The 128,327-nt window shown below is 41.8% G+C and overlaps 1 protein-coding gene across 2 annotated transcripts; it reads right to left on the bottom strand.

Annotated features, from left to right (window-relative positions):
- Positions 1–29,110: 29,110 nt before the first annotated feature.
- ARHGAP18 (Rho GTPase activating protein 18) lies at positions 29,111–120,207 on the bottom strand. 2 transcript variants are annotated; one of them, XM_039531363.1, is made up of 15 exons: positions 119,532–120,207; positions 78,703–78,902; positions 76,414–76,649; positions 73,466–73,541; positions 64,918–65,087; positions 62,259–62,424; positions 57,522–57,613; positions 53,291–53,368; positions 50,888–51,047; positions 48,919–49,001; positions 47,055–47,261; positions 45,994–46,140; positions 37,764–37,888; positions 36,358–36,419; positions 29,111–29,469 (listed from the first exon to the last, which is right to left on the bottom strand). In XM_039531363.1, the coding sequence occupies exons 1-15, from the start codon at positions 119,642–119,644 to the stop codon at positions 29,378–29,380; spliced, it is 2,007 nt and encodes a 668-aa protein (XP_039387297.1). In that variant the 5' UTR covers positions 119,645–120,207; the 3' UTR covers positions 29,111–29,377. The 2 variants fall into 2 exon arrangements, with proteins under 2 accessions (XP_039387297.1, XP_039387298.1); XM_039531364.1 differs by lacking the exon at positions 119,532–120,207 and adding an exon at positions 93,460–93,582.
- Between the last annotated feature and the right edge of the window lie 8,120 nt (positions 120,208–128,327).

The raw sequence follows: 128,327 nt of genomic DNA, 5'->3' as shown, positions 1-128,327 counted from the left end.
CTCCACCCACAAATGCACCTTACCATACCGCAACTACCAGCCACCACAGGCCACGCATTGCAATCTTCACTCCCCACTTCTTTCATCCTTCTGCACACACCCCTTTTAAAGGTTACTTTCCCCCAACACTAATAGTAGTCGGTTGTTTTGGGAGAAGGTAGTTAGCTAAAGGTTTGTGTGCAGAGCGTGGTTAAAAGGGGTGTTGGAAAGTTGAGCACTCTAGAACATGCCGGTGTAACTCAAATACCGATTGCAGTGCATGGTCTGTGGTGAATGGTCATTGTGATAATGGTAAGATGTGAGCTTACGGATGAATGTGAAATTGGTACTTACTGCTAGGTAGCGTCGTTTCTCCTTTCTTTTCTGAGTTTGAGTCAGGCACATGTGTTTGTGTGGTGTAGTAACAATAGATTTTTGGGTATTAATTTCATAGGGCTTATTAATGCTTGATTGGGTCTGCTGTTAAATGTGGGAAGGACAGTGGGAAGTAGAAGTATAGCCTCTAAGATTATTTTATCCATTAGCATCGGCCCATGAATCCTTCTCTGTTATAGGATAAAATCTGAGCACGAAGCATAGCTCCTGCTAGAGAAGATTTTGTGTGTACCTCCATCCCTCACTAACCAATAAGAGTTATGAGTACACAGTCCCACCATCCAATCAAATCTCTGTGTCCAACTCCCCCCTCCTCCCATCAATCAGGTTTGTGCATCCCTAGCTCCCATTAGTCAGGTTTGAAAGCACATAAACTTTGTTATAATGTGGCTGGCTATAAATGACCCTTTGCAGCAGATCTATCCAGGCGCCACCTCTGCCAAGTTTCATATAGAAAGACATGATTTTAAAGAGTTATCTGGAGAAATAATATGGTTTAGTGCTCGAGCACTACAGTGGGACTCAGAAAATCTGGGTTCTGTTCCTAATTCTGCCATTGAACTGCTGTGTGAACTTGTGTGAGTCATGTTGAGCCTCAGTGCCCCAGTCTCCCCGTCTGTAAAATGGCGATAATGATACTGATCTCCTTGATAAAGAGCTTTGAGATGATGTAAGAGTTAGGCATTGTTGTTATTTTATTAATAATGAAAAGTAGGGAAAATGAGCCAAATTCAAAAACTGTCTATTCAGAGATTCTGGAGATCACCAGAAATTGCATTGTGTGAAATTGCACGGCGTTTGGCAACCTACTTTTAAAGAGCAACAGAAATGTATGCCGCTAGTTTATGTCCATTTGGAATGCAACCCTAACTGTGGAATCACCACTGTATGAAATGCAAGAGTTGAAATTATGACTAAAATGTGTTTACAAGACAAGTCTGGGGAGGAGATAATTTGGTTTCCTAAAGATAAAGGACAACTCTAGCCAGGTGTCATCGCAGTTGATAGATAATCACCTATCAAGTGGTTATTCTTTGGCAACAAAGCCAGAGCAGGAACAGATCCCATCTGCATTTTAGCAAGCAACAACATGCAACCTCTTTCACCACTAGGTCCTATGTCTCTTTCTTGAAATGAACTTTATCTAGGGTAACATTTCAAAGGATGACTGGGCTATAGGAGTGAGGGGCAAAAACACACCAAGTTTTCTCTTTCATCTAAGACAGGGTTTCTCAAACAGGGGTCGCCGCTTCTGTAGGGAAAGCCCCTGGCGGGCCGGGCCGATGTGTTTACCTGCCCTGTCAGCAGGTCCGGCCGATCGCAGCTCCCACTGGCCACAGATAGCTGCTCTGGGCCAATGGGAGTTGCTGGAAGTGGCAGCCAGTACGATACTCGCCCCACGCCGCTTCCAGCAGCTCCCATTGGCCTGGAGCAGCGATCCGCGGACAGTGGGAGCTGCGATCAGCCGGACCTGCGGATGGGGCAGGTAAACACAGAAGCGGCGACCCCTGTTTGAGAAACCCTTATCTAAGACAACAAAGGAACCACCCCTTTGACTTTGGGAGGGATGCTGACCTGATAATTTGGTCAGCCCTGTTGCTGGGAACATGTGGTAAGGGTTTTACCTTGAACCAAGTCTAGCTTGTTAAGTTTTAGCTTCTAGGAAGTGTGCTTTCTTTATTTCTCTTGTAACCATTACTGACTTTAGTACATTACACTTGTAGTCACTTAAAACTTTTTTTCTTTGTAGTTAAATAAATCTATTCTATTTTTACTCTAAACTAATCCAGTGTTGTGTTTAAACTGGGTTGTTTGGTAACTCCAGTTAAAGTAGGGAACGGTTGACTATTGACCCTTTACAGAGGCAACGGACCTTTAATATCAGAACTGTCCAGGAGAGGGCTGGACAGTGCAGAGCACGTTTTTAGGAAAATTCAGGACTGGGAGTGTTTTGGGGTCATCCTGCAAATAGTAACAAAGTCTGGTGGAGGCCAGAGTATGGCTGATGTGTTGCTGACAGGCTGCTCGTGTCAGAGTTACTGGACCAGGGCTGTGGCTATGCTCATCCTGCCGCTGCGGCGGCCCCATCCCCCAACCGGGGGGGGGGGCGGCGGGCGGCGTGGCTATACACAGACACTCAGCGTGTGACCTGCATGCTGCTTGGCTGTTTTTGAGTGGCTCTGGTTGGGAGCTACAACAGCAAAGCATTGTGAGGCACCCAAGGTCATGGGGTAGATGGTGACACAACCCCTCACTGATTTGGATTGCACCAGAAGGAAACAATTAGGAAGGTCTAGATTGATCCAATTCAAGATTTTTCCTGTCACTCTGCTAATTCTCCTTGTATGTTCCTAGGGACCAACCCAGAATGGGCCACTTGTGCTAGGCATAGTACAAACACAGAATAACAGATAGTCCCTGCCCCAAAGAGCTTACAATCTAAATAGACAATATAGATAAAAAGTAGGGGGGAAGCCAGAACACACAAGAATTAGCAGAGTGATGGTTTGCAAATTTCATGTCGGTGCCATAATATGTGTGTTGTGGCAAACCCAGGACAAATGGCTACAAAGGGAGGGGTAGTAATTAGTCCCAGGGGGTTAAAAGTCCTCTCCCAATCCACTGAGGAGAGAGAACCAGGGGGAAATAAGGTTCAGATGGAACAGGGGTTACCAGGGAACTAATTAGGTTCAACTGCTGGAGACCTTTTTAAACCCTCCCTGGCATGGAAGCAGGGGGGAGAGTCAGAGAAGCAGAGAAGCTGCCAGCAAGTTAGGTGCAGCAAGGCTCTGACCCCTTCCAGCAAGGAAGGCTGCGTTCTGTCCCCAGAAGGGGAGAAAACAAGCACAAGGGATTGACTGAGGGAAGGATTAGCCAGACCCTGTGCTACCTAGAAGGGTTTGCTTTGCCCAAGCCTGTGTCTCCAAGGCTACAACGGACTGAGCCTGCTGAGGAGGAGAAGGTACTTTGCCACAGTGTCTTTGTCACTGAAATCCTTTGGGAGGGATTTAGTGAGGAGAGGATATGCTAAGTAGAAAGATAAAGGATGTGAGGGGACAGGACACTGAAGGGATAGGGCAGCTGAGGGAAGGGAGCATGGAGGGCAAGTGGAGTGAAGTTCAGGTGACAAGAGGGGGTAGCCAGGAGAAAGTGCTGGAGCAAACAGCCAATCAGCACAGGGAAGCAGATATTTCCTGGAACACTTGTACTGAGCAGAAGTGGGAGGTATTCCAAATTTCATCTATTCACTATTTGTATGTCCAATTTTAATTTCAGCAGTTATAATTATTTTGAAAATGACTTAAAAAACTTCTGTTAGTTTAATAAAAACCCTGGAATTGCAAACAGGCTGTACTGTTCCCTACCATATACATTTACAATTTACATTAATAGATTTGAAAATCACTTCCTACTTAGCTAACCTTCCATGACTTAAGTTCAGAATCCTGTGTTGCCCTTGCCAACTGATGACACGTGTTAGTTCAGTTACAGCATGGAAAATACTTGTTCAGGACTCTGAGCATCGGTCTTGGCTGGTAAATAAAGGAGAAATGAATTTCCAAACATTTTAGTGACTTTTACACATGTAATATGTGTACATGCATTGTTTATATATAAAGAAACAATAAATGCTGATGTTGGATGGTGCTGTGCAAAGATTTTATTGGCCATATGTGTGATTAAGATTAATGCTTAGACAGATGAAACTGAACATTGTAATGAATTCAGGCATGCAGATGTAACTGGATAGAGAAAAATAAAACCAGTCCCAGAAACAATATGTTCCCCATCCTTCCCACATCTTCATGTACTCAGAGCAAAAGCTGTTTAGAGACAGAGAACAGAGGTCACCTCAACAGGACCACCTGGTCTTTTTCCCATGCTGAACATTCTGGATGAAGTGAAAATGGTTTTGTAGGTGAAAAATATATCTTTCTCCATCTCCCACAATCCATTCTTGTTATTTCACATACAGGATTCAACAAATGGAAAGAAACATTTGGGATTCCTTATGTTCCAGTGTGGATGTGCAGTTTTGTCCAGTGGAAAAAAGACAATTTGTTTGTAGGGTGGAGGTTAATGTGGCTGAGAAACAGACAGATGTCTTACTGCAGAATGATCATGAGGAGAAAGGAGGGATGTGTGACGTTACACTTTATATGATTTATGAAAGTATGCTGATGAGTGTGAATATAATGTAACTAAAATATGCTTCAAGCAAAAGGTCTCATGCAAGGTATCATTACAAAGCTTATACTCTACTGAGTGTGGTCCTTCTGTTTGTATAAAGGTATCACTCTTGTATCTGAAACTAGAAATATGAAATATAACTCTGAGAGCCTATTGTAATTATGCAAACTGTGGGCCATTAATGGTGGTTTGGAATCTTGATGGCTCCCATCAACCAGGGCAATTGACTGTGGATGGCTCTGTTTGCAGGCCGGCCTTCCTGTGAATCAGCCTGGGAGGAATGAAGGCTTACGGTGACATGTGATCATGTCACCTGAACTGGAATCCATCTTTAACCTGGTGCTTTTCCATTGAGAAGGAGGGGGTGGGAACCCAGAGGGACAAAGGATTCCAGCCTTATGCAAAAGATATATAAGTGGGTGGAACAGAACAAAGCGGATGGCCATCTTGAGAAATCCCCTAGCTACCACCTGAGCTGGAAGAACAAGGGCTGTACCAGGGGAAAGGATTGCTCCCAGACTAGGAAGGCATCCAGTCTGTGAAAGAAACTTATTGAAACATCTCTCAGGGTGAGATTTTATCTGTATTCAGTTTTATTACTGTACTAGGCTTAGACTTGCATATTTTATTTTATTTTACTTGGTAATTCACTTTGTTCTGTCTGTTACTACTTGGAACCACTTAAATTCTACTTTCTGTATTTAATAAAATAACTTTTTACTTATTAATTAACCCAGAGTATGTATTAATACGAGGAGGGAGAAACAGATTTATTTGGGGTTTGGACACCTTTGGGAGTTGGGCTTCTGAGTGTTACAGACAGGAACTCTTCTTAAGTTGCTTTCAGTTTAGGCTGCAGCTTTGGGGCACATGGTTCAGATCCTGGGTCTGTGTTGGAGTAGACTGGTGTGTCTGGATCAACAAGATAGGGTGCTGGAGTCTATGTAGCCTATAGCGATTAGGCTTTCTTATGTTTATATAAAAATGTGTTGACATGTAAGTAGGAGCAAAAAATCTCTTTCTGAAAAATAGGCTTAACAATAGTCAAGTAAGCCATACTGGATCAGACTAATGGTCCATCTAGCCCAATATCCTGTGTTTCTACTGTGGCCGGTGCCAGAGGCTTCAGAGAGAATGAACAAAACAGAGCAATTTTTGAGTGAGCCATTCCCTGTTGTCCAGTCCCAGCTTCTGGCATTAAGAGATTTAGGGACACCCCAAGTATGGGGTTGCATCCCTGACCGTAGCCATGACCTTATCTAACTCTTTTTTGAACCCAGTTATAGTTTTGACCTTCACAAGTTGACTGTACGTTGTATGAAGAAGTGCTTCCCTATGTTTGTTTTAAACCTGCTGCCTATTCTTTTCATTGGGTGACCCCTGGTTCTTGTGTTACATGAAGGGGTAAATAACACTTCCTTATTCACGTTCTCTACACCATTAATGATTTTATAGACCTCTATCATATCCCCCCTTAATAGTCTCGTTTCTAAACTGACCAGTCCCAATCTTTTATATCTCTCCTCATATGGAAGCTGTTCCATACACCTAATCATTTTTGTTGCCCTTCTCGGTGTTTTTTCCAATTCCAGTATATCTTTTTTTAGTTGAGGTGACCAGAACTAACCACAGTATTCAAGATGTGGGAGTATCATGGATTTATATAGTGGCATTATGATATTTTCTGTCTTATTATCTGTCTCTTCCCTAATGGTTCCTAACATTCTGTTAATTTTTTGACTACCACGGCACATTGAGCAGATGTTTTCAGAGAACAAGCTGCAATGTCTGCAAGATCTCTTTCTTGAGTGGAAACAGCTAATTTAGACCTCCATCATTTTGTATGGCTAATTAGGATTATTTTTCCCAAAATATGAGTAAAGGGAAATCAGACAATTCAAAGGAAAGTTGAAGAAAAGTTAGGGACCAAACCCTAACTTACTTTGGTCCCAACTGGTTTTTCAAGTGTTTTAGATAAAATGTGAATGTTTTGGAAAATGCTATCTATACTGATAGTTACTGGTATGGCAGTTATGCAGATGTTAATTAGTGTTAAATAGCCAATGAGAAAGTAAAAAATATTTAATTATGGTTAAAAGGTAAATATAATTCAAATTAATTAAGAGGTGTTATTTTAATTGATTACAAAAAGGGTAGTATGTCGATTTTAGGTAGGTGCACCCATCTACCATCAAAGTACCATGGGAGAAAGAATTTTATCCATTCTCATGCAGGGATTGATCACCCTGAATGCATCATTCCATCTTAGAATGTGAGTATCAAGGCAATGTATGGTTATAGTGCTTAGCTATCTATTTTATATTAAATAAAGTTTAAAATGTTATCACTTATTGTGTCTTTCAGAGTTCTCCACTACAATAAATTATCTGTAACCTCTCTGGAGGCTCAAACCTTAAAGAATTCAGTTTGGTTCTATTCCTTATTTTTAAATTGCTAAATGGGAACACATAAACCAAAGGTTACTCACATTACTGCAAGGTAACCCCACCATTAGTAAGCACTCAGATATGCAATCATGGATTACAGGGTGTCCTGCTTCCAATAAAAACCTGCAATCAAGTCGGGGTGAGGGGAAGCAATCTGAGGCCATTAACAATTGTTGTAAATGTGGCCTCTTATAGGGAACTGCTATAGGGAATTGTCCTACATATGTGCAATAATTCTGAAGATGTGGCAAACAGAATCAACTTGCCAAAATGTGCAACTCTGGAAAACAAAAGTCACAAGGCAAACAGATGTTTACCCACACAGAAGCAGATGAGCACTCATCAAATCTGTTCCTCAGTGTGCTGAGTACTGAGCCTCCCAAGGACGAGTGGAATGGTTCATTAAAAATCACAAAACTGTGAGTTTTAAAATTCATTCGGGGTCAGAGGCCAAGGTGATATCCATAAAGTTACATACTACTTTAAGGAATGAACCGATTTGCAGCTCAAATATCCAGCTGATAACCTACTGAGGGGGAAATCTGCAAGTACTGTATGTGGTAAATGCAACTTGGACTGTGAGTATGAGGATAAGAAAGCATCGCTGGAATTTCAGGTGGTAGAATTTGACGCGCAAGCCATACTGGGCTTACAGACTGTGACAAGTTTCAACTTAGTTAAAAGAATTGTTATGGTAAAGGAAGAACCAGAAGACATCTGGGATGTATTTAAAAAATACAAGGCTGTATTTGAAGGTTTAGGGTGCTTGCCAGGAAAGCACACTATAAAGATGAACTCACAAGTATCACTTGTAATTCATGCACCTCCATAAAGTTCCAGTGGATTAAGGGACAAAGTAGAAAAATAATTGTGCCATATGGAAGAGTTGCAAGTAATAACAAAAGTTAAAGAAACTACAAAGTGGGTCAGTTCTACAATAGCTGTAGATAAAGCAGGTTGAGATTAAATAAGAACGTGCTTGGATCCAAGAGATATAAATAAAACAATACTAAGGGAACATTTTCAATTGCCTACAGTAGAAGAAGTAACCAACAAGTTGGCAAAAGCTACAGTTTTTACTGCCTTCAATGCCAGTAGTGGATTTTGGGAAACACAGCTGGAAGGCAAAAGTTCTATACTGTGTACGTTCAACGCACCATTTGGCAGGTATAGGTTCACCAGACTTCTTTTTGGCATTGGTTCAGCTCCTGAAGCATACCAAAGAGTGATCCAACAGATATTTAAAGGTGTGGAAGTTGTTGAATATTACATAGATGACAGACTGGTGTGGGGAAATATCAGACAAGAACATGATTAATGGCTGGACAGATGTCATGACAGAGTTCTGGACAGGTGTCGTGAAAAGAACCGGTAGCTGAACAAGAGCAAATGAGGCTCTGATAGAGATAAAATAATTGGGGCTTTATCTGGACAAAAAAAGGTCTAAACCCTGACAAGTCAAAACTTGTGGCAATAATTGAAATGACCGACCTGCAAATCTGAATTACAAAGATTTCTTGGAATGGTTACATACTGTGGGAAATTTATCCCACATATGTCAACGGTAGTAATTCCATTAAGACAACTGTTGGGAAAAAATGTCAAGTTCACCTGGATGCCAATGCATGAGGTGGCATATGAACACTTGAAAGTATTGCTTACAACAGCACCCAGTGCTGAAATACTTTCATGTCAAAGAACCAGTTACTGTGTCAGTGGATGCAAGTTCTGTTAGGTGCTATATTGCTGCAAAACAGGGCTCCTGTTGCTTATGCCTCTAAAGCGTTGACAATTACACAACAGAACTATGACCAAATAGAAGAAGAAATATTGGCAATAGTATTTGGCTGTACTCAAAGTAATCAGTTTGTCTATGTATGGGGAAAATGTAGTTGTGGAAACAGATCACAGGCCATTTTCAGAAAACCTTTGTACAGTGCTCCACCAAGGATTCAAAGATGATTGCTCACACTCCAGAAACATCAAATGGACATTGGAACCAGGGAAAGAGTAACTAGTTGCTGAAGCTTTATCAGCGTATACATGTTGCATGGTGAAAGGAGAAGATTCATAGGAAGCTAATGTCACAATACAACTCATGATGTCTTATTTGCCTATTTCAGAACAGAAATTGAAGGAATGGCAAGCAGCTACAAATAATGTCCTGCAAACCTTAAGACAAACTATTTTGCAAGGATGGCTGGACAAGAAACCTGAACTACCAGAAGATGTCCATGCTTATTGGTCCTATAAAGAGGAGCTAAGTGTGCAAGGTGGACTTATGCGGGGGAGGGACAGCTCAGTGGTCTGAGTATTGGCCTGCTAAACCCAGCGTTGTGAGTTCAATCCTTGAAGGGGCACTTAGGGATCTGGAGCAAAAATCTGTCTGAGGCTTGGTACTGCCTTGAGTAGGGGGTTGGACTAGATGACCTCCTGAGGTCCCTTTCAACCCTGATATTCTATGATTCTATAATTTGTCTTCAAAAATGACAAAATCATATCAGAAAGGAGATTGTGCTCTTATTCCTGAGAATCCTCTGGGAGGCATGGGATGAGAGTTTGGGATGCTGCTATTGGCCAGGCATGTGTAGTTAAATTGAGGACATGATACAGACTTGGGACACATGTCAAACCTTCAGAAACAAACATCACCAGGAACCAATGCTAATACATAAGGTCCCAAGCAGACCTTGGAAGACACTTGAAATGGACCCTATTTGAGTTTCAAGGTGCCAGTTATCTTATTCTGGTTGCTTATGATTCAAAATACTTAAGTCTGTTTGCTTCAGGGCACCACCACAACTGCATCTGTCATCAGACAAGGCAAGTCTATACTTGCAAGGTCTGACATACCTGAAAAATCTCATTAGTGACAATGGGCCATAATTTTGCTCCACAGATTAAAACTTTTGCAAAGCAGTGGGTCTTTGTTCACAAAACGTCAAGTCTGTTGTTCCCACAATCACATGGAATGGCTGAGAGAGAAGTTCAAACTAATAAAGATTCTTAAAACATCTAGCCTGGATAACAAGACATAGCCCTATGTTGGCCTGCTGGACTATCGGAATACACCTATGGGAGATTTAGGATCGCCTGCTCAACTCGTTTTGGGAAAATATCTAAGGACCAGATTGCTGACTTCATCATAGTTGTTGCAACCCAAGATGATACAAGCAGACATGCAACCTAGCCTAAAATCAAGACAAGCAACGCAGAAATATTTCTCAGACAAAAGTGCAAAACTTTTATCACTGGACAGTGTGAAAACTGTTTGTATTTGGCAAAAAGGAGCATGGAAAATTGCAAGGGAATTTGACCACCACACTGCTCCAAGATCTTATCTTGAGACAGAAGAAGGAGATGTCTGTAGCAGAAACAGAAAGGATTTGATGAGCACTAAAGGAGTTGTGTGGGAAGAGAATGAAAATATGGAAAAAAACACAAATTGTTTCAAGATCCAACTCAGAAATATAAGCAATACCAACCCAGTCTATTGAGTCTATGGAGTCTCAAGTCGTCAGATTGAATACTGAAAAGAAAAAAACAATAGGACTCTGATACTCCTGTTACTATTGCTAAAGTGGTTTAAAAAAACCCAACACCTTGCTTGATACAGAAACTAATTGTTTAAGATTCTTCAAGGATTCGGATTAGAATTATGAATGCTAAATTAAGTTCATACAATTAAGTAAAAAGTTGAAATTTAATTAAATTGTATGTATCTAGGGTTTTTTTTTAAAAAGAGGGAGATATACTGATAGTAGAAACTTTGGAGTAGGACCCAAAGTTACCCCTGGTGTTGTATGGGGGAGGAGGGAATTATGTAGTGAGCTTTATCAGCAGAAGCAGATTGCTTACACTTGGAGCCAGGCAGGCAAGCTAGCAATGCTGATCTGTACAGTTCTCAGCAACAAGCTCAGTAAAGTGTTTACTGTTACTTACAAGTCTCCAGTATCTTTTCATACGTTATAATAGCAAGTTGGCAACAGCTATTACTCTCTTCATGCGTTAGTGAGCAACTGCATGAGGAATCTGTCTAAGGCACGAGCGGTTATAAGGAGAGGTTTATAAGGAGTAGTGGCAGCCTTAGAGTGCTGATGTGCTTCTTTTCATTTTGCTGCTTAGGCCGTCTTATTTCTTTCTTCCCTTTTTTGTTTTATTTTATTGCACCTGGAGTCTTTACTCACCTAAATAACAGTTTGGCATGTTGTCTGCCAACCTAATTTGAATGAGCTGATAGAGGAACAACTATCCCTTTGAGGCAAGTATGTAATTAGAAGAAAGAAATCAGAAATGGCAAATATATTTAAGGTAATTCACTGTGAATAGACTTCAGCTGCTACCATCCATTTTATGATTGCATTTCTAAATTGCTTTCTCGTAGTTCCCTATCAGGCACTCTATTCAATCTCACTGTATTGTTTTAAGTATTTGTCCAAAGTAATGCAGGCTGACAGTGAGAAGTAATTATTTTATCTGTGGTACATGTTATGCTTGTCACAATGCCTCTTTCTTTATTAGGAACCCGGGTTAGCACTGATGTGTGTAGGAGGGCACAATTCTGGCCACCTTCTGGCTCACCTACAGTAAGTGGACTATTTTCTTTCTCTAGCTCCCAGCTATTGCTAGAACGTTCTCTGTTTCAAGGTCAAACTCTCTACAGCCCTTTCAGAGGGGGAAGGTTATCTTGCCTCGGATTTGTGGACTCTCCAAACTTTTTAAACCTTAGAAGTTGGCAAGTGGGCGATGGGAATGTTGGCACTGCTACAATATAGCACCTGCCTGATACGATGCCGTGACAGAGTGCAGAGGCCCTTGTGAACAAGGGGTTAAATCCACCTCAGCTTCCTCCCTTCACTTACACAGATGCTCAGGGCTGGGTTATAAGAGTGCTTGGTTGGTAAGGTACAGTTCTGTATCCATGGCATATAAAAGTGGGCTGAACCACAAGGTGGGAGAGTTTTTCTGCTTATGTTACCTTACTTTACTTTGTTGTTATATTATGTGCACATTGTTCTCACTTTAAGCACTGCATCACCTTCTCAACAGCTTTGGCTTGGAATTTATTTTTGAACCTAAAGAATTTAGCTCAATGTCACCCCAAGAATGCCCTACTAGCACTCTTTCCACGAGGCCTTTCATGGTAAGTTTTCAGTCGGGTGAACGGAGGAATCAGATGTGAAGTTCCATAGTAACACAAAGCAGAACTGCACATCTGTTGTGTTCCCTACTGCAGCTTGGTGCATCTGAGAGGCAGAATCAAAGGCTAAGGCTGCTTTTATCTCTTCAAAGAACTGGCAAATCCCTTTGTGAATGAATTGCAAATGTTTGAATAAAATTTGCTTTTTTGGCCAAGCAGTTGAAATGACTATAAAGGTTCAAAATTGGCAGACATCAGCAAACATGATAGCCACGCTTAACATGTCACTGAGCAAACACAATATTTGTGAGGGAAATTCTAAGCCCTGTATTACATCTTAGCAGCTTCTTGTCCCTTTTGAGTGCACAGTTGAGTCAGCTGATTGGGCTGCATGGGCTGCTTTGAAGAGGAAAGCTGACAGTTCCAAGGTCTGCAACCTGCATCAGAGTTCCCTTTCCATGATTACATCCCTTTTAAAACTCTTTGATAGTATAGTGGGGCCTTACCACTGCTGTTTCCTCTTCCCTTCATTTAATCAAACTTTACACTGTAATCCACCCTTTTGGGAGTATGATTTATAAACAGCAAGTTCAAAGCAATACTTGTCCTTAAAACAGCCTTCCTAATTGTCTCACAGTGCAGGTCGTGGTTCTATGTCACATGACCTTTATACTCATTCTCTCCAGCTGGTGAGATGGGCTAAACCTGGCATAGGTGAGGCTTAGCCCCAAGCCCCTTAAAGGGCCATTTCATCCTGTGACAGCATTAACTGGTATAACTGTGGACGTCTTGTTATCCATACATAAGCTTGATAAATTCTTGGTCTCAACGACATCCTGTGGCAATGAGTTCCACAATCCAATTACATGTTGAATGAAAAAGTGTTTCCTTTTATCAGTTTTAAATCTGATACCTTTCAATTTCATTGAGTCTTCCCTTGTTCTTGTGAGACAGGGGAAACAGAAGCTCATCGATCTCCCTTGTCTAAATAATCAGGATTACATTTTACAATGTTGGTTCCTTGGGTCCTCAGGTCCTACATTGCCCTGTGGAGTTTAAGCACAATCCCATTGTTCATCTGCTTCTCATTGATCTGCATATACACCACATATTGGGCCATACAGAGTTTATAAAGTGCATATTTTTATACCAAATGATAAAAATGATTTGTGTAAGTATTTTTACAAAAATAAAAAATAAAAAAAAATGTGTTAGGTTGTAATAGTATTTCACTGTATATGAAGTCTGCAGATGCAGCTGTGTTTTTAGACACAAGTACCCAAAACAGTTAGGCACTTAGAGTAAAAAACTTTAAATGGGTAATTTTTAAGCAAACATCTTTATAAATGGTTTGACCTGTTGCCTTCAGACTTCCTCCAACCCAGCCCCACCCAAAAAACCCTCCAGTGTACTATGAAATTAATTAGAAAAACACTTTTTTCAAGTTATATGGCAGTGAATATAAAGCTGATCATACAAAGTGGATGACACCCTTGCTTATGCAGTTGCTACCGAGTGGCTCCATATTCTGACTGATTTTTTTTAATTACCAGTCATTCAAACATAGTTGGAATTCCCTTCAAACTCTGCAGGGAACAAAAACATTTGGGAACAAATCTATTTATACAAACACAAACAGTTGTTAGATAAGCCATTCAAACTTCCAGTGAAAGGATTCAAGCCCTGCTCCTTAAGCTCCAAAATTATAGACCTCTCCTACTTGAGCAAAACAAAACCAACCAACCAAAAACCAAACAAACCTTCTCTTACAGTCTCAGGATCAGATTTTCAAAAGACCTCAGTGCCCATCAGTTCCCAGAGTGACAATTATGGCCTGAGGTCAAAGGAACACAGCATATAACATGCTGAGTTATTTTGAAAATCTGGCCCATAATGTTCTCTTTAAAGTTCAACCAGCCATCAGAGTGCCAACTGCTCCACTATAAACATTACAATTAAGTTTAATAATTTTGCTTAATTTACATTGTCCTTTCAGGACTGGAATATTCTCCTTTACCTGCACATATGTTTTCAAGGAGATTTAGTTACGTGATGTGGACAGTCTGAAGGGGAATACTAACAAGGTATTTCTGAGTTGGAAGGACACAAACATGGGATACGTATTACAATTTCAAATCAGGATAAATTTGCAATCACCTGTAACTCAAAAAACCGTTTAACCAATTTTCTCTGACCTCCGTAGCCTTCTGAAAAATGCTACATTTATTCTGGCTAACCCGATTTTTCTAAGCCTACATGTCTCAGTGGCTAAAAATAGGACTTATTATAATGCTCTGTCTGCCACTTTAACTATGGTGAAACTAATACCTGTGCATGATTCTATAGGTTGCTATTGCCGCTGATATATTCTTTTCCTCCCCACCTTAGTGTAGACAGCAGGTGCACTAGCAGGGACCAATTAAATGCGATGAGTCCAAAAATAGGCAAAAGCTACAATGAAATGTTCTCGACACTGAGTAAATACTTAAAAGTGCTATAGACGGTTGGAGGAGAAATAAATTAGCAGCCTAAGAAAAGATCATTTGTGCCCGGGTTTTTTTTCATTTGAAACACTGAGTGGCATAAGAAGAATGTTTGTGCAGAGCAAAGTGAACACACGGACCAAGAAGGGACTCATGGAAGACTGGATAATTATAGCTGTTGCTCAACACTTTCTGTGCAGGTCCTTGGATTACTATTTAAGAGAAAGAAAAGACTAAGTATAAAGGCATGGAGCTGCCAAAGGGCTGCAGATTGAGGAAGGCTAATATGTTCAGTGTCTTCAGAATCCTGAGTTACAAAAAAAAACTACAGACATCAGCCTCTCGTCAGCTCTAGGGTCTCTCTCTGTACTTTAGTATCAAATAAGTGCCTTTCACATTACTGTGGCACTGAAACAGCACATAAGTCAGACTGACTTACTGAGAGGAAACCAAAGGGGAAAAGGAAAGGGATCTGCAGGAGGGAAGACATGAAGAGGGAGCATGAGGAAAGCCAGCCAAGGAAAAAAACAAAATAACCAACATAATAATCATCCAATTAGGAAGGGAAAAATGCATTCCAGCAGCTCAAGAATTTTTTTGGTGGTAATCATATTAATGATGATCAAATTGACATTGGACAGAGGGATGAGCACATGCCTGAGATACAGGTCTTGAGGAGGCAGATCAGCGCAAAGCAACTGCCTAGGTCCTGAGAGTGGCCTTTGAGTGCCAAAGCCTGAAATACCCACTGAAAGAACCACTGCAAGAAAAGAGCTCAGCAGAAATGTTGGTGCTGCTGTTCTGCTGCAGACATTCTGTCTTAAAAACAAATAGCCAAACATGCAGTTACACCATATTAAATAAAAAACATTAGCGGTTTGGGTGGGGATGTTTGTTTTCTTTTTGTTTTTTGAGGTGGTGATGGTTGGGTTGTTTGCTTTTTGATGCTGTACTGAGTTGAGTGTGTGTGATTTGAGATATGGGATGGCATTTAAAGAGGCTTCCGCTGTGATTAAAACCCTAAAGCAGGGTTATTGTTAAACTACAAAATGAGCACTGTAAGCAAAACAAGAGTAGCCCTTGCTTCAGAGCTGTCTCTGGGACCTTTTGGCTCAGTCCTGCAACAGGCTGAGTACTTCAGTGGAAGCTGCAGGTGTTTGGCACCACTGAAAATCAGCTCACTGAGGGTATGTCTGCACTGCAGTGTGGACATTGTGGCATGGGCAGCATCTTGGACTAGCTGTGCAAATCCAAGCCTGCCCAACCCCCTGGGTCTGAGCCCCAGCGGTGAGCCCAAGACACCACCTCTGCAGCCACACTACTATGTTTAGTGTGCTTGCTGCAGCATAGCAAGTGCAAGTTTCTCTATCCGCAAGTCTCTATCCCAGCTGGAAATCACATCTCTCAGCCACAGTGTAGACATACCCTTAGTTAGGTGCCTAAAATTAAGCACATAAATTTGAAAAAGCTGGTTTGTAGCTCTGTCATGCAGGGACAGAAAGTGCCATAACCACTGCCCTGGTTCACCCAAATATACCATAATGTAATCTGATACAGGAACATCAGTGGCACTAACCTGCCAAGACTAAGGGTCCCGTGTTAACTGATGTCTGTGGGACTACTCGGGTGCTTAAAGTTATGCATGTGCTTAAGGGCTTTGGTGGACTGGAGTCTAACTGAACAAGGAGCCTGGCTAATGGAGATGGTTTTCCGTTATCTTTCAGCCTCACTGACATAGCTGACAGGGAGCTGTGACTGTGTGTTTGGGGACATAACACTTACCATAGAGAAAATGTTATGTGCAAATAGAAAATCTCAACAGCATGTGTTTTATGGAAAGCTGCACTGACAATGTTACTGCAGAATTTTATGCATTGTTGTTTTACAATTAACATAATGTACAGCACTCTAAAACACGGCTTGCAGGGTGTTACATGCATTGTAATCCATGTATTATGGACAAAGTAATGTACCTTATGTTACTTGTAAAACATGATAATGCATAAAGTCAATGTTGGAGTAGGACATTATGGCATGGGGTCACTTCACTTGGGTGAAGCAGGCAGGGGTGGATTCCATGCCTCAGCTGCTTGTGTGATGGCATGGTCCTGAGCTCACCAGGCCTCTCTTGAAAGCAGTATTTCTTAAGCAGATAGGAAAAGCTTCAGCCAAATCAATGCTAGAAATGTAAGCCCCCTGCAATGCATGCAACAAGAAAAGGCTATGAAAACGAATCAGTGTTTTTTATGTACAGTAACGCCCCTCTTAACGTCCTCTTGCTTACGACCCTGATCAGTTACAGAACATGCTCCATTTAAAATTGTGCAGTGCTTCGCTATAACGTCATTTGGCTGCCTGCTTTGTCCACAGGTGGCAGCCCTCCCCACATAGCGCCTCCCGCCCACCGGCAGACCTCGCGGATCAGCGCCTTCCTCCTCCTCCCCCCGGCAATCAGCTGGCTTGTGGCATTCAGGAGAGAGGGGGGAGGAGTGAGGACTTGGCACGCAGGCTCCCCCTCCCTCCCCTGCCTCCCAAACGCCGCAAGCCAGCTGACTGCCATGGGCAGGAGGTAGGGGGGGGAGCCTATGTGCCGAGTCCTTGCTCCTCCCCCCTCCCTCCTGCCTGCGGCAATCAGCTGGCTTGCAATGTTCAGGGGGCAGGAGGGAAGGAGGAGGAGTGAGGACTACACCTGCACAGATTTTTGTCAGGACTACAGTATAATGGCTTGAGAAAGTCATAATCATCCTTATTGAGCCCAACTAGCTGCTGCTTTTTCAAGGTCATGGCATTTTAAACAAACTTTCACTTTCCAGCATTAATTCTTTAACTTTTGGATACCAGCTAAATCCCACGTGGATGTCACCTGGCTAAGGCCAAAGGTTTGACAGAACCAGAGAAGGGGCATGCTGGGCTGGGAGGGAATCTAGGATAGGAAATGGGACCAGATTGGGAATATTTGGTTGAGTAACACTTGCTCCAGCGCTACTTGTAAAAGGGCCGGGGTGGTGTAAAGGACCCTAGAAGCCCCAGTTCGGGGTGAAGGAGGAATCACCCAGTGCAGGCTCTGAGAATCCCCCTCACAGGCCTTGGCATAGGGTTTGTGTTGGGACAGGGCCATAAGAAATTCTAGGCATCATCATAGGTTATAGGGCATCCCTGGGGAAGGCTGCTGGAACATAGCCAAGCCCCCAGGGTTGTCTACATTATCCAGGGAGGCCTCGCTAAGCTCCAGAGCAGTCCAGGCTCATGAGATCACAGAGGTGGCTTAAAGCTCCTTTAGCACACTCTTCCCCATGGGCTGTGAGTTGCGTGCTGCATCCTTAGAAGTGCTCAGCTTGTGCTTTTTCTTACTTTGTTGTCAGTTTATCCAGGAATGTTCAGCTGCCTATCTGGGGCCTTAATTCAGCCAGGTACTTAAGTACTATCATAACTTTAGACACACGTAGTACCACTAGACTTAAATTAGACTACTCGTATGCTTTAGATTGGGCACATGCTGAAGAAGAAGAATTAGGTCCTTTGGCAGCTGTCCAGCTACTTTGCTCTGCCTCAGCAGTGCACAGCAGCTGAACCAGGGAGTGAGTTTCTGGTCAGTAGATAGCGAAGCACAGGAGATGATCTCGGCCCAAGTTAACAGAATTATTTTATTTTTGTTCTTATTGAGACAAGCAGCCTGCAATATTAATTTTGTAGAAGTATCTGCTTTTTTTTTTAACGAGTTGCCTTATTTTGCTGGGCTTTGTTTATTGGAACTGAATGAAATGCTCTGGTTTGCCACAGACAGATGCTTATGTAACTTTAAAAAGCTTAGCGAGACTGAACTGAGCCCTCACTTAAAAAAATAGTCCTCAGCAAAGCACGACGACAGATCCTTGTTAAAGGGCCACCATTGCACAGCTCTTGCAGTTCTTCTTAGCGTATGCGCAAGGCACCTAAGGTGGCACGCGACCAGGATTCATCACCAAATTTGGGCCTCTGGTTAGATCACTAGCTTCCCCGGCTTGGGCTGGGTACTGACGGGGAGTGCAACGTGATCCATGCGCCCCCCCTCCCCCACTCTTGCAGTGGGCAGGTAGTATTGCAGTCTCTATGTTCTGGGGAGTGCAAGGGCTGCTCCTTCCCTATCCCTCAGGGATGGCACAGTGCCTACAAGTGGCAAGGAGGAGGCAGGCAGATCCATTGCTGCATCCTGCATACACTATCCACCACTCCCCAGAACTGGGAATGGGTCCCACAAATGGTGGTAGCAATACACATGTAGCCGCTGTGCTTGTAGGTAGTCCAAAAGAATTCTCTACCCCAGTATTTCCCAAACTTGGGACGCCGCTTGTGCAGGGAAAGCCCCTGGCGATCCGGGCCGGTTTGTTTCCCTGCCGCATCCGCAGGTCTGGCCGATCATGGCTCCCACTGGCCGCAGTTCGCTGCTCCAGGCCAATGGGAGCTGCTGAAAGTGGTGGCCAGTACATCCCTCGGCCCGTGCCGCTTCCCACAGTCCCCATTGTCCTGGAGCAGCGAACTGCGGCCAGTGGGAGCCACGATCGGCCAGACCTGCGGACGCGGCAGGGAAACAAACCGGCCTGGCCTGCCGGGGACTTTCCCTGCACAAGCGGTGTCCCAAGTTTGGGAAACACTGCTCTACCCCTTAATAAGTAGAGTAGAACTCCACTTGCTTCCCATCTGTTGTTTGCAAACTCAATAATTTCAAATTAACAGCCACCCCAACTCCCCTTCAACTAAACTGTCATCAACTCTGTGATTTCACCACTTGCCAGCAAAGGTTAATCAGACAGAGGCAGTGATGTCTTGTAGTATTAATATACTGCCTACATTTACTAATATACTTTACTATAAAGCATTAGCAAACATAAAGCACAAATTGTGGGAGGTGCAGAAAGTTTCCTGAGAGGTTCTGCATGTGCCCTCCACTGCTAGTGATGCCTGCTCAGGGCCACATTGGATCAGGCCATTCATTTGCAGTAGCTGGTAATCAGCAATGAGTGTCCCAGTGTGAACTTGAGAGATTCTGCTATACAAAGATTTATACCAATGAAAGTTTCAGTTTTACCCTTTTCAATGCCAACAATTTATGGGAATACATGACAGGACAATACCACGGTGTCCAATATAACAGTACAAGTTGACCTAGAACTTGAAGAGTTTTTAAGAACTGTGAATGAAAGGATTGAGGACATGAATGAGATTAGGACTGGAAGGGTGGGTGCTTTTACTAGCACAGACCCAGTATGTAGTTATAGCAAAGAGTAACACTGTAAATGCCAACCTTTTGCAAAAATTCAATTGCAACTCTCCCTTAGCTATGTGTTGAGGATGACAAAGGTTCTCCAGCCAGCTGGCCTGTTTCACGCTCTTTGTGTTCAGTAAGTGTTCTCTGGCATGTAACCAATATCTACGACCACTTTAGCCATATGTGCCAAGATTTTATACCATGAATAAAAGAATGTCAAACTTCTCCCATTCCAGTCCACTGCTGATGTATTGAGACACTGAAGAAGAAAATACCTGAGCAATACTGCCACCTATTGGGTTGATAGGAAGAGACCTTACATAAAAAGAAGGGAAACTGTAAGCATATAGAAAAGAAGATATCGGAAAGTGCATTTATGGAAAGTCACACACAAGTTAAAAAAACAACAACAACAACATTTTATTGCCTAGGGTAGTTTACAGAGATTTTATAGAAACACGACATCATTCAGACAGGGAAATAAAGATGTGTGTGTTATAACAGTAATCTGCTATGCCATCTCCCCAAATGAGGCAATGAATTATAATAGACGGCAAACATATCCTGATGTAAGAACCCAGTAGTAGTTCCACTGTTTTTTAGACACAAGAAAGCCCATGGGATAAAAACACAGAATTAACTTAACAATGAAGGCTCCGATCTTGAAATTTACAGTGTGAGCAGACTATTGTGCCTACGCTGACCTGTGTTGAAGTCAACAGTCCTCTGCAGGATTGGGGCCTTGTAGACATAGCTTGGTCTGGCAGAGAGGTAGTTTTTATCTAGTAGACTCAATACAGGACTGGAACTGGGGGGGGGTCTTCTCAGTAGTAGTACTATTTATTTGTATTACAGTAATACCCAGAAGATCAGTGTCTCACTGTGCTTTACCACTATTATGGAAAGTAATCACAATCTTTCTATGGCTTTTTTGAACCAGCAAATTGGAATAGAAAATTATATTCCTGCAATAGCTTTCTACAGAATAAGTTAAAAACTCTATAGAAAGAGTGTCATGCTGCTTTTCATAGTGTTGCCAACTATGCCAGTGATGTGATTTTGGCCAGGGCTGGAGTCAGGCTCTCCCTACTGGAGAAGTTCCATACTCTCCAATCATATTGGTCATATTGGTCCATTACTAGCTGGAAATGGTAGAATTATCAATAATAATGCAGAATAGGCAAAAGTGTTCAATAAATATTTCTACGATGTATTTGGAGGAATCATGTAGTCATATTTTAGGATAGCACGCTTTCCATTCTACTAGTATTTTAGGAGGATGATAAATAGCTGCTACTAAAGTTATAATTTGCATCCAATAGTTTTAAAAGAGCTGGCTAAGGTGCTTGCTGGACTGTTAATGTTGCTTTTTTTTTCAGTAAGTCTTGGAACACCAGGGAAGATTGGAAGAAAGCTAGTGTTGTGCCAATATTTTAAAAGGGGAACTGGGATGACCCAGGTAATTATAGGTCTCTCAGTCTGACCTTGAACCTAGGCAAGATAATTGAGCAGCTGATACACAACTTGCTTAATAAAGAATTAAATGACAGTAATATAATGAATGCCAATCAACATGTTTTTATGGAAAATAGATCCTGTCAAACTAACTTGGTACCTTTTTTTGATGAATTACAAGTTTGGTTGAAAAGGTAACTGTTGATATAATATGCGTAGACATCTGTGGGGCATTTGATTTGGTACCACATGACATTTTCATTAAAAACTAGAATTGTATAAAATTAACAAGGCACACATTAAATAGATATGTCTCACAATGTAACTGTATACAGGGAATCATCATTGAACAGATGTGTTTCTAGTGGAATCCGCCTCAGTTCTTGGCCTGAGGCCATTTAATATTTTATTAATGATCTGGAAGAAAACAAAAACATTGTCACTGATGTTTGCAGCTGACACAAAAATTGTGGAAGTGGTAAAAAATGAAGAGAACAGGTCATTGATTCAGACCGATCTGGATCACTTGGTAGATTGGGCTCAAGCAAACAATATACATTTTAATATAGCTAAATGTAAATGTATACATCTAGAAACAAAGAATCTTGACCATACTTAGAGGTTGGGGGACGCTATCACTGGAAAGCAGTGACTCTGCAAAAGCTTATGGGGTTGTGGTAGATAATCAGCAGAACATGAGCTCCCAGTGTGATGCTGTGGGCAAAAGGGCTAATGTGATCCTTAGATGCATAGACAAGGGAATCTCAAACAGGAGTAGAGAAGTTATTTTACCTCTGTATTTGGCACTTGTGCAACAGCTGCTGGCACCCACAATTCAAGAAGGATGTTGATAAATTAAGAGGATTCAGAGAAGAGCCACAAAAGTGATTAAAGCGGTGGTGGGCAAACTACGGCCCGGGGGTCAAAACCGGCCCTCCAGATGTTTTAATTCAGCCCTCGAGCTCCCACCAGGCAGCGGGGTCCAGGGCTTGCCCTGCTCTGGCACTCCAGCTGGGGTCTTGCCCCACTCCGCACAGCTCCCAGAAGCAGGGGTATGTTCCCTCTCCGGCTCCTATGCATAGGGGCAGCCAGAGGGCTCTACATGCTGCCCCTACCCCAAGTGCTGCCTGCCTCCCCGCAGCTCTCATTGGCTGGGAACTGCAGCCAATGGGAGCTGCAGGGGTGGCACCTGTGGACAGGGCAGCACGCAGAGCTGCCTGGCCACACCTCCATGTAGGAGATGGACCGGGGACATGCTGCTGTTTCTGGGAGCTGCTTGAGGTAAGCACTGCCTGGAGCCTGCCCCTCAAGCCCCTCCCATGCCCCAACACCCTGCCCCATTCTGATCCCCCTCCCACCCTCTGAACCCCTCGGTCCCAGCACACTCCGGTACCCCCAACCCCTCATCCCCAGCCTCACTCCAGAGCCCGCACTTCCAGCTGGAGCCCTCCGGCCCTCCAATCCCCAATTTTGTGAGCATTCATGGCCTGCCATACAATTTCCATACCCAGATGTGGCCCTCAGGCCAAAAAGTTTGCCCACCCCTGAATTAAAGCCTTATCGACATAGTCTCAAGGAGTTCAATCTATTTAGCTTAATAAAGAGAAGATTAAGGGGCAACAATTACAGTGTGTAAATGGTTAAAAAATATTTAATAATGAGCTATTCAATCTAGCAGAGAAAGGTATAACTTGATACAAGGGCCAGAAGTTGAAGCTAGACAAATTCAGATTGAAAATAAGGCGTACATTTTTGACAGTGAGTAATTAACCAGTGGCACAATTTACCAGGCGTCTTGGTAGATTCTCCATCACTGGCCATTTTCAAACAAGAGTGAATGTTTTTCTAAGAGAGACGTTGTAGTAATTATTCTGGGGAAGTTCTCTGGCCTGTGTTGTACAGGAGCTCAGCCTAGATAACCCCAAGGCCCCTGGAATCTATGCATCTCTTCTAAATTTCAGTCTGGACTGGGGGGAAATTTCCTCTGATTGGCTTCCTTCCCTAATCAGGGCTGTAGCTGGAGGCAGCTCTCCTCACTTCTCCTCCCAACACCTTCCAGGAGCTGAGAAAATTGGGTGGGGGGGGTAGAGGAGGCAGAGGGAGAAGCCGCCACCACCCTCAGAGGCGGGAAGGGAGAAGAAAGAGTGCAGGGCAGCTCTCATGTTAACAAAGGGTTAGCATCTCTCCCCATCCCCACAACCAGACCTGGGAAGTAGGAGGGGGTGTGAAGAGTATTTGAAGCTGCAGCCTGCCCCAAGCCTGGGAAGGGGGAGAAGGGAATGCTTCAGCAGCTGCCCATCCCCCCAGCCTCAGATGCTGGTAATGAAAATACCTCAGGAGCGGCACAGGGAGCAAAGCGGGGGCTAGGAAGGCCAGAACTGAGTTGGGAGAGGGGCTGTGAGGTTCATAATTAAAAGCTGGGATGGGGGGACAGGCAGATATGGGGTTAGAAGGACACAGAATTAATGAGAATTCTGGGGTTTGGTGAGCAGCTGGAAGCTCCACACGATCAAGTAGCCAGCAAGAGCTCCTGCAGTGCGGGCTGGAATCCCCTTAATCAATAAATTTGGGAGATCTGGCAACACTAATTGTCTTTCTCTCACAGCTACACAGCAGATGGGCAGGAGTTCAAAAATGAAGACAGGGCACACACAAAAATCACACTGCAGTCTTTAACAAAATCTCATTATTTTGGGGGGAGGACGGTGTCTGACTCATGAGTTTTGACCTTTTGGGTTTGGCAGTAGCGTATTAAATTCTACTGGATTTTTTTACAGCAATTGCTGGAGAGCCCTATTGAATTGCTTTCTATGGCAATTCCCCTTTTGGCCTTAGGGGAAGTCACTGAAACAGTTTCCCAGCTGTAAAATGGGGATGATACTAATTTTGCTGCTTTAGAGAGGTTTTTTGAGTACAAATTTGCACAGTGCTTTGCATCATTTAAGCACTATGCTGTATAAATATTACTGGAGATTAAAAGCATACAAATTTCATTCTTTTGAATGACTGCTTCATTCCAAAAATTGAGGTGTAATAGAAGGCTGGTGCTTACAAATATTTAGGTTTGGCACAAAGGACATATATTCATTTAGCACATCTTTTATTTGATCTGGTTAGTTTTCCACTGCATTTTAACTTTTGATAGGCTGGAGGTGTATTCTGCAAGTAGCTTTGTTCCTTTATCAGATAGTCATCTTAAAACCATTTATATGCTGCCAAAATTTTAACAAGCAGCTTCCTAAAATTTTCCAGCTCAGAAGCCAATACACTTGATATTCACTGGGTAAAATACACTTCCTGATATCAGTTGCATGGTGTTTCTATCAGTCCTCTCCCAATGTCCCAAAATATATCATGCTTTCCACACATGCTATGTCATTAACCCTTCCACCTGCACACACACCCTCCATGTTTCCCAGCATCCTCATGGAAACTTATCTACATGGTTGCCCTACCTGCCATCTGTTCCGCACATCAGCTATGGTTATGGTAGGTGGGTCATCCTGAATCCTCTGTCCCTGGGGTGCAGATCAGTGGGGCATGGCATTTTGAGGTGGTGGCTCTCCCCTGCCTGGCAGAGGTCTCCCCTGGCTGGTGTGTGTATATATATGTGTTTAGAGGATGGGGCAGGGGAACTGGACTATCCTGGCTGATGTTTGAGGCAAGGAGGGGGATTAGCAGGAGGTTGGAGAAATGAGGCCCCTGGCTTTCTCCTGTTTGTGGTTATTTATTCATTTGGCTGGGTAGGCAAACATTGATCCATAGCGAGATGGCTACAACCATAGGGGCTAGCAGTCCTGGTTTATCTGAGACACACCTGGGTTTTTAAAACTCACCCTGGCTAACTGGTGTTGTAGCTAACATCTAAGGTCTGCTTAGCAGCAAGAGGCATCTCTTCTAAAGCATCCAGCTCCTCCCACCACAGCAGAACAACAGCTCCCTCCCACCCTCAGGCTGCTTCTCTTCTCTCTCAGCAGCAGCTGACCCCAGCCTTTCTCCTGCTGAAACCTGCAATTTTAATATGCTGAGCTGGCCTGAGGTTTCTGGGGAGTTTTAAAGAGATATCTCATCCTTTGAGACACACTTTTAACATAAAGGTTGTGGTGTATCTGTGGGAAGGGGGTAAGTAGCTTGATAAAACAATTCAGAATTGTTTGAACAACAGGCTGCTGGAATACAAAGAGGACCCTAGAAGTATGAGGCCCTGATGAATTCCACCAGGCTTTAGTCTATAACCTCCTCCAATTCAACTAGCTCTGCACTAATGGTGTGAATGTTAAGGAAAGTATATCCAGATCTCTTACCATTGTTCAAGAACTGCTGGAGTGTGGTTAGATTAGGAAGCACCAGAATGAGTTTTGGTTGAAGAGGCTAAATGAGATTTCTCCATCATCAATGGATTAAGAGCTCAATCTGCAAAATTCAGATCCATATTTCAAAACTCCACACAGTGTGGAGATGTTTGGATTTGGAGTTCCAGTTTGGACCCATCTCTAACATAAAACAAACATCCTCTCCCTCTTTCCCACCTGTGGAGTTTACAGCAAATAAATGCTATAATTGCCAAGTATGAACTTCATATCTTCTGGTGTGGTAAATCTTCTAAAAGTAGGTCAGTTCTCTCGCTCCCCCACTGTGATGCTTTCATAAAGCGATTATTCTGGAAGACGGTTGCATGATTTTCAGCCTCATTCATGTCACCTATTTTATGTCAGGGTTAGATGAAGTAACCTATCATCTGGATGATGCACTGCAGTACATCGTCAGATTCAGACAAGTGAAGGGCAACCGCCAAATTACTTTGGCTGACCAATCACTCCGATACTGTCTTTTCATTATAAAGGGATTTTATCAGCTCACTCCCATGCTCTTTGGTCTTCACTTATGCACTGGCTGCATTTTACAGTTAAGTCTTTAATAGTATTTAGAGGAAATGCTGGAGGTGCCTGCTTCAATATATATATATATATACACACTGTAAGTATATATTGTAGTTTGGTGGGTCAAAACCCACACCAAGACTGCAATGTAGACTAAGATGGAGCACCCTGATAAAGAAATAAATTTCCTGTTTAAACTGAGGTCCCTGGCTGTTGTCCAATTGGGCATTCAAACCTCCAAAGCTGTGTGGCCTAGTACAGGGCACATAAAAGTAACACATAAGGAAATACGGACTACAGTAAAACACTAAGTGTGTTCATAAGAAGAAAAAATACTAAGTAAACCAGTTTTCATCTGAAACATCTCTTTTATATATAAAGCTATAGACTACCCGTACGGATTATGAAGTGAGGCAGTCAAAACAAAAAGTTAGTTCAACAACTAGTCAGCATTGCTTTTGTGTACATTTCGTAGGCATAATTAAAATAAGAGAATTAAGAACAAAACATAGAATTATAAAAATTCTTTTTAAATAAAAAAAAAAAAGGTAATGGCACTAAACCAGCAACAACGTTATTTAAATTATCTAGCCACCAGGGTGAAATTTTACAGCTGTTCTTCTCATCAGCACTTTGTTCCTGATTAGAATAACATCTAGAGTTCCAGTAACATGTAATCTGTTTTTTAAAGAACGACAGATAAAGTATTATGAACACACACAGTTTGTTGTATTACACATCTAAATTGCCTTAGATTCATTACATTCTAGACTCATAAATATTTGCTCAAGCATTTTTTTTTTGTTTCTTACTCCTTTCCTTGTATTTACAGTATAGTCTTTGTTCTATCCACAAGACTGCTTGTGTTATAGAATCCCTGGGAACAATTCTTCCTACCCCATTGCAATATTCTCTGTTGTTTTGATTAAAAACAAAAACAGAAAAATACCAAAAACACACAAACACAAATTGTTCATTTGTTGCGTGTCTTATCTATATGGAATAACTAACCAGCAGATGTGCACAAAACTCTTTCTATAAATAACACATTCTATAACCTTTACAGTTATATTCTATTGCAGCTCTATGTTGCTGATGCAACAGATAGTTCTAACAGTGTAATTTTAAGTTCACTTGTGAATAATACAGTGTGAGAGCCTGATCCAAAGCTCATTGAAAAGATTCCCTTTGACATCATTGGGTTTGGATCAGGTCCAAAAGGCCTGATTCTTCCCTTGGACGTGTATGCAAGACTCCCTTTGAATTCAATGAGATCAATGTAAGTGTGTCCAAGGGGAAAATTTGGTTCAGAGGGTATGTTTTCGCTGCAGAGTTAGATCAACCGAGTGGCAACAGCACTGATCTAGCTCAGGTGAGTTGCCACACTCAAGTTACTGGGTCTCCATTGGTGCTGCACTCATGTGTGTGTGGCGCTAAGGGGCATATCCCATGTTTCTTCACCCAGTGACTTCTGAGACTTGTTTGTCCTCCTGGGGATATGGGGGGAATTGTGGGAAAGCACTGATGGACTATCAGCTCTCAAGTGGTTTAGCCTTCCTACTCATTGCAAAGTGGGCAGGTTACTAGCCCAAGTGAAAGCAGAACTTGGGCTTTAGCCTATACCCCAGGATGGGCCAGCTAGTCCAGGTATAAAGCACCACTATAGTTGGGTAAGAGGGTTTTGCGTGTGGTCAGCAGCCAGTTTAGCAGCAACACCAAGCAAGAGCCTGGGTTAACTCTGCAATGAAGACAGGCTGTGGGGGGGGGGGGGTTGATAGTTTGCTAAATGTGAATTTCAGACCACAGTTACTCGTCACCGTTGTTTTATTTATCCCAAATGTTTGTGTTCTGCAATTCATAAGTAACTGGCAGTTTTTGGCAGTTCGCAAAATGTTTTGAAATCTGTCAGATGGTCTAAGAAAATCCAAAGTAGTGTACACAATGTCCCTGTATGGCACCGTAAAACAACTCAGTGCCTCTGCATTGGATACTAACATTCCAATATTAGAAAGGACACTACTAAGGGTTGTAGGCTTTCAAATGGACCTTGACATGTGATCCCATTTAAAAAAATTTTACCATCAAGAATCAAATCAAATCACCAGACCAATAATATAAAAGGGTGTGGAACTTAGTTTGTCTAGCAGGAATGCTGGGCAGAAATAGAAGTTTTCACAAAAAAAGTCACTATCAGCCAATTTTCATCAAAATATACCCCAGAAGAAAAAAATTGGGGCACACTGATTAAGACAGAGATAGGATATATTACATTACAGTTTGTCTCCTTTGAATCTCACAGTGACCGAGGAAACTTTATGTCTCTGGAATCATACTTTTTATTTAATATTTATATTACTGTAGCACTCAGAAGCCCCAGTCAGGATTGGGTTCCCCACCGTGCTAGGCGCTATAAAAAACACATATCTAAAGAAAGACAATATAGATCTCCCTAGCGCAAAAAGGTTATAGATACAAACATAAGACCTGCCAGATGGGACCATTATCAAGGTACAGTGGTTGTCACTGAAAAGCAGGGGCGGCTCTAGGCACCAGCGGGCCAAGCACCCGCTTGGGGCGGCATCCTGGGGAGGGCGTCATTGCTTGAGTTCGCCCCGCCGCTCCCCATGCCTGCGCGGGCGAGCGGGAGCGGGCCCGCGCGCCGCGCCGCGCCCGGGCGGCTGGCGGGTCCAGCCTCTCCCGCGAGCTCCGCGCCGCGCTCGCGCGCTGCCCGGCTCCCGCCGCTCCGGGCGGACCTGCGACCTGCCGAGCGGCATGCAGGCCCTCCCACGCCTCCGAGCCCGCCCAGGAGGATGGAGAGGGAGGAGAGGACCGGGACCCGGGGGCGCGGCGCGCCGCGCCCCGCGCTGGCGCTGCCATGGGGCTCTGCTGAAAAGTCAACATTTAACTTCAGTTACCATGCAATTACTCCTGAGTCTAAATACGCGTGGCGGGGAAAGCTAGGATCACAGATATTGCTGCGTGGTGACTGTGGTAAATGTTGTCAAGTTAGTGGAAACCACTTGTAAGTGTTTGAATAAGCTTGACAATATTCCTTTAATAGTACAATGCATTTGAATGATAAAACAACATCCTGTCCTTGTAGAATACACAGTATTACGAAGTCCAGTTCACAGATTTTTCTTTTGTAATTTGTTATGTGTTTAACTATGCTTGTACTTTATAATCCACTCAGCATTTGGGTTGAGTTGGTACAGGTCCTTCATGTAGGTATCATCATCAAGGCAGCGTTCTCCTGATAAAAAGAGAAGTGTGATTAGATTTAGTACACCTAAAAAAGGGAATTTATTTTCAACATTCATAGAATTATTCCAATCCATTTAGGTTTTTATACTGTGCCCATCACCATGGTATCTAACAAAGCGGAGGAAAAGTGATATCAAGAATTACTCTCTTATTTTTCTCTTCTGACTCGAAGAGGCTGTACTTTAATTATAACTGGTCTACAATTTTTGAGAAGTCATCTGCTTCAGAGATAAAATGTGCTATTTATTATGTATTTTGATGTGCTGAATTCAAATATGACAATTAAAACAACTGATTGGCTACTGTTTCTAAGTTATTTAAGTTTTTACATTTTATGTCTATGTATATTGTGTAGATAGTAGAGTTTTAATCATAAATTGTAAACCTAGGTCTTTTCATGTGTTTATGGTTGCTTTACATGATAATATTTCACCTGTCCTGTTTATGTAACACTTTAAAAATCAGCAAAAGGGTTATATAACTAAAATTTATTATGAAACAAAAAAGGCAAAAAACTAGTATGTATGTAGTTTAGTCCTATTCAGTGTCTACTCGGCGCTTCTTGGCTTGTCTCTTGTATTCATTAAATGGAGCATCTCTTGTCACTGTCCAGCAATAGTCTGCAAGCATTGATGGGCTCCATTTGCCCTGATAGTGTTTCTCAATTGTTGCAATGTCCTGGTGAAATCGCTCACCGTGCTCGTCGCTCACTGCTCCGCAGTTCGGTGGAAAAAAATCTAGATGAGAGTGCAAAAAATGTATCTTTAGTGACATGTTGCAACCAAGGCTTTTGTATGCCTTGAGGAGGTTTTCCACCAACAACCTATAGTTGTCTGCCTTGTTGTTTCCGAGAAAATTTATTGCCACTAACTGAAAGGCTATCCATGCCGTCTTTTCCTTGCCACGCAGTGCATGGTCAAATGCATCATCTCAAAGAAGTTCACAAATCTGAGGACCAACAAAGACACCTTCCTTTATCTTAGCTTCACTTAACCTTGGAAATTTTCCACTGAGGTACTTGAAAGCTGCTTGTGTTTTGTCAATGGCCTTGACAAAGTTCTTCATCAGACCCAGCTTGATGTGTAAGGGTGGTAACAAAATCTTCCTTGATTCAACAAGTGGTGGATGCTGAACACTTTTCCTCCCAGGCTCCAATGACTGTCGGAGTGGCCAATCTTTCTTGATGTAGTGGGAATCTCTTGCACGACTATCCCATTCGCAGAGAAAACAGCAGTACTTTATGTATCCAGACTGCAGACCAAGCAAGAGAGCAACAACCTTCAAATCGCCACAAAGCTGCCACTGATGTTGGTCATAGTTTATGCACCTCAAAAGTTGTTTCATGTTGTCATAGGTTTCCTTCATATGGACTGCATGACCAACTGGAATTGATGGCAAAACATTGCCATTATGCAGTAAAACAGCTTTAAGACTCGTCTTCGATGAATCAATGAACAGTCTCCACTCATCTGGATCATGAACGATGTTGAGGGCTGCCATCACACCATCGATGTTGTTGCAGGCTACAAGATCACCTTCCATGAAGAAGAATGGGACAAGATCCTTTTCACGGTCATGGAACATGGAAACCCTAACATCACCTGCCAGGAGATTCCACTGCTGTAATCTGGAGCCCAGCAGCTCTGCCTTACTCTTGGGTAGTTCCAAATCCCTGACAAGGTCATTCAGTTCACCTTGTGTTATGAGGTGTGGTTCAGAGGAGGAGGATGGGAGAAAATGTGGGTCCTGTGACATTGATGGTTCAGGACCAGAAGTTTCATCCTCTTCCTCTTCCTCGTCTGACTCAAGTGAGAATGATTCTGGTGCATCAGGAACCGGCAGTCCTTCTCCATGGGGTACTGGGCGTATAGCTGATGGAATGTTTGGATAATGCACAGTCCACTTTTTCTTCTTTGACACACCTTTCCCAACCGGAGGCACCATGCAGAAGTAACAATTGCTGGTATGATCTGTTGGCTCTCTCCAAATCATTGGCACTGCAAAAGGCATAGATTTCCTTTTCCTGTTCAACCACTGGTGAAGATTTGTTGCACAAGTGTTGCAGCATATGTGTGGGGCCCCCCTCTTGTCCTGATCTCCAATTTTGCAACCAAAATAAAGGTGATAGGCTTTCTTAACCATAGTGGTTATACTGCACTTTTGTGATGCAAAAGTCACTTCACCACAAACATAGCAGAAGTTATCTGCACTGTTCACACAAGTACGAGGCATCTCTGCTCACTTTGGCTAAACAGAAATGTGTCCCTTTGCAAAATCAAACACTGACAAATAAGAGAGCATGACACTGTATGATTTCTAGAGCTGATATAGGGCAATTTGTTCAGCAGAGTGATGTAAGCTTCGTTATGATTGCATCATCCATGACTTCTAGGAATAACATGATGCAATTCATATCATGTATGACGCAATACCAGCTTCAGATTGCATCATTCATTGTTTTGCCTAGAAAGCAAGTACTGTCCAAACCCAGTCATAGATTTATTCATAGATCCAGTCAAAGATGTATTTTAGTCATTTCTGGTTTAAATTGAGATCCCTTCCCTTTATAACTCACTTATCCTCCGCTATTCCCAAGTCAAGGGTCGTATATACTGACCCAATAGCATATCTTGAAAACTAGAGCCAATCAACAATTTTAAGCATCATTTTCGTTCTCAGTGACCCAGAATTAGTAAAGTTTGACTACATTTATTTCAGAAGCATTTTGCCTGTAGAGCAGTGTATCTTGTCCATAATTAGGTTAGATCCTTTGGATGATGTAAATTGAGGTATTCCATTGACTTCAGTGGATCTATGCTGATTTACACCAGCTGAGGATTTGAGGCTACTGGGGATAAGTCAAAAGGCTTAGTTTTATATTTAGATCTGAAGGTTGTTATATTTATGGTCATTTTCAATTCCTTTGGAGGGGAGTTCAAGAGGTGGGGCCTCTGACCAAGAAAGCTGTGCACCTTACCACTCCCAGCTCTTACCAGTCTTGATCTTGTTGTTAACAGTCCCTTTGTATCCAATGTGCACAGCTGTGTTGTGATAGGTCAAATCATGGAGAGAAAAGCAGTTTAACTTCTGCTGCTATTTTATCATAGTCTAGTGTCTAGTAGCTGTTACAAAAATAATAATTTAAGCATAAATGACCATAAGAGTATTGCAGTGATTAGAAAGGCAGCAAGTCAATATTAGTAAAGGTAGAACCATGAATATGTCTCCTTGTTTGGGTTGTAGTCTTCTATGTTTCCAAGTTCTTCAAGGAATTAATCAGCTATATATACGCGTATTACATCCGCAAACTATGCTGAAATAATATTATTAAGGTTCCAAAGTCAAGCATTCAAAAGTTAGGAAATGCCAGAATTAAGGTTGCACGAGCAACTTTAATTCAGCCCCCCTGTGCACATGCATTATGATACAGTCGTTAATTTCGTGACTGCATCCCTGACACAAAGGGTGCCCTCTTGCCAAACTTCAAATCCCCGCTTCAAACATGAAGGCACAAGAGCGTCTCAAAAAAAAGGTTAACGTAGGCAGTTTTCTCTAACTTTGCTATCAGAAATAGCCTATCCATTTAGGATGAAATTTCTCCTCCCTCTCTCTGCCTCCCCTCCCCTCAGCCTGAGGCAGACACACAGCATGGAACATTTCAGCCCGAACTTTTACATTTTTGCAAAGTTATAAGCAACTGAAAACAGGGTCTTATAATGCGTAGTGTCAGGCAACCTGCTGATGCTACCAGCCCTGCACAGAATATACATGAAGGAGGAAAGACTCAGCAGCAACAGTCAATAATTAAATATATTGGTCATATTGCTGCATTTTATAGTGAGCTGTTGGCTCTTTCCTCTTTTGTGCAATCTCTGCTTGAGTTTGCTATGTCATGAAGAAAATGACAGCCAAGCGAAGAGCCAGGACACAACAAATGAAAAGAGAGTCAGCCTGTCTGCCTGCCCAATAGCTTAAAGTCAGGAGGCTTCTCTTCACCAACCCCATAGTAACTGCTACAGTAATTAAAAGTAGAAAACATAAGGAGTGATAAAATGCAATTATCACAAGAGTTTATTAGCAAAGTGGAGGATTACTCAGGAGGCTTCCAGCATTCCACTATATGCCATAATAAGCTTGCAGAAAATCTCCAGCTTGCCACATCTTCACTTTAACAGGCACATAAAGTAACTACATTTCAAGTAGAGAGACTATTCAATAAACTGGTTTCTTCATTACAAAATAAGCAACCAGATATAAATTAGCAGTAAAAATTTCTCTCTCTCTCTCTCTCTCTCACACACACACACACACACACACACAGCACTTCCCAGTATTACAAAATATGTGTACTCAGATTATATACTATCATTACACACATACATGCAAAGCAACCCAGTGTTATTTATATACAAACATTATATACTACCACAATATACCTGACATGTAGTACCATATAGGTCTCATTTCCACTGAAGTCAATTACAAGCTCTTTTTCTATAAAATTAATATTGCTATAAAGTAAACAAATGCTCCTCTCCTAAAAACAGCCTTATGGAACTGAGAAGATAGTCTTACTTGACAGATACAGAGAATCTGTGCAGACAGACAAGGAGAACCTGTGCAGTCATTTGATATAAATGAATACTATTTTTTTTATCAGGCATTAGGCACAGAATAAAAACCTTTGTGACTAGTTACCCTTATAATGCTGTATTAGAAAAACTGAAGCATGTCTATAACATATTGTAAATTGTGCCCATAATAAAAGCTGATATTGTAATGATTTTTGGTTTTGATATAAATGTTTAAACTATTTTTAAAGCAATAACATGGTAGAGAAAAAATAGGTTAGCATCTGCAGAGAGTACAAAAGTATTAAGTTTTTGCTTAAAGATATAAATTTTGGTAAACTTAACAGGCCACAGTTAATAGAAAAAACAATGTAAATCTAGTTCATGTTCTCTAGTTCATGAATGATTTTTTAATTTGCTCAGCCCATTAAAATGTGTGGCTAGGGAGTGATTCTCAGTGTAGACTTTAGAAAGAAACACTTTTTTGTTCATTAAAGAAAAATTCTAGCACTGCATTCAAAATGGTGTTCTGGCATTAATTATACTAAGCCACTCTCTTGTTTTAATAGCCTGTTATTCAGAGCTGGGAAACTTGCATCACGGGAAGGCCAGGGAATCTTTCCCATTGACAGTGACTTCCCCTGTGTTTGATGTGGAACACAGGAGTGGAGGTTGTAAGGGAAGCTCAAACAGTAAGCATGAAGAGAAAGACAGTTTTATTGTTCAGTGCGCTTAAATACTTTTCCTTTTTAAAAATAACTCATTAGGAGAAGCTATGATAATGTCTCTCTCCTTATAGGGAGATTATAAGATGCTATGGGCTACTATGCCACCTACATGCTGATGACACCAGCTCTGTGCTTCCTTCTCACTAAGGTCTCTGTGATGCCTTATCGGAGTAAACTAGGGCCATGGATTAAAACGCAGCTGGTTCAGGCTCATCCTAGGCAAAACAGAAGTGATGCCAGTTGGCAGGAGACAGCACTTCAGAGAAATGCGAAAGCCTGTGACCATGATCTCATCTCTTCTCCACACTCAAAGCTTTTGGACTCTTTTCTGTTGCTAGACACTCAGATAGCAACAATGTTCAAAACCTCTTTTTCTCCTCTACGACTGGGCAGGAATTGGTGGTAAGCTTTCCTGCCAGAAGACAACCATGCTTTCATCACCTTCAGACTCGACTACCCTTATAAGGTACACCTGGTAAATACCAGGAAGGCTGCCCAGTTATTACAGTTTTTATGGTATTTAGCAGCCTAACTGCTGAACAGGACAGACCAACTTTGCCCAGGTTGCCTGTGCTGCTCTGGGTCCAATTCCAGGTTCTGGTCCTCATCTACAAAGCCCTGAATGATGTGAGCACATTACTTCAGTGACCACCACTCTCACCTCACACTGGCATGGAAGCTGCAGTCAGTAGGGACTCTTCTGTCCAGGGTACAACTTGTAGGGGCTGGGAGAGAATGTTCTTTTTTACATGGCATAAAATGACGGAATCTGCTTCTGCTGTGGCTCGGACAGAGGCCATTGTTAGGGTGAGTTACAGCCTTCACTTCTTTGCGTCTGTAATGCTAATATATGTGGCATGGGGGGTGGGGGGGGGCTCTGAGAGTCGGGCCCTTCAAGTAGGAAGTTATGAAAAAGGAAGACTGGACAGTTTCTGGTTGGAGCATGCTTTGTATATAAACTTGTGGGTAAAAATATTCATATAATGATGATGGATACTTTAGAAATGCAAATAATCACAAATAAATACTAATAGGAATGCCAACTTAGCAGATATCCATGATATAGATTATTACATACTTTTGACCTACCTCTTACGATCCACTTTGGGCTTGATTCATCTGCCAAGGAGGACTGTGATATGATGTGCACCCTTGCCCATGCAACCCTGAGGCACAAAAGATCTTTCCCCAGACATTTTTGCATGTGGGAGCCTAGACAGGGTTCCACAGAACCCAAGCCAGCAGAGGGTGCCTGTGTTGAATCAGTGAACCCTCTGGATGTGAATATTCTGGCCCCTACTCCCTTTCCTTCCAGCACTGCCCACCTTTTAAGCTGTGCCAGGTGGCTCTGCATGAACATGCAGCTACTGGGGTCCAGGGAGCTACTGGTGAACCCATGGAATGAATGAATCAAGCCCATAATTTATTCTAAAAACTTTATGAGCCAAACTTTTGCCTCATTCACACCTACATGCACCCACAGTAAGTCAACAGGGGTCATGTGGATGTAACTGAGGGCAAAGTTAGGGCCAAGCAATCTCATTTCAGCAAGGGAATCTGTTGAGAAATCATCCTTACCAATATTTCCTCCAATTTCATATAAAAATACCTCTTCTTTCTTGAGAGCTTGGACAACTCCACTGTTAGGAACAAAACAAAATGATTAGCTATCCCACCAAATAGCTTGCAATCAAACCACTTAAATGTGCCTGGGAAATGCGATGGTAGTTAAGGAAACTGACAATGCATCGAAATTATCTCTTCATTTCTATTTTACCCATCTCTGCACACACAGAAAGGAAAAACACTATCACACCAGTATGATAATACAAACAAGAGTAATCCGGCGTAGTAAATTATAAAGAAGAAAAATAAATCAGACTTGAAGGAATTGAGACTTTTAAAAAAGATTAATCTTTTTATGGTGGCAGCCTGACTTTGTGCTCCTTGGCTTTGCTCTGAATTTTTTTTTTTTCTTCTTACTGTTGCTGCAAAAATGAGTGCTCCCATCATACATTTCATATCTCTGATATAGCAGTACAAATGTGTAGGGGAAGGCATAATCATGCTCTTATTTTCCTTTTTATTTTTCTGTAACTAAAAGGGGAGCAAACCATAATTTTTTCCAAAATTGGTGGTGAAACCAATAAAATCCTCATCTGATTGCGATGAGATGTGCCAACTTGCAGCTGAAAGGAATTTTTTGCCAAAATCATAAGCCCCTTTAAAAAAAAATAATTTGGATAAGAATAAATTCTTATTCTTAAGAAGAATGGAATGCTACTACATCATCATTAATAACTCTATAAATGATGTAGAAACTGAAAAGTTATTTTGCATTACCTCCCTCACACTCTCTCACACACTCTCACACACACACAAACACAGTAGGATCCAAAGTCCACCTAAGTTAATGATGTTAAAGTCCACCTAAGTTTCCAGTGACGTCAGTGGAATTTGGATTAGGCCCAAATATAGATACTGATTTACATCTGTGTGTATCTCTCTCTCATAGATGTAAATATATTTAGATATGAATTAATGTTTTTTCCTGAAGGGTTTATCTTCTCTTTTCCCCATTTCTTTTTCTCTTAGACTTCTTTTCTTAGAGTTCCCTGCTAAATTCTCCACAGGAAGATATAAAAACTTACTATGTTCCATGGATGCCATTCCTAACCCAGCTGACAAAACAGCAATTAATTCTCTACCAACATACTGCACTTTGGCATATTCCTGAAGGCCTCAATATGTAAGGATTTAGGCTGTAAGGAGCGTTAGAAGTGCTTCTTGGAACAATCCAAATCGTTAGTTCATCAAACGTTTATTTGGACGGGCTAAATTTAGCTCATGTGGTCACTGAAAACTCACCTTAATTGTTAACCATATCTGCTCTTTTGTCAAACTATTTTAAAACGTTTTTTGTGATATGAAATACTAAAAGCCACTTATTTTGAAATGTTAGTAAAACAAAAAGGGATTTGTACCTCTTCTGGCTGAGAAACCTGGCTACTATATCACTGGCTTTTAGTTCTTCCGTCAGCTGTATTGCCATGGAAACTTTCGAAAGATGAGGCGCTTGCACCCGTATCACTCCCTGAGGAACATCAGCCTGCAAAGCAATAATGAAATTGGAACAAAGCTGCTAGCAGCTGGCTTTGATGAGTTTCTCCAAATACTGCATGGAATAAGTAATTTAGTACAATGCTCTGTAAGTATGCTTAACTACTGTCTACATCACTGCAGAAAAATGTTAACTATATTGTAATTTACTAAATTACATCAGACCCTCAAATCTCTTTTTAATGGCAATAGAGAACTTTATAACAAAAGAACAGTAAGGTTTAATTATTTTCCATAGATGTTATGAATGATAACAGTAACGATTATTGCTATATTAAGAGACAATTTCAGCATGTTATGAAGTTTGTGTGTTTGAAATAGTAATACATGAACCAGATTCAGAAAGGAGATGTTGTATGCACTAGCGCCAGGCAAAAATTTCCAGTTTCCTTTAACCTGAATTTCACAAAAGATCTTACAAATGTATTCACAGATCTGCCTAATTTGTTCAATTGATTTTTTTAACAAAATCTTTTCCCTTTCATATATAGACACTCACAAATCATTTGTGTAGCTTTTATCCTCCTTTTCTTGTTCTCAAGACTTTGTTCAGCTACTCAGCATGCACTTTTGACTACATAATGGATATATTTTATTTCAATCTATAAATCCCGTGGTGATGAATATCAAACTTATATCAGTGCAGAGAAATGATTGCTTTTTCTATTCAATATACAGTACTGACATCTGGCATTACAAGAAGGCATAATTTATTTATATAGTCAGTCCTAATTTCTATTCTTAGAAAATTTAGATAATTTTTCTGTACACATAAACTACCATTTGCCTGCCTCCAAATGTCCTTGTTTTGATAGGAAAAGAAGTCTGAGTCAGGGTTACTGCAAAGAAGTATGAGGAGTTCTGAAAGGTAATTCTCTTTTTTTTCCCCTAAACACTGTGATTGTAAAGCTGAATGTTTGTTATTTCATTATCAGTTAATAATATCAGAGGTACAGAGGTTATAGAAGTAAGCCTTGAAATATTCACGTACACCAACGTGAATCTGGAGCAACTCCATTGAAATCAGTAGAGTTAGAGCGGTGTAGAACCAGTACTGAGTACAAATGTCATCAGACTGTAAATTGCACCATGGTGCTGAGCTCTGCAGTGATAAAATAAGTCTGATCTTAAACCAGTGGACTAAGAACAATCACACCTTAGGCTGTACCCCAGCTACTTTCACAGTCTTTTCATGTATTTTACAACTCTCAGAATTGAACTGCTGGATTTAACACCTAGTCATGTCTAAAGAATTTACAACTGATCAAGAGTTTGCAAGAAACTACTAGCAGTGATAGTGATCATGACCATAAGCATCTGTCAAACTGTATATACAAAGTTAACTAGCTTGTGCTTAAATAGCTCTTGCCTGTCTTCAGAACTGTTATGAACATATTCACTGTCAACAAGGGAGCAATCTTGAGGGTGGAAAGGCTATTATACTGAATAGCCTTTCATTGTGTTTTGCACAGTAAATTTAAATCAGCCTTCATTTTAGTATTCAGTTGGATTATAGTGATTAATTTTTTTGCTCATCTGGCATATGATGGATGTGTGTGAAAACTGCTTGGCTTGATTGTGTGAGTGGGAACAAGTGTGTTAAGAATTTCCACAATATTGTGACATCAAGGTCATAGGTCAAATGGAAAACCTGTTTCATAGCTAAGGAAAATGAACCTCTTGTCATCTTCAACTCCTAAATTTCTTGGGGGAGTTCATGTTCAACCACACCTACATCGAGGATACCTTACCTGCAAAGAGCGATCCTCAGCCCCACCTAGCCTATGTTCAATGCAGCTGATAGAGAAGAGGGGAGGCAAAAGTGGCTTTAAAGTATCTTTCTGCTTTTCCCATCTCTGAGTCTCATCATGGGATAAACTGGCTGCTACAAGTTACCTTGAGTGACAAGGTGAGAGAGACAGAAGTTGGTACAATAAAAGATATTACCTCACTCACCTTGTCTCTAATATCCTAGGACTGACACAGCTACAACACAGCTAAGTTACCTTGGACCATTATGCAGCCAAGGACTGCTCTGTCCTGCCTGTGACATGACCCCTCTCTGCCCTGTAATGTCCCCTATGCCAAGAAAGAAGGGATAGTGGGTGACATATAACTGTCTATGCCATCCAAAGATTTTCCTACCTCAAGGGAACCCCCAGTTGCCTGACGAAAGCTGATTTCAAGTCCAGCTTGGTCCTTGCACCGCAACAGTAAGGAGACTTAACCAGAGCCATGGATCTGGCCCACACAGCTGTAAATATGGATGTTTTGGAAAGCAAATAACCCTCTGGAGCTTCTAAGAAGTAGTCATTAAAGCAAAGCCTGTCTAACACTTAAGTCTTACTTAGCCCCTATTCTAAGAGTGGAACTTAAATGGTGCATAGGGAATGTGCTCTGCAGAAAGGTGAAGATAATCGCCCACACACAGGCTATAGGGTGAAAGAGAGACCCTACTGCCATTTAGAAACTATCCTGCACATTTCGGTAATTTTAAAATTATGGCATTAACTTATAATCCACACACTGACTTCTGTGGGACTGCACGGTATGTAAATTGTGTAGACATTCACCCCATTTATTTAGAAGTCTAATGCTGCAAACAAGGAAACAGATGGACAATTAAAGATGTGCTCCTGAGAGTCCTGAAAACTCAGTATTCTACAGTTATCTCTGTTATTTCAGTATTCTAAAGAACAAGTCCAGACGTATCACTTACTGTCTCATCACTGTAAGAAGGCATTTCGTGTAATCAGGAACTATACATTACAATCACAAGTCTGAGATATCCAAATATGAATACTGTGCTTCCCTGCATCAAATATTATGGAATGCCTTGTACAGGTAACAAGGATTTATGAAATAAACTGAAATTCGATTTTTCAGTAACCCTACAGAGCCTTTTCAGACTTAAAGTCGGTACTTGAAATAATACAGGCATATTTACAGCTGGGTTATGATCCGTTACATGAAACGGTCCTAATTCTTAAATGGCTTGTGGGGAGCGGGGGGAGAGAGACACAGATGTTTTTGACTGTAAATGCTCAACACCACCAACATCAGTTAAAAATAAAAAAGATCTAAAAATAGTGATTGATTGAACTACTTCACTATATTCTGCTGCAGTTTCTGTATTGCAGCAGATGATGGCAGCATTCTTTTAGGTGCCAACATCCTAATTGTACTGAACTGTTTTCAAAGACTCTATATGCCATTCCTATTTTAAATGATAAGTGTAAAGGAATTATATGTTAATGTTTGGCTATCTCCATTTTAAAAGATAGATAGATGGAAAACTCACTGTCTGCATGTGTATTTGGAAGGAAAGTTGAGTGGTGTCTGGGGAATCAGTCTGTTTTGAAATTGTGTCCTGCTCAGAGATGTTTCAAATCTGGCATCAGCCCTCTGAATATAGGTAAGAAACGTTGAAAACTCTAGCCCCCATCTTGCAGTACAGATGCAATGTTGCAGATTCTTTTACCTGAATGGAGTTCATTGTATACAAGGGTCTGCACTGATCCATTTGTTTGCAGGATCAAGGACTAAGCTTTTGCCTAATGGCAGAAATGCAGTCAAATACCATGCCCGCAAATGCCACTTCTGAGCCACTCTATACAGGACTTTGAAATGCTGATTTGTTAATGGTACAACACTGATACCAGAGCAACCATCTCTAGAGGTAGCACTTTTGCAAAGAATGTCACACAATGACCATTCTTCAGATGGGTATTCTTGGAGTGACTGTGTGGAGAGGACTTTAATATAGCAATATAACTAGTTACTGATATATTTCTACTTCCTAAATTATGGCTGCCTTGCAAATACACCATCAGCTTTTTTAATTCTGTGAAGAAATGGACATCTAAGTTTAACTGGCAAGTTATTTAACCTACCTTTAAATGTCACATGCATACTTCAACTTTTCCTAAAAAAATCTCTAAATTATACAAATTAGGGGTTGTTTTCTTGTAAAAGTATATACTTCTCTGTTACATCACCTTGCAACAAACCCCCAGGGTTGTGTTTTTGTACAAGTACATGGATTTTTATGTGTACATTCTTTTCAGCCTCTCTCCAGTTTGCCTGCCTGTTCTATTCCTGTGAGAAAATAGGGAACTGATATAAACATGAATCCTATGCTGCAGTGTGCTGCGAAAAAACTAAATCCTGTTACCCAGGACAAAAGAACAAATTAGACAGGAAGATCAGAGGGATTTGCAACATACACATGTGGCATAAATCAAAGAGCTGACAGGTCTAATTTTTGGCCTAATGGCCTTGATAAACTTGCTTACTTAATGGCCTTGATAAACTGTAGTCCTTATGTATCAAAGCTTGCCCACAGCCACAAATGAAATAGGAAATCAGACAATTCAGGCCAGTGCAGTTTTACAGCCTTCCACAAGATGTCTCTAGCTCACTGAAATCTGGAATATGACCTCTGCTAAAGTAGATCTGTTACAGTCATCCAAGCCCAATTTTTATTCATTATGATACAAGGGAAACACATATTTGGTGTTACTTGGTTGTGTGTTTAAAATATCTATTACCTTCACAGGGTCTTTTTCAGATACATTAAATTTAATAAAGTAGATTTTACTGGTAAATAAACTAAAAAGTAAGTTATATTTAACTAATTGGAAATAATGATGCAACCTGTGTGTTTGGGGTAAACATCCCACATTAAGAGTGACAATCCAATTAGAAGATCCAATGTTTCAGACCAACAGGAAAAAAATTCTCCAAAAACCACATGCACTTTAAAATCAGAATATGTTTATGCTGAGTGGCTGTTACATTGAAATCTATCCTTAGTAATCACTTCCAGGACTGACAAAAATTGGTTGCTTAATGAAGATGGTGCTGTAATGAATATGAAGCCAAATTGTACTCTGTATCTGAGAATACAATGGGATGGAATCTTAAGACAGTGGAAACTTGGACAGATGACTAGGGAGGAGTATAGAAATATTGCTCAAGCATGCAGGGGTGTAATCAGGAAGGCCAAAACACAACTGGAGTTGCAGCTAGCAAGGGATGAGAAGGGTAACAAAAAGGGTTTCTACACGTATGTTAGCAATAAGAAAAAGGTCAGGGAAAGTGTGGGACCCTTAATGAATGGGAGAGGCAACCTAGTGACAGATGATATGGAAAAAGCTGAAGTACTCAATGCTTTTTTTGCCTCTGTCTTCACAGACAAGGTCAGCTCCCACACTGTTGTCCTGGACAACACAGGATGGGGAGGAGGTGAGCAGCCCTCAGTGATGAAAGAACAGGTTAAGGAATATTTAGAAAAGCTGGACATGCACAAGTCCATGGGTCCAGATCTAATGCATCCGAGAGTGCTGAGGGAATTGGCTGATGTGATTGCAGAACCATTGGCCATTATCTTTGAAAATTCATGGCGATCGGAAGTGGTCCCGGACGACTGGAAAAAGGCAAATATAGTGTCCATCTTTAAAAAAGGGAAGAAGAAGAACCTGGGAAACTACAGACTGGTCAGCCTCACCTCAGTCCCTGGAAAAATCATGGAGCAGGTCCTCAAGGAACCATTTTGAAGCACTTGGAGGAAAGGAAGCTGATCGGGAACAGTGAACATTGATTCACCAAGAGCAAGTCATGCCTGACCAACCTTCTATGATGAGATAACTGGCTCTGTGGATATGGGGAAAGCAGTGGACGTGATATATCTTGACTTTAGCAAAGCTTTTGATACGGTCTCCCACAGTATTCTTGCCAGCAAGTTAAAAAAGTATGGATTGGATGAATGGACTATAAGGTGGATAGAAAGCTGGCTAGATCATCGGGTCTAATGGGTAGTGATCAATGGCTTGATGTCTAGTTGGCAGCCGGTATCAAGCGGAGTGCCCCAGGAGTATGTCCTGGAGCCAGTTTTGTTCAGCATTTCATTAATGATCTGGATGATGGGATGGATTGCACCCGCAGCAAGTTTGCAGATGACACTAAACTGGGGGGAGAGGTAGATACACTGGATGGTAGGGATAGGGTCCAGAGTGACCTAGACAAATTGGAGGATTGGGCTAAAAGAAATCTGATGAGGTTCAACAAGGACAAGTGCAGAGTCCTGCACTTAGGATGGAAGAATCCCATGCACCAGGCTGGGGATCGACTAGCTAAGCAGCAGTTCTGCAGAAAAGGACCTGGGGCCTACAGTGAATGAGAAGCTGGATATGACTCAGCAGTGTGCCCTTGTTGCCAAGAAGGCTACTGGGCTGCATTAGTAGGAGCATTGCCAGCAGATCAAGGAAAGTGATTATTCCTCTCTATTCGGCACTGGTGAGGCCACATCTGGAGTACTGTGTCCAGTTTTGGGGCCCCTACTACAGAAAGGATGTGGACAAATTGGAGGGAGTCCAGCAGAGGGCAATGAAAATGATCAGGGAGCTGAGGCACATGACTTACGAGGAGAGGCTGAGGGAACTGGGCTTGTTTAGTCTGCAAAAGAGAAGAGAGAGGAGGGATTTGATAGCGGCCTTCAACTACCTGAAGGGGGGTTACAAAGAGGATGGAGCTCAGTTGTTCTCAGTGATGACAGAACAAGGAGTAATGGTCTCAAGTTGCAGTGGGGAAGGTCTAGGTTGGATATTAGGAAACACTATTTCACTAGGAGGGTGGTGAAGCACTGGAATGGGTTACCTAGGGAGGTGGTGGAATCTCCATCCTTAGAGGTTTTTAAGGCCTGGCTTGACAAAGCCCTGGCTGGGATGATTAGTTGGTGTTGGTCCTGCTTTGAGCAGGGGTTTGGACTAGCTGATCTCCTGAGGTCTCTTCCAACCCTAATCTTCTATAATACTATGACAGCGATTTTATAAGGGTTGTGTCTTGTACAGGTTCTACTGTATATTTGGTTACTTAACAACTTGACAATTTGTCCTCATTCCTGTTTAAAAAAAAAAATCCTCTCAGTCTACTAGATTTTAAAAATCCCTTTCCTTTCCCCACCCAGATATTGTATTACAGCGCCTGACAGGTGTTTCACTGCCCTTGTTATTGACTGTCAGTCAGTTGTGATCACATTCCAACGTGGCTACCATCTGACCTGGTAGTGTCCAGAACTGAATAATATGCACTACCAGGGGCGGCTACAGTTTTTTGGCCCCCCAAGTCATCATCGCGCGGCGCCCGCCGCGCGGGAGCGCAGCGGACCTCCGCCATGCATGCAGAGCAGAGGTGTCGGGTCGGCCGGGGCTGGGGCCCCCCTGGACGGCGGCGGACGGTTCGCGGATCCGCTGCCGGCGGCTGAGCCGCCCGCCGCCGCCAGCCGGGGAGCCCAGCGCGCCGAGCCGCTCTCCGCTCCCTCGCAGTCATGCGTCAGTCGTCGTCCCGGCGGCTCCCGGGGACACCGCCGCATGACAGGGCAGCGCTGCCGCCGCCCCGCCCCCCGCCCCCAGCCACCACTACAGCACCAGCAGCCCTTGCTTTGCTGGTGGCCCCCCCCGCCCCCCCTCTAAATATAGTTGCTGAGTGTAGTTCTATATAATGGAATTATTATAAAGAAGAATGTGGTGCATAGACCTTTATGCTTTTGGGGTGGCTTTCCACTGCTCTCTTCTATGGTTCACCATCAATTAACATTGTGCTGGAATCATGACAATGTACCCAGAAAATTCAAAGAGCAGCAGAAAAGGTATTTTCTACCTGGAAACGCAATCAATTCTGTGCATATTTAGCAACAATCATAATATATACTTTGGGAAGTTTAACAGTCTCCAATTAAGCCTTTGTACTATTTGCTAAAAGATAATGTATGAACATGTTTTAAATGTTATTAGGATATATAAACACAATAAAAGAAGACAATACTTCAGGACGAGATTTTCAGAAGTAACCGGTGGTTTTGTGTGCTTGTTTTTTTGAGTATCCAAACTGAAAAAACCCTAATGGCACTTGATTTTCACAGGATGGGTGCCCAGCACTTTCTGAAAATCAGGTCCCTTTAAGGTGTGTCTAGTTGGACACCCAAGAATTGAAAGTCACCTCTCAGTTACATCCAGGTAAATCAATTCACTTCACTCTAAGTAAAAGGAGAATATGGCCCAATAACTATGATTTGACAAGAGCCTATTTTCTTACATCATTGGGGCTCTTGTCTTGCTTTTCATGTTTTTCTTTGTCATAAGCCATCTTTTTCAGCAGTTTCTTCATAGCTTTGTCCTTTTTCTCCTTCTTCTGACTTGCAGTGTTTTGCTTTCTCACTTGGTTGACAATAAATTTAGGAATCTGAAAGAATATGCATCTTAATTATTAACACACATATAACTTCCTTGAAATACTAAACACCTACCAAAACTTTCTAAGTGACAGGCTGTCAGATGGGCCTTGCAAAAGTTAATATTTATTTCCAGTAACAAACACTCTTAAACAATCTAAGGCCTTGACCCCACATTTGGGATCTGCTGGTGTTGAAATTAATGAGGCTATTTAAGGAGTAAGGTCTCAACATGAGTATGAGTAGCAGAACTGGGACCTCACATAGTGTCTCTACTTCCCTGAATCAAAAAATATTACATAAGGAATCTGTATTACAGAGTTTGCCCCATAATAATTCTGTAAGTGTTAGACTGTTGGAGGAGATTGGAGATTGTTTAAGGTAGCTAGTGGAAAACAAAGCCCCAAATTTCACAGGGCTGACCTATATCCTGCTTGTAGGTCTTTCATAGGAACTGTCATGACACAACTAATTTTCTCAAAGGACAATGACTGGCCCTATTCAGAAATGCATTTCAAAACAAAGATCTTGAGGTTGAAAGAAACAAATTACTCATTAGATGGGTCATTGTTATAGACTATACACAGGTATCCCAGATGACTTATCTTTGAGGTCAGGTATTCTACATAGATATATAGTCTCTATATCACATTAATCGTCAGACTGAAAAAGTCTAATTTTCCTCTCATTTATAATGATTTTACCATTCATGTAACTTCACTGAAAATTACCCATCAGTTAAGGCCCAGCTATGCCCTTTGCTGCCTCTCCCTCCCTTCCCCTCTCCCCCTCCAGTGTGTCAATCTGACCTCTACATCACTGGTAGGGGTTCTTATGCCTCCTTGCTCTTTGAAAGCAATGATGGTTTGATTGTGATTTTGTAAGACTTAGGAAAAATGCATATTTTTTTAAAGAACAAACTTACTGTCCAAAGAAGTTTTTGGTATTTAATCATAAAGCGCATGACGTTTGCTGTTCCAGCAGCCATAACAAACTCGCTTTGTTCAATAGTCTTTGAGCCTAACCCATGAAACGTGAAGAGGTTTGGGGCCATCACCATTGCAACATTATTTAATGTCATTTTATTTTTATCACGATGTTCAATTACCCTTTCGAGGAATTCAAGCAGTATCTGAAATGAAAGTAGCACTTGAAGGCAAGTTCTGCACATGAAAACATCATATAGAGTGAAGAATCATGTTATGTATTCTTTGAAAAAGCTTTTTATGTCCTTGTTAAAAAATAGAGTTATATAAAAAAGCAAACAATGATGGGAAGTGCAGATGGGTTTATACACAAGGTTGCAATATGAACCTCCTTACACCACTTTACTGGTGAGGTCAAACCCTGACTTAAAATGTGAAGAAGTAAATCATTCTTCATTAGCTTTGGGGTAAAATTTTCTAAGGCATCTAAGGGTATGTCTACACTGCAATTAGGCAATGACTGAGGCTCTTGGGGCTTTTTAACTGCAATGTAGACATTTGGGCTCAGGCTGGCACCTGGGCTCTGGGACCCTCAGCTGTGCTGAAAGCCGCCTTTATTTACTCCAGTCATGCAGACTACAGATGAGTAGAGCAGTGCTTTGTGGGCCACAGGTAGTCAGTGGAACTGCTTCTGTCACAGTGACAAAGCACCTGTCAGTCTCTAAGCAATGACACTTTCAGCTATCTCTAGCCCAGCCTCTGTGCATTTCCAGTGGGGGTTTTGTCAAACTAGACTAAAAAAAAAAAAAACTTATCCAGGCAACTCTGCACCATATACAGCTCTTCTAAAAATTTTCTTTGGTGCAATTTCAACAGTGACCAAAATCAAAGCTTAGCAGAGGAGAACAGAGCCAAACAGCAAAGTGATCTGGAAGGTTTAGAGCAACGGGGGCAGTTGGTATCAAAGGAAAATCCTAACTCACAAAGAGGGAACATAAACAGTACAGATAAAAAATTGGGATATAGGCAAACAACCGCATCCATCACATTCAAGTGAGTTTATTTCCTTTTTATTTCTATGCTATTCTAAAATTGTTTTTCCATTTAAACCAGCAATAGATGCTGCAGAAAAGGTACTGAATTGGGATTGTGATTAGAAGGTTTGAAGGAGAGGTGGTTCATTACAAGATCATTATTATTAGAATCTCTTGTAAAATTTTCAGGCGTGCTTAAGGCCTAGATTTTTAAAGGTATTTAGATTGTAACACCTAATTGATTTAGGAGCCCGAGACTCATTTTCAAAAGTGACTTGGGAACTTTAGGAATCTAAGTCCCACAGAATTTCAATGAGACTGAAAGTATGTCTACACTGCACTCTGAGGTGTGATTACAGCTCAGATGGACATACCTATGTTAGTGTGATGAAAAATAGTTGTGTAGATGCAGCAGTGTGAACTTCAGTGTGAAGTCTACAAGCCAACCCAGGGCCCTGGATACCTACTTGCGTTGCTGAAGCCTGCTGCACAGCATCTACACTGTTGTTCTTAGCCCTGCTAACTTGGGTAAAGCTAGCGCAGGTATGTTCACCCAAGCTGCAATCACGTCTGGGAACTGCAGTGGAGACATAACCTTAGACTCCTAAGTGCTCAAGTCACTTGTGAAAATGAGACTTAGATTTCTGAGTCACTTACACAATTTTGAAAATGTTACTCTCTGTCTTAAGTTACCTCAAATATGAAAAAAGTAACAACCAGCTAGTTAAAATATTAAAAGGTACTTGAACTTTTCACACTAGATACATTAAAAATAAGCTCACTTTTCTAATGCATACTTTGTTTTAAAAAAGTGAATAGCCAATCTAACCTTCAAAGTGTCTCTGTTTGCTTCAGGTAGGAGTAGTACCAAAAGATTCAATGCTTGCAGTTGATGTTTCTTAGTTGGAAGATCTGCCAAGGAAGCATATACATCTCATGTCTTTAAAAGTTTTATTTTTTTCCTCCAAAAAAGGCATGATTTTAAGTTAAATATTCTTGTAAAATGTCAAGTTTATCCTATTCATAGATTTTCTACGTAATGTTAATGAGCAACAGCAGTTGCAGCAGTGACCCAGCAGTGATAACAATAGTGATAATAGCAGTATTGAGGATGGCGTTGATAACTGTCAGGACGATGTTCCTATTCTCTAACAATTGTACTTATTTTATTGCACATGAACCTGCAGAACAGCCAGGCACATTTAAAATAAATAGTTATGCAAACGAATGATCCTCTGGTCTATTTTGCATCATCATCCTTAGCATAAAACAGACTTAAAAGTTGTGGATCTAATCTAATCATGCGAGGATTCCTTGGATGTGGTAGAGCCACCATAGGAGCTCCTATATGACCCTCTCCTGGCTGCCAACATGGCTAATGGAATGAGGACATGGACAGTGCCTTCTTAGTTCCCAGCAATCCCTGGTTGTTGGAACAGCCCCCAAAAGGCTACTGGCAGCCCACACAACTTAAAGCATCCCTGGGGCAACTCTAAGTTGCACCTAGGAACTGACCTATAGCTCACTGGCTGCAGAATAAGGGGTGCACAAAGGAGGCGTAAACCTTTATCCCTACCCCCTCATGACTTGTATCACGTGCTCTAGAATGTTGGCCACTTTCCTGTGACATGTGACGAGATTTTGTGTGTGTGTGTGTGTCTTGCTCTCTTGCCTCTTTGGGATCCTCTTAATGCCTTCCTCCAAAAGTGACAGTTCTTCTGGTCATGGACAACAGGAAATGAATTTCTTTGAAACCTCTCAGGACCCTCCTGCGTTGGCTGGAGGAGTTAATAAAAGAGGGGCTCCCCACACCTGCTGGACTTCTAAGGAATTGCAAAATCAGTATTACAAACACTCTCTTTTTAAAGCAATTGGTGTGTGTTCTTGCCCAGAATGGTGCTTTATTAGCCAATAGGCTACGTTAGAGTAGATTCTCACGGTAACTGGCTGATTATTGGGGAACTGATGGTAATCAACAGCTCTGATTTTTTTTCTGGCATAAATAGATACCAAATATTAGCGGAAGCAGCATCTTTTATCTTCTGGTTGATTTCCTGCTGAACTGTAACTTCCTCACTGTTGCTTATTTAAAGAGAATGATCATTTATAAACTGCTACTATCTTAACTGTAGTTTTTTAGGGCTTGTTTCACTGAAACAGAGAGCTTGAGTTACCCAATCAAGCTAGCCTAGCTCCAGTGATGAACAACCACACTGAAAATCAACACTTGTGCTACATCGAGTTATTGGCTCAGCAGATGGTAAGTTGTTATACAAGCTACTGCATCCCCACTGCATTCCTAGTTCAGGTATCAGCATCACTTAAGTATCAACCCACATCTCCTTGACAAGCCAGCTAGCTCTAGCATAAAGCACCTCTTAACTCAAGCTAGAGAATTTTGTGTGTGGATGGGAGTCGGTTCTGGGGCAAAACTCGAGTTCTAGCTCTAGCTAGCAGTGAGTGAAGGCAACTCAGAAATCATGTTTGCCTTATAATTCACCTAGTTTTTCCCAAATACTATGATATAAATCTGCGTGTTTTCTTTCCCATGTGTCCTAATAAATGAATGTTCTGTGAAAAATGTCTCATTTGAACACCAGCAAAGCAACAGCCAATCTTTCCTGGACAGAATTAATCCTGTTGCTATTTAATGTATTGCTCGGGCTCTCATATTGTTAGTGAAAATGGTTTCACAGCCAAGATATATTTGTTGAGATAACTCCCTTCTCTGTGTTTAATACACTGTTGTTTGTGGTGTTGCCTCTGTAAATCTGAGACCCAGAAGGGACGCTGCTTACTCTGCACGTCCTGGAAAGCTTTGAGATATTCCACAGTGAGCAGTGGCTGAGGCAGTTCTCGGATGAAGAGTTTTAAAAGACTTGCTGCATCATGTTGCTTTACACTTTCCCAGTTGAAAGTCCCTTCATAAAACTTTGCTTCCAGTTCTTGGCAAAGACTCTGAAAGATAGCAGAATAGAAAGCACCACCAATGTGGAGTTTTATTCACGCTGGTGGAAGATGTGTGCATTTCCCATGTAGCAATACCTTCCACCCTTTGAAAAAAACACATCTGAAATTATCATTCAAGCACCACCTGCTATTGCTACTTTGCTACAAAAAGAGAAATTCTAGACCAGAAGTATTAGAAGTGTGCAGTTAAAACCAAATGCTAATAGGCACCAGACAGCATAGCTGTTCCCAGGGCACTGGCATACGCATAGGGCCAAATCCTGCAGTCCTTCCTCAAGGTCAGATGATAATTTGTGCAGGAAAGAGCCTGATAAGAGCCAGATAATTATGCAAGTTGAGACTCAAAGAGTCTCCTACTGATACCTTCCGCTGAGGCAAAGTTGGCCCCCTCTTCCTCTTGCAGCACAGGGAAATATCCAAACCTGTGCATGGCCTGACATCTGTGGAGAATCTCAAACTAACTGTGAGGCATGTGCACAGATGTTCAAGTCCCTACTGAATGGCTCCCATGGGAGTCTTCACTAGTGTTGGACCTTAAACCTGCCCTTGTTTTGAGGTGGGGATTGGATTCTACAGCATGGAGGGTAAGCAGCATCAAAGAACACTGACTGCTACAGCATTGTCTTTTGAAGATATAACTGTGTGGTTCTGAGGGGGAAGGCTGCTTTAGCCATCACCACCCTTTGACAACCATACTGGAGAGTCTTCACGGGGGTTCAGAAGGAGTGGGAGCATGTCACAGAGCTGCTGTTCCTGATTTGTGCCTCCCACTTCAGATTTCACTCCATTAATTTCTTGCACTACTGGATGGCTCAAGAGACCTGGAGGCACCTAGTTACCAAGAAAAAGAATCCAGGACCTGACCCATGCCAGGAGAGGGGAGAAGCCACTCCAAATGTGGGTGATAACAAGCACCAGGAAAAGGGAAGCACTTCAGCCACACCCTATGGGAAGGGCTATCCCTGTATATAAAAAGATTGTGTTTTAGCTGACGCGCAAGTGTGCTTCATAACAGATGAAATTTAAACTGTCCACCCTAAAGAAAAATTGCGACAGAATTTAAAAGGAAGCATCAACCTAGACCATTATTTCCTTACTAGAGATTTTCTGTACCAGCCTATAGAATTCTGAAACTATTCTATAATTCTCTACTGATTTCTAGAGGACAATAAAATTTCAAAGAAACCACAAAGAGTATTATTTTCTGTTAAATTCTCCGCTGTTTGTGTAAAACATTGATAATGCTCAATGTTTTACAAAAGCAATAGGTTCGTTCAAAGGAGAAGTTCTTCCAAATGTTTGATCCTCATTATTTTTGCAGTTACTTAGTGAATGATTTCTTATCTGGAAACACTCCCCCTGTTAAACAAAACAAAAAACAAAGTCACCCAAAAAATGTGAAACTGTTGGAAAGTGGAAATGAAGCACTAAGCAAAGTCATGAAGCATCTTAGTTACTGGTAAATCAACAAAGCCAGTTTCCATAATATTCTTTTCCTTCAGTTGTTTCTAATGAAGCAGCTGTTGGACAAAGTTCTACATGACAGAGGCTGGCAGATATCTTGAGGCAGCTGAATCCATTTAAATATTCTTTCCATTTAGAATTTAAGGTCTCTTTAGACCATTCTTATAACAGGCCGCATCTTGATGTAAATCACACCATGTATTTGGTTTTCTGTATTAAAGCAAATACTGAGTTATGGTTTGTAGTCACTCTGTAATGTGAAGAGACTGTGACTAGTGACCTGAGCAGTGTATAATGTTGTTTGTAGAGATAATGGGAGAGACTCTCTATGCAATTTGGCTGCTCAGTGCTATTCTGCAAGTTGAATCTGGCCCTTAAAATGACCTAATTATGCCAGTGAATATTATCCTCCAGTGGCATACAGCCTACATAGCAGCCCACTAGTCATCTGGCTCAGGGGGCTCACCTGGTTCAGGTGCAGACAAAGAAGTTGGAAATCTTGTGAGAACAACTCATGAGATTTTGGCACAGCAGAATCTGAATCTTAGCCTTGATTGAGCCTCAAACTTGACCTCCTGACCTCTTCCCCAGGCATAATCTGGATCAAAACACCATCTCTTTGGCTAGTCTAAATCAAATGTGTTTTATGTAGTTTTATTAAGATTTCATTGCCAATCTTGCCATTACAAAAGTGTTAACAAGGCAAAAGTAAAAACGGCAAATGAGTATAGGCTTTCAGGGTTTTGAGAGTCCATGCAATATTTTACCTTTACTCTTGCTGCTACTCCTGGTATTCGAAGAAGTCCTTCTGTATCCAATCTTGCCTCTTCTATCTGAGAAATCAGCTGTTAATAAACAGAAGCCAAGGTTCTAATTAAAATGTTACTGGAAGATAAATATGAAACAGTGAAATCTGTTTTTGAATACAAATGATTGCAAAGTGGATTATCATTGATACAATTATGTGTGTCCTACAAGGAACACCTGATACTGCTCCTTTATTTTTCATGTACACTATTAAGAGTTTTTTTAAAAAGGAAAATGTAAAGTCAACACTTTCTACAGAGATAGGGAATTATTCAGATTTCAAAAATAAACCACCAACTGCTTATCACACTAAAAATCTGCACTAATAAAAACTATTTACTGTAGTGCGAAAGACACTATATTAACTTTCATATACACTGTTATTTACCAATTTACCAAGGAAGATCTAATCACTGAAAAGACTTCAGGTTTACTAATATTGATGGTCTCATAACAGACTTAAATGAGTTGCTAATCCTATGCATGTTTTAGATGAATTAGAACAATCACTGTAAAAGATTTATACTATATTACATGTATGTGACTGATATGGCAATTTCCTGCAAGATTCTTGGAAGACCTTGTTGTATTAAGTTTATGTATTAGTGTGGGCTGGGATTATATGTGACCTCTCTAGGGGGAGATGGGATAGATGTGAGACCTGAGAGTTCAGAAGACTATACTGAAAATGTGCCAAAGAAGTATGGACTTTTTAGACAATAAATGTGAAGTGCATTTCCTGGGAAATGCCTAGAGAGAGGTTAATGCAAATTCCCCAACTTCTATTATGCAAAAACCCAGCCTGTTGAAGCTATGCTTGAGGAGAGGGTCACTGTCTGCCGATTACCTGTTACAGAAGGCAAAGACCAAAGGCCTCAGCTGTATAAAGAAATGGTTCATCTGCCCAGCCTCTGTTCTGGTTCTGGATGTAAGATGGATGAACTTGTAACCATGGAGAAAACCTAGTTGTGGTGTTGAAAGCTGGAGTTGGGGTGACCTCTGTTAAGCTTTCCAGCACATGTGTAGATTCTTTTTATTGTTTTAATGTTTTCTCTGTAACGCTTTTACTATAATAATAAATGTGGTTGCTTAGAAGGAGCTGTGCAGTAACTTGTAACTACGGGCAATACACTGGGCATAGCTCTCAGAGCAGAAACAAAGTGGAGGTGCTGGCCTGTTAGGCAGTCTGGCTTGCTGGGGTATCACAGTATAGGTCAAGGAGCTGTGCAGTCTTGTATCTGTGGTCAGAGGGGATTGAGATGCAGGATTTCACTTAGGGGAGGTGACAGGTAGGAGTCAGAAGCCTTGAAGTGGGAGCCCCCCAGAGACGGCAGAGGGGGAGCTACAGGTACAGTGGCCCTGAAACTGTGACAGTGTATTGGGTTGGATAAAGGATATAGATGATTGTGCTCACAAAGGGATAAATCTAATTATCACCCAAAGAAGTCTGTAAATATCAAATGGTTGCACCACCTATTATTTCCTAGATCAATGTTTTCCAAACTTGGGACGCTGTTTGTGTGGGGAAAGCCCCTGGCGGGCCGGGCCGGTTTGTTTACCTGCCGCGTCCGCAGGCCCGACCGATCACAGCTCCCACTGGCCACGGTTTGCTGCTTCAGGCCAATGGGAGCTGCTGGAAACGGTGGCCAGTACATCCTTTGGCCTGCGCCACTTCCAGCAGCTCCCATTGGCCTGGAGCAGCGAACCGCGGCCAGCAGGAGCCGTGATCGGCCGGGCCGCGGACGCAGCAGGTAAACAAACCGGCTCGGCCTGCCAAGGGCTTTCCCTACACAAGCAGCGTCCTAAGTTTGGGAAACACTGTCCTAGATTAACACTTGATGCAGTGTTTAACTTGGGCAACACTTGTAATGTACATGTTTCTGTGCCAGCTAAGGTTTGAACTATAAACTATGCTGTACAGCAGCATTTTTAATTGCACAAATAAAAGGGGATTATTTACTATTCAATGAATTTATGTGATTGATACAGATCATGAGAATGTAAAAAAAGCCACCAAAGTTGGAATACATCATAAAAGTTGATTTGTTCAGAATATATTTTCCTGGTTAAAGACTTCACTTATTAATACTCATAGATCCTGATTCCCACATCCAAGTTGCGCTTGGACATAGTGGACAATGGCTGTGGGGAACAGCTTAATCCTTGGCCTCCTGATCCTCACAGAAGTTAGGCCAGCAGCAGGAGTATTCTAACTTCTGCCACTGGGCCTTATGCCAGTGATGGATCAAATTTAATGGAACTCTGCTCTCCATACCCCCTCCCACCTACACCCATTCTTGAACACCTCTACGCCAGAGGAGAGAGGTAGCAGCTGGCACACCACCAGCTGTCCCCCAACTGAGTTTCCCTGAATGAGAGGAATTCTAACTGTCTATGTCCAGCTGTTTTAAGGGTGCTTTGCACTGCTAAGTGGTGCAAAGTGGCCTTAGCAGACCAGATAATCAGTACCATAGTCTTTCTGCAGGTCTGCCCATTGATATAAATAGGGAATTCCATATACATATTCTTAGTTTTGAAGGTCAGAAGGGACTGTTATGGTCATCTGGTATGACTCCCTGCAGAACACAGGCCATAGAACCTTGCCCAGTAATTTCTAATTAAGTCTATAACTTCTGGTTGAGCTACAGCAGATCTTTTAGAAAGACGTCCAGTCTTGACTTAATGACTATATGTGAGGGAGAATCCACCACATCCTTAGGGAGATCTAGGTGAGTCAGGCTCCATGCATCTTAAAAATTTTAACTAGTTTGAAAGTTCTAATATAGGAATTAGCTTTTCAAAGTCTGGAACCCAGCAGGCCATAGTTTTTAATTAGGACTCCCTACTGAAATCATATCTATAGGACGTTCTTAAAAAACGATGTTATGGTATTAACCAATATTTATAAAATTCACAAAACTGGAAGTAAAAATGACAGAGTTGGCGTTTTGTTTTTTAGGGAGGTGGAGGTTGTTGTTTTTTGTTTTTTTTTTACAAAATTGATGCTTATTTTAAAAAAATCTTCCTGTTGAATTGGTTTGTTTCAGTGATGTGCAACTGATATTTTAAAATTCCTGAAAATATTCTCTTAATTTGTTATGAACCCCCAAGTCCAGTAGTGGATGTGCTGCAGAAATGAGAAGGGAGAGATGGGAAATCCATTCACATATTTCCCCATTTAAACAAAAAAGGATTATAATCAAGATGAGATCACACAGCAAATAAATTAAGTGTATTTTCTAGAAATGTTTATGTAGAACTTTCTTCCTCGAAAACTATACTGAATAAATTGATGGTATAGCGAGGTGACAAGCATATATAATTTGCAGTGCAGTAGGGTGAAGACCTATTTGGACGAAGTGGGGACTTTTTTTCCCCTTTTTTTATTACTGTCCATTTGGTACAATCTTGTCCACAGAAAAGGTAAAAAAAACTGTTCTTCAGAAGTATGTTTTGTTTTGTTTTTGTTTTTTATAGTCTCTAAGAGATAATTTCTGGCACGAATGATACAGCAGTAGTGCCTAGAGAGGGGTAGGAAATGACTATAAGTCTCCTTTTGATTTGGTGGAAAAAAATAACAAAAAAGCTCTCAAAAACCTCTAAAAGGCCTCTCCAGCACTTCAATTATTTGTCTTGAAAAATAACGGTCCAATTCTCCTAGGAATACATTTCTACAACTCCTGTTAAACAGAATTTGGCCTGGAATGGTGTTAGGTGTTGGACATCTAATTTCCCGGGCTTACTAATAAACCCTGACCAAATCATGGCTGACTTAATACACCTTAGTAATGTATTTTTCTAATAATAATTCACTAGATGTCCTAATTAATTACTCTACTCTAGCATTGGAGCATGCCAATGGCAATTCACAATCCTTCTAATGTAAACAACTTAAAATTACTTGCTGAACTGTATTTTCTACTCCACTAACTCAACTAAAGTAAGTTAGTAGAGCAGAGAACGGTACAAAGGCCATGTATCCCACTTAGTGCATTAATAGTACAAAGCACAGCCCTTAATAAAAACTACAGTCTCTTCTAATGGAGATGAATGCTACATTTGAGGTTCACAGTACAGAGATGGTATGTCACGTGAAAACTTAATTAGAGTGAGCATATGAATCCAGGACAAATGCTATCACCTCTGCAATCCAGTAGGTTTGTAACAAACTGACTTGTTCATGCTACTCACTTTGTGAAAGATCAGTGGTATCCTGGTGCCTGGTACTTTCTTCTGATCCTGTTCCAGCAGAACTGACAGTGGGACACCAAAAAGACCAGAGTCTACACAAAGAAAAGAAAATAGAGACACAATCCACATCTGCTCGAATACATGAGATAAGTGGCACAAAACACATTTTCAAAGAGATAAGCCCATTCAATACATTCAGAGCCATTGATCTTCTCTTCAGCATATCTGAATGTCTTCATCAATCAAGTCATTCAGAGCATGATTAAACAAAGCACTTGGCTAAAAGCAAAGCACTTGTTCATCTCCTCCTTCACCCATAAATGAGGAGTCCTCTGTTTTACCTTCAAATTGCCATCCACACACTCTGCAGTACAGTGAAGGAAAATGCATAAATGAACCATCTGCGTGATTCTGATTTGTGGAAAACTGTTGTGTTGATGACCCAGAAATGCAGATCTTTATCACTCAATACAAGTTTAGATGCCAATAGCTTTAGTAAGCTTCCCAAGAATTTGGCTGCTAAAATGAAATAGATGTAATTATACTGTAATTCACATTTACTCTAAACAGTCCTCTCCCTCTGTGTTTTGAAAGAAGAGCTAGTCAGCATTCATTGTGCTTTTTTGCATCCTATAGTGTAAATAGGTTGATAGTGCATCTCAAAAAAGGAATATTTTAATATGAAAATTAAAGCCAAGCTTGTTCCATGCTCATTGTCAGCTCTTGTTAAAAATGGCCATTATCTCATCTTATCTAACTTTACTTTATTATATGGTCCTATATGTTTATGGTAAGAGTGTTCTGCCTTAGATAAATACTAATCAGAAGTGAATGGTTTCTGAGAGAGAGGTACACTGGCAAACTATTGAACCTTAAAGACTTGTGTTTTGTAACTACTCTGCTGGGATAAGGTTAATGCCTACAAAGATCATTTTTCTGGAACTGCGTATAGAACAGTGATACAAGGTAAGTGGACCAACTTCTGTTGGCAGAAGAAATAAGCATTAAGCTTCACAGAGGTCTTCCTCAGGCTGAAAGAAGATAATCAACATTTCCCAGCCTAGATACAAGGTGAGAAAGATGGTTAAGCATAAAGTGTTCACACATGCTGTAGAAGACCACTTAAAATGAAACAGGCAATTAAGAGTTAGAAAATAGTAGGGTGTGTTACAAATTGTTGTAATAAGCCATAAAACCAGTGAATCTGTTAAGTCCATGGTTTTTAAGTGTCTTGCAAAGTTATGAATTTAAGTTCCCAGGCACATCTTTTTGAGGGTGTTGTGCAGGTTTACTTTGAGAACCAGGATTGAGAAGTCAGCTATGGAGTGACTGCTTTGGGAACAGCGTTCACCCACGGGTGATAGGGTGTCTGTTTTTTTATCATTTTTCTGTGTAAGTTCATTCAAGAGGGTAGTGATTATCTGGTTTTACCCTCGTAGTTGTTGTTGGGGCATTTGATACCCTGGATGAGGTACACCAGGGGTTGTGATAGGCTCTGTTTGCCAGAAGCTGGGAGTGGATGACAGGGGATGGATCACTTGATGATTACCTGTTCTGTTCATTCCCTCTGGGGCACCTGACATTGGCCAGTCAGAAGACAGGATACTGGGCTAGATGGACCTTTGGTCTGACCCAGTAGGGCCATTGTAAGGTTCTTATGTGTAGTAGTTCCAACACACAAATCTTTAAGATTCAATAATTTTCCAGTGTACCTCTCTCAGAAACCATTCATTTCTGATTAGTAGTTATCTAAGGCAGAGCAGTCCTACCATAAACATATAGGCCCATATAGCAATGTCAAATTAAATGAGATGAGATAATGGCCATTTTTAACCAGGGCTTACAAAAAGTATGGAGTAAGACTTGGCTTTAATCTTCATATAAAAACATGCCTTTTTTGAGATGCATAATAATCACATGGATCTCGAAAAGTGTGTTGTGGGGGGTATTGATCAACATACCAGTGAAGGTATGTCTGCAGGTTTTGTATCTGTTGTTCTGACAGCCTCTGGTGTCACTTTGAGGTGGGGAGCTTGCTGCTGATAATGAGCTGGGCAAGGCTCGGAGGTTGTTTGAAGACCAGAAGAGGGGGTTCAGGAAAATTTCTCTCAGGATGTGGTCCCCATCAAATATGGATTGTAACTGTTTGATGACACTCTGTATGGGTTCTCATCTGGGATGATAGGTGACATCCAGCGGTGTGCAGTCAGTGAGGTTTTTTTCTGTACTGAAACAGGTTCTCCCAGTCATTTGGGTGGCCGGTTCTATGATGTGATCTACTTCTCTGGTGCAGTATCCTTGTTTAGTGAAGGCAGTCTTAAGTGGGTTTAGGTGTGAATATAGAACCATGATATCACCTCTTATGTCAATGTAAGTGTCAAATGAGTCACCATAAGGAGTTTCTTTAGAATGTGCCTTATTTAACAAGTATATTGAAAACAGGCCATTATCTGTAAAATATGTGCACTCACAACGACCTACACACACACACACACAAAATCCTTCCTGTGCATGCTCGCTGAGCTACTAGGTAGCAGAACCCATGTGGGTCTGCTGTGGTGAGAGATGAGGTGCAGGCTACAGGAAGCCCATGCAGAGGTTTCACCCCCGCTTTTTGCAACAGAGCTGTGTACTCTCCAGCATCTCCAGCCACCCAAACACAAAGGGAAATGGCTAGTGGACCCACTACCGTATGAATCCAATGGCCAAACCATGCTGCATGAGGTGGGAAGATGGAGATGCTGCAGACCACAGGGCCGCTGCAAACAGAGCTGTGAAAAATCTGTATGGACTTCCTGCATCCTCCCACTATCGCATGGATCCTCTGACCAAATTACATTGCAGGTGAGAGGGGAGAGAGACAGAGAAGCTACAGGGTATGTCTACACTGTATCTGGGAGCAATCCTCCCAGCCTAGGTCCTTGTGCTAGCATGCTAAAAATAGCTATGTAGACTTTGCTTTCATATTGCAACTCAGGCTGGGGCTGGAGCTCGGGCTCAGGCTTTGAGTCACAAATCAAAGCGACATCTACACAGTTATTTTTTGGAAATTGGTGCAAGCCCCCTTAGCATGAGTCTGGGCCTGGCTGGGGGGCTTGCTCCCACATGTAGTATAGACATCCCCACAGAGGGTCCTGCACCCTTGAGGTGGGAATAGCAGCTGTCAAGCCACTCCATTTCTTGGGAGGCAGGGTGACACGCTATTGCCTCTTTAGGGCCCCTAAATCAAGTTAATCTTTTTGCGTTGGGTGCAGGACAAACAATTTTAGCCAATTTACCTGTTTTTCCCGCTGACAGTCATTTAAAAAACATAACAGAGATAATGTTACATTAAAACGACATAGGTTTGGTAAGAAGGCCTATTCAAATACACAATAAAAAAAATCAAGAGAAAGAAGTATTTTGCTTGCATACCATTTTCTATTGGTTGTCGCACACGAACTTCTGCAGGGTGGAAATTCATTTCGGAATCAAGGTCACAGAGAGGGTTGTGTGTATGCTTTTGCATTTAAAAAGTTATTTTCTTCTACTGTAAAGCGAAGAGTGTATTCAGAGGAATCAATTGCATCCTGCTGTATGTCTCTCAACACTGTTGTTTTCAATTATTTAAAGGGAGCTATCTCACTGTCACATCCACTGAACCTTGACAACAGGGTTTTGGCCAAAGTGGGTTTGTGATTAACTGGTAATACATTTTGAGCTCTTGTAAAACAGTTAGCAGAAGGTCAGAAAAGCAGACAACTACCAAAACGCTGAAAACCTCTTGCAACTTGAAATAGGTTTCCACATATTTCTAGCTTTTGAAAAGGAGTCAGGATCATACTAAGGCTCCAGTGGCTTGATGCCACAGTGACTTGCTACAAGAACTGCCTCAACAGACTCCCTCCCCTGCCCCCTAGTGTGTATGATGCCATGCCAACACACAACACAGAAATGGGCCAGCAAAGGAGATCTGCAAATGCCAAAAAGAGGTTGCGATCTGAGAAACGCAGGATGTGTTAGGGCACATCAATATTAGTTACCACAGGAAAAAGATGGCAAATTATTGCCCTGGGCAAGAGATGCAGGCTGAATGTGCAGGGACCATATAGGGTGGCACATTTTGTGCCTTATACAGAGCTCGGCACAATGCAATAGATCAGGATAAGGGTGATGAGGAGATACCTACTCCTCAGCAAATCCTCCCATTCTCATGAAAAGGGGCTGCTTTAGGGACTATGGAGCAGATTCTCGCTATAAGGCTGGAGAAGTGCTTTCGTCAAGCCAAACACAAGTTATTGGGCTCACAAAAGGAGGAATTACAATGATATTCTATGGCCTGTGTGATACAGGAAGTCAGCCTAGGTGATCTAATGGTCCTTTCTCACTTTGGAAGCTCTGAAACTATGAATCTCTGAAAGGCTCTGAAGCAATGCTTCCATCGTACTGTAGTACTATCCAGAGGATTCCTTTCCCTTGCTCCCGAAGACATCTGCCCAGTGCCTGGCCTAGAATGCCTGGCCTAGTACTAAAGTTAGCTGCCAGAGGATTTTAGTCCTAAAATCCTCCTTAGCTGGAACAGTTTATGTGCATGAGGCTGTTTAAATGTGGAGAGATTCTAGAGCTCACTGGCTACAGTGTAATGCTGAATCAGGGCCTATATTACCAGCTAATGTACATCTCTTCTTCCGGAATCATTTAAAAACAACCCCACAGAGACCCGTTTGTTTCTAAAGAATTTATAACTGTACTACTCACCTTTCGTTTTGATTTTTATGGCTTTTTGTTGCTTGAATTCTGTCCCGAGTAAGTCATACAGTGCGGTTAGCTCAATCAGTGCTAAGGAATAGACTTTCTTCATGTCCTGAGGGGCCAGATCACCAATCTTTGTGGTACCCGTTTTGTCCTTTGGCAATCTGAAATTCTAGAACATAGGATTTGCATCATGGCAAATAAACAATCTCAACACATTGAAGGACAAAGAAAAGTGACAAGTATAAAGGCCATTCTGCTGCGGTGGCACCACTTTTGTAATGAAACACGTTGCTACAGATGGGTGCCACAGGAGAGTGACATAGTTTAAAAAGCAGGCTGTCTGCAGCATGTAAATTCCCTATGCTTGTTGCATAATCAAACTTGCCTGGCAAAACCTATACACTGCAATGACCATATCTGATTGCAAAAAGCAAATCTCTGATGGATAGAACCCTGTCTAGCACACATAATTTGATCAGTATGCACTTCTGGGTGGTATCTCTTTCCTTTTTCCCTTTTTTTATGTTGTCTATTTAGGTTCCAACTTCACTGGGGCTTTGAGTAGATGCAGAAGTCTGCCTAGATGCAGTTGACTGTAGGATCAGGGTCACAGATGATAAACTCTTTGGGGCAGGAACCTGTCCTCTTATGTGTGTGTTTACACTCACTCATTCTTGGGTGCCACATAAAAAATTAGTAATAGGAGGCTCACTGTTGTTCCCTCCCTCATTATTTACTAGTTGTATTACCATACCACCTTGGACCCCAGTCATGGAGCAGGGCCCATTGAGCTAGGCATGGTACAAACACAGAACAAAAAGATAAGCCCTGCCCATAAGAGCTTATTTGACTTTACTTCTGCTTCCTGTGATACAGAAAGTCTAACTCTAGCAGGTAAGGGCTGGTTGCATCTCTTTTAAAGTATAACACACCAAGAACCGGACAGGAGGATTACTCAAAAGCTAGACGTGGCATTCTTTCTGCTGGAAAGGACCCTGGATACCTTTATGGTCCTCTAGCCTCTGTTGGCTCCCAGGTATAGCTGAATTTGGGGTTGAAAACTCTGTGTGGCTGCTGAGCCAGCCCTTATTTATGATTGGTGGATGTAACCAGCTTCCTGCTTGGGATTTAATTAACACACTTTATACGCTTCTTGTTTCAAATCAATATATAGGACCATGTGAATATGTGTGGGTGAGGGAGGGAAGGTCGTTACAGATCACACATATCAATCGTCAGATCACTCCTTTTCTGAAATGTTTCGCTGCCTTAGGATTGTTCACCCCTAAGGTTATGGAAAAGGCCATAGCCACTTCGGTGTGTAGAGAGTCAATAAGTAAAACTCCAGTAAACTGTTCTTTGAATGTGTAAATAATGTGTGACTCTTCTATAATTGAGTCAAAGACATCTCATAAGCCAGGCCACAGTTTGCATTCCTATTTTTCTCTGCATTACTGAAGTGTGAATCAAACATTTTTCAAAGCCATTTCTCAGTGTTTCATTAGTGTCAGGTTTATTGTATTAAAACTAAGGGAACGTTCAGTAATTATTACTGGCAGAAATGTTTGTGTGCTTATCTAAATTGAGTGTTTGAAGAAAATTGAAACATTATTATTCCAAGCATTGAGTTTACTCAGACATGTTTGCACACAATGTTTGACAAAAGAAATTGCTATTTTTTTTACACTGGTTATTAATTTGTAGTTTGTGTATGAGTGCATGTTTCTAATGTTTGTGAAATTCTAAGGCTGTTAGTATTGATTTAGCCTTATTAAGAATAAGACACATCTGTTGAGAGATGGGAATGTGAAACCAGGGAGAAACGAATCCTCACATTTTGGAAAGATTCCTTGACTCTTTGTTATAACAAAAAATAAATCTTTTCTGAAGGGTTAAAACGCCTCAGTCCTATACATGCTCATGTGTTATGTGCTGGGCATCTTAGAAGGTGCCATAAGCAGTATGCTTATGCATAGAAAATGTGAAATCCAGAAATGATCAACGTATCTGTTGAAAAGGGACCCCCCCCCAACAACCTGTACATCTCTATTACAAGTGTAAAGATAAACCCATTCTTCATTCTCATCCTTTCACCTCAGTGGCCACATGAGACTTCTGCTGGAGTCCATTAATGCTCTTTAACCAACAAAAGAGGTCTCTATTAAGTGATGCAAGGTACCTCACCCCTATTAGTGTAGTGAGCAAGGAACTAGGGCCAACACTAAATGGGGAAGATCCTCAGCTGGTGGACCTTGTCAGAATTCCATTCATGTCTAGCTGAGGGTCTGCCTCAATAAATATAACCTGAGTTTTCTGAACTGCAATGAAAATAACTATTACTGAGCAGACCATGTCAGACTAAAGTCCTAATTTTTAAGCATTACTAGTCCTCAATTTCTTTAAGATAAGGTACAGTGTTGAAAAGGTACTGGCATATAGTAGGCATAAGAATAAGATTTCCATATTTATTAAGGGCCGAATACTACTCTCCTAAAACACATACACTGGAGGGACCCAATCCAATGAGACCTTTAGGGGCCCGAAAGAAATAAAGCTATAGCATTCTGAATCTTCCTGTTCCAACCAATATCACAGAAACAATGTCAAAAAGGCTACAATGAAGTTTATGAAATGACTACCGCAATGAATGAGAAGCACCTACAGGAAGTTGCGTATCGTCCTCTTTGCCTTTGCACATTTTGCCTATTGAGCTGTCTTTGAGATTGGCTGCCTGCTCTGCAAATGAAATCTCTAAATTGATATCAGTTTCAGAAACTGGCACATCCTCAAGCAGGGTGGTCTTTTCATTGATACCAAGGCTGAACTCCGGATCTGAAAACAGAGGGGGGAAAAAAAGTCATCAGCACTTTCAAATATTGTCTCCCTCCTCCTCTGGTTTGCATGAAAGTAAATATTTAGGACTCCAGACAGGTTAATCCTGTGCAGGGGGTGGAAACTGTTGGGATGAAATCTCTTCTGGAGTAACTCCAATGACTGGAATTATGTCAGCCGAGAATTTTCATCTCATGGAGTTGCCATGGAATAATTCTGCCAAGGGGCAGAGTTTACCCACTCCTTATCCTTCATGGAAAAAGCAAAGCATTCTATCCCAAATAAACCAGAGATTCCTGGGGTCTGCCAGAACCAAGCAGCTTCTGCTCAGAAGTCTCTTGCCTCAGATCTGCTTCCCATCCTCCTCTCTTCCTCTGGTGCCCTGCAACCATTAACTGCACAAGTCCGTCAGCAGCCAAGCTTCGCGGGGCAACCCTGAACACCAGTTCTTTGTCCTGCAGGTCTGAAACTGGGGTGTGGGATGGGGGGTGCAGGTGTGGGTGTGGAAATTCAATAAAGCATGACCGAGTTCTACCATTCTTATCCCCTTCCCATCGTGTAGAGCCTGAATCGCTTCTGTGAGGAAGAGGTGAGCAGAGAAGAGTGGGAGCATGTGATGGTGGCACCACTTCTCTTTTCTTGTTGCCCTCAAGAAGGAACTGAGCACTGAACAAATGATTTAGAATAACAATTATTTTTTTGTTTTGTTTTTCAAATAGAGGCAGTTCTTTTACCATTTAATCCAGAATCAGCCTGCTTCTATAGGTAATTACCAGATGTTTTTCATTACCAATGGGTCACTAGTATCAGGCAACAAAAGAAGGGTGCAAAGTGTTTTCAGGGGAAAAAATAATTTTAAATATTCTATTCTGTAAAAGAAAAATTCCAGTCAATACACAAAACAATTTATCTTATCACAAAGTACCAAAGAGAACTCAATCAGTCAAAGGCTCTGACTGGGTGAACATTCTGACATCTTCACCACCACCACCACTATCGTTGTTATTTGTAACCTGGTATCCCCACAAAGCTCCCCATCAGGATTTTGGTCCCATTGTGAGAGGTTCTGTACAAACACACTGGAAGACACTCTGGCTCCACTGACATCAAAGGCAAAATTCTCAGTGACTTCAATAGGGCCAGGATGTCACCCTCTGGTCCCTGCCCCCACAAGCTCACAATCTGTTTAAAGACAAGATGCTGCAAGTGAGTGTGAAAAATAATGGAATGGGAAGTGGGACGGAAGGATGAGGAAAACCATAATAAGAGCATGTGTTTGTACAGACTAGCTGTTATGTAATGAAACACCCAATAGATGCTTTGTTTTCACCACTGTGGGAAACTTAGGGGTGCCAATTCTCAGATGTCTCTGAATTCCCTACCCCAAAAGGGGTAAGCCATGGCCCCTAGGAAATAGCCTCACTTTGAACAACTTCCCTATACTACTTCACTCTCACTGACCCTAGTGTAAGGGCTATGGTTGGGATAGTCTGGGTAAGGGAGAAAGTGCAACTGAAACGCTGCTGCACTCCAGCTAGTCTCTGCTCTCCCTGGCCCACTGAAGGGCTTAAGCAGTGCTGCTGTTTCCCAAACAGTGTGGGAAAGAATAAGTCACAAAATAAAAAGTTTTGTTTTATTTAAAAAAATTGGCCCACACTGGTTTATTTTTAAAGTAAAACTATTTGTGGAGTGCTTGGAGTTGAGACCATCCCATGCAAACTGCCCCAGCCAGGGCCATACCCTTGGAATTCTTTACCCTGAAGGGCTGGCCTTAAGATCTTCAGCGTTGTGAAACCAGCAGCATCAGTTTCAGAGTAAGCCATAATGTCTAGCACTCGGTAGGCCTTTGAGGTCCATTCAGCAGAGACTGAAGCAGCTCCAAAGAGAGGAACGGTTTTAATTGGGGGCAGTATGCTTTTATTCTACTCACAACTGAGTGTAAAGCTATGAGAAGTAGAATAAAAGAATTGTAAAATATACATATATGACCAGTTTCTCTCTTCCGAGTAGCTTCAGCCTGAACTGTGTTAGAACCTCAAAGGCTTCACTGAGCAGATGTGAAGGCTCAAGCTGAAGCTGAAATTGGAGCTGCTGATTTCAGAAAAGTGATATAAAATGTCTTAGAATCACAACACTTTTAGGGCCAAATTCAGCCCTGCATCAAGTCTACTGACTTCAGTTGGATTACACCAGATATATTTGGCCCCAGTGTTTAATACATTTAAACTGATTTTTTTAAAAGGTAAAAGGGGAAATAGGGTTCTTGTTCCTCTATTATTATTTTTATCAGGATGTTGTGGTTAATGTGGCTTGTCTGATCCATGCATCTTTTGCCCCAGATCAGCTTGGAACAGAACTGTTGCTAGCAAAAAGTAATGCAGTAGTTCCTGTTTCAGCCCTCTGTTTAGATGGAAGTTTGGGGTTTGTTTTTTGTTTTGTTTTTGTTTTTTGAATACTGATGGCTTTGTAATGCTATACAAGCTTCAAAGACGTGTGGAAATGCGTCTGTTCTTATTTGGGGGTTTGATGTTTGTGCAGTCATGATCCTACTGCTTTGTGTTTATTAACTAGGAAACAGCTGTAAGAGGAAGTAGATTTGCTGTGCTGTCAATTTGCCAGTTGTGGTCAAAGTTTCGTATGACAGAAATGTGAGTGTGATACAAAAAAAAAGTAAACACTGGATATTAAAGGGGACGGGCAAAAGGTGTGTTTTAAAACTGGGCCTGCATCGTCATTTTGCTTCCGTGTGATGTATAAAGAAAGCTTGTGTTTAAAAAAAAAATCATGGGAACATCAGAAAGGTTAAGTCTGGTCTTTCCTGGAGAACATAATGGATGTCCCAGAGGATGTATACTCTGTACTCTGACTTATGTAACTGTTAGGTCTCACATTTTTATTGGAGGGGTAGAGTGGTTTCATCTTTAGTTAACATGTTCTTCCTAAAAAATGCTAATTGGTCATTGAATTTATACACACAAACTAACAGACAGTTTTAGACTGTCATTGTTTCACTAGCTCTCCAAATAGAGAGTCTTTCAGGCAGCATAGTCATTTATTTCTAACATTTAAAAAAAGGCAGGAAGAAAAACTTTTGAAAAAATGTTTCAGGCCTGATTTATACACCATAAAAAAGCAAATAAGGGCACAGCTCTATTTTTTCCTTTAAATTACCTTTAAGGAGATTCAGTTCTTCCTTCAGTTACAAGGGTACTACTGCCACTGACTTCAATGACTTATGTAACTGAGGCAGAAATAGACCTTATTTTGGGGTTTGGGTGATTTTTCTCTCAATTTGGAATAGGAAAACTACTACACGGAATGTTTGGAGCCTGATCCTGCTTCCATTGAAGACAATGGGAGTTTGGCCACAGTCTCCTATGGGAGCAGAACAGGCTCCAATACAGTAGACTATATTTATGAAAAGTTTGGGAAACAAATGTTGTACTAATGTGTGCATTAAGCTGAAACTAGCAAACAAACATCTCTCACATTTCCGTCATTCCCCCTCTTCCACCTCAGTGCTGAAAGGGGGATTAGGGACTTCTAGGAATCACTAGGGCATTTTGTGGGCCTCTTTGCTCCTTCCTGGACAGATACGTGGGGCATTCTCCATTTAAAGAGAACAATTCTCTCCCACTCCCAACCATGCCTCATTCTTTCCTGATTGACATCCACATTCCTGGGGCCAGCCAGGAAGAGTTTATAAATGCTGCTGGCCTCAAGTGTCTCACAGTGGACATGTGTCACAGAGGGCTGAATCCCCCCTTACCCTGAGGCTTGGGCTGGTGCAGAGCCTGAGGGAGGTGGCTTGCCCCACCTCTTGCCTGCCCTGAAACACCTCCTGCCCCAGGAGCACCTGTGGAGTGGGGGGGGAGGGGAATTCTTCACCTGGGAATATACCCGGGGGGGGCTGCTTTGTAGCCCCTTTGTGCTGACACAGCCAACACAGTGGGCTTGCAAGGCGACCATGAATGGGCCTAGATGGAGCACACTATGCCACTGGTCCACAGTCTGTGTTGTCTGCATATTAGTTTCCAACTGGAGTTGTTTTTGACCTATATAGGTTACATCCATGTATCATATCTACCCATGTGCTAGCGCTGCAATCATACTCAGGAGGTTCTCAGGCTAACAGTCATCCAGTAAAGAAGGGCAGAAGCTGGTGATAGGACAGTGGCTGGAAAAGCGCCTATAGGTTTCTTTTGGTTAAGTGATGGTAAACGTCAAGCAAAGGAGTCAACTGATGTACACAAGGGATGTGGGAATTTGCATAATCATAAGAGAAAGACATGCCCAGCTTGCATAGGACCCAGTCTAACTCCCTTTAAAGCCAATGGATATCTGTCAGTGAGTGTTGGATCAGGCACGAGACACTCCAAGGCCATATTCCCAGAGGCTGTTTACGCGCACAGTTTTACTAAAATCATTGGAACGTTGCCAGCTGAGGATCTGGCCCCAATTCTGGAAATTTCAGAGTGTCTTTCAACTAAGCCATAGTCCCTCCAGGTCTTAGATGAAAGTCCCTTAGCAACATCTGTTTTCTAACTGCCTGATCAGTATGCTTTGGGTTTACCTTTCTAAAAGCATCTTACTCAGCATGCTTACCCTGGAAGCTGGCCCTTTAAATCTGGAAGAAACAACCAGCTGCAGCCCCACATTAGTCATTTTGTCTCTGGCTGTTGCTACTCTGAGTGGTGAGTTCTCAGTTTTTTATGTTTTTTTCTTAGCATATCTTTTCCTGAGGAAGTAGCACATGTTCTCACTATCCTTAACTCAGCTCCTTTACATGATCATCTGAAGAGCACTGCATCTATTTACCTTCAGGGCATGCTGTGCTTTTTTGTTTGGGCTTTTGATAAAGGAGTGAGGGTTGTGGATGGTTAAATATGTGAGATTTTTATAATTTCTGTTAGGCATAAAGCAGGTAGCCTGGTAAATGATGTTTGGCAGTTCAATGAGTGCCCTTTGGATTTTATTTTTGTTTGTTTTGTAGATATACACACAAAAGCCATGGAGATAGAGGTTTCAAGAAATCCAAATAAATGAACCTCCCCATGGATACTAAACATACTAGGACTAATTGACTAGACTGAACTGTCCCCCCTGGAGTGGGCCAGTCAGGAAAGAACAAAAAATGTGAACAATGGGGACCCTTTCACATTATTTCCTGAGTTTGCTGACATCTGTTCAACCAAGGAAGAGTTTAGGTTAGGGTAGAAGAAGAAGGAGAGTGGAAACAGGCTCAAGGAATCTCAGTTCACCTGCTCCATGGAATTTTCAGTATAATTATCAATAGCAGTAGTAGGCAGTGTGGCCTAGTGGACAGAGCATTCGACTCAAGAGACCTCAATTCTAGTCCCAGATCTGCTACTGGCCTGCTTGTGATCATGTCTCATTTTCCCTTCTATAAAATGGGGCTAGAGATCCTATGAACACCTCTGTGAAACAGGTTGAGATCTGCTGATAAAAAGAGCAAGGTATTATTATAGCATCACCATCCTCAATTTGGCACTCCAGTCAAACGCTCTTGAGAAATGGATGCTTCAGATACCTAACTAGGAGCAATCATTGCTTTCAGAATATGACAAACCATAGATTTCACATCCATTAACAAGTTTTAAAATGTGGAACATAGAAAATAGAGGCATCATTATGATTTAAATGTCTAAAAACAGTAAAAATCTATTATAACAAATGATACTAGTGCACTTTTCAAGTAAAACTGGTAAAAGCATTTTAACTTTACAATAATGCCTCTGGATTTAGATTTCATAGGTATTTGGTGTCTTTCAAACCCCAGACAATGTTTATTTATTGCCTTTAAAGCCAATCACTGTTTACATAACACCATTAGTCTTGAAGAAAGGGATCGTGGAACAGCCCTGAAACAGGTGCAGTAGTTTTTAATGCAGCTCAAGTTGGATGGCTTTCCTGCAAAAATGAACTGATTTTCTTCTTGTTATAATCTCACGAGCAGAGCCCACTTTGGCATGTTGGCAAAAGCAAACATGTATTAGGATGTAAGTAGGCTGCATTTGCCTTGCCCATCGCAATCTGTGCTGGGAGAGCTAACATATGGAATTTGCCTTTCACAACTTCCCATTTCTAAAGGGTTCATCGGGGCTACTGGAAAAAAAGCACCAGATGTGATAAAACACTGCAATAATTGCTTGGTAATTTTCCAGCCCCAAATTTTAGTGTAGTTTATTGACACAAGCACCAGGCTTCTCTTCCTTCCTTTGTGCTGACCCAGCATTTTGGCAGCTCTCCCAGTTGTTCACAGTTCTTACCAGCAAAAGGTTTGCTGAGAGCAGGAGAGGGTAAGATTAATAATGCTTCTGGAAACATAAGAATTGTGTGGGGCTCATTTCTACCCCTCTCTCTCTCTTTTTACATTGTTTATGTTTTGTTATTCATCGTTCCTGTTTTTATCCCTGTTAGCTATTTCTCCAAAATACTTTCTAAAATTTTGAGGTGGTTAATCAGTCTTCCTGTCTATGCAGCTACAAAGTGTCCAGCATAATATCTAGATCAGGGGTGGGCAAACTACAGCCCATGAGCTACATCTGGCCCGTCAGGGCTTTGGATCCAGCCCACAGGAGTGCCACCCCAGTGGCACCATGGGCCCTGCGCCGCTCCAAGAAGCAGCCAGCACCATGTCCCTGCGGCCCCCGGGGGCAGGGGCAGAGGGCTCCATGTGCTGCCCTCACCTCCAGGCACTGCCCCCCACAGCTCCCATTCATAGACTCATAGACTTTAAGGTCAGAAGGGACCATTATGATCATCTAGTCTGACCTGCTGCACAACGCAGGCCACAGAATCTCACCCACTCACTCCTGTATCAAACCTGTGTCTGAGCCATTGAAGTCCTCAAATCATAGTTTAAAGACTTCAAGGTGCAAAGAACCTTCCGCGGCCAATGGGAGCTTTGGGGGAGGTACCCACAGGCAAGTGCAGCATGAGGAGCCCTCTGCCTCCCCAACCCCAGGGGCCACAGGGACATGGTGCTGGCCACTTCCGGGAGTGGCGCGGGGTCAGGGCAGGCAGACAGGGAACCTGCCCTGGCTTCCGTGCACGCCGCCCCCGGAGCCGCTCCAGGTAAGCGTCGCCGGGCTGCACCGTGCACCTCTCCTACACCCCAACTCCCTGCCCTGAGCCCCCTGCCTCACCCTGCACCCCTCCTGCACCCCAAACCTCTGCCCTGAGCCCCCTGCTGTACCCCACATCCCTCCTGCACCCCAACCCCTGCCCTGAGCCCCCTTCCGCACTCTGCACCCCTGCCCTGAGCCCCCTCCTTCACCCCAACCCCCTTCCCTGAGCCCCCTCAAACACCCTACAGCCCTCCTCTGCCCACACTCCCTCCCATACCCCAACCCCCTGCTCTGGCCCTGCATGCAATTTCCCCACCCAAATGTGGCCCTAGGGCCAAAATGTTTCCCCACCCCTGATCTAGATGCTCTCCAATCACTTGTTTGGGGTTTTTTGTTTTTTTTTAAGGAAAGAGTAAGTCTCTAGAAAAATAATAGAAGTATTTAGGCCAAATTCAGGACCTGAGTGGCTGGAACTATGACTTCATTGTACCTTTATGGTCCAGGGTACTGTTGCAAGAGGTGAGCAGCTACATAGTCCCAACAGGAGCTCCAGGAGACATGCAAACCAGCCAGAACCCCTTACTACAGGGGCTGGAGAGCTACTGTCAAGCACAAGGGGTGAAATCCGGATTCACTGAAATCAGTGGGAGTTTTGCAACTGATTTTAAGGAGGCCAAGATTTCATCAAAGGGCTGCAATTAGGCCCTGTCCCTGTGTGGGCTGGTCTTTATGCCCTCTCTCTTTACCTCACCCTGTTGTTCAACTGGACAGAGCAGGGCAGAACCTACCCCTAAAGGCAGGGAATTCCTCCCTACTTTCTGTTCTCTCCATGAATATAGTCAAACACGGATATTTTCTCTCACTTTGAGCCTTAAATATATAGCAAATCCTTACATTTTTCTTAGTTCTTTTGCTTTTGCTCTCTCCTCTTTACTGATGAGCTTATCCACAGCTCTTTTTTCTTTGCTGAAAGTGTAGAAGAGAGACAACCAAAGGGATAAAAATGAAGACCTGAGAATCAGCCATTACAGCAGACCTTTATCAAATTGTTCTGCTGTAAAATCATCACAAGATTTACCAGACTTTTCAAAGGACACCATCCATAAATGAATTTTAAAATGTTACAAACTTGGAAAGATGTGGGCCACGGCTACATTCATACAGTTTATCCAGTGCCTTTTTTTTCCTCTGAAATGTTACTGAAAACGTGGACCTGTTCTTCAGTATGCCGTGAAGCTAAGACACTATGGAACAAAAAAAAAGAGCAGAGGCACTGCTCAGCATTACCATCTTTCACTTCATCTTGAGCTTCATTTTTATTCTCTATTGCTGTCACAGATGAGGGCTCACTCTCACCAGAGACCTAAAAAAGCAAAAAGAAACCAAGCCATCTTTAAGCTCAAATACCAATAGCTTATTACAGCAAATGACAGAATGTAAGCAACTCCTTTGGCCCTGATCTTGTGTGTAGGTAGACTTGCAACCCAGGAGAGCCCCTCTGAAGTCAGTGGGACTCCATAGGGGTGCAGCAGTCCACCCATGGACTGTCAGTTGTGGGACTGGGGTGTTTGATAGGAGCCTCTTAATCAGACATGGGACATAAGAAATTAAGTCCCTCAACCAGAAACACAATTAGACACAAACTTAGTTCTGGTGTCACTACTGCTTCACCATAATATGCAAAATGAATGGGAAAGGCTAGAATTTGAATTAAAGCCACAGTCTGCACTAGCATGGATGTAGAGGGGAGATTATATATAATATAGGCACAGAACTGGGACTCTGGAGACCTGAGTTCAATTCCTGGCTCTGCCCCTGGCCTGCTGTGTGACCTTCGGCAAGTCACTTTAACGTCACAGTGGCTCAGTTTCTTTATCTGTAAAAGAGGCATATAACGCTGACCTCCTTTGTAAAGTGCTTTGAGATGTTCAGGTGAAAAGCACTATATAGGAATTAGGTATTATTATTATATTATTTCAATGGGAGCTCCCAGGAGGAATTCTGATTGACTCATCCCAAAAGTGCAAGCTGCAGCAGAAGCACTGTCACCCTGGTGCAGAATGTAGCATGCACTCCCTCCTGTAATTTGATGGGTCCAGGACAGCTCTGGCCCTGCTGTCATCCCAGTCCTTGTGGGGGGAGGCTAGCAATATTAGCTGTGCATACTGTTTGCATTCCCAGCAACAGTATGGCTGGGCCATTCCACAAAGGGGCAAGAGGGAGGGAGGACAAAGGCCACTTGTGCCATTTGTGCTCCCATAGAGCAGCCTTGCAGGGCCAACTACAATCCAGCCCTGAGTTTGTAAACAAACAAGACTTCTGAAGTTCCATTGCTTGTTTATGTCTAAGGGCAGGTCTACACTAAGGGCGGGGGTCGAACTAGGGTACGCAAGTTCAGCTACGTGAATAGCGTAGCTGAACTCGAAGTACCCTAGTTCGAACTACTTACCCGTCCAGACGCCGCGGGATCGAAGTCCGTGGCTCCAAGGTCGACTCCGCCACCGCCCTTTGCAGTGGTGGAGTACCGGAGTCAACCGGAGCGCGCGGGGAGTTCGAACTATCGTGTCCAGATTAGACGCGATAGTTCGAACTCCGAGAAGTCAAACTCACCGCGTCGACCCGGCAGGTAAGTGTAGACTAGCCCTAAGATTATTATGGATACAGTATTCAGAATTTGCCAGGAAATCTTTATACTCATGGTCCATACAGTTTCTTATTTCCATATTAAAGTTTTATTAACTCCCTGCACAGCCCAGAATGTTTACTAGATGCTGTGTGATCTGGCTCTTGCCTGGCATTTTAGATAAGTGCTGTACAGTCCAAGACTTGGGGAGAAGAGTGAACTGCAAAACTTTGGTAAAAAAGCAAGTCAGGTTCATTTTGTTTTAAAATCCAAGATCCTGAAAGGCAAATCCTACTCCTACCTCTGTGGGTGCAGAGCGCGCCAGAACTACTGCTGTTCCACAGTGCTGGGGTGGGGCGGAGCAGGAGGTGGGGGGCTATTGAAGGGTATATGCAGTCCCAGTGCATGAAGAGCATAGCTCCAGAGGACCCTCAGTGAAGTCACACAGCTGCTCTTTGAGGACATGGCAGGGAAGGATGTCATGGAAGGATCCATGACTCTATAGCTTTTTCCCTGTCCTACCTCTTTACCGTTGGTAGAGGAGGGATACAAAAGATAAGCAGAAGCTGTATTAGGTTGGAGTATCAGCAGCAGAGTGGCTTCACTCGTGTTTTGTGGCATGGAAGGGACAGTGGTAGGAAGATTTTTTTTGTTTTTTGTTTTTTTTAAATTTAGACCCTTCTCTTTGGTACATGCTGCAGGATTACAGGTACTTGTTTGTGCTGCATAATTTATGGCTTGAATACAAGAACTTGAATGTCCTTTTTCATGCTGAATTAACACAGTTAAGAGTGAAATGACACTGCTCTAAACTGCATTTGATCCCACCTCTGCGATGTAACAGTATAACAATGTATAACATATTAACACAACTTCACTTTTTGGTATAACCTGTTTCATACAAAATTGGGCCCCAGAATGTTTTGCGGAATTAACTGTCCCAAGTCCCATATTCCCCTCTCCATCCATATGCAGAGGGGAGCTTGATCTTGGTGAAGGGGAAGTTCTGTCTCTGCAGCATGTATCTTACAAACTTCCTCTGGAGAATTTTAGTTCCACGGTGTTAGAAGGGATGAGTCAAGTGTGGGGGGGGAAAATCAACCAGTCTTGGTTTCTCCACCTCGCTGCCACCACTTGAATTATAATGCTCAGGAACAAAAATGAGGGCAAGTGGCCACAAAGCAAATGTCAAGGAACCAGGCCTCCATGTGGATGGCCTTGCGCCACCATCAGATCAGTGTCTTCTCCCAGCTGAAGGCCTAGCTGCTGCTTTGGCGGGCTGGAGGGGAGAAGAGGTCAAACCCCAACCCTCTCAACAGAAAAATTACCAGGCAACTCCCTAAACTGAATCCAAGTTTCTTCTCCCATGTGTGGCTTACTCCTGTGTAGGGAAGAATAGCTCTTCCTTTTTATGTTTAATATTTTCTTTTGAAAACTCCACTCTATGTGCTAAAAGTATTCAGCATTGGCCTAACCTTGCTGCCACTGAAGTCAATGGGAGTTTTACTATTGACTTTAGGGAGCAGAGTTAGGCCAGTACTGAACCCTTCTGAAAAGGCCAGCCAGTGATTTAGCAGAGCAGAACAAAGCCAAACCACACTAAGGAGCTTACTTTTTCCTTTGAATCACTTTGTTGCCTGAAGATATCTCTGACGTCAGGAACCTGGTACGGCTTGTTTTTTTTCCTCAGGGTTTGTGAGACAGTCTCCACTCGCTTCTGTACTGCTGCTGTCTGAGTTCGTGTCAATGTGGACAGAAACACCATGCTGTCTAGGGACTCTCCTGTGCTCTCACTAAAAAGGTTTGACAGCCCAGCTTCCTTTAACCACTCTTCTTCCAACTCTCCCTCTGTGCCAGGAGAGAAGAGAAAAATCAAAGGACATGAATGCTAGATTTTGGGTCTGAGCTCTGTAGCTGAGCACAATGGGTTAAAGTCACACAGTGTAGTCTGTGTGAACCTACAGGAAAAGGTCCAGGAGGATCTGCAAGTGGAGTGCAATTCTTAGCATGGTCACACATTCTATTAAGGGGATGCTTATGGTGTCTAAACAGTTAATAGGTGATTAACCTTTTTAAAAAAATATATTTTACTGTAGATTGTGATAGAGTCTGCCAAGTCAACAGGTGGTTTATAACAGTCTATAGCACCTTAAGCTGAGGTGCTTATAACCATCTATCTCATAACATGCTTATTAATTTTATGAATTAATCCTTCATAAGCATTTACAAACATGACCCTTACTGCGCTTCACTGTTTCAACTTCTAACTAAGCAGTACAGATCTGTTTCTCTGACAGCTGTTCCTATTCCAGTGGAGGGGGGTGGGAGGAAGCTTGAAAGCCTTTAACCAGCACCACTTTATTTATAGTTCAGTGCTCAATCTTTTTATACCATTAACTTAAATTTGTTTGCCTTGTTTTTTTAGTACATTAATTCCTGTAGCTTTTCACTAGTGTGATCTAGTTCAATTTGATCGGGGTGATTCAATCTAATAGGCGATTTTAATGCAATTTTTAATTATCTCTACTGATGCCATCTCTCATCTGTACTGATATCCAGTAAGATGATCATTGCTTTGTTGTTTCTAGCTGATAATGTATCTTAAGGCAGAAGGCATCTGTTAATTATTGCAATTGACCAAGAGTGTAATATAACTTGTACGCTTCAAACAAATGTTTACATAATGGTGCTTGATTAAAAATTGCTACCAAACCCTGTACTGATGTGGAGTGGATTGTACTGACCTTTGATGTTGCCCTCAAGTTTTTAATGGTCATTAAGTATATAGAGCTGGAGTCTCAAGTCAGTTAAGTCAATGGAGTAGCCCTGGATTGACATCAGTTTATCTGAGATATGAATCTGGCACATACTCTTCAATATGGTTATTCATTGTAGCCTAGTTTCTCTTAAACCCCAGTGAGCATCTTTGTATTCATGGACAAGTGAAAGAGTAGAGCTCTTACTGAACAGCAGCAGAGTCCGTATTAAGCATTTGTTACTGCACTGGGGCCATTGCCTGAACTTCTTACTCTGACAAAACTCAGGGGAAAGTGCCTATGGGAGCTAGTATGAGCACAAGGCTCCCTGAAAGTCTATGAGACTTGTGCTCTTAACTCACTGATCATCTATGAAAATCCCACCCCAAAACTTTAATTTACCATTTTCAGAATTGTGTGAGGGTTTTTCCTAACAATTTTATATCTTCGGGGGAAGCACACACCATATTGTTGAAAATAAATCCTTACTTTACATTTACATTACTTTTACATTCTGGTATTCAGGGCTTTGGATCTTTATTGGAAAAGTCGTCGGTTGCCATATTGGATCAGTCCACCTCATCCATAATCCTGTCTCCGACAGGAACTTGTACCTGATTTTTCACAGGAAGGTCTAAAACCCCCATCATAGATTATACCATGTCACAACTGTAGCAGTTGTTGCTTCTTAAACCCAGGCAGTCAGTGGTTGGCTTCTGTTCTGAAGCATGAGATTGTATGCCCATTATGCAATTTTATCTTACCTATTGTAATTACGAATTGTATTAACAAATCCTTTTCTTCTTAAAATACAAGAATATAAATCTGTCTATAAAGTTTAAACTAGTATAATCTGAAAATAAAGAACATCTGGAAATACCCTTTAAGGAAAATAAAACTGGTATTTTATCTCTTCTGGCATAACTCTCTTTAAGGACAGATTTTTTTTTTTAAAGCAGGCACTAATTTTGGGTACCTCATTTTTTGGGTGTCCAATTTAAGGCACCCAAGGCCTGGTTTGTAGAAGCACTGGGTACCTCCTATTGACTCATTTGGAGTTGTTGGATCCTCAGCACTTCTGAAAATAAATCCTAAGGTGTTTCAAAATCAGTGGCCACTAAAATAATCGTTCATCAAAATGTTACCATCAGGCTCTTTCACCACAACCACTTCTTGCTCTCTATGATTATTTTTGCTGGTTTCATGGATGTTCTCAAGTTCTTTCCAATAGTCATCCATAGACAACTCATCCAAGGAATCCTGGGAACTTGAGCGGTCAATTTGTGGCCTCTCTGTGGACTTCTTAGAGTTGTCATGGTTCATTGTATACTGGCCAGATCTGCGGCTATAAGAATACACAAACAAATTAATCTTCAGTAAATAATTCAGAGTGCAAGATATAGCGATATCAGAACAGACAGTCACTATTAACTGACAAAGATATAAAAGCAAACTTAACACTGAAATGAACAGCAAGACACTAATTACACTTTGTCTGGTATGTTTTAAATTATCATCTCCACTATGCAGATCTTCTAAATCTGGAAGCCCACCAGAGCATTTTCATGGAGGCCAAGTACTGGAGGGAAGGGAGAACAGAATGGATTCCAAGTTCTCTGAAATTAATCTGAGTTTTATTAAAAGTTTCACTAGTTTTAACAATATCCCAAATTTAGCTCCACTGATGTTAAATAACAGGAGATGTTTTCCCAGTAACTAGCAATCATTTCTTCTCCAGCTCCGCTATGAATTACATCTCTGTCCATGAGTGTCTGCATATAAAGATAAACTTCTAAAATATGAGCAAATTTCCAAGGGTGATTTATGTTGAAAAACAAGCTGCTTGATAATTAAATGAGGAAGTGCTTGGTATTCAAATTGTGGATAAGGCATTACCGATGCAGTTCCTCCTGATGAAGATATTGATTACTTGTTCTCAATAACATTCAGAAGAGGCAAGGTTCATGGCCTAATACAACTGTTCTGGCTGAGAGGAAGGGGAGTTTTCACATTAATACATGTTTTAGATTATTCAATAAATTTCAACATCAATTTTGCTACTTACAATGTATACTAAGCCAGGTTTTCCCATCCAAGTAACATGCTAATCCTAGAATATTAGGGTTGGAAGAGACCTCAGGGGGTCAGCTAGTCCAATCCCCTGCTCAAACAGGACCACCACAAACTAAATCATCCCAGCCAGGGCTTTGTCAAGCCAGGCCTTAAAAATCTCTAAGGATGGAGATTCCACCACCTCCCTACGTAACCCATTCCAGTACTTCACCACCCTCCTAGTGAAATAGTGTTTCCTAAAATCCAACCTAGACCTCACCCACTGTAACTTAAGACCAATGCTTCTTGTTCTGTCATCTGCCATCACTGAGAACAGCCGAGATCCATCCTCTTTGGAAACCCTTCAGGTAGTTGAAGTCTACTATCAAATCCCCCCTCACTCTTCTCTTCTGCAGACTAAATAACCCCAATTCCCTCAGCCTCTCCTCATAAGTCATGTGGCCCAGCTCCCTAATCATTTTCATTGCCCTCTGCTGGACTCTCTCCAATTTGTCCACATCCCTTCTGTAGTGTGGGGACCAAAACTGGACACAATACTCCAGATGTGGCCTCCCCAGGGCCGAATAGAGGGGGATAATCACTTCCCTCGATCTGCTGGCAATGCTCTTACTAATACAGCCCAATATGCCATTGGCCTTCTTGGCAACAAGGGCACGCTGCTGACTCATATCCAGCTTCTCATCCACTGTAATCCCCAGGTCCTTTTCTGCAGAACTGCTGCTTAGCTAGTCGGTCCCCAGCCTGTAGCCGTGCATGGGATTCTTCCTTCCTAAGTGCAGGACTCTGCACTTGTTGTTGTCGAACCTCATCAGATTTCTTTTGGCCCAATCCTCCAATTCGTCTAGGTCACTCTGGACCCTATCCCTACCCTCTAGCGCAGGGGTCGACAACCTTTCAGAAGCGGTGTGCCGAGTCTTCATTTATTCACTCTGATTTAAGGTTTCGCGTGCCAGTAATACATGTTAACATTTTTAGAAAGTCTCTTTCTATAAGTCTATAATATATAACTAAACTATTGTTGTATGTAAAGTAAATAAGGTTTTTAAACTGTTTAAGAAGCTTCATTTAAAATTAAATTAAAATGCAGAGCCCCCCGGATGGACGGCCAGGACCCGGGCAGTGTGAGTGCCACTGAAAATCAGCTCATGTGCCGCCTTCGGCGCGTGTGCCGTAGGTTGCCTACCTCTGGGTCTAGCGTATCAACCTCTCCCCGCAGCTTAGTGTCATCTGCAAACTTGCTGAGGGTGCAATCCATCCCATCATCCAGATCATTAATAAAGATGTTGAACAAAACCAGCCCCATGATACTGCTTGATAGCGGCTGCCAACTAGACATTGAGCCTGATGCTCTAGCCAGCTTTCTATCCACCTTACAGTCCATTCATCCAATCCATACTTCTTTAACTTGCTGGCAAGAATACTGTGGGAGACCGTATCAAAAGCTTTGCTAAAGTCAAGATGTATCACATCTACCGCTTTCCCCATATCCACAGAGCGAGTTATCTCATCATAGAAGGCCATCAGGTTGGTCACCATGACTTGCCCTTGGTGAATCCATGTTGACTATTCCTGATCACCTTCTCCTCCATGTGCTTCAAAATGGTTTCCTTGAGGACCTGCTCCATGATTTTGCTGGGGACTGAAGTGAGGCTGACCAGTCTGTAGTTCCCCAGGTTCTCTTTCTTCCCTTATTTAAATATGGACACTATATTTGCCTTTTTCCAATCATCTGGGACCTCCCCCGATTGCCATGAATTTTCAAAGATAATGGCCAATCGCTCTGCAATCACATCAGCCAACTCCCTCAGCACTCTCGGATGCATTAGATCTGGACCCATGGACTTGTGCATGTCCAGCTTTTCTAAATATTCCTTAACCTGTTCTTTCATCACTGAGGGCTTCTCACCTCCTCCCCATCCTGTGTTGTCCAGGACAACAGTGTGGGAGCTGACCTTGTCTGTGAAGACAGAGGGAAAAAAAAGCATTGAGTACTTCAGCTTTTTCCACATCACCTGTCAGTAGATTACTGATTGGGGGAGGCAAAGGTCCCACACTTTCCCTGACCATCTTCTTGTTGCTAACATAGCTGTAGAAACCTTTCTTGTTACCCTTCACATCTCTTGCTAGCTGCAACTCCAGTTGTGCCTTGGCCTTCCTGATTACACCCCTGCATGCTCTAGCAATATTTTTATACTCCTCCCTTGTCATCTATCCAAATTTCCACTTATTTTAAGCTTCCTTTTTAAGTTTAAGCTCACTGAAGATTTCACTGTTAAGCCAAGCTGGTCGCGTGCCATATTTGCTATTCTTTCTGCACATTGGGATGGTTTGTTCCTGTGCCCTCAATAAGGCTTCTTTAAAATACAGCCAGCTTTCCTGGACTCCTTTCTCCCTCATATTAACCTCCCAGGGGATCCTGCCCATCAGTTCCCAAAGGGAATCTAAGTCTGCTTTTCTGAAATCCAGGGTCCATATTTTGCTACTCTCCTTTCTTCCTTTTGTGAGGATCCTGAACTCAACCATCTCATGGTCACTGCTGCCTAGGTTGCCACCCACTTCTACTTCCCCTACCAATTCTTCCCTGTTTGTAAGCAGCAGGTCAAGAGGAGCATGGCCCCTAGTTGGTTCCTCCAGCACTTGCACCAGGAAGTTGTCCCCAACACTCTCCAAAAACTTCCTGGGTTGTCTGTGCATTGCTGTATTGCTTTCCCAGAAGATGTCAGGGTGATTGAAATACTCCATTAGAACCAGGGCCTGTGATCTGGAAACTTCAGTTAGTTGTCTGCCATACTGAACAGTTATTTCTGTAAACCTAGTGCTTCCTTTGAACTGGACCCTGAGCGACCAATGACAGAGGAAAGATGGACTGGTAGTTAGTGCGCTAGTCTAGGACTTTGGAGATCTGGGCTCAAGCCTCTGCTCTGCCACAGACTTAGTGTAACCTTGCAGTGTTAGCTTGTGGCATAACTTGAATGTTGCCCCTAACCAGACTGTCCTCTGCACACACAAATCACTAGCTCAAGTTAAATAGCTTTTTAAACTGTGAGCGAGCTGGCCCATCAGTGGATGTGGGTTAAACTGCGAGTGCTGCTGATGCTGGAGCTAGTAATGAAGTGGGGACTTCGCTACTCTATGCCGCTATTCCAATTACTGCGGGCAGCCCAAGTGGCGTTTTGCAGCGTGGTTACTCACACTCGAACTAGCCTAACTCAAGAGGCGTTAACCAGTGTAGATAATTCGAGCTAACACTGCAGTGAGGATGAGCCCACTGTCTCTCTGTGCCCCAGTTATCTGCCTGTAAAATGGAGATAACAGTACTTTCCTACCTCAGTGTTGAGGATGAACACATTAAAGATTGTGAGGTGCTTAGAAACTATGGGCTTGCCAAACACCAGCTTGCCACACAGTAACATCATATGTGGACATTTTCAAGTAGTGCCAAGCCACACTCTGGGACTTCCTGTGAGCGATAACAGTGTCCACGTGGACTTTGCTGCACAGCAACCTGGTGCGCTGCAGATTCACACCCTAGCTTGCTGCACAGTAACCTGCAGTGTTGACAAGCCCTAAAATGGACAGAATCAAGTTATTTTATAAATTCTGACAAAGCTTCAGTGTGTCATGGGGGGAGAGGGTTATACAAGACACGCTGCTCATATTGAAGACTGGGTTTCTCTGTCACAACGCAACATCTGTTTCTCCATAAAAACGTTCAAGTAGCAAAATGTCTGCTGTTATATAAAAATAAATGTTTGGCTTAAAGACTGGCTGAAAATAACTGCTACAAATCACTACATTTCTGTTGTTTATCTCCTCAAAACATGAAGTTTGCTTAGTGAATTATATGAGTAATGTGTTCATTCTGACTGGCTGCAGCTGAGTTCAGTGGGAAGTATTGTTTGCCTCTAATGAACCAGCTAGATAGCATCTGGATATGTAAATCTCTGCTTTCTGATTGCATTAAAAGATGAGTATGAACTTTATCTCCCATATGTAAATTTAAATTTAAAAAAAAAATCAAAAGCATAACTGCTTTTTTTTTATTGCCTTAATGGGAGAAATATCCAGATATTTCCACCTAAGACATTCAGAATGAATGTAACAGCCAAATCGCTTTATGCTGTAATGAAGACAGATCTTCAAAGATAAAATAGGAACAGGCTGGGTCAGTACTTGAATGGGATATCTCAAAGGGTTTGTGGAAAGTTGAGGACTTGATACAGTAGATAGAAATTTCCCCCTGATTCTGTTCTGGACTGTCTATATTGAATTTCATCTGCCATTATAATGTTCATAATGTTCACTCAGCTAGCTTTGTTAGGTCCCTCTTAAGTTCTTTGCAGGCTTCTCTATGGGTGACCTAAATAATTTCATCTGCAAATTTTACCACTGCTGTTGTCCTCTTGTCCTCATTTTCCAGATAAGTAATACATGTTAAATAATACAGTCTTACTACGATTCCTTGGGAAACCCTGCCATTAACCTCTTTCCATACTGAAAATTGACAATATATTCGTACCCTGTTTTCCATCTATTCACAAGTTTTTCTAATCAAAACAAAAAAGTTTGCCTCTCACTGGATGACTGCTTTCTTAATAGGTTTTTTTTTTAAACAGCTCAACCAGTCTCTTTAATTCTTTCAGTACTCCTGGACTGATACCACCTGGCTCCACTGATACTGGATTTTAAGGGTTTGATCTTGCTCCCACTGAATTATCAGTTTGTTCTAGGATAGTATGTCCCCTTTAACTTCTCAATCCCTGACAGTGCCTCTTCTTTATTACCTTCAACAACAAGCTTTGGGATAGCTATCTTCCTTAGTACCACTATCTGTGGTAAAGAATTTTTGAAGGGTTCATTTTTTGCTTGAATAAACTTTTTGTGTCTTGCCATTCATCCACATGCTTTTCCTTTGCCCTCCTGCTTCCTTTATTGTTTAAAGCTATGCACAATTTCTATAACCTTAATGATAGTGTGTGTGGTTTTCGTGGGGACAGGGGAAGTTAACACCACTATAGTTTGCTAAAGAAGCCCTCATGATGAGTCTAAGAAATGTATTTAGCTTTTGTTTCTTGTCTCTTTCTAGCTTGCTTCTTCACTACTTTTAAACTCACCCTTCCAATATAGTTTGATAGTACAGTCCTAGATTTTGGTACAGTCCAGTAAACAATTGTTCAGAACTATAATTAACAGTTTTTGGAAAGTGCAGAAATCTTTTACATTTTAAGTGGTAGAGAAGGGAAAACTGCTGAATAAAATGTAACATTTAGTGAGCTGCTACCTCCAGATTTGCTTAAATAGTAAGAGTGAAATCCTGGCCCCATAAAGCCAATGGCAAAACTCCCATTGACTTCAGCAAAGATTTCATCCTATGGGTGCAAAGTTCACTACTATGTCATTCAAGTTACAGGTAATCCTTCCTGCCAGTTGAATACACTAATCAGCCAACAAACTGATACACTATTCCAGGAAGGAAATACAGATGAAATGGGTTATACAAGGGTTTCGGAACAACTTTAGAAGTCCTACATGTATGTGTGTCCAATTCATGATTTCTTTTATACCATATGTGCCTTTGCAAATTATGCTTTTGAAAGTGCTTGAGTGTCTGATAAGCAATGCAGACTATTTATGGACTTTGCCTCCGTAGCCTTAGTACTTTTGATGATGAAAAGCACTCACTATAGAAATGTTATTTTCCCCTCCCCATGCTAAAGGTATAAATTAATTAATCTACCACTACCCTTCTGTTCCCCTTCTTTGGACTGAATGCTCAGGACCTAGAGGTAAGAAATGTGATTTGACTGGCCTACCTGCAAAGATGAATACTCTTGGCTGGAGAAAGAAATTGCATGGCAGGGAGTGTAAGGGTTTGCAGGTTGCTACCTATCCACACAAGGTACAGGACATTCCAAACACTTATAAACACTAGACTAGTGTCCCAAGGTTGGCTTTTGCAAGGCAAAAAAAAGAGAGGTATTAAACTTTTGGCTGTTGCAATGTATTGTTAGTTTATGATCAGTTACATGTACTTCCAGGATCACAGATGACTGATAACTATAATGAGTAGATCCAGTAGCAGGTAGCTGGAGAATTTTGGGAAAAGGATATCCCAATAAATGCACCTTTCATGTGTCTGGTTAGACATCTGTGACCTTTGTCATGGGTCTGGAACTTGCCATTGTGATCCATCCTCTTGTGACTTCTTGATCCATTGCTATGAGATGTTCATGGGGTTACACTTGAAAAGCACTCAGAAGCTAAAGCTGATGCAGGATGCGGCTGTGCACCTGCCTAGCAGGTTTAGCATCAGAAAGATACTGGACTCCTAAGCAACTGCACTGGCTTCCTGTTTCCTTCCTGGTATAGCTCAAGGTGCTAGCTGTGATCACTAAAGCCCTTAGTGGTTTGAATCCATTTTAAACACAGTTTCTGTCCTCAAACTGCAGCAGCAGGTGAGGGTAACATTTGAGCTAAGAGTCCCTTAGTTAGCTAACTAGGCATTCAGTGGCAGCCCTTCCCTTCCGAAACTCACTCCTCCTACTGGGCCAACAGAGCACAGTTAACCTTCAGGGGGAAGTGTGAGCAGGATAGATAAAAGGAATCAGACCTCGAAGCTTATTGTGGGTCTAAGGTGACTCTGGCCCTACTGAACATTTTGTAGCAGTCTGCAATCCTGTGCTACATTTTCAAGTGTTCACCATATTGGTAAAACAAATAAAGTCCCCTATATAGAAGCTTCACACTGCCAATGACAATCCTGCATCTGATATTTATTGAGATTTATACAAAATGCTAAAGCCTCTCTGTTCAGGGCTCCAGGAACTTTTGCCATGTATTAAAAATATAGTCAACACTCTGTAATTCTTGAGGTCAGTTACATTCATCACATGAGCAATAGGCAGAAATATCAATCAAATTGTGCCAGAAACGATGAGAGACAGAACTATGGAAAACAAGCAATGCTGCAGGCTCCAGAGAAGGATGGCTGATAGACCTGCCTAGACACAGATCATCTGGTCTTGTCCTGTCGTCTCCCTCATCCTACCTCCAAAATTCCCCTCCACCGCCTCAGAAGAATCCCCTTTGGAGCTGGGTTTCTGCACCAGTTCCAGGCATCCTGGTCACTGCATGTCCAGTGTGCAGAGGCACAAGTAAGAAAAGTATTTTTAATGTAAAAAAAAAATAGTGGCAGAAATCCAATCTCATCTGCAAGTATACAAGGGTGGAGTCAGAGATGTGTTTAGATTATTTCATTCTATACTCACAGCAAAGCTTTTTTCTGGCAAAAAATTATGATGGAAAAAAATTGTCAAAATGTAGCATATGCCCCAGGTTGGGAAGCTGCCCAAAGCATTCTGGAAGATTGCTTTCTTAAAAGCAATCAGACCACAACACACCTGGATAAGCACTAAGCTCACTCCACTATGAGTAGGGCCCTACCAAATTCACAGCCATGAAAAATATGTCACAGACTGTGAAATCTGGTCTTCCCCCATGAAATCTGGTCTTTTGTGTGCTTTTACCCCATACTATGCAGATTTCATGGGGAAGACCAGCATTTCTCAAATTGGGGATCCTGACCCAAAAGGGAGTTGCTGGGGGGGGGGAGTCGCAAGGTTATTTTAGGGGGGTCACGGTATTGCCACCCTTACTTCTGCTCTGCCTTTAGAGCTGGGCAGCCAGAGAGTAGCGGCTGTTGGCCAGCTGCCCAGCTCTGAAGGCAGCGCCCCGCCAGCAGCAGCACAGGAGTAAGGGTGGCAATACCATACCATGCCATCTTTATTTCCCCAGCTGCCCAGCTCTGAAGGCAGTAGCACCACCAGCAGCAGCGCAGAAGTAAGGGTAACAGTCCCACAATCCCCCCTACGATAACCTTGCGACCCCCCTCACAACTCCTTTTTGAGGCAGGATCCCTACAATTACAACACGTGAAATTTCAGATTTAAATAGCTGAAATCATGAAATTTATTATTTTAAAACTCTTATGACAGTGAAATTGACCAAAATGGACCATGAATTTGGTAGGGCCCTAACTATGAGAATAGTAGAGCTGGTTGGAAAAATTTCTATGAAAACAAAAATAATTCTGTTTGTAAGTAGGTAAGTAAATATAAAATAAAACCCAGAAAATGCCTAAAAATTTACCAAAACATCAAAAATATCCGGGTGTTCAGTTTTCCACCAAAATAAATTTGAGGGAAGCAGCCACTTTTCATGAAAACTTTCCAACAGAAAAAAATTCAGTCAGTCCTAGAAAATACCATCACTTCCAAGTAATCTTAAAAGAAGGGATCTATTTGGAGTACCACTTCACTTAGAGGAAAGAATAGACAGTTTTAACAGTCATCTCCATTCAAACCCTAGCAACATCTACTTTCAGTCACAATAAATATTTTGCTCTTGATTGGGAACTTGATTGGGAACAGTGTGATAATCATATCTAAAACCATCTGTAGGCTCAGTTCTGCCCTCTGATAAATGGGCACAATGCCCATTATAGTCAGCGAGACTTTTGCCCGCTTATCTGAGGACAAAATTTGACCCCAGCTATAAAATAATTGTTCTATATGCTTAAGCACACTTGCATTGCAATCTATTAACAGAGCTAATCTTCTTTCCCCACCAACTGGAGAAGTATTCATTTATTTGAACCATCAAGGACATAGGGACAAGCATTGCCATGCTCTTTGGGGGAACCCAAGGGGAAAAAAAATCACTTCCTGTAATGAATAATATTCACCGTGCCCTTTGTACAATTATGAGGCCACAATTTACATGAAAAGAAAACTGATTCAGATGATTCAGACTGGCATTGTTAAACATTAGTTATGCTAAGCACTAAAGTGAGAAGATATGAGTGTAAATATTATCTAAGGCTTTTCCTTTGGCATTTGGCTGCTTACCTTTCTCAGCCTGTATGATAAATATGACCCTTAACATTAGTCAATGTCTTATATACTCATAACAGCAGCTTTTCTTCCTTCAAATTCTTAAGGCCTTTATTTTGATCTCACAGCTGTTCTAAACTGATTGAGCTCCACTGACTTCAGTGAAATTACTCCTGAATTACACTGGTTTGAAATCAAACTCTTCCTGAGTGTTTCTTAATCATCTCCTTCTCAGTAGTTCATATCTAGCATCAACAGAATTCAAAGCACACTGACGTTAGCTAGGTAGCCTCTCAGTGTTAGTGACTGCTTGAGAATTACCAATTAATAAAAAGGTGCCATGTTACTGGATTTCTATGTTTCATTCCGCTCACTGAAGGATAACTCTGCCTTGGGTTTTATTTTTTCCCCTTTATAAAACTGGGCATTGTGGGTTTTTTAGGAGAGAGTTGTTGGAGAAAATAGTCAATGGTCAGGAAAGCAGACTAATAGCATGTGGCTGAACCAGGAAAATGTAAACTGGCATAGTAGTAGTAGTATAGTATATTATTGGTAATACTGCAGTTAAGCCAGCGGCATATTATCACCTAGGCCGACAAGGCCTAGGCCTAGGGCGGCAAATTTGCAGGGGCGGCAAATTTGAGCACGCACGGAGAAGCTCCCCTCCCCGCCCTGCCACTCCAGCTCGCTTCTGCCTCCTCCGCAAGCGCGCATCCATGACCTGTTTCTCTCCTCTCCCTCCCAGTGCTTGCACCACAAAAACAGCTGTTTCGCGGCAGGGAGGGAGGGGGGAAGAGGGGGAACACGGCACACTGGGGGAAGAGGCGGGGCCGGGGCAGGGATTTGGGGAAGGGATCCAATAGGGGCAGGGAGGGGGCGGAGTTGGGGCAGGGACTTTGGGGAAGGGGTTAGAATGGTGGCGGGGAAAGGGTGGAGTCGGGGCGGGACTAGGGGTTGGCGGGGCGGCAATTATTTCAGGGCCTAGGGGCGGCAAAATCATTAATCCGCCACTGAGTTAAGCCTAGGGACTCCAAGCAAGGATGCTGAAGTAAACAGAAGATTGCTAGAAGTAGCAAAAAGAAGACAGTCCCTGACCCTGTAATCAAGGTTTATGACTAGGGTGACCATATTTCCCTATGCTGAATACGGGACACCTGGTAAAATTACTCGTATTCAGAACTATGCAATATAAGCGTTCAAATTAACATCAAGTTGACTGAACCCCTGTTAAAAAGAAATACTGCGGAGTTGGATTATTTTTATTTACCTTCTTATCTTTAAGGCTTTAGGGTTTACCCAGGGAGGGGTGACACACACATCCCTCCCCCCCCCACAGGGAGATGTCTCTCACACACACATTCCCATACACCTCTCTCACATATGGGGGTGGGGGGGGAGCCCGGGAGTGACCGACCGATCCGACCCTCCCTGCCTGGCACTGTTCGCCCTCCATGCCTGGCTGGGCCCCTGGGATGGACTCGCCTCTCCTGGTACCTGGCACTACACCTTCCCAAGGCAACACGAGGGGAGGCACACAGGGTCACGTATCTCCGTATCCAGATTTCAGCCAGGGCTCACACCAGAATGTGATCAGTGTCAGGCTTTCGGCACTGCGCAGGAGGGAAGGGACGGGAGCTGCTTCCAGCTGCAGGGAGGGAGGAGTAGAGTAAGGGATGACCTGGCCTGTGTCTTTGCAGAGCTCATCTCTTAGGAGAACACACCAGTACTGATAAGAGAGAGACAGAAAATACCGGACAATTTTTTTTTAAAGAAAAAGTCAGGACACCCGCAGGAGGGCTTAAATACGGGACTGTCCCTTTAGAAACAGGACATCTGCACACCCTAATTATGACAAGATGCAACTATGAATGAAACACAAATGGGGACAGAGAAGGCGGGAGGATGAGGTAACAGTAAAGCAGGCATGTTTTGCATAATAATCAGTAGTCTCTTCAAGTTTTTCCTACACAGGGAATCTGTCAATGCTCTACAATCTGGCTTAAAACATCTGTTATTCCAGTCCTGGACCGCTCCTGAACAGAGAATTAAAGGATGTGATGGTTTTGTGATGTACAAAAATGGAGGCTATGTAATTAATTTCTGATTTTGACCTGAGTTCAGTGGACAAATGGGTTTAAACCTGTTAGTCTAGCTCAGTAAGGGCTGGAACCATAGCCCATTGAAGTCAATGACTCTTCCATCGACTTAAACTGGGCTTTGGATCAGGCTCTAATTATTGCTCCTACCAGGCTGAATGTTTCATGAAACATTTACTTTAGTAATCGTTTATCAGTGAGATAAAGAAGAAACAAAAATTCACCAATCATATTTGTTTTCCATGACAGCATTTAGTCAGTTTTACAATCCTGTATCAGGCCCTTTAAATTCCACTGAATCTTTGTAACCAGAAAGTATGACCGATCAGCATTTAAACACAATTTGTAGTGTTAAAAATATATATATATATCAATAATGCAATCTATTAAACTAGGTGAATTTTGATTGTAATAAATAGCAACTTTCCTGATGCAAGAATTTCACAGAACCATAACTGACATGATACAAAGTGTCTGGATATAATTCCGGCCTTTACAAAATGGTGCCTGAGTGGTATTGACATAGATGTAGAAAACAAAATGATTTTGAGATTTGTGTACGTGCATCATCTTCCCATCCTCTTGGGCAGTACTAGCCTTTCAGATAAACTCAGCAGCACACCAGTATCTGTCTAGGAGTCTCACAAGACCCTTATTACTGTAGTAACTGAACACCTCACAATCTTTAATGTAATTATCCTTTCAACATCCCTGCGAGGTAGGGCTGTGCAATTATCCCAATTTTACAGATGGGGAACTGAGGCAAGGGAGAAGGCCATGTGATTTGCCCAACCTCACCCAAAATTGTCTCTGCAAGAGCACGTTATTGAACTCAGGTCTACTCAAGTCCTAAATTAGTGCCCAAACCACTGGCCCATCCTTCTATCCGCCAGTCTGCTAGCTAACTTGTACAACATGACAGAAAAACTAAATGTGACTAAATCCATCTACAGCATGTGAGTAATAAAATGCCTGTACTGGACAGCTAAATTCTGGCCCCCTTGAAATCAATAGGAGTTTTGCAACTGACGTCAGTGCTGTTTTTGTCTATATTATGGGAGCAGCTCGAGGTGCCCCATCAAGACAGGGGTCCCATTGCATTAGGCACTGCACACACATGTAATCTGTAATGTCAAAATGGCTGAGAACTTAAAAATTGGATGGTAACAGGCTGTGAAACCCAGTGATGATTCAACCTGGTGATATTCTGAACAAAGAGAGCTCTCAGCTATGCTTGCAGCTGCTTCCATCACTTCACACTGACTCTACAGACATTATAGGCTTCAGAGTGACACAGGGTGACAATCCTGAAATCTCTTTATATAGGCAGATGGGGGGAGGGGAAGAGAGTGGGAGTGGAAACAGAGGCACAGAGATGTGAAGTGTTTTGCCGAAGTTCACACACCAGTAAAGTGGCAGAGCCACGAATACATCCCAGGTCTCTGCAGTCCCAATCCACTGGACCACGCTACTCTAGGGAATCAGGCTTTGACCTATAGTAAATTGATAGTTAAGAGTAAGCACTAGCATGTTTATGACAGGTTTCAGTTCTTGGTTTATAAATAGACTGAGTGGCACTCTTTAAGAGTGCTATTCTGTTGATATAGAAATTATGACATACAGCAGTGATTCACGGAAGTGATTTAAATTTAAATTTACCTACAGGCCAAGTTGTAATTGCCTTAACTAGATTTATATAAACATAAAAATATTTGGAGATCCATTGTTCCATTATGAAGTTATTCTATTTACTAAGCAACCAAATCAGCAGCCAGGATGAGGTATTGTCTATATATAACAACAAACCAGTACCTTCCAACACTAAATAAAACCAGGAATGATGAAGATTTGGGGAGGCAGTCAGTGTGGTCTAGTGGATAGCAGCGGAGTCATAACAGGAAGTCATAAAATGGGGGTTCTATTCCATGCTAGCCACTGATATGGTTTGTGCCCTTGTGCAGGTCATTTTGCTTTGTGCCTTCCCCACTTTGCCTTGTCTATTTAGACCGTAAGCTGTTTAGGGACTATCAACTAGAAGGCCCAGCTGAAACCAAGGAACCATTTGTGCTAGGTGCTGTACAAACACACAAAGGTTCTTCTTGTGTGTTTGCACAGTGGCTACCACAATGGTGCCCTGATCTCAGCTGCGACATCTAGATACCACTCTAATCCAGATGATCAGTAATAAAGAGAACGTATGACCTTGAGTCTGAGGAAGAGTTGACTGAAGAAATCCTCAGTGCTCAAAAAAAGGAAGTAGAAGAGACACTGCTGTGGAAGGGAGAAGATTCATGCACTGAATCACTTTTTCTAACTGGGTGAAGTTTAGAAATTAAGGAATCTTTTTCTGGTACTTATACACAGTGTTGAAGATTATGCAGTCATCGCTTTAAGTGGCTTTTCAAGTCTCCTATTAAAGTTACCAAGCATGCAGCTGTGAGAGCTGGTTGTTCTGATGCTATTGTACATAAGGCAATGGAGCAGTAACACTTCCACATTGAAGTTTATGTCGAATGTCTTGTTTTTTTATATTAATGGCTCAACGTATTAAAGATTCTGGTATGGTACTTGGAATCTCAATCTCCTGGTAAACGAAAACTGATATCATCAGTGTTTGCAAGCAGCAGGCATGCACCGGGTAACTGCTAGTTTAGAATCAGGTTGTGGGCATTTGGGATCCAGCACAATGCTGTGCTATTTCTTGCCCCCTTTAAAATTCTTTATGATCTTTGGAAAGCATTAGAGAGATCTTATACCACGACTGTGTTTACATTTTGTTGTTAGCCTTAGTCATCCATTACAGTGATTGTAACCTTTCCTTGCATTCCTTTCCATTACTTACCTTATTCTTTCCATTACTGACTGCAACGTCCCCGTTCTTCTTCCCAGTCCTTTCTAACAGACATACTTGAACATATCAGGTAACAATTAGTTGATCAAAGCCAAGAAAAAATGATCAGTTTCAGGATAACTGCACTGTATCTCCCTTTCTGTGGTTCACTCCAGGAGCTCCCAGATCTCCAGCCAGCACCTGTGTCTCTGGGTAGGGCCCCTTATCCCACTCCCTTAGGAGGTTTTAAGGCTGCACAGGAACCTGCCTTCCTCTGTGATATCCCAGCAAACTAGTCTACCTAGAGGCCAGCACCTGTGCTCTGCTTTCTTTCTCCAAGGGCTATGAACAGTGTATTGCCAGCAGTTACAAGCAGGCAGGCCATTCACCTGGTTCTTAACCTGACAGTCCTGTTTTGGTAACCTTTGTCCCTATCCGGTACTGGATGCAGTTTTGTCTGGTATCAGAGCATGCTGCTCCTCCCTAGCTGGCACGAACTCGCACGCACCATGCATGCTAGCTCACACCACGTGGAGGAAAGTGCCACCCTGCCCCCACTGGCAGCAGCAGCCCATGCCATGCTGGAAGGATCTGGATCTCTGGTGTTCTGAGGATGTATCAGTGGCCACCCTAGTTCCAGGTTACCACACAGCTCTTCCTAAGCAAGCACCTTTATTCTTAAGGCAAAAAGCTTTACAAAGACAACATATAAAAACAACAGAAGTTCCTATATTCGTGCTAAAAGCTTACCAGAGATCACTCATCAGTCTGGTAGGTCAAAGTTTTTCCAACCCTTCTGCAAGGGTTGGGACCCTTGCACAGAAGGTCCTGTCCATTTGCTGGATCAGAAAGAAGGCCCTAAGTCAGTTTAACTGTAGCCTTTTTATGTCAAAAGCCCTTTGTCTTCCTAGTCTCTGGAAACCCAGTTTGAACCAGAATATGAGAACTTTTCCAGGGGTGGTCCTTCTCTGAAGGTATTTATAATGTGATTCAATGTAATCACTTCCCATTATTTTAGTTCCTGATGGAGCTGTGGTAACCATCGCCTATGGAATAGAAAACAATCATTCATACAATCACTGGCCCACCGTGATACATAAACTTCATGCAGTGAGTTGCCCCGAAGAGACTGCATGCGGTCGCAATATCTGTCACAAAGAGATTTCTCGTTAACTTACCCCAGGCTCCTTCTCCCACAACTTTAGAGCTGTTGTAAAGCTATGTTGTGACCTTTTGGGAGTTGGCGTCGTGAACGTCACTTGCAAGTTCAGGCTTGCCCAAGTAACAAGGCGGGGGGGGGAGGGGGTGTAGATCAGAAGCAGAGTAATGTTCACTTCTCAAATCTTTGGAAACAGTGTAGTAGTTTTACACTCACTTTGCACTTGCTTTGTAAATGACTACACAAGCTGCAAGGCAATGGAGGACCAGGCCCTTGGGTTTTCTAAATGCCATCAGCAGCTGTCAGTGCTGATTAAAAAATGCTTTGGAGATTAAAAGAACAATATAAATTCTTATTATTCATTTACAATTTTCAAACACTAAACTAGAAATGTGCCAAACTGAGATCTCGGGGGTTTTAGAAGCTGAGAGTTAGTGTGTCTGTTAGTATAACTACACTGCTGCCTGTAGATGCCTCATTAGTGCTCTGCAAAACTTGAATGCTGCTTCTCTCCCTCTCCATTTTCCTGGGAATCTACAGCGCATTTGTGGAAATGATACAGGAGAAGATATTTAGCTAATTCTCTAATGGATAGTGCTAGAAAGGCGGTTTCTAGATATGAAGCCATAATCAAGCAGCCCAGATTGTATGTATAGTACAATATTACCAAGGGCATAACTGTTGTGAAATGGTTTAACCTTAAGCTATCAAGGACCTGCTGTTCATGCACCACCATCTAAACTAATCTTATCACAAAATGGAAAATAGGTGTCAGCCATCACTACGATAAGTTGCTAGTCTCCCAGGCTGCCACTTTTTCCAGTCTCCAGAAACTAGAGGCAAGTCTACATGAAAGCATACTGCGCAGCAGACTGTGGTGTAAATCTACAATGCTCCAGCGTGCCATGCACTGTCTGCGTGCCATGCACTTCACTGCTTGACGCACAGTGAATGTTCACGTAAACATGCCAAATGTTGTCTACTGAATAACTGCACATTTGGAGAGGCCAAGGGAGTTCTACTCAGTGAGCTGGCTGAAACAAAACACATAGTATCCAAAATAGCACGTTAGTAGCACATAAGTGGACCACAGGCCTTGTGTGGAGCCCTAAGCATGTACAGGGTGAATCTAACCCAAAGAGCTTTCAGTGTTGCCAGTCCCAAGCATTCAAGAACCATAAACCAGCCCCCACCCCCAAAAAAATCCTAAAATTGGATTAAGCTATGAGGTTTAAAAATATATAGATATATGTTATTTGCCTTCTGGTTCCTGAGGCTTTAGAGTGATCTTGGTTCATGTTTTTAAGTTTAATACTGCAACCAGGAGGGCTAGAAACTTGATTTCTTTTTTCAAATGCAAGATGAAATTCTCATGACTTCAGGAGCTGGGCCTTGAAGTAAAACACCAAATATCACAAGACTCACAGTAAAATTATGACAGTTGGCAACACTGAGAATTGTTTTTAGAAATCAATTCTCTTTTTACCTTCATTTTGATAACAGCGACCAGGCTTTCATGCTGTCATTCTAATCTCCCTTCATTCTTGAAATATTTGAACAGAGAAATTCTTGGGCTTTGGAAATATTTTCCTATTGGATGCAAATGCATAGAAACTCCTGTTCACAAAGGGTTTCTGTTCTTAAAATGTGAATTTATGTAGAGTCAGACTTCTCCAGATATGCCTGGGAACATTTCAGCAACCTGCCAGGAGGACAAGGAGATAGATGGAAACCATGGCTGACTCTAATAGATGATCTTTGTGAAGTGTAGGTCATGTAATTGGTAAAAATTTTCAAAAGTGCCCAAGTCACTTAAGAGCCTAAGTCTCACTGAAAGAATATGGGACTTAGACTCCTAACTCATTTAGATATTTTTGCATACTGTTAGGAAAACAAGAAAAATAATGTAACCAGCTGATCCTATTCTGCTATTCTTTCAACCTTTTGGCATCCATTTACCAAATTGCCAACTATGGTATCTATTAACCTCATCCTTTGACAGTTTTTTAGAAGGCCTTTAATGGAAGAGAGAAACATAGTAATATTGAATGGGGTTGTAGTTGTATCCATATTAGGACAAATGATTAGAGAAAGAGTTAAGAGGAGTGAGAGATACTGTGGAGTGTGCAATCAATCTATATATTTAATATTCAGAACTTTTATTCCACTTATTGAGAAAATTAGCATGTAGTGGGCACGTTAACGTGTTATTTTCTGTTTTGAAAAATTCTGCCACCTTCTGAGATCTAACCCCTGGATCTGAGAATATGTCTAAGAATAGAATGAAACCTAAGGGTGACCACTGTACTGTGCAAACTCTGCACACGTTGTGCAGCTTGGCTCTGCAAATATAAAAGAATAAGTTTGGAGGTGATATTGGAATTACAAATACTGTCCCTTTCTTGAGAGAAAGGGCTGAATGCTCAAAAGAGTTATTTGCAGTTGGTCCCAGGATATTAGAAAGACGCAGTAGGTGAGGTAATATCTTTTGTTGGACCAACTGGAGTAAGACTCCTAACTTCTACGCAGGCTCCTAACCTGCATTGATTTTAATGGAGGTTAAGTCCCTAACTCCATTAGAGCAGTCAAAGAGCCTAAGAGCTCCTCAAAATATTAGTCTTCTACTCACAGTCAAAGAGTCATGTGAATAATGTTCAGTTAATTTAAGATTTTTTTTTAAAGTCCCTGGCCATCTAGCTGAGCATGGTAACATCCGGGAAGGTACACTAGGGTCCCTCACAACTTCAGAGCAATAGTGGTATAAAATTGGTGCACTAACAGCACCGGCCCTACTGCATTAGTTAAAGGAGACTCTCCATTAACTATTCTAAGTGTAGGATTTACAGCACAGATTACTACCTCTGATTCCATCTGAAGGTCAGTAGTGCACATACACAGCCAGTTTATTACAGTATAATTGCAATAGCCAGATTAAGTTGTAAATGAACTTTTGTGAGCCTTCCCAAACAGTGTTCAAGGCAACCCAGCTCCCAAAGGTGTTTTTATTGTCCAAAGGAGAGCCACAAGGACAAACATGCTGTCACAGGAGCTGGAGACCTGCCTGCAGAGCAGGAAGCTGTGCAGGCTGCAGCTGGATGGAGAGCCCCATGCAGAGCAGGCTGTGACTGCCCGATGCTGCAGGGGAAGACAGGTCTGTGCAGAATTTGAAGGGAGCAGCCAAGACTGAGCAGGGGTCTAGTAAAGAGGAACTGACTGAGCCTGTCAAAACTCAAAGCCAGAAGCCAACCCAGGCTCTTAAAAGGGCAGTAACTCGAAGAAGGTTTTTTCAAACAAAGTGCCAAAGATCACTGTGCTCTGACTACATGTTTGGCCCGAAGAGAAAATGCTGCTGTAACAGGCAACTACATACAGCCAGGGACAGCAGGGCCTGTAGTCCAATTGCTGCCCATAGTTTGCTACTAGGATCTGAGCAGGAAGCACTTCAGCAACAGCAGAATGACAATGCAGAGCCCGCAAAGAGAGACACCACGGAGTGATCCAGATTAGGAAAACCTCCAGGTTGCTTAATTACTCCTAACACAGGAGTGGATTGGAAAAGGCCCTCTGCCCCCAAGGACCAAGCTAGGAATAGCTATGTTTCATTTTGAAGTGACCCATGAACCCCTCAATGCCAATTGGGTTATAAGAATATCTTGACTCTGGTGTGTACACACCAGTTCACCAAAGACTGTTGCATGAGGTCTTAAATGAAAGCCAGGGTCACACTGGTCATTAATATTGTGGGGAAATGTATGTACAGATATTACATACGTATGTATGTCTACTGGCAATATGTTCCTGAAGTCTGTGTCTATGCAGAGCTGACAAACAGGTTTTCTGCCAGACAAAAGATTATGCACCTCTCTCTCAATTGGCATGTAAATTAAGCTTTGTAAACCAACCCAATGGGAGCCCCATTGTGATGGGGTGTACTCCCCACACTGGCCCTGCAAGTGCTGAGTTAGGCTAATAGATCCAATCAGCCCATTAAACTGCAAAAGGGGGAGACTCAGGGGAAAAGTTAATTAGCTCACCTGAGAGGAAACAGGCCAGGGCTTATATAAGGACAGGAAATTGGAACCAGAGGGTGCTGCAGGGAGGCAGTCTGCAGTTGCTCCCTGGGAGGAAGAAGCTGTGTTTGGGGGCTATAGAGACAGATAAGTAGCCTATGTTAGTCCCTGTGATGAGGGTGCTGAGAGGCTGGCAAACCCAGAAGTGTGGGGAGGGCCAGGAGGTAAGGAAGCAGCTCTGGGAAAGGCAGCGAGGTGAAGGAGGGAACCACACCTCAGCTGCTGTTTAGAGTGTGTCTGAGCTAGAACCCCAAATAAGGGTTGGGCCTGAGTTCCCCTGCCAGCCCCTGAGGGAGTGGCACCTGGGGCAGTGAATGAGTGAACTGCCTGAGACTGCCTTTGAGCAGTCTACAATCTTATAGTTCATATGAAGGCTTTTTTTGTAAGGTAATCTGGGAAAAGGTCATAATTAAGGTTGTAGATTGGTGTAAAGGGATGGATTCTGACTGGCCACCTGTTTGGGAGTGAAGAGTGGGTGAGGATTCTATAAGGAGAGTATCCCAAAGGAACAAGGGAATTGGGGGTAAAGAAGAGCCTCCTACAGGATGGAGGACATGCACAGGCACACAATGCAGGGCAGGTGAGGAAGAGACAGTCTGCCCCTCCACCCAGTCTGGGGCAAGATGGCACTATACTGCCTGTATTCAGAACCTACCTAGCACAATTTAGCCCTTTCTGTATGTATTTGAAGATACACTCCATTCTCAGTTCATCCCTCACAGTATCACAGAAATGTAGGGCTGGAAGTCATCAAGTCCAGCTCCCTTCACTGTGGCAAGACTGAGTAAACCTAGACCATCCTTCACAGTTATTTGTTCAACTTATTTTTGAAACCTTCCAATGACAGTGACTCCACACCTTTCTTTGAAAACCTATTCCAGAGCTTAACTATGCTTACAGTTAGAAAGTTTTTCCTAATATCTAACCTACATCTCCCTTGCTACAGATTAAGCCCGTTACTATTTGCCCTACCTTCAGGGGACATGGAGAACAATTGATCACTATCCTCTTTATAACAGCCCTTAACATATTGGAAGACTATTATCAGGTTGCCATGTAGACCTCTTTTCTCAAGACTAAACATGCCCAGTTTTTAACCTTTCCTCATAGGTTAGGTTTTTCTAAACCTTTTCTCATTTGTGTTGCTCCCCTCTGGAGTCTTCCCCATTTGTCCACATCCTTCCTAAACTGTGGTGCCCAGAACTGGACACCTTACTCCAGTAGGGTCTCACCAGTGCAGAGTAGAGCAGGACAGTTACCTCCTGTGTCGAACATACAACAGTCCTGTGGATAACTCCAGAATCACACTGGCCTTTTTTGCAGCTGCATCACATTGACAACTCCGTTCAGTTTGTGGTCCATCATAACCACCAGATCCTTTTCAGCAGTTAGACAGTTATTTCCCCCATTTTGTAGTTGTGCATTTGATTTTTTTTTCCTTCCTGAGTGAAGTACTTTGCACTTGTTGTTGTTGAATTTCATCTTGTTGAATTCAGAGCCATTCTCCAAAGTCATTTTGAGTTTTAATCCCATCCTCCAAACTTCTTGCAACCCCTCCCAGCTTGGTGTCATCTGCAAATTTTATAAGCATACTCTCTACTCCATTATCCAAGACACTAATGAAAATATTGAATAGTACCAGATCCAGGCCTGAGCCCTCCTAGATGTGCCCTCCCAGTGTGACAGCAAATCATTAATACCTACTCTTTGAGTACAGTCTCCCAACCTGTAATGCACCCACCTTATAGGAATTTCATCTAGACTGCATTTTCCTAGTTACTTATGAGAACATCATTTGGAACTGTGTCAAAAGCCTTACTAAAATCAAGATACTGTATATCGTGTCTACTGCTTCCCCTCAATCCAGTAGGTCAGTCATCCCATCAAAGAAGGAAATTAAGTTGGTTTGGCATCAAAATAAGGAACCTGGACAAACACTGATGAAGTCCAGCCATTTTGGGTAGAGAGCTGAGAACTAGTATACTTCACGTATATTCCAGGCTGTAAAGCACTGGGGGGCACACCCACTTAGATAAATGGACACAGCTCAGAGCTATTGTTTCAGGCTGTATTCATCTCCATGGGGAATTCTCCTTCAGCTAAGAACATCACACTGAGATAAATGGGCCACTTCACATCTTTCAGAACTCCTGTGCTGCAGATGGATGTGTAGAGAAGCCCTTTCCCTCCACTGTCATTCTATACTTCCTGTTTCCAGGACCATGCTTCCAAGTGTTCTAAAATGGCATGCTAACCCACATTTTCTTGAAATTTGCTTGGGTCTTTTAATAGTGTTAGATAGAATGTTGTGCATGAGTGAATGGGTGATAAAAAGAGGTGAGGAGCTTGTACATTTCAGCAGTTGTGGGGCTGGAGCAGTACAGGTATGGGTTAATGGGCATACTGGGGCATTGCTGGAAGAGTGCATAGTTAAGGTTGCATGTGCAACCTTACCTGTGCATATCCTGGTTTTCAGAAGGTTGAGTTTTCCTTAACACATTCTTATGCAAGGGGACGATATGCCACCTGGCAATTTCAACTCTGTTAATGTAGATTTTTTTTGCCATTTGCCCTGCTAACCCTTACTGAAATGGACCCTCTGAATTACTAGTATTTCTTTCCTGTTTGTTCATGTTTTTGGAGCCCACTTCTTTAAAGTCTTACACTGGCATTGTTCCCAGCACATGACCTCCCATGGAATTCAGTGGGAGCTGTGTCAAAAGCTTTAGCACAAATGTTTATAACAAAGTTTGCATATCCCAGAGGTTGAGGAAGTCATCATTTATGGGGATGGTAAAGGAAAAAATGTTTGCCTGCGTTCTTAATTATTTTAAAGGCGTTGGCAGAAGCAAGAGTGCAGTTAAGCTGTGTACTGAATGGGAAGTTTGCAAATTATCAGCTCCAATTTGAACAGAGCATGTAATCACTAGAACACACATAAATATTACTGTATTTGGAGAAAAACTACCTTATACATTAGATGCATTATTGCAAGTCATTGCCTGATAAAAGTAACAACAATGGCTATGGGTGAAGCAGCTTGGGATGGCGATGAAGTATCATGTCAGGCTCTGTCATGCTGGCTCAAAATAAGATAGTTAAAAGTTATGATCTGAAAACTGTCATTCAGCTACCAGTTGTTGCGGTCTACATTATGCGTTAAAAGTCATCTTAAATTTTTATGACTGGGACAAGTTAAATTTAAATCCTGTTACTATTGTATATTAAGATATTTAAACTGCAAGAAAATATTAGCATAAAATTAATTTCCTTTGCTCAGTGGAGAATCTAGGTGTATTTTAAAACTAGAGGTGCAAAGCAAAACCAGAGTCTAAAAGCTATGCAAAATTTCATATTCATAACCAATACAGCAACACAACTGTAAAAATATGTTTTTCATTCAAAATGAGGGGCATGTATTTCTAGCAAAAAATAGCAAGGAGACCTCATTATGTAACAAAGCGTGCGCAAAATAATTCCACAGCATTATGAAGGGTAAGAGAGTCTCTCTAATATTAATGCCTTCCAGAAGAACCTGATCTTAATGACGTTTTCCTGGCTATGTCTCACCCCAGGGTAATTTTTGTTTCTGAGAAGTTTGATTAAAAAAATAAGAGACTTGAAAGTAATGGTGCTTTGAAAACTTACCTGATATCTATTTTTTAAAAAATGTCTAATTTTTACTCAAACATCAAGTAGTTGTCCTACACACCCTGAATTTCTAGTTATTTTTGTAGGAAGTAATGGCATAGTACATGTTAGTGTTAAAGTATATTGGAAATGAATTACTTGAACAGGACGCCTTCTTGTCAACTGTTTGAAATTGGCCACCTTGATTGCATTGGCCTCGTTAGCACTACAAAAGTGATTTTTCCCCTCCCTTCATATTCACCCCTTCTTGTTAACTGTTGAGAATAGGCCACTTCCATCTTAATTGAACTGACTCGTTAGCACTGACCCCCGCCTTGGTAAGGCAACTCCCATCTTTTCATGTGCTGTGTATTTATACCTGCCTACTGTATTTTCCATTCCATGCATTTGATGAAGTGGGTTTTAGCCCACAAAAGCTTATGCTCAAATACATTTGTTAGTCTCTAAGGTGCCACAAGGACTCCTCATTGAATAGCAACCTGGATTTTAATCTCCTAATTTGTTTTGATGTTTGCATATTTCACATGGCAATGTTTTATTGGGCACTATAAACAAAATGGGAGGATAGTGAATGATAAACTTAAGAACTGGCTGGCTCCATTAACTGTTCAATTTCAAACATTCAAATATTTGGATTTCTTAAAATGTAGAATTTTTGCAAAGAATGTGTAATGCTTTGGAGTATTGGTTAGACTCCACTGAAAAAACATTTGCAACTTCAACTTTTTAAACAGTTTTTTATCTAAATATAGAAAGCTTTACTGTAAAGAACTGATTTTATTTTCTGTGGTTCTTGCACAGTTTAACAAAGTGACCTTTCTTCCTGATCCTCACTTTGGAACTTTAAATCAGAACAAAATGAACAGGAAACAAAGAATAAAGAAAAACCACAGATTGACATGCATAAACATATAGAGAGGGGCTCAACCAACCCCAAAAGTATAATCTCTCATTCTGAGAAAAATAGACGTTTGCTAATGCAAAACTAAATTAATCATAATCTGATGTACATAATCACGTGGTATCCTGGCTCCACTGAAGATAGTCATCCAATTCCCATTGATTCCAGTGAGTCCAGGACTTCAGCCATGGATTTGTTGTTGTTGTTGTTGTTTTTTGCTTTTTGAAAGAATGGAACTAAAGAACCTCCTTTTAAAACAAAACAAAAACCCCTTATCATTGCCAAAATGTAGTAGGTCAAAGGGCTATGAAAAAAAATATCAAAATTGCTACCTACAGTCAACACTGGCCTATACCAGCAGCTAAGTGTTGACTATGTCCCCAACACACCAAACTGCACTTTGACCTCAGCATATTAAATTAAAAAATTTTAAGGCAAGTCAACTCCTCTTGTAGTGGAGGATTAAGATATGTATGAATTTACAAGACTAAATGTATTACACACACACACAGATGATCTGTATCCCTATATGTAAGAAATTTTACAAATAAAGCAAACACATATTATTTTATTTTATTATATAGCCAGGCTTTACTTTAGTTATTCAGCAAAATAATCTACTTGGTCAAACATTCTAGCATTATTTGAAATACTTTAAGGATTTATGTCCAAACTGTATTCTCCTATGGGAATAGCCATGGAAGAAGAGTTGGAGGCGAAGGGGGAGGAAGATATGGGAGGAAACTCCATGAAACTAACCTTGTGGGAATTTTCCTAAAAACTTCCAAGCCCTTCTTAGTGTAAGTCTATAAAAGATCCTGGGGTCCACACAAAAGGGAACTTCCAGTCTCAGAGAGGGTTGTTCCCTCTGCACTGTTCCGCTTCCCTGTAGGAGTTATGCCATTGACCATGCACCTGGTGCCTGTCTAAACACTACTGTACTGGTACAAATTTTACGAAGTTAATATTATGTCAAGTGTTAATAATGTAAATATATATCTGAGTTATCTACACCTTTAGAGGCGAATGTCTACAGAAAGCTCCTACTACTACAACCCATTTTTCCAGAAAACCTAATGAACCTGAAACCACACACATGACTTCTGTAGGGGGACGAGGTTGCTAACAGTGCCACAGAGCCTCCAGTAAGGTTCTACATAATCAAACTATGCATTCAGCTTTGAAAGCTCTCTTTAAAAAAAAAAAAAAAAAAAAAGGACAAAACAATTAAGCCACAAATACAATTAGTAGTTCAAAATTATTCAGACTATAAACACCTTTTCCTTCTCAAAGTGGCATTAGGTTCCTGTAGAACTATAAATCAATATATACTGAGTTTGCATGATTTGAAAGGCTCTGGTATAAATGGGAGATTCATGCTTGCTCTGAATCACATTTTAGGGCCCAGTCTTGAAATTGGCTCAGTATGGGCTCCACCATGGCTCTGATTGCAGAATCAGTGCTCTACCTGTTTTTTTTCAGATTGGCTAATTATGCAGCCACTTAACTAATTATTTTAAGTATATGTACCTAGAATATTAATCTTAATCAGCACATTCTGTTCTTGCTTATTCTTTTCACACATGCACCACAGTAAGAAACAATGCTGAAATCTTAGTTCCTGAACTATAATTAAACCAGGTGGCATTCACTGAAATTCTGAATTTTTCTGTTTCTGGTGGTGCAATTTAGAGACTAAAATAAATAAAAATATTTTATTGTTTTGAAGATTATCAGCAATGTGGTGAGTTTTTACAGTCAGTGTAGACTAGAGTCTTAAATACATGGAATTCTGTCAACCTGGTGACTATTAAGTCCCTCACTTTTTTAAACACAAAGATTCAAGAAAGCATCCCTAATCCTCAAATGGTTTCCTGAACTGGGAGAAAATAGATAATGCAAATATCCCAGTGTACCCTTTCCATCTCATAATAGAGGAGGACTATCCACTCCTCTCTGACAATCTTGCTAAAAGTTAGAGAAAAGTCCTGAAGCAGCACCATCCAACAGATTTTAACAGCCTACAGTGTCATAAACAGTGTTTTCAGATCAGAGATATAAAGTGCTCATGTGAAGATTCTAGAGAATTGAACTCCCATTAAAGTTAATGGAGTTTCATGAATGTGCAACTCCTGCTTTAACCTGGTGTGAGCAGAATCGTGATTTTTTGGATCTTGTATGTGACTAACATTCACAGAAATTCATATATATATATTCATTTTTTTCCTCAATGAGCAGTAAATGCTGAACTTTGAATACAAGTATGATTCTCCTTCTCTGAAGGGGGAAGAAGGAATGAATTCAGTCTTACATTCTTAAACATTTTTTAAGACAAGCTAACCACATTCAGTCTTTTTTCCTTTAATGTCCATAGTAAGGATGTTGCTGGGGTGAAGATAATGGGAACATACTCAAGTATTTCTTATACTTAAATCACAAACAGCTGATTACACTTCACATTTATGATGTGCTTTGATGTATGTCATAAAACTGATCTCTCTGGTGTAAAGTTCAAAACCAACTAAGGTGTGTAAAATCTCTATATATTAACCTACCTTTGAAAAAACTCATTGACCACACTATCAGCTAATCCTGTGATACAGACTGGGCACAACTGCATGTTGCATTTCATTGTACATAGTTCTGGTGTTGGTGCTTTGATTCTTTTGGTGAGGCATTGTTTAAAGCTCAGTGAACAATGTTCAGCTGTTCTGAATATCGTGTTTTCTGTCATTACAGTGCTGCCTCTACCGTTAGAAAATAATTCATATAGCTTGCATGCCTTCCATTCCACATTATATCATATTAATTAAGCATATTAAAGCTAGTAATTCATGGATATTACCAAGGATTGCTTCCTAAATTTCCATTAAAATAAATCATGCATATTGCCCAAAGACAGGCTCCAGCAGAGTACCAAGTCAACGGGACACTGGCTTTTGCCCACTGTGGAGGTAAGCTCTCAAAGCTTCCATCACCTGCACAGCACTTGCGGTGGTACTAGTAACCAACCTATTTTCAGGCTGCTTGTGGATAGTGTGCCTGCTGAACTCCTCATTCTCCACCTTGTCAGAAGAATTGCACAGAATACACAATGCACAGCATCCAGCAATAGCTATTGGGATATTTTTTCTTTGCTGAGATCAAGCCATGCCAGGAGGCATCTCCAGCTGTCCTTCAATCCCCCAGATGCACACTCCACAGTCATTCTGCTCTGGCAACAGTTGACCGTCCCTCACTTATGTCCAGATGCCTGGTATATGGCTTCATAAGCCAGGGAAGTAAATGGTTGGCAGGGTCACCAAGAATAACAAATGGCATAGAAACGCCATTAATGTCAATTGGTTGGTCTGGGAGAAGGTTCCAGCTTTCGTCTTGTCAAAAGTCCTCTATGTCTAAAAATCCAAGTGTCATGGACGACTTCTGACCACCCAACAATGATGTCTGTCCATTGCCCACAGTGGTCTACCACGGCCTGCGTAATCATAGAAAAGCGCCCCATTTGATTATGCACTCAAGCTATTCAGAGGTGTGTAGTATGGGGATGTGTCCCACCTAAGCCCCAGCACCATGTGGGAAGCCCAGGTCTTTGAATCTATTTCCTGAACCCTGACCAGCCATATTGCTCTGTACAGTAGGATACCCCATCTCAAGCCATAAAGTGTATCCACCCACACAAGGCCTGAAGGGGTTAAGGTGGCTAGCTGGGCCAATTAACTCTCCAGGTTGCACCTGGAGGAGTAGCCAGGGAGCAGTGAAGTTACTATACATGAGGCTCAGCTGAACAGGAAGAGGAGGGGTTCTGTATAAAGCTCAGGAGCTGAGAACACAGAGGGACTGCAGGGAGGTTGTCTGCAGTCACTCCTTAGGAGAAGGGAGATGTGTTTGAGGGTTACAGAGTGAGGTAGCCTACAGTTACTCCCTGGGAGGAGGGAGTTTGGGCTTGCAAACCCTGAGAAGGGGGGAAACCCAGAAAGGTAGGCAAGCTCAGGGGCAAAACAGCAAGGTATGAGATAGGACAGACCTTGGCTTCTGACAAGAGGGCCTTGGAACCTGGAGTAGAAGGTGGGCCCAGATTCCTCTATCAACCACTGGGGAAGTGGCATGGACCAGAAAGCAGACTGCCTGAGACAATTTTCCTTGCAAAGACTTTGATATCTCCGAAGGGGAGAACTAGTGACCTTGCTGGAGGACTGATTTGGAAACAAGAAGCCACAGCTCCTGGAGCGAGAGGGGCCACAGCATATGATAAGACAGATAGAGACACCGCCAGAGGCAGGCACAGCACCTGGAAAGAGCTAATCTCCAGAGTAGCCTAGTGGTGAGTGGACCCCTGTGACATGGACTTACATGCCTTGATAATAACCCACACTGTTTTTAGTGGAGGGTTTTCCTTCTCTTTTTTCAATGCCAAATTGCTATCTGTCAGTGGTTGTCAATCTGGGGTTGCATGCTTTCATATGGCTATTGCCATGCTTTCTCCACTACCAGGACAGGAACACTAAGACAGCTGTCCTGCAGGGCTGGATTGAGTTTGGTACACAACTTGAGGAAAATGCCCTTCCACATCTGGAATCCTGGGTCCACTGCTGGTCATCCTAGGTTTGCATCACAGTCTGGTTCCACTACTTGGTGCTCATAGGAGTAGCTGAAACAAACTGTTCCACCATGTGCAGTTGTTCTGTACCAGTGAGTCTGATGCATTCAATGTTCACTCATTCTCAGCTGACTGAGCACTGCAGTTTTGCAAATACAACTGAACTGTATGCCTTGTACTTAAATATGGAGAAAAGTGATGTATTGCATCCATGTTTCCGGCAGAGTTCAAAAACATATCACTAGAGCAGTAGATTATGGGAGGAACAGAGGGAGTTGTGGGACTTTGACCCCAAATTCCCACAGCTCCCTAAGAGTGGCCACCTGTGCTGGAGCACAATGTGAATCCACTCTACTGAAATAGCTTTGTCAGTGACACTATGCTAATAGGACTTTTGCTTGTACTACTTTCTAGTATAGCCAAGGTCTAAAAAGTACTCTGCAATGCTATATTGTGTTTATAATACTCAAATATTCAGGGACATAATCCACTATTATCTCCCTTCCAATATCTGTCTTCAAGGGAATGAGGAAACGTTTCCCAAGTATGCCATGCCTTTGGAGTAGGCCTACAACCAAGCACTTTGAAGCCAGTCTTTCTAATAACATTTTGTGCAGAACAGGACACTTATTAAATTGAACATAACAATTACCTTGTCTCCAAACAAAACAAACTTCCACAATGTCCTGACTATTACACGGAGCTGGTTCTCAGCTAATCCTAAGTGATATATAAAGGTCAAATAATTCTCATCATCCCTGTGAAGTATTTACATATGATTTTGATTTTTAAATGGGAAGTTGAGCCAGAAAGACTGACTTGCCCAGGGAAGAGAGTAAAGGCCATCTCAGTGTGTTAAGACTCAGGAGCAAGGAACAGGAGTTCTGTATGCTGGTAGGCCAGAGAAATTTTTGTACTGACATTCAAATAAAAAAAAAAATAGTATCTCACCTCACATAACTTGGAGCCAGGAACAGGTGGCAGGATAGTAAATGTGATCCTTTGTTTAAAGGAGGCGGTGATATAAAAGTGATACCTTCTCATGTACAAGCTGCTTTGAACAAACTTCATGAACATATTAGAAACAGCCCAAATCAACTTCCCCTAAACATGAGGTATAATTGCCACCTTTCTTCCAAACATTTTTGCCTTCCAAAATATTTATTGTAGATACTGCAGGGTGAAAATTTTATTCTGTAATATTTTTATTTACTTTTCTTAGAGCAACTCACCATTGTGAAAGTAAAAAATCTTGCATCCACTTGGAAAATGCAGTGCTGGAGAACAACTGACATTGATCCCACGTTAGCATGGGTAGCAATGCCCTGTCATGGAAAAATCCTCAGATGATCTCTCTCCGTAAAAAAAAATCTTGATGTTTTCATTTCCCATTGAATCCACATTTCTATAAATCACTGGATAAACTACACAACCAAACTCTGATCTCTGGGGTGCATTTGAACATTCAATCAACAGAATGGGAAGCCTATGCATAAGACTCAGAAGAAAAATGATGCATGTGCAAATCAACAAAATATCAATGATTGTAGAAGAGCAAAGTCGAATATGGTACACAGCTGATCATGTGTAACATTACTGTAGTACAAATTGTAAATAGTAGAGATTACAAGCCAAGATCAGGGCACCATTGTTCTAGGTATAGACCTATCCAAAGAGCCAGTCCCTCGCCGAAGAGCTTAACAGATAAAAAAGTGACTAAAAGTAGTATTCCCATTTTACAGATGGGGAACTAAAAGATAAAGATTAAATATTTTAAAGACTCAAGAGCCTGTAACTGAATGCAGCTCTTCTGAGTCATAGGCCAGACTATCCTTCCTTCATTGAATTCCATCTCCCTCAAAGGAAAGGTCCTTTCCTGTGATGTATTAAGGACTGTTTTGGAATTGCAAGCTACCACTTTAAGAGTGTTTGGGAGGGGGAGGATTTTCCTAGCCCTGCTTGTAGGCAAGGGGGCTTTATAGTAAAGTGTGCAATCGAGCAAGACTAGCAGCAGTCAGTCTGAAGAACCAGTGTAGAACAAGGTGGGATGAGCTGTACCTCTCTGCCTTAGGGAGCAGCCTGCTCTCTCGCTCGCTCTCGGTTGCTGTGTGCTGTTCTGGATTCTAAGACTAGAAGTAACATTATATTGCAACCTTCCTGCCAGAGTATTTGATACTTTCATCTAACTTCTGTCCGCATGCTATGAACACAATGCTGGAGTTACTTACCTTTCTTCCCCTGTGACTAGAGAGGCCAGGTGCCTGGTCAGGCAGATCTACGGGCTGTGGAAAGTTGTGGTGGAGGGTGACTAGCTTGGTAACATTGTTTTCCTCTCTGGTATTCCAAGGAATCTCATCTTTTGAAGCTTCACAGGGTTGGAACTCCATGGGTTGTGTGTTGGGGAGAAGACAAGAGACAGAGGAATTCCAGTGCACAACCTTCCCCCTTCATTGGGGATGGATATTTAACAGGATAGCCACACCTACATTAATCTTGCTCTGCCAAATACATACACGGGGAAATGGTTTAAATGTTTTATAGAATAAACTGGTTTTGATGGGTTTTTTACATCTAGATTCTTAAATATTTATTTCTACTTTCAGTTTGATCTGATTTTTTTTTTAAACTCTCACAGGGGGGAGGGATAGCTCAGTGGTTTGAGCATTGGCCTGCTAAACCCAGGGTTGTGAGTTCAATCCTTGAGGAGGCCATTTAGGGATCTGGGGCAAAAATTGGTCCTGCTAGTGAAGGCAGGGGGCTGGACTTGATGACCTTTCAAGGTCCCTTCCAGTTCTAGGAGATTGGTATATCTCCAATTATTACCTTTTTAATAATTCTGAGGTCAAGATTCCTGGGCAGAGATGGATTCATTAAAAACAGTACTCATCATGTAGCCTGTCATCTTGTTCAAAATCATACAACAGTGGAATCACTCTTTCCTCAATCAAGTTCATTAACAGGAATCTACAGAACCATTCATGGCAAGAACTTCTCTGTAGCAGAGTTACTGTAATTGTGGGCTCAGCGTGTAGTATTCTGATTCATAGAAAAACGTGAAGGTACATATTAACTCTAGTGCAAACATTAATTATAGAGAAGGGTGTTCAAGTTCAAGTTACAAATGTTTCTGGGGCACCTATAAATAGTTTTTGTGAAAGCCTTACAGCTTTCAGCTCCAACTTGTCTAGTCACAGCTCATTTTGTTAAACAATGATAGAAAGAGAAGAATATTGGCAGTGACAATAGTTTAACAGTTTTGCAAATTCTTACTGAGGCAATACCAGCAGATTGACATTAGGACTCATTCTAAAACTGGGACTGCAAGAGTAACTATTCTGATCTTCAAAAAGATTTCTAGGTATATATTTCAAATAATTACATAAAATGTTAATGCACCATACATAACTTTCTGAACTTTAATATTCACCTCTAAGTTATAAAGCAGGCCTCTGTATCTTTCCTCTTAAATTTGTTACTTACACTCTGCTGTTGAATAAAATCTAATTTTTTCAACAGCATGTCATTATTACACTTCATATCTATCTAATCATTCTATATTTACTAATAAGTAAAAATACAGACCTCTTAATTAAAAGGTCTGTTACACCCTATATTCCACATATAAACAGAAAAGGGCATAACATCTTGGGTTTTTGTATGTCAGAAAATAACATACATGGAGTACTTGTGGCACCTTGGAGACTAACAAATTTATTTGGGCATAATCTTTCATGGGCTATTTTTCACTGCATGCATCCAATGAAGTGGGTTTTAGCCCACAAAAGCTTATGCCCAAATAAATGTGTTCATCTCTAAGGTGCCACAAGTACTCCTTGTTCTTTTTGCTGATAACACAGCTACCATTCTGATACTTGGAGTCCTGATTCTCTCCCACTAGTTTGACACTGATGTAACTCCACTGACTACAACTGTTACTCCTCATTTACCAAAGTCCACTGAAGTGAAAGGAAGTCGCTCCCTTGACTTCAATGCACTTTGGTTCAAGCGTTGAGTAAGATGAGGTCCTATGGGTAGGAGGAAAAAGAAGTGAAAACTATCTTAAATTGTGCAGTTTAAATAGCACTCATGTCAATTAGTTCGAGATGAATTTGTAAGATGAGCATCAAATTGGGTGTGGTTTAAATGAGCAGGAAGATCCAAATAAAAGATGACATTTACCTATCTGCAGTAAAAACTACATGTACAGCTCTGAGGACACCACATGCAAGACTGCAATGGTTAAGTGCAATCAGTCTTGATGTAACAGATCTCTTGTTTTAGTATGGGGAAAAGGTAGTGCAAGGCAGCACGTGTGAAATGGCATGTATAAAATACTACAGAACTCTCTATAGAAGCATAATGAAAGAGGTTACAAGATTTAAGAAGAACCTGTATGGTGAATGTAGGGAGACCTCCACCTCAGACATCTGGCAGAATAACAGATTATGAAAGAACCCAATGTGGGTGGAAAGGCTCCATCAATATAAGTTGCACCAATATAAATTGTATAAATCCGTGATGGTGCTTCAATGTCTCATGCAGCATTTTACTGTGTTTGGAGGTTGAGCAAATCAGTGGTACTGCTGTGGGTACACCGCCTCTCCTTGCAGGGGTGGAAATAGACACACAGAGAGGGCCTGGATTCATACTGACAACCGCGTCTTTTTTTAGATGTTTTGGTTTGGGATGTAAGTGATTCAATATTCAGATTTAAATGAGTAAATATTGGGACACATTGTCTGAAACCTATTCTGCTGATGAGTAAACCTGTCCTTGGTGTATGTGACTGCTGTTCTGTCTGATCTATCTGTCATGGTCAATATTTCTGGTGGGGTGATACATAATGCAAGTCTGTCTTTAACCTTCCAGACTCAAGATGTTCCTACCTTCTGACTTCTTTCTAAGGGAGACCAAGTAGCAAATGAGTCTCTTTATGTGGCAGTGTTTGTATAACATGTTGACAAAGTGATAGTGTTCCCCTTTAGTGATGGTTCAGAGTGGATAAGAGCTTACTACTGCTGTCAGCTAGTACAGTAAGTCCTTTTGCTCAAGTGGTGAAAGCGTGTATTTTTGTTGCTCAGTCTCAGGTTCTATCAGTGCTGACAGATCTGTGGTGGAGCTCATTTCAAAGCCTATATGCCAGACTCTGGATGATCAAAAGGGAGCACCATATTGAATGGAAAGGACGAAGATAAAGGTGTAAGGAGTGGGCTGTCAATCCAAAGATCCTCCTTCCTGCAAGAGAACATAGAAGGCAGCAGTGGCAGGAGGATCAGGGGAAGGACCCATCCATGACGATTCCCTTGCTCTGAGGGAGCACTGGAGATTTAGGAGCTGATGGGGATAGGGGGAAGAGTGAGGTCTGACCTTGAAAGCTAAGGTTCAAGTTGCTCTTTCCTTCTCCACTGGCAGCTCAGGAGGGCAGTAGTAGCTGGAGTGGAAGCTAGGTGGGTGCGTAAACCCCACACCTCCTGGGTGTGGTGCTCTCTCCCATCTAATGGCACTGAGACCACTTAGAGGTTAATGAGTATGCTCTACAACCCTAGCTAACAGCCACCTGGCTTTTAGCTCATGCAGTAGATGCTCATGCACTGAGGTCCCAGGTTCTATCCCACCGGACAACAACTGGGGTCTGTCAATATTATAGGTGCACATGAAGGCTGAATGACAGTCAGTAAGCTGGCTGAGTGAGTCACCATAGAGAGAAAGGAAGACTCAGAGAGAGGGTAGGACAGGAGCAGAGAGAAACAAAGGATGGCAGCCTAGCTCTGAGAAAAGAGAGTTGGAGAAAAAAAGATAGGAATGAGGAGAGGGGGGAAATAGTTAAAAATGAGAAGGGAAAGGAGGAAAAGCCACAATTTCATCATATTCCTATCAGCTAACGTGTTTTAGGCTTGGCTCTCGAAGACTGCAATATATAAATGTTGTTTAAATACCTTAATTTTTTGTTTTTCCTATGGCACCAGTGAGTGCACAACTAGTGCTGCTGCATGCAGTCACTTGACTTTTTGCTCTATCCCATTCCCTGTCCTTTATACTCCATTTAGACCTTTATCCTGCAAACCGTTACCTGAGTGTAATATTTACATAAAGGAGTAGTGCCGTTGAACTCAGACTTTTCATGAGAATAAACATCTGCCAGATTGGGGTCTTTAATTGTAAATTACTCAGATCAGGGACCTCTTTCTTCTTACCTGCCTACAAAGCACTTCATGTACCCTTGGTCAATATGAACCATAAGTGACACACTTAATTTATTTTACCAGGGTGAAAAGGCAGCAGGGATACTCTAAATCACATACAAGCAATGAATCCAATGATAGTGGATCTATGCTATGGATAAATGTGGCCGGGGGGGTGGGGAATGACGCAATGTGGACAGAGGACAGTTGTTAAAATGGAATTTGACACTGGGTCAGCCATCTGTTGTTTCTCTCAAAGGGTTTGAGACAAAATTGAACCAAGGTTAGAAACCACCCACAGCTGTTACTTAAAATATATAAAGGAGAAGAGACTACCAGTTGTTATGGTTACACTAGACTATCACAGGAATAAACATACTAGATTTCTGTGTGGTAAAATATCAGCAGCATTTATAAGATCCTGGCTGAAGGAAATACTGCTGGATTGGCAAAAATGTTAGTGACCACATAGAAGCCTATTCTAAAGTATTGCCTCCTAAAACCATACTCCTGTAAGCCTGTTCTAGAGGAGATATGTGAAAGATTTTTTTTTCCCCCAAGGACCAGCTTGGAACAGGTTTACATCTTTCATCCATCAGCATGGCTTTGATCTAAGTTTTGTAAAGGAAGACTTCTCATATGTCTGCAGAACACAGAGTGAACTGGCTTGGCTATTTTTGCATGGGTATGATCTCTGGAGCACAGTAGTGTACTGCTCCAGTATTACTCATTTTGAAAGGAGGATTCCTTAGATGAGCAGAAACCTTAAGGTAAGTAGGCCAGTAGGTTGCAAGTAGGTTTCCAAGGGCTGGCTGACTATTTGAAATACTAGCAGTCACAACTTAAATTTAAATGCTCCAGGAGAATGATTCCACGTAGTTGATTATACTGTACTATAACAAAAGAATGCTTTGATAGGATAGTCATCACTTGAGACTGTGACCATACAAGCAGTGTCCCAGTGGAGAATGGACCAAATCATTTAGCCACTTGCTGAGTCACACTGTTAATTTAATGGTGATCAAAATATTAGTTAGTAAGAGGAATATTTAAGATAGGTGGCTACCAAGTTAGAGACTGAAAGTTTTTTGGACTCAAAGTAAAGCCAAATAAGTGACTTTCAAACCAGCACTAAAGTTACACTATCTGGAGCACTGAGCTGATACGTGCATATTGCAGAACAAAGCAGAAGCTGCAAATAGGGCATCAAATTCTACAGAAGATCTCAGTTTAATTTATTTGGATGTTTCCTGCATAACCGTGGCGCATTCCTACACAATCTGGCAATGCTGAGTAGAGCTGGCCAGAAAATGGAAATGCCTCTCCAAAAATGTTTTGCTTTTTGAAGGGGGGGAAAAGTGTGAATTTTTTCCACAGGAAAGGATTTTCAGAAGAATTCCATTGAAAGAACAAGAGCAGAATTTTTTGGCTGCTGGTGGTCCTCCTGGAAGGCTCTTGCCAATTCCCTGCAGGTTGAAAGTGAAATTGAAAAAGCCTTTCAGGCAGCCAGCAACCTCTTTATATTTTCCTGATGGAAAATCAGTTTTTCCTCCCAAAATTGAAAATTTTCCTTGGAAAATTTTAAATTTTGTGAAAAGGTCATTTTCCGTTGGGAACTTTCCCAACCAGCTCTAATTAGAAGCAGCATTGAGGACAAAGTTGTCACACAGCTTTTCAGCAAGCAAAGGTACGACTTGCAAAGAGTTTCTGCCTGGCCGTTTAGCACATACCTCATAAATCCATATATGGACACATTATCTGAAAGCCTCACTCACGCTGAATAGTACCTTAATACACAACACTGACGCCAGTGGGGATACTTGCATAGCAAGGCACTATTCAATATGCCAAGGGTGTGAAAATCTGGTCCAAATGACCAGTGAGTAGGAGAGACCCATAACTCTTTCAAAAGTTAAACCAAATTATGCCCCGATAGTTTAATGAAATAGCCACCAAGCTCTGCCGGTATGATGTAAAAGTTAGGGTAAGTATAACTTAATAAATATCCACATGTAAACCCCTACACAGCTTGTGCTATATGACTTTAACATGTATAAGTGACTCCCAGGATGTGTATGTAATGTGGTGTCCTAAAAGGTGAGTCACGCCTGTGCAGAAGGCCAACACATTGCATGAAGCCCACAAAAGAGGGGGTAAGTGGGATAGAAAGTGGTACACATACTTTGTACCTGGCATTTTGCATAAGCGTGGCTTTCACCCAAAGTCCGCAATGAGCAGCGGACAGCATAACCAACCATTGATAAGAGAATACAGTATGATTCTTTTGGTATCAATATGACTAGTATCTAATGTTTGTAATGCACTTTGAGATCCTCAGGAGAAAGGTGTTATGAGAGGGCAAACTACCATTATTCTTACATGCACTGATTTGCTGAGCAGCTCTTGTACCAGGATTTTTCAAAAGCAGGAGGTGGACACATTTTTCATTCCACATTCCCCTATCTTTAGTAACAAATTCCTAAAATTGAAGTTATTAGCAGCCTGGGTAAACCGTTTGTTTTGGTATTGGTCTGAGCTGTCTGCTCACTTAGTTTAAATACTTTGCATGGTAGGGAACCCTAAACTCCAAACACATCCACAATATATATTTTGAAAAAGTGACAGATGCCTAAATTGTACTGTAAAGATTTCTTACATGTGAAAAAAGAAATGTACTGCTGCTATGTCTTAATGTCATTTAAGCTCATGCAAACAATGCTGTAAAACTAAGGATTGGATTATCCGCTTGGAGGAAAGCCAGATAAAGTACATTCAGACTGGGGGCGAACTAGAAAGAGGGATCGAGAACTCCAGAGCATGTTCCCCTTATTTCCACCATCCCACAGAAGCCTGGTTGGGAGTAGAGAAGTAAAAGCACTAGGGAATGACTGCTCATCACATTAGATGCCCCCCATTTGGCTTCTCCGTGTAAAATAATTCTGATGGCATCAGAATTTTATGTGGTAACTCCTCCCACTCAAGGGAGCATTCAGGGGCAGCTGCAAATTAGTGGGGACCACGTGGGAATGCTCCTCCTGAATTAGCTGTGTTGCCATGGGGAAGAGGTTCCCAAGCAACAGAGCAAAGGCCTTGGGCCTTTGTGCATTTGAACAACTGCAGGTGTAAGGCACCAAACTTCCAGCCCACCGTTGCAGAGCTTCTAGCAGAACATTCCCCTTCAAAAGTTCTCTCTCTAGGGAGTGGGGTAACTTTTTTCATCACATGAGAGAGTGCGCCAAACTTAGAAAAAGTCATTACAAATACATAAAAAATCAGGATCCCTCCCAACATGGCAGTGGGGTTTCACGACTTCCTCCCTTTGAGTCCCGGCTCTCTAGTGTGGTGCTTTCAGTATCCTTGTCTCTGCTTTCACTAGTTTTAGCACCTTTAGACACATTCAGAGGTAAGAATAGGATTGCACTACTGTGTCCATGGATCTCCATGTTTATAGGAGTGCACCAGCCTTGCAGTGTCCTCATGTTTATACCCATGAATATCAATGGAATGAAAGCAGAGGAGCAGATGTTAGTTAATATGGGGAGAGGGATGGTGGGAGTCATTAATCTATATAAAACCGGTTGGTTTTCAATAACCTAAACAATATCAAACTTAAACAGCTCTGGTGATCTGAACAAAATGGGCAGATAGTCTAACTCCTAATAGGGAAATTAGCAACACTACAATGAAAAGAGAGATGGTCTTGTGGTTAAAGCACTAAACAAGGAGCTGCGATTTCTGATGGTAAATCCTGGCTCTGACACAGACTCCCTGTGTGACCATGGGCAAGTCACTTCACCTCTCCTCAGATATCTATAAAATCAGGATCCTAGTACTTCTTTCCTCCCACCCTTTATTTGCCCTGTCTATTTAGACTGGAATCTCTTTGAGACAAACACATGTACTTACACATGCACATAGTAAGACAGTGCCATGCTCAATGAGGCCCTCAATAGTCTACATATTATAAATCTCACCACTGCTGCTGGCACTTTTGTTGACTCTCTCTCTCAGCAGAGAAATGGTAAATGATCAGAATGAGCCACGGGGACAGTACTCCTCACTCTCATAGGTGATTTCTCTACAGATTATCTTTATGGGGGTCGATGTGGAGAACTCTGCAATGCTGCTGCCTGTGCTAAACCTGTTCTATGGAATAATCTGAGATCTTCAGTCTGCATGTCAATCTGACACCTTTCCCATGCACCAGTTTTGCTTTTTTTTTTTTTATGGCGAGAGAAAATACTAAATTGAAAGATATTTTTTTCTCTTTACCAGCACCATCCTTTAACTTACCTAGGGTAACCAGATGTCCCAATTTTATAAGGACAGTCCCAATTTTGGGGTCTTTTTCTTATATAGGCTCCTATTACCCCCCCACCGCCTGTCCTGATTTTTCACATTTGCTGTCTGGTCACCCTAAACTTACCACATACAAAGAACAGAGCAGTACAATACATAAAGGCCCCATGAAGAGTTGTACAGTGCTTAAATTTAAGGGCCTGATCTTGAGACATGTTTTGCTACAACTCCCACTACCATCCATGGAGACTGGACATGCAAAGTGCTCATCAGACTACAGGCCTAGGTAAAGGTGCACAAAGAACTGCAGCTGCTGTGTTTTTAAGTAATACACACTCACGTACTAACTGAGTTATAACAGCATTCACTTTACAAGCAAGTTTTCCACTCAATGCCTTGCGCTGCTGTGAATATTTACTATTTCCAGCACACACACTGAAGCAGGAAACAATTCACCAAGTATCGAGGTAATTAAAAAAAAAATCAGTAGGAGGAAAAAAGAACAAAGTACACAGAGCCTATTTGCACCTCAGTAATCTATGGAATACATGTTCCTCTCCCTCCCTCTATGTAACCACATCACCTTGTGACAGAGAGGAGATGTTTTGTCTGAGTCAAAAACTTTTGTTCTTATGAACGGTGATGTGTGTGTGTGTGTATATATATATATATATATACACACAGACACACACACACCCACACACATACATGAATTGGGCACAACTAATGTCTCTCTTCCACCCCCACCCCAAGTGAAAGGGCAGCACTCCAAAAAAAAGCAAAGATCAGGTAAGCCCAGTGACTGGGGGGAGTTTTTTGCTGCTTGACTCTTTACAGATTGTGTTTACCAGTTAAGAATAGTAACTTTGCTGGCAGAAAGTGTTTCTACCTGCTGTACACAAAAGGCACTAAAGACTCCCAACCTGTGTGAGCTCATGTGCTCTCTCTGCAAATGCACCTGTTCCAGACGTTGTTAATTCTCCAAACCATGCCCTGCGCCTCATTGCAGAGAGCAACTTCTGACGTTTTCTAAACTTTACTCCTCTGATCTGTAACCTACAGACTGCACCCCACCCCGAGCCTTTGTACTGAACCCTGGGACAGCATTCCTGCGTCAACAGGTTGCATGGTAGCAGTAGCGGCGGCGTCTCCCCCAGCTCAGCAGACTGCCTCTGCACTGCTGTTCTCCCTGAGCAGGTGAAGTTTCCCGAGCGCTCTACCTTACCTTGAGGGGGACGTTTCTTCGCTCTCTTTCGCATGACTCCCGGCCAGGGCATTGTTGCCGCTGGGGTGGTAGGCTGTTAAAACGACTCCCGGGGAAGCAGACAGCCAGTTCATGGTGCGAGTAGCAGCATAATTTGCCGAGATACTAAGGCAAAGAAGGGTAATGAAGTTCCTGCTAACGCCTCGCTTGGCAACTCAGCTCATTGGCATCCCCCAGCTCCTCCTCTGAAGATCAGCGTTTGCAAAACAGAGGAGGAAGGAGGGGAGGAGTTATTCATGTGAAATGCTTCCTGTCTCTCCAATTAGACTCTATGATTCATGAGTATTGTTAAACGAGGAAATTTCTTGCTCCTTTTCAGAGTTTTACTATTATCTTATTTAATTACTTCAACATCTAAATAGGGTACATTCAACCAGTCAGAACAAGTGTAGAAAGAAACTTATTAACTAGATAATACGAGGTCCCAAGAAAAGATAGTTTTGTTTTCCAATTCCTGTTTCCAGATGATGAGGTTTTGTTGCTTTTTTCTGGTCACTGCAACATGAGTTGCCACTTTCCTTAACCCCTTGCTGACAGATTCAGAACACATACAGCAAAGGCAAATGTGAGTACAGCATAGAAGAGCTGATATAACCAGATTCATATAGCTCTCCCAGCTCAGACTGTACTCATAATGATTACCCAGCTTAGCTTTCCAAAATACAGCAGATTCTATTTTTGTCAGTTTGAACCGTTAAAAAACTTACAGGCTGCCTATCAAGCCAGTCTGCCCCCCCCCCACACACACACACCCCCAATAAGCATTGGGTGTATACAATACCAAAAATAGAATGTATTATTTTATATGATGGTAGTCCAGGGTAGGCAACCTATGGCACGCGTGCCAAAGGCAGCATGCAAGCTGATTTTCAGTGGCACTCACATTGTCCAGGTCCTGGCCACCGGTTCGGGGGGCTCTGCATTTTAATTTAATTTTTAAATGAAGCTTCTTAAACATTTTTAAAACCTTATTTACTTACATACAACAACAGTTTAGTTATATATTATAGACTTATAGAAAGAGACCTTCTAAAAATGTTAAAATGTATTACTGGCATGTGAATATTTAAATTAGAGTGAATAAATGAAGATTCGGCACAGGACTTCTGAAAGGTTGCCGACCCTTGGGGTAGTCAGTCACGATCTGGGTCCCATTGTGGTAGGTGCTGTGGAAACTCCGAAATTGACAAAGTTCCTGCTCTACAATCTCAGGCCCTGATCCTGCACATTTTTTTTCTTTTTACTCATGTGACAAGTCCCACTGACTTCAATTTGATTACTTGTGTTAGTAAAGTTATATGCACACACAAATGTTAGCTGGATCAGGGTTAATTTATGACTGGACACAACTAATTATTGTGACAAACAAAGAGTAGGAAAAGGGAGAGAGGGAGGAAGAGAGTAACAATAATAGCTGTTTCCATAGGATACCAATATTTGTAAATCAAAGGTTCTGAATCCGTTCATTTCCATAAAATATATAAATGAGTTTATAACAGCAATCTCCACTAGCCTTCAATGTAAGACAGCTTTTAAAAGCCTTAATACAATATTATTAGTTTAGAATTAAAAGGATACAGTCAACTGAAAAATCAGACTTCACTCTGCAAATTTTTTACCTGTTACAAGTGATACCCTAAGAGTGCTATAACTAGAAGATGAGAAGAAAAACATATTTTTTCTCTTCCATTGGTTCACTTTATGCACCAGACAGCACTTAGTGCACAGTCTGTCACTGAATCACTATAAACAATTTCCCTTGTTGGCATTTTTCACGAGTTTTTTTTTTAATTAGAAAAAATAGTTAATTGTAAAACTTCAGTAACTGGCAGTGGGAAGTAAGGGTGGATGCTTTGTCCCCAGCATGACTGAGAAGCTTCAGGGCTGTTCCAACTTGCACCCAGCTGCCAATAGCTCCAAGGCAACATTTTGACAATCAGGGACTAATTGGGGTAGCCAGAGTGCAGGAGGTCCCTGGTCAGGCCTCTTTCTCCTAGACATACCACCTGCATGGAGGGTTGGGTGGCGGGGGGTTGCTATGGCTCCATACCATCCATGAATTCTCAAGAGTCCAGATCTATGGGCTTTCCAGTTGCTTTGTGTTGGCATATCAGAAAATCAGAGTCAAAGCAAAGGTTCTGTCCCAGTGTGTTCAAAGCTATGATTTTCATAATTCTAACAAGTCCCTTTCTGTACATGTATATAAGTACTTACATCATAAACCTTGGTATCTAAATTATGGTTCTGTGTACCATAAATGAATTCCTTGATGTCTGCATATTGTAATTTCCTTGGGCTTTTTTAAAAAAGAAAAAAACAAAGATTACACATAGAAATAAAATCTCCTATGCACGTGTGTGTGACTTCTGTGCACAAAGCAAGCTGTTTGCTAGCATGCAAATACCTGGAGTTCTGTACCTACATTTATTTAAATGATCGCACATTGAAATAAACATCTATGGCAATGGTTAGTCCCTTTTATTTTTCTGCCTGGCTGATCTCCAAAATGGAGATCCAATAACTTTGACCTATGGCCGCTCTGAAAGCCTTCCCTAGTTGAGAATCAGCCAGGGAAGAATGTGTCCTCATGTTTGAACACTGGGAGAGTCACTAAGGAAGATCAACATGTCCTTCAGAAACACAAGATCTCTGTGTAAGCTCAAAAGCTTATCTCTCTCTCTCACCAACAGAAGTTGGTCCAATAAAATATTACCTCACCCATCTCTCTGTAATATCTTGGGTCCAACATGGCAACAACAACAGCACTGCATAGAATGTGTCCTTCAAAGTCAGTCTTGAGCACAGTTGCTGCTTATAACCATTGAGCTGGCAGAGTTAACGAGTGAAATCCTGACCCTATTAAAGCCAATGAGATTTTTTGCCAATGGGACCAGGACTTCATTCAATGGTTTCTCTTTTGGAGGGGTGGCTACAGAATACCTGACTGCATGTTCTCTCACTGGTGGGGAAGGGGTAATATCCCTGTAGAACTGAGAGAAGCTGCCCAAGGAAATTCAGTCAAGCATCTGTGGGCCAGAAATTGTAGAGGTTCCTTTCCGCTATGCAACCTTTCAGAGCCATCTTCTGCCTGGTCCATAGATATTTATGCAGTTGGGTTTTTTTGTTTGTTTTGGGTTTTTTTGTTTGTTTTGGGTTTTTTGGGGGGGGGGTAGAAGTGAGGGGGAGAAATTGCAATTCTGCCTGACCCTAATGTGGGCTCTGTAAGGTACTTTATACGACTATGCTGGAATGCTGCCTGTGTAGGGCTAGCAAGCTGGTTGAAATGTTTTCAACTGAACTTTTTGTGTAAAAATGGCCATTTGTAAATGAATTTTTGTGTGAAACTTTTCATTCTTTGACTTTTACAATTAAAATTATCAACATTTTAATAAATATTCTTAATCTTTTCCCTAATAATGGGATTTTGTTAAATATGAGGAAAAAGTAGAAGGTGGGGGAGGATAAAACCAGTCCATTCTGAACCCTTTGCAAGTTTGTTTTCACTCTTAAGCCGGGTGTATCATGCAGAACTGCACCCCATACCCAGAGGGGAGAGCAGAGGCTGCTATCACCTTATTCCCCTAGGAATGCCCAGCACCCCAAAGGAGATGGGGAGGGAAGAAAGCAGGACCACTGCTCCACCTTACAACTTGCCCCTGCTGATGGGAGTGTAACTTCATGCCTCCAAACCCTAGAGGAGTATAGTAGCAGGGGTACTGCCAGAGCATATCTTGGAGCTGTGAAAATGCCTCCTTAGTGCTCTCCTTGCCCTGATGCAGCTCCACAGCATATCTTATGGGCTCTGTCTTAATGGCACAAGTTGGGGCCTGATTCTGGTCACACTTAGCTGACAATTGGAGTTACTCGAATTTCACACCAGTGTAAAACCAGAAACTATAGTCCTGTTAATGTATGTCAGTGCACCTACCATATCTGACTTTTACCTACTGCTCTTTTTGTTTTAATACGCATGAAATAATTAATTGTTAAATAGTCCCTTTTTTAAGTAATGAAAGTTCTTTTGCATTATTTTTCTTTTTAATATTGAAAACATATATCAATACTAAGATCTTCAGGACTTTGTGAATTTTTAAAATTCCAGGCTATTGAATATATGCCAAACATTTTACTCAGTTACAAAACATCCTGTAAAAACTAAATAAAAATATCTAAAGTACTGTATGTTGACTTCATGCATTTCAAAGTAATTTGCCTGAACAGAATACAGATTAGGTGCTAAAAGAATAAAAATGTAAGATGCCTTTTCTTTGATAAGCATCCTAAAAGATGCCATAATTAAGGCATAATGCATGGTGCTTCTTCTGTAAAGGAAGAATACAGGAACAAGATGCAACCAATGTGGTGACACTAGGGACTGCTCAAAGAAAATTGTACTGCAAATGGAAAAGGAAGAAGGCAGACAAAGAAGAATATTCACACTCTATTTAAGGAGTGCAGGCAAAAGATTGGGATGGCAAAAAACATTGAATGAGTTAATACTAGCAAAATAGAGAATAAGAACTTTATTAGATATATTGGAGGGGGGAAAGTTATTAGAAAGAGAGTAGTTCCATTAATAAATGACAGTGGTTGAATTAATGATGACTCAGAATTAGCAGAGATACTGAAATCTCCTCTTAAATCTCTTTAACAAGACAAACAAGTTTGGCCCAATAAATTATTTGATTTTTTTTCAAATGTGCTGAGCACACAACAGTTCTCGTGGTCTTAAGAGCTTAATTCTACGGATGCATTTTTAAGAAAAATCTTGGACACTGCATTTGGCAGTCCGCTGGAACCAAATGCCATTCTTTTGCATCAGTGTAAATCCAGAGTAACTCCACTTCTTTTATATCCAAGTAACCAAGAACAGATTTATATCGAAGTAACCAAGAACAGAATCTGGCCCTAAATATGTACAGGTTATGTTGTACATTTTCCTCCACTAATGTAAGTAATGTATTTTCTCTTAATAGAAATATTGTGTTCAGTAAATTGCAAAATACTGAGTTTGCAATAAATATTTCTGTTCTTACCAAGAATGGAAATATGTATTTGAAAGAAGGCACACAATTTAGTATTATCAATCAAGTATACTTGAGGGCAAGATTGAAACATATGGCCTTCAGCCACTTGAGAAATATGACTTATTTGCTGTCTTGTATCAATCTCTTTTGCTATGGAGCCCAAGACTTTAAAATATTACAGTACCTCGTTTGATGTGCATTGGTAAAACATGACTTGTACACAATTACATTACCCCAATCAGATCACTCAGATTCTGAACACCAATTATAAAGTGTTTGGTGTGAGATCTTTACAGAGAAATTGTATCTACAGTAATATTCTTTACTACTATTTTTACAGAGATTATGTATAAATTAGTTTGAACAATATATTATTAGCAGTTCACTATGTAACTGAATTTTATTCTTTCATTTTCCTTCCTTTTTTCCCCAAAATATTTTCATTGTACAGATTTTTCCATATTGATGTTATGGATGATTTTTCAGATTTTATGTCTTCTCTAGATATGACAACATCACCAGTTTAAAGGGCCGACCACTAAGCAACCCTGTCTTGTGGTGCCATGTGAACATGAACAGGTTCCAAACTGAATTCTATGGCACTACACCAATTTATTCCAGTTGATGCTCTAATTATACATATAAATGTCCCAGGGCCACAAACAACACCACAATGAGATCACAAGTTTGTTCAGTGACTCACCAGGTATATTTCTAATGAGCTGGTACTTGGGAATCCCCATCACTGAAGATTTTTAAGGCCAGGTTTTACAAACACATGGCAGGGATGGTCTGTGTATACTTAGTCCTGCCTCAGCATGAGGGAATGCTCTAGATGACCTCTTGAGATCCCTTCCAGGCAGTGATGGATTAGCCAGTGCACCAGTGGGTCCCATGCCCAGGGACCCTGGCCAATTGGGCGGTCCCAGAAAAATGGGCACCCCTGCACCCTGACCCACCCACCCAGCATGCCTGTCAGGGAGCGGGGTTGAGGCATGGGGGCTTGCCCTGCTCCGCCCACCTGGCACTCCTGCCAGAGAGTAGAGCAAGCCCCCTGTGCCCAGAGCCAGCTCCCTGGCAGGAGTGCTGGAGGGGGCAGAGCAGGGCAAGCCCCGCACTCTGATCCCATTTCCCCAGCAGGAGCGCAGGGCATGTGGGGACTGCAAGCAGAAGGGGTTGGGTGAGGGCCCCACTAGCTTTGGCCCAGGGCCCCACAAGAGCTTAATCCACTTCTGCTTCCAGGCCTGCGTTTCTATAACCCTACCGATACAGTACTTTCTTCTCCTGGACAGTGTGTGTTTGCCTAAATTAGCCTAGACATATTTTAAACTGAGCTGAAATCATCCCATCACCCCTGCATCCTGATCCACATTCATATAATACTGTGGCAGCCTTTCCTTTTTCTAGTTTGTGTTTGTGGGTTCCAAATAATAGATGAAGGCATGAAATGAAAAGCTGCTCATATAGTATATGCTGAATACAAACCTATATTAAATTGGCCACTTGATATGGTATTCCACTCTATTATGTAAAGATCCACATATGTTAATACTATTCTATAGCCGCAGAAGAATACTAGAAATAATTTAGATTAGGTCTTGTAGAGAATGCTTAATATGGTTCTGTGGCGCTGGCAAATAGCAAAGCAGATTCAACAGTTTAATTTAGCTGAACGTGCAGCATGTGGTACATAAAAATCAGAGTAATCAAGACTTTACTGGTATACTGTACTGGTGTATAGGAGGTGATTTAGATCAGCATAGTTATGCAAAGAAATTAAATCTGAGCATGAAACCACAGTCTTTGTCCACAGAGAAGCTGATCACATGTTCAGTAGCTGGCATGTTATGTGCATTCGTAGGGTCTGATCCTGACAGGTGCTGAACACCCTAAACTTTCATTATATTGATGTGTTGGGGTTGCTCAGCAGTACCCAAGGATAGCTCCATACAAAGGGAATTTTTCGTGAGCAGTATATGACAGACACAGCAGCAGCGAAATGGTGCAAGAGAACAAACACACTTTCTGTTCTCACACAGTCCCACCAGCCTCCCCTCCATTTGTAATCTTTTTATACAGATAATTAATTAATTTCTTTTTTCTTAATTAATCTGTATAATTAAACCAGCAACACTTTTCACTGTTCCCCTTCCTCCTGGAAACTGTTCTAAAATGCATGTGGTGCACTCTGCTGGCTGCTTTGGTAATTATTATTTTTCAATGAGTTCATGATGAATTATTGGTACATTTTTTGAGATTATTCTTATGAAACTAAAACACACATGAATTAATCTAAAACAAATCTCCCTGTAGTTTTGATTGGATGAGGTTCTTGTCTGATTTGTTGCTTTTGGCTGATATGTAGCTGCTCTGTTTAACACAGAGGTGGCTGCGTTTCAATGGTGGGTAAAGTGCACTCATTTATCTGCTTTTTACAACAGATGTCTGGGAGAAGTGGTTAGCCTAGTGGCTAAGCATAGGACTTGGGAGTCAATAGTCCTTGGCTTTATTCCTAGCCCAGTCATTTACTTTTTGTGACCTTGTACAAGCCACCTAACAGCTCCCTGCCTCAGTTTACCTTTCTATACAATAAGATTAATAATATGCATATTACAGAGCTGTCTGAGGCCTATTTAATCCTTGTTAAATTGTTTTAAAAGTCACTCCCTATATGCAAAGTATTGTTATTTGTTAGTCTTTTTGTGCATGTTACATTGAGGATAAAATGATGCTGATTTGGACTGAACTGTCTGTATTAATGAGGGCAGGGTAATGTCTTCAGGAGCAAATGCTAAATCTACTGTGCTTGAGTTCTGGTCAGTGACTTTACCTGAGATACAGGAAGTTTGGGGAGAACTATATGACAAAACCTATGCTTTGGACCCAGGTCACTTCTGGCTAGTGAAAATCAGTGTTGAGGAGCTAGGTCCATTTTCATTGCTAACTGTCAATACCTCCGTTACAGTAGGCAGATTGCTGCCTTCTCAGTTTTAGTTCAAGAAACTACCATGTGGCCCTGACAAATGTGGCCAATTATAATGCTGAACTAAATCTTCTAATTTTTGTTAAGACAATTCCTGTCATCTTGTCTTTTCAATATCCAACTGCCTTAAATCTCCTTAACCCAGCCAAGTCTGGGTTTTAACCTGGGTATGGCATGGAGAGTGCACTGGTTGCATTAGTGGCCAATGATGGATGCAGATCAGGTGTCCATTCGAATACTGTTCTCCATGAGGAGTTGTTGATTTGCTTGCAGACTGTAGCAGGTATGGGGGAGACTGCTCAGATACTTTCTTACTGTGCATTCCCAGAGGAAGGTTTTTGTGCACTTCCTTTCTTGCACTGAGGATGCTCTCACATGGGGTTTCAGAAACTTCTCTTTTATCTCCCTTCTTGTACAATGGGTGTATGGGACCATTGTCAGGGTCAGTGTGAGGCAGAAGCTGTAATGTATTCAATATGCTGATAACTCAAGTCTGTGTCTCATCCAATCCAGGCAGTGAACTGAATGCTGTATCCAGTGTCTGGTGGATACAGTGGGAGTTGGATGAGAGTTAGTTGGCTCAAGCTTTAACCAAGTCAGATGGAAATGATGTTGGTAGGTAGAGAGAAGCTATCTGAAAAAATCCAGACGCTATCTGCTGCTTTGATTAAAGATGTGTGTCTGCCACTTGTTAATATTCGGTTCACAGGAAACCTGTGTGTACAACTAGTTCCCAGGCCGGTCTTG

This window comes from Mauremys reevesii, linkage group 3 (assembly GCF_016161935.1).
Source record: "Mauremys reevesii isolate NIE-2019 linkage group 3, ASM1616193v1, whole genome shotgun sequence".
NCBI classification, from domain to species: Eukaryota; Metazoa; Chordata; order Testudines; family Geoemydidae; genus Mauremys; species Mauremys reevesii.
Note: the sequence above shows the minus strand (reverse complement) of the source record. Positions and strands in the feature narration are given on the sequence as shown.

Bases quoted from the DNA above. Each gene is read 5' to 3' on its own strand.
- ARHGAP18 (XM_039531363.1), bottom strand. From the start codon at position 119,644: ATGAACTGGCTGTCTGCTTCCCCGGGAGTCGTTTTAACAGCCTACCAC. The intron at 73,542-76,413 runs GTAAGCTCCTTA...TTGCTTTTTTAG, and splicing joins AAAGTGATTCAAAGGAAAAA to GTCTCTGGTGAGAGTGAGCC. The intron at 37,889-45,993 runs GTAAGAAAATAG...ATTGCTTTGCAG, and splicing joins AAGACAAGAGCCCCAATGAT to GCTGATGTTCCTCAGGGAGT.